The 144,179-nt window shown below is 43.4% G+C and overlaps 6 protein-coding genes and 1 non-coding gene across 11 annotated transcripts; 6 read left to right on the top strand and 1 right to left on the bottom strand.

Annotated features, from left to right (window-relative positions):
* Positions 1–10,229: 10,229 nt before the first annotated feature.
* LOC121585038 (caspase-3) lies at positions 10,230–15,424 on the top strand. Its single transcript, XM_045225940.1, has 7 exons — positions 10,230–10,308; positions 10,779–10,889; positions 12,631–12,779; positions 12,887–13,015; positions 13,239–13,414; positions 13,567–13,681; positions 14,466–15,424. The coding sequence occupies exons 2-7, from the start codon at positions 10,816–10,818 to the stop codon at positions 14,693–14,695; spliced, it is 873 nt and encodes a 290-aa protein (XP_045081875.1). The 5' UTR covers positions 10,230–10,308; positions 10,779–10,815; the 3' UTR covers positions 14,696–15,424.
* An 18,798-nt stretch (positions 15,425–34,222) lies between these two features.
* LOC121585036 (condensin complex subunit 2) lies at positions 34,223–45,030 on the top strand. Of its 2 annotated transcripts, none has more exons than XM_041901370.2 (18): positions 34,223–34,394; positions 34,925–35,144; positions 35,257–35,347; positions 35,538–35,630; positions 35,938–36,055; positions 36,271–36,422; positions 36,961–37,150; positions 37,515–37,597; positions 37,919–38,115; positions 41,095–41,240; positions 41,376–41,482; positions 41,829–41,948; positions 42,435–42,542; positions 42,859–43,005; positions 43,225–43,335; positions 43,635–43,714; positions 44,007–44,082; positions 44,609–45,030. In XM_041901370.2, exons 2-18 carry the CDS (start codon positions 34,930–34,932, stop codon positions 44,666–44,668), a joined length of 2,094 nt encoding a protein of 697 aa, XP_041757304.1. In that variant the 5' UTR covers positions 34,223–34,394; positions 34,925–34,929; the 3' UTR covers positions 44,669–45,030. The 2 variants fall into 2 exon arrangements, with proteins under 2 accessions (XP_041757304.1, XP_041757305.1); XM_041901371.2 differs by having other exon boundaries at positions 34,226–34,394; positions 43,638–43,714.
* An 11,467-nt stretch (positions 45,031–56,497) lies between these two features.
* Positions 56,498–68,244, top strand: LOC121585035 (vesicle-associated membrane protein 8). 2 transcript variants are annotated; one of them, XM_041901368.1, is made up of 3 exons: positions 56,498–56,696; positions 65,833–65,988; positions 66,308–68,244. In XM_041901368.1, exons 1-3 carry the CDS (start codon positions 56,682–56,684, stop codon positions 66,491–66,493), a joined length of 357 nt encoding a protein of 118 aa, XP_041757302.1. In that variant the 5' UTR covers positions 56,498–56,681; the 3' UTR covers positions 66,494–68,244. The 2 variants fall into 2 exon arrangements, with proteins under 2 accessions (XP_041757302.1, XP_041757303.1); XM_041901369.2 differs by having other exon boundaries at positions 56,526–56,696; positions 65,839–65,988.
* A 102-nt stretch (positions 68,245–68,346) lies between these two features.
* Positions 68,347–68,420, top strand: trnag-gcc. Its single transcript has one exon. It is a non-coding gene; the product is annotated as a tRNA-Gly (tRNA).
* Positions 68,421–71,954: 3,534 nt separating this feature from the next.
* Positions 71,955–90,146, top strand: LOC121584206 (vesicle-associated membrane protein 5). The gene is made up of 3 exons (XM_041900038.2): positions 71,955–72,250; positions 86,123–86,266; positions 88,848–90,146. Exons 1-3 carry the CDS (start codon positions 72,248–72,250, stop codon positions 89,049–89,051), a joined length of 351 nt encoding a protein of 116 aa, XP_041755972.1. The 5' UTR covers positions 71,955–72,247; the 3' UTR covers positions 89,052–90,146.
* LOC121584000 (E3 ubiquitin-protein ligase RNF181-like) lies at positions 89,104–100,104 on the top strand. The gene is made up of 4 exons (XM_041899838.1): positions 89,104–89,125; positions 98,974–99,089; positions 99,227–99,301; positions 99,515–100,104. The coding sequence occupies exons 1-4, from the start codon at positions 89,104–89,106 to the stop codon at positions 99,572–99,574; spliced, it is 273 nt and encodes a 90-aa protein (XP_041755772.1). The 3' UTR covers positions 99,575–100,104.
* Positions 100,105–104,350: 4,246 nt separating this feature from the next.
* On the bottom strand, positions 104,351–114,754 carry LOC121585034 (transmembrane protein 150A). Of its 3 annotated transcripts, none has more exons than XM_041901367.2 (9): positions 114,462–114,754; positions 112,700–112,819; positions 112,508–112,555; positions 112,247–112,333; positions 110,951–111,001; positions 109,602–109,669; positions 107,928–108,055; positions 107,367–107,544; positions 104,351–105,946 (listed from the first exon to the last, which is right to left on the bottom strand). In XM_041901367.2, exons 2-9 carry the CDS (start codon positions 112,762–112,764, stop codon positions 105,648–105,650), a joined length of 924 nt encoding a protein of 307 aa, XP_041757301.1. In that variant the 5' UTR covers positions 112,765–112,819; positions 114,462–114,754; the 3' UTR covers positions 104,351–105,647. The 3 variants fall into 3 exon arrangements, with proteins under 3 accessions (XP_041757301.1, XP_041757299.1, XP_041757300.1); XM_041901365.2 differs by having other exon boundaries at positions 112,700–112,996; positions 114,462–114,753; XM_041901366.2 differs by lacking the exon at positions 110,951–111,001 and having other exon boundaries at positions 112,700–112,996; positions 114,462–114,749.
* Positions 114,755–144,179: the final 29,425 nt, after the last annotated feature.

Raw genomic sequence — 144,179 nt, 5'->3', positions numbered from 1 at the left:
CATCTCATTAGGGTTGAGGTCGGGGGATTTTGGAGGCCAGGTCATCTGATGCAGCACTCCATCACTCTCCTTCTTGGTAAAATAGCCCTTACACAGCCTGGAGGTGTGTTGGGTAATTGTCCTGTTGAAAAATAAATGATAGTCCCACTAAGCCCAAACCAGATGGGCTGGCGTTTCGCTGCAGAATACTGTGATAGCCATGCTGGTTAAGTGTGCCTTGAATTCTAAATAAATCACAGACAGCGTCACCAGCAAAGCACCCCCACACCATAACAGCTCCTCCTCCATGCTTTACGGTGGGAACTACACATGCAGAGATCATCCGTTCACCCACACCGCGTCTCACAAAGACACGGCAGTTGGAACCAAAAATCTCAAATTTGGACTCCAGACCAAAAGACACATTTCCACCGGTCTAATGTCCATTGCTCGTGTTTCTTGGCTGAAATAGTGATATTTTGTCTGATCTCGCAAACATTGTAAATATGAATAGATAGGTGTAATCTCGAGCCAAGCGTCTTGATTTTTAACCAGAGGGTATCCTGCTGTTGACACACTTGTTGAATTATGCAACAGAACGTGACAACAACAGTAATTAATGAGGCAGTATAGACAGAGCAGGTTAGTGTAGGTAGGCCTAGACAGAGGAAGTTTTTGGTGGTTGCAGCCCTTTTCCAACCCTTTATTTTAATGTATTCATATATGCACATTCTGTACACCCAGTATATTTATGCAAATTAGGCACATATAATTGGCAGCCTATTCCCTAGTGTACTACTACCCTCTGGGCCCTGGTCAAAATATGTACACTATGTAGGGAATAGGGTGCCATTAGGACACAACCGTAGTCAAATATTTTAGAGAGAGAGAACTCTGCACCACAGGTGATTCAACCCACTCTATGGAAATAAAACATGGGAAAAGGTTGTAATGGTAGCAACACAACAATGCATGCAAGCCCTGTTGTGATTAAAACTGCTCTCTGGTTAACAAGAATAAGACATTGTTTTTGTCAATGGCAAGCCACCTGTTCCATTCAGTTCCTCTCTCTCTCTCTCTCTCGCTCCTCTCTCTCACTCTCTCTCTTGCTCTCTCTCTCCTCCTTATTTCCTCTCTCTCTCTCGCTCGCTCTCGCTCTTTCTCGCTCTCTCTCCTCCTTATCTCCGCTCTCTCTCAATTTAAATTTAAATTTAAGGGGCTTTGTTCGCATGGAAAACATATGTTTACATTGCCAAAGCAAGTGAAATATAACAACAAAAAAAGTACAGTTAACATTACACTCACAAATGTTCCAAAAGAATAAAGACATTTCAAATGTCATATTATGTCTATATACAGTGTTGTAATAACGTACAAATAAATAAATCAACATAAATATAGATTGTATTTACAATGGTGTTTGTTCTTCACTGGTTGCCCTTTTCTTGTGGCAACAGGTGACAAATATTGCTGCTGTGATTGCACACTGTGATATTTCACCCAACAGATATGGGAGTTTATCAAAATTGGATTTGTTTTCGAATTATTTGTGGGTCTGTGTAATCTGAGGGAAATATGTGTCTCTAATATGGTCATACATTTGGCAGGAGGTTAGGAAGTGTAGCTCAGTTTCAACCTCATTTTGTGGGCAGTGTGCACATAGCCTGTCTTCTCTTGAGAGCCAGGTCTGCCTACGGCAGGATTTAGCCTCACACAGAGTACAAACACAGGCTTTATATCCAATATTGAGTATTGATTTCTATCATATGTCTGTCATAAACTCTGACACCCTGAAGACCCATATCTTCTAGCCTGGAGCTAGTCAATAAGGAAGATCTAGTGGGCTCTCCTGGGCTCCCATAGTAAATAAGTAGATGTCAGTCTCGCTAATCACACATTGTTTACCTAATCTGTCAATTAAATCAATATTTAATGTCCCACCTGCTCAGTAAAAGCTATCAGTATTCATATATTCGCAACAAAAATACCCAATATTATCTGTGTTGACCTTTACACGGTCAAAAAAGCTCCCACAAAGGTGATTGGAGTGTCCCACAGGTCATTTGTTACAGATGAAACAATGACAGGAGAGAGGAGGATAGAAATGTATATAATGGAGATAGTAAATATCTGGTAGTCACTTCATGGTTTTCACCAAGGTCCACTAAGACCTTGTCTGCCTCCTAAATGGCACCCTATTCCCTATATTGTGCATTACTTTTTACCAGGGCCCATAAAGTTAGTACACATTTGGGATGCAACAAACCCTTGCTCCTATGACCGCCCTCACTACACCCACAACAGCTCCCAGACCTTCAACTGACAATACATACACAGTACAAAGTCATTACTAATTCACCAATTTTTTTATTTGATTGGAAGTAAAGAGTAAAGTGCCAGCATTCCCGTTGCTGCTGGTTGGCCTGTTCGGGGGCAGTCAGTGAACGATGTCAAATGATGTTGCTGATATAGTGAACTACTGTGATGAAAGAGGTGTACACAGACAGGGATGGTCGACAGACCTATCGGTGCATGTAATCACTATATGAACTCCCAACAAAGAACGACAACACCCAATAATAACAATAGGGGTAGACTCAAATATGCTGGTCCTCCTGTTAGAAAGATAAATGGCTTAGTTTCTACCCCTCAATCCTCCCAGGCACTCTGTCTGCTTTCTACTCATGGTGTGTGTGTATGTGTGTGTTTATTTTCCAGTTTCCTCTATAAACCATAACCATATATCATTGGGGCACTTCTCTGCAGAAGCATTAGCCAGATGATACATCACATCACTACAGGAGCAAGGAGGGGAGGGAAATAGTGCAGGCCAGGGTATTTAGACTGAACATTGGAGTGAACAACAGAGTACTCAAAGCAGGTATTCCAGGAATAGGTAAGCTTTAGCAGAGAAAAAAAAAACATAAAGACTTGAGGTTATATGCTGACAGGAGAGGTCATGGGCACTAGGCCAGGGTAGCATAGATACAATTTAAATTAGAATAGACTACATAATGGTGAGACCCAATGATAGGAAATAGTTTTTTTTTAAAGAGTACACGTGCAATGGTTGTATGCTTATTCATAAGGGGAGAAAAGTTCAAACCAAATATATGTGCACACAATTTCACTAACTGTCACTAAACCGATGTGGATGTGGTGGAGGAGTCAGGCGCAGGACACTGAGGTTAAGTCCAACAGTATTTAATAGTCCAAAGTATAATAGGAAAACCGCCGACCTCAAAAACACACAGAGGCGAGGGAGAATCACGCACACGCGTAAACACTAAAACACAAAACAAACAGGGAGCAAAGACGTAGCTCCGACACTGTGGCAGTAATTAACAACACACAATCATACTAGAACAAAACAAGGAACTTATAAGACACGCAATCAACACACAAATGGACACAGGTGATACAGACAGACAAAAGCAATCAAATGACGAAACATAGAGCGGTGGCAGCTAGTACTCCGGGGACGGCGATCGCCGAAGCCTGCCCGAACCAGGAGGAGGAGCAGCCTCGGCCAAAACCGTGACACTAACAAACAACACTTACTGCATATACACAGTCCTGATAACCATTTGATACGGAACTCTAAAATACTCATAAAGGAATGGGCCACAAACTTACCCAAAGCATTGCATGGATTATGTTCTCTTATAATACAGCCATCTAGTGTAATATATGGATAAAATATATCAGTACTGTATTTGAGAATGTTTGAATTAGTCGAGCAATTCTTTCACAGGTTACCACCATGTGTTTTAATGACGGAAATACACTACCGGTCAAAGGTTTTAGAACACCTACTCAGGATAAGTTCATTAGAGTTACCAGCCTCAGATATTGCAGCCCAAATAAATGCTTCACAGAGTTCAAGTAACAGACACATCTCAACATCAACTGTTCAGAGGAGACTGTGTGAATCAGGCCTTCATGGTCGAATTGCTGCAAAGAAACCACTACTAAAGGACACCAATAAGAAGAAGAGACCTGCTTGGGCCAAGAAACATGAGCAATGGACATTAGACCGGTGGAAATGTGTCCTTTGGTCTGGAGTCCAAATTTTAGATTTTTGGTTCCAACCGCCGTGTCTTTGTGAGACGTGGTGTGGGTGAACGGATGATCTCCGCATGTGTATTTCACACCGTATAGCATGGAGGAGGAGGTGTTATGGTGTGGGGGTGCTTTGCTGGTGACACTGTCTGTGATTTATTTAGAAATCAAGGCACACTTAACCAGCATGACCTGGCCTCCACAATCCCCCGACCTCAACCCAATTGAGATGGTTTGGGATGAGTCAGACCGCTGAGTGAAGGAAAAGCAGCCAACAAGTGCTCAGCATATGTGAGAACTCCTTCAAGACTGTTGGAAAAGCATTCCAGGCGAAGCTGGTTGAGAGAATGCCAAGAGTGTGCAAAGCTGTCATCAAGGCAAAGGGTGGCTATTTGAAGAATCTAAAATCTAAAATATATTTTGATTTGTTTAACACTTTTTTGGTTACTGCATCTTTCCATATGTGTTATTTCATAGTTTTGATGTCTTCACTACTATTCTACAATGTAGTAAATAGTAAAAATAAAGAAAAACCCTTGAATGAGCAGGTTTTCTAAAACTTTTGAATGGTAGTGTAGATTAATTATTTCAATAGCCTAACCAAAACTCAATTAGCTACAAAGGATAGGTTAGGTCCCTGGGTAGAGGCCATAGCCTTATATTTTCAAAATAGGCTATGACTCTGGGCCAGCTCATATTTTCTATGAACATTTACTTTGTATATGAATGTGGGCAAAACTAACCACGACTTCACAACAGAGCGTTTAGATAGTTCACAGCAAAAAGTTTTTCATCACCTTGAGTGAAAACCTTAGTTCAACCCAATGATACACTAGATGACTGACAAGGGGCGCTGTTTTGAAGCCACTGCACCTCCATTTTGTATTACTCCTCCATTGTATAAAACATTTTGGAAGCTATTGAAATGCATTTACTATCATCTACATTTGTTTTTGTCATGTTTATTCTATTACATACCCATTAATGCATACTTATTATATTATAATGTGTGAGGTAAACATAACAATAACATTTTCCATAAAGTAGAATTGTTAGAGAGTACTTATGTTACTTTCCCCTCTACAACAAAAAAATATTTAAATACATTTTGTCCTTGAAACATTCAATAGAAATATTGTTGAATTCTATTAATTCCTATGGAGGACTGCTCCTTCTGAAGAATACCAATATGGCTGACCAGTGGCTTCAAATCATTGGCCCAATATATAGCATAATCAATCTAGTGTTTATATACACCATTGCTTACAACAAGTGAGCTCCAAGTTGCAAACTAAATACTGTAAATCAGGGATGGGCAAATTGCGCCCCCCTTTTGTAGGCCTGTGGACCAATTCCCCCCCTCAAAAAAAGTAATAATATAACAAATAATATATATATATATATATATATATATACTTTTTGGGGGAACTCAGTCGGGGTCTCAACTTAGTGTGGCGAGTTAGAATAGTTTAATACATTTCGAAATGTGGTTGTGCAACAGTGGTTTTTCTCTTGTTATGTCACTGACAGTCACTCACCCATGTCAGCTAAAACATTTTAGATTGGTAAATTAGTCTATCCAGCTATATAAACTTGTAGTAATCATGGTCAAATTAGCGACTGGGGGTGGGGCCCATGGATTTTGTTAGTCACTCTCACTCATATCATATAAAAAATTCAGCAAGTTTAGGCCTGACATGCCAACAACAAATTATCAACTTACACATCCATGCATAACTGACCAAATTATGAAAGACAAACATTGTGATTTTGAATTCCGTAAAGTGAGTGTGGAAGAGGTGAAAAAAGTATTGTTGTCTATCAACAATGACAAGCCACCTGGGTCTGACAACTTGGATGGAAAAATACTGAGGATGATAGCGGACAATGTTGCCAGTCCTATTTGCCATCTCTTCAATCTAAACCTACAGGAAAGTGTGCGCCCTCAGGTCTGGAGGGAAGCAAAAGTCATTCCGCTACCCAAGAATAGCAAAGCACCCTTTACTAGCTCAAACAGCCGACCAATCAGCCTGTTACCAACTCTTAGTAAACTTTTGGAAAAAATTGAGTTTGACCAGATACAATGTTATTTCGCAGTAAACAAATTAACAACAGATTTTCAGCACGCTTATAGGGAAGGGCATTCGACATGTATGGCACTTACACAAATAACTGATGATTGGCTGAGAGAAATGTATAATAAAAAGGTTGTGGGAGTTGTTTTATTAGACTTCAATGCAGCTTTTGACAGTATGAATCATAATCTGCTGCTGGAAAAATGTATGTATTATGGCTTCACATCCCTTGCTATATTTTGGATCGAGAGTTACCTGTCTAACAGAACACAGAGGGTATGCTTTAATGAAAGCCTCTCAAACATAATCCAGGTAGAGTAAGGCATTCCCCAGGGCAGCTGTCTAGGCCCCTTACTTATCTATACTAATGACCTGCCACTGGCTCTGAGTAAAGCCTGTGTGTCTATGTATGCTGATGACTCAACACTATACAGGCCAGCTACCACAGCAATCCCTTTGGCATCCACATAAATCACTGAAACACTTAACAAAGAGCTGCAGTCAGTTTCAGAATAGGTGGCAAGAAATAAGTTAGTCCTAAATATTTCAAAAACTCAAAACATTGTATTTGTGACAAATCCTTCACTAAACCCTAACCCCAATCTAAATCTTGTAATAAATAATGTAGAAATTGAGCAATTTGAGGATACTAAACTGCTTGGAGCAACCCTGGATTATAAACTGTCATGGTCAAAACCTATTGCTGCAACAGTAGCTAAAATGGGGGAGATCTGTCCATAATAAAGCACTGCTCTGTCTATCAACAAGGCAGGTCCTACATGTCCTAGTTCTGTTGCACCTGTCATTTGGTCAGGTGCCACAAAGAGGGACTTGGGAAAATTACAATTGGCCCAGAACAGGGGAGCACGGCTGGCCCTTAAATGTACACGGAGAGCTAACATTAATAACATGCATGTCAATCTCTCCTGGCTCCAAGTAGAGGAGTCTGACTTCATCAATACTTGTATTTGTGAGAAGTATTGACATGTTGAATGCACCGAGCTGTCTGTTTAAACTACTAGCACACAGCTCAGACACCCATGCATACCTCACATGACATACCACCAGATGTCTCTTCACAGTCCCGAAGACCAGAACAGACTATGGGAGGCGCATGACTACATCTAACTCTATTCCACATCAAGTAACTCATGCAAGCAGTAAAATCAGATTTAAAAAACAGATAAAAATACACCTTAAGGAACGGGGGGGAATGTGAAGTGACTCACACACACAGTGAAGAGACACACACATAGGCACAGACACGCATACACACAAACATGATAACATATACACTATACACACACGTACACATGGATTTTGTGTTGTAGATATGTGGTAGTAGAGTAGTGGCCTGAGGGAACACACTTAATGTGTTGTGAAATTTGTTGTGAAATGTATTGTAATTTTATAAAAAATGGTATATACTGTAACTGCCTTCATTTTGCTGGACCCCAGGAAGAGTAGCTGCTAATGGGGATCCATAATAAATACAAATACAAATACAAAATGTGTAGAATTGCAGCAAACTGCAAAATTTTATCTACACCCCATGGCAAAATTAGTAGAATTTCAGGAAATTAACTCTAAAATGTCCTACATTTTTCTCTCCGCTTTCAAGGGGGCCACTAAAATGTTTTGCTCGCAAGGTGGGGGGCCCACCAACAAAATTTTGCTTAAGGTCCCCAAAAGGCTAGGGCCAGCTCTGACTGCTTGTGTGGGTATGGATGTGGGTATGCAGATCCTCCAGCCGCTGCAGGCCCTCATGATGGGTTCAGGGATACTGGTCTGTAGTTGTTGACATCGGCGGGATCGAGTGTAGGTTTTTTGAGGAGGGGTGCAACTCTCGCTCTCTTGAAGACGGTCAAGGATGAGTTGATGAGCGAGGTGAGGTAAGGGAGAAGGTCTCCGGAAATGGTCTGGAGAAGAGAGGAGGGGATAGGGTCAAGCAGGCAGGTTGTTGGGCGGCCGGCCGTCACAAGTCGCAAGATTTCATCTGGAGAGAGAGGGGAGAAAGAAGTCAAAGCATAGGGTAGGGCAGTGTGAGCAAGACCAGCGGTGTCATTTGACTTAATAAATGAGGATCGGATGTCGTCAACTTTCTGTTCAAAATGGTTGACGATGTCATCCACAGAGAGGGAGGAGGGAGGGGGAGGAGGAGGAGGATTCAGCAGGGAGGAGAAGGTGGCAAAGAGCTTCCTAGGGTTAGAGGCAGAGGCTTGAAATTTAGAGTGGTAGAAAGTGGCTTTAGCAGCGGAAACAGAGGAAGAGAATGTAGAGAGGAGGGAGTGAAAAGATGACAGGTCCGCAGGGAGTCTAGTTTTCCTCCATTTCCGCTCGGCTGCCCGGAGCCCTCTTCTGTGAGCTCGCAATGAGTCGTCAAGCCACGGAGCAGGAGGGGAGGACCGAGCCGGCCAAGAGGATAGGGGACATAGAGAGTCAAAAGATGCAGAAAGGGAGGAGAGGAGGGTTGAGGAGGCAGAATCAGGAGATCGGAGGGAGAAGGATTTAGCAGAGGGAAGAGATGATAGGATGGAAGAGGAGAGAGTAGCGGGAGAGAGAGAGCGAAGGTTGCGACGGCACATTACCATCTGAAGAGGGGCAGAGTGAGTAGTGTTGGAGGAGAGCGAGAGAGAAAAGGATACAAAGTAGTGGTCGGAGACTTGGAGGGGAGTTGCAGTGAGATTAGTAGAAGAACAGCATCTAGTAAAGATGAGGTCAAGCGTATTGCCTGCCTTGTGAGTAGGGGGGGACGGTGAGAGGGTGAGGTCAAAAGAGGAAAGGAGTGGAAAGAAGGAGGCAGAGAGAAATGAGTCAAAGGCAGACGTAGGGAGGTTAAAGTCACCCAGAACTGTGAGGGGTGAGCCATCCTCAGGAAAGGAACTTATCAAGGCGTCAAGCTCATTGATGAACTCTCCAAAGGAACCTGGAGGGCGATAAATGACAAGGATGTTAAGCTTGAATGGGCTAGTGACTGTGACAGCATGGAATTCAAATGAGGAGATAGACAGATAGGTCAGGGGAAAAAGAGAGAATGTCCACTTTGGAGAGATGAGGATTCCTGTGCCACCGCCGCGCTGACCAGATGCTCTCGGCGTATGCGAGAACACATGGTTAGACAAGGAAAGAGCAGTAGGAGTAGCAGTGTTTTCTGTGGTAATCCATGTTTCCGTCAGCGCCAAGAAGTCGAGGGACTGGAGGGTAGCATAGGCTGAGATGAACTCTGCCTTGTTGGCTGCAGAACGCCAGTTCCAGAGGCTGCCTGAGACCTGGAACTCCACGTGGGTCGTGCGCGCAGGGACCACCAGATTAGAGTGGCAACAGCCACGTGGTGTGAAGCGTTTGTATGGCCTGTGCAGAAAGGAGAGAACAGGGATAGACAGACACATAGTTGACAGGCTACAGAGAAAGGCTACAATAATGCAAAGGAGATCGGAATGAAATGAACTAAACATCTGGGAAAGCGAGAGAGCGGGGCCTCCCTCACTTACGTTTCACTGATAAAATAATAATAATCCTGGCAATGAAACTTTGAGAGAGAGGGGGAAGTATAAATGCTCTTATCAAGTACAGTAGTTTGATACTGTATGTTCTCCAGGTATATACTCTATGTTCATAATAGTTTAAGATACTTTATTGGTTGTATCAGACAATAATTATGCTACACTCGTTTATAATGTTGATTATGCACTATTTATAAATGGTCCTTTTGAGAATGTATATAAAATCTCTGAAGTAAGGTAGACCTATGATTTTTTTTTATGCATGCTTGAGTAATGAGTACCTTATCTGATAATGATTTATTTGTTGATCAGCACCTTGCTGGAGGGTTACATTATGTCTGGAAGAATTGCAGTTGTTTTTGTGTGGGGCTGGTGATATAACGTTTCCAACATTAATGCATGTAATATAAGTCAACTGTATGAATATTTCTGTGAAATCATATGGCGTTTACAGTCAGGAAAGTCACTCTACTTTGGAAATTGTATGACAGGCTTTGGTCAAGGTGTGTCCTTTAGGCCGCCCACTCAATAAATAAACTACGGTGTTTGATTGGCTGTTTTGAACAATGACGTGAGTGCTTACTTTGACACCTCATTAACAAGTATCAGATAACTTCGTTTAGTTGCGGAGAAGTCTTCACTCTTCACATTTACTCCCTCGTCTGTGTATTTCAACGCCTTAACGCAAAGTAATTATGTTTAAAGATTTTACACCTTTCATTGATACCTTATGTAATGTAATATATTGCTAATTTGAAATTATATATATATATATATGGGGTATAACAGTTACTGCATATACTAGCTACCGTAGCCGGCCCGGCTAACTTTGATAAGAGTAGCTAGCTAGCTAACTAAAAGTTAGCTACACAGACCTTGGTAACTAACGTTAGCTAGCTACTAACGTTAGCATGCTAGCTAATTCTTTAGCTGGTGTTACATAACATCTAACAGCACTAATGAAAAACAAATGGCTAATGTTAGCTACATACACTATTGAACCACACAGTTTAAAGCAGGTTACTGTAGCTAGTTGACTTAGATGATGGCTTGGCTCCTGTGTGGATTCAACTTTGGAACTAACGTGTGTGTGTGTGTGTGTGTGTGTGTGTGTGTGTGTAAAATACACTTCTTATTTTCTCTTTCGGTACAACTATAGGTGTTGTAAGAGTGATTGCACCACTGAGACTGATACCATGTCTGATTTGGTGGACAATAGTGCAGGTTACCAAGGGGATCATGTGGATGCCAAAGGGATAGCTGGACAAGGGTAAGGCGATGCATTTCTTATGTCAACCCTATCAGCTGCCCAAATAATAGAGGGTGGGCATCAAAATCAAATGTACAGTGCCTTCAGAAAGTATTAATACCCCTTGACTTATTCCACATTTTGTTGTATTACAGCCCGAATTCAAAATGTATTATTTTTTCTCACACATCTACACACTACCCCATAATGACAAAGTGAACTTCTTTTTAGAAATGTTAGCATATTTACAGAAAAATTAAATACAGAAATATCTCATTTACATATGTATTCACACCCCTGAGTCAGTCTTTCTGGCTACGTCTTAAGAACGTTCCACACCTGAATTGTGCAACATTTGCCCATTATTATTTTCAAAATTCTTCAAGATCTGTCAAATTAGTTGATGATCATTGTTAGACAACCATTTGCAGGTCTTGCCATAGATTTTCAAGCAGATTTAAGTCAACTGCAACTGGGCCACTCAGGAACATTCACTGTCTTCTTGGTAAGCAACTCCAGTGTAGATTTGGTGTCTGGTGGAAAGGTGACTGAACCAGGTTTTCCTCTATGATTTTGCCTGTGCTTAGCTCCATTCCGTTTATTTTTTATCATGAAAAACTCCCCAGTCCTTAACGTTACAAGCATGCTGTTAACATGATGCAGCCACCACTATGATTGACGATTTGGAGAGTGGTACTCAGGAATGTGTTGTATTGGATTTGCCCCAAACATAACACTATGTATTCAGGACAAAAAGTTAATTGCTTTCCCAATTTTTTTGCAGCATTACTTTAGTTCATTGTTGCAAACAGGAACCATGTTTTGGAATATTTGTATTCTGTACATGCTTCCTTCTTTTCACTCTGTCAATTAGGTCAGTGTTGTGGAGTAACTACAATGTTAAACACTATTATTTCACACAGTGAGTCCATGCAACTTATAATAATAATATGCCTTTTAGCAGACGCTTTTATCCAAAGCGACTTACAGTCATGTATGCATACATTTTTACATATGGGTGGTCCCGGGGATCGAACCCACTACCCTGGCGTTACAAGCGCCATGCTCTACCAATTGAGCTACAGAGGACCACCCATATGTGACTTGTTAAGCATATTTTTACTCCTGAACTTATTTAGGCTTGCCATAACAAATGGGTTGAATAAGTATTGACTCAAGACATTTCAGCTTTTCATATTTTATTAATTAGTACACATTTTGAAAAACATCATTCCACTTTGACATTATGGGGTATTGTGTGTAGGCCAGTGACAAAACATTTCAATTGAATCTATTTTAAATTCAGGCTGTAACACAACAAAGTGTGGAAAAAGTCAAGAGGTGTGAATACTTTCTGAAGGCACGGTATTTGATATGATTTTTTATTTAGATACCCATTGGGACGGCATGCACTGGGCCAGTGAGTCTCTTTTTACATAGTTCTATCAGCTGTCACATTCTGTAAAAGCATCTTTTCATTTTACCCCTGAATAGTGTCAGACAAATGATTTTCTCAGCTGCATTAGCATGCAATGTGACACTCATGTCTGATCATAAGCCAAAACCTGCTGTCATTGTGTCTTCAAGCATGGCCAAACAACATGCATTTTCAACATGCCTGTGAAGCCAGTTTAACATGGACAGTGAAAAGTGCATGTAGACATTTTAATTGCTCTGCAAGGACTCCTGCAATGTATAATTGTCCGCCCACTGTGCCTCAGCCGATTCAGTGTTAAAAGGAACTTGTTCCTTTTTGCTCCAGGCTGAAAGGTCTCTCAGTGCCAAGGTTCAGTACAGATAATCATGAAGTAGATGTTAAGCCTCCGGCTGACATGTACACATATAAGATGAACTACCCCAGCCTTGGACAGTGTGTCATCATCAACAACAAGAACTTTGACAAGAGCACAGGTAGGCCTAAGTGTGTATGATGTATTTTTGTCCATTTCACTTGTTTAGGTTATGATGGTATGTCCAATTCTGTTATCTACACTTCATTGGTTTATTTCCCTTTAAAGGAATGAGCTTTCGCAATGGAACAGACGTGGATGCAGGACATGCGATGAAAGTGTTCTCGAGTTTGGGGTACAAAGTGAAGGTTGCCACTGACCAGACTGTGCAACAGATACAACAGCTGCTTTACAATGGTAAGCTCAGCAGTTGTGATGTGAGTGTCCGAGTTAGATTGTCTTTCTTTCTGGAGTCATTTGAGAAGTTTCTTTCTGATAATCTACAAATAAGATGCAGTAATGGTGGTAGTAGTGATGTGACATCTGGCTAAATTTGATCAACTGAAGGAAATCTCTTTTTAATGATAAGTTTGACTTCAAGAGCCACTTTAAACTGTGTGTGTGTATATGACATTTTCAGTGTCTCAAGTTGACCACAGCCAGTCGGCCTCCTTTGTGTGTGTGATGCTGAGCCATGGAGACGAGGGGGTGTTCTATGGCACAGATGGCAACGTAGAACTCAAGAAGCTCACTGGCCTCTTTAGGGGCGACCGCTGCAAAACGCTGGTGGGCAAGCCCAAACTCTTCTTTATCCAGGTACTGTAAGGTTTTAGCTGCCTGCTCAACATTTCAATACTGAAGTGATGAACATTTATTTGTGTGTCTTATAGTCAGTGGTACATTGCGAAGAGTAGCCTCTCTTCCCCTGACCCTTAACCCCTGATCCTTCCTGTGGGCCTGGTGAGTAGGCGTGCCGTGGCAATGACCTGGATGGTGGCATAGAGACAGATGCCGTTGCTGATGACTCTCCAGAGAGGATTCCTGTTGAGGCAGACTTTCTCTATGCTTATTCTACAGCCCCAGGTAATAAACCCTGTTTTATTAATGCCCCACTTTGACATACTTTTAAGGCCCATGGCAGTCAAAAACGTGATTTTCCTGTGTTTTATATTTATTTCCACACTGAGGTTGTAATAACTGTGAAAATGATAATGCCCTTTTTAGTGTAAGAGATGTTTGAAAAGACCGCCTGAAATTTCTGCCTGTTTTGGTAGATGGAGTTTTGCCTACCTGGTGTCATCACCAGGCAGTAAATGGGTTAATAAGCCAATAAGAAAGAGTTCCAAACCTCTCTGCCAATAACTCGTTTTCAGTTTTCCTCTCCCCACTTAGACCACTCCCAGACAGTCCTAGCAAAATTCTAGTTTGAGAATTTGCTCTTTGCTAAGAAGCTATTTTTGTTAATTAACAATTTTAATTGAAAACAATCGCAGTAAGGTACTTGTTATCCAGAAATGATTTGATATTGAGATCAAAACGTCTGCATTCATGCATACTACATATGTTACCTTTACATGGTACATTGGTATGTTACATAGTACTTACAACTGATATCTGTTATAACTTTTACACACAAACTGCAAACCGGTATGACAGTAGACTGTAAGCCTACTACTATAGCAATGTATACTAGTATGGGAATTGCACTGTACCTATTTATAATAATATAATAATATGCCATTTAGCAGATGCTTTTATCCAAAGCGACTTACAGTCATGTGTGCATACATTTAGAGAGGTTGTAGCAATGTACAACATTACTACAGGGTTGGTCTGATTGGTTTGTGACATCCATGCCTCTCCATAGGCTACTACTCCTGGAGGAACACCCAGAAGGGCTCCTGGTTCATGCAGGCCCTCTGTGAGATGTTACAAAGGTACGGCAAACAGCTGGAGATCATGCAGATCATGACACGTGTCAACCACAAGGTGGCACTTGACTTCGAGTCGTTCTCCGAAATGCCCGGCTTCTCTGCCAAAAAGCAGATCCCTTGCATTGTGTCTATGTTGACCAAAGATCTCTACTTTCCACATTGATTTGATATTTTCGTTTAGACATTACTATGACTTGATTGTGTATCCTATGGGACCATTTGAACTATGTGTACAATGTTTACTATACTTGCTGAGCGATTAACCAAAATGTCTAAACAACCAATTGACCAATGATTTTAATTCCATTTATGCGCATGTTCTCTAGAGATAAACCAGATCAAGCCCGAACTGTGATGTAGTAGGTAGTTGTAGTTTCCAACAGGCCAATATTCTACATAGTTTAGCGCAGAAAACATGGTAATTAACTACAGGAATCGAACCGACCTCAAAAAGCACTAATCGCTGAGCACTACTTCTAAATGGATACTCGTTCATTTAAATACCGGAATTCTGTTTTGGTTAAGTCTAAAAGGGAAAGCTAAAGGTTTGATTAGATGATTTACCTAAAAGGCATGATGTTGGACCAAAGATAATGCATCTTTAATGAGGGAAGGCAGGCATTAAGCAACGATTATGCAATATGAGTGCTTGCTATTGATTTGTTGTTCCTGTATATGTTCTGAATTATCAGGTATAAAGGGAAACACGTTTTCAGATAACAATAATGTAATAATCAATCACTCAGGCTTTAAAAGTTGTGAAAAATGTGCCATGTCTTATTAGAAATTATCACTGTCTTACCTGTGGGATGTATTATTATTTTTTGCACATTGTACAATCAAATAGGTTACTACATGAAATATAAGCATTAATAAACTAGCTTTTATCCTTGATAAATTGTGTTATCCTATTATTTTCCAAGAAACCTAACATTTCTGTGAATGGGATTCCAAGATGGCATAGCAGTGCGGTCGTGTATTCTGTTGTGTCCTCGTGTAAATAGCCTGTTTTTTTGTATTTTTTCGTATATATTTCTCTATCTCGCTTTTCCATCCTTTAACTAAATATACTTTCCTGCAACCCGCCTCACCCAATGTGGAATGGATTCTATTATTTCTTTATACCTTTTATCAAGAACCTCTGACTGAAACTAGCCAGCTAGCCAGCTAACTAGCTACTTGCTATTAGCCACAGTTAGCAGTCTTCACCACTGTCCGTGGCCTGCACTACCTACCAGCCAGCTCTAGCCTGGACATTATCGGCCAGTCTGCACAGCGTGCTATCGACCCAGAGCATATCGGATTTTCTGCCGGAATCACTGAATCACTGGACCTTAACACCGGATCATCGCAACTAGCTAGCTGCAACCGAATGGCTGTTGTTGTTGTTGGCTAATCACCACTGTCCGAAGCACGCACCAGTTAGCCTTGAGCTAGCCTCGAGCCAGGCCCATCTCCCGGCTATCTACCTCTCTGTCAACCAGACGAGACCTCCTAGTGTTGACACGTAGCCCCGCCGATCCATCACGACTGGTCTGCCGACGTAATCGTCTGATTTGGTTTCAACAGGCTTCCTGTTGCGACGACCACGAAGATCCATCTGCTAGCCCCGGCCCGCTAGCACACGCAATCAACAGCCGTGCCTCCAGCTCGCCTGTGCTCCCGAACTGCTCCCGGACTCACCTATTGCTGTTCACTGGACCTTATGATCACTCAGCTACACAGCTGATGCCTGCTGGACTGTTCCTTTACAGGGTACCCCATCTTGTTTATCTGTTTAGCCTCAGCCCAAACTTTCGTCGCCATTACCAGTTGTTGTCTTAGCTCTCTCGAATAACACCTGTGATTGTGTTATGCCTCTCTCCCATGTCAATATGCCTTGCCTATTGCTGTTTGTGTTAGTTCTTATTGTACTATTTCACTGTAGAGCCACCAGTCCTGCTCAACCTGCCTCGGATAGCTCCTTTGTCCCACCCCCCATACACGCGGAGACCGGCTCAATCGGTGCTTCCAGTGATGCTATCTCTTTCAACGTTACCCAATGCTTAGGTTTACCTCCACTGTACTCATATCCTTCCATATCCTTGTCTGTACATAATGCCCTGAATCTATTCTACAACGCCCGGAAATCTGCCCCTTTTATTATCTGTACCCAATGCACTAGAAGACCAGTTCTTAAAGCCTTTAGCCGTATCCTTATTCTATTCCTCCTCTGTTCCTCTGGTGATGTAGAGGTTAACCCAGGCCCTGTAGCCCCCATTATCACTCCTACTCCCCAGGCGCTATCATTTGTTGACTTCTGTAACTGTATAAGCCTTGGTTTCTTGCATGTTAACATCAGAAGCCTCCTCCCTAAGTTAGAGTTATTCACTGCGTTAGCACACTCCGCCAACTCTGATGTTCTAGCAGTGTCTGAATCCTGGCTTAGGAAGGCCACCAAAAATTCAGAAATGTCCATCCCGAACTACAGCATTTTCCGTCTAGATAGAACTGCCAAAGGGGGCGGAGTTGCAATCTACTGTAGAGATAGCCTGCAGAGCTCTAACATACTATCCAGGTCTGTGCCCAAACAGTTTGAGCTTCTACTTCTAAAAATCCACCTTTCCAGAAATAAGTCTCTCACTGTTGCCGCTTGCTACAGACCTCCTTCAGCCCCCAGTTGTGCCCTGGACACCATATGTGAATTGCTTGACCCCATCTATCCTCAGAGTTAGTACTGCTTGGTCACCTAAACTGGGATATGCTTAACACCCCGGCCGTCCTACAATCTAAACTAGATGCCCTCAATCTCACACAAATTATCAAGGAACCTACCAGGTACAGCCCTAAATCTGTAAACATGGGCACCCTTATAGATATCATCCTGACTAATTTACCCTCTAAATACACCTCCGCTGTCTACAACCAGGATCTCAGCGATCACTGCCTCATTGCCTGCGTCCGTAATGGGTCTGCGGTCAAACGACCACCCCTCATCACTGTCAAACGCTCCCTAAAACACTTCAGCGAGCAGGCCTTTCTAATTGACCTGGCCCGGGTATCCTGGATGGATATTGACCTCATTCCGTCAGTAGAGGATGCCTGGATGTTCTTTAAAAGTGCTTTCCTCTCCATCTTAAATAAGCATGCCCCATTCAAAAAATGCAGAACTAAGAACAGATATAGCCCCTGGTTCACCCCAGACTTGACTGCCCTTGACCAGCACAAAAACATCCTGTGGCGTACTGCATTAGCATTGAACAGCCCCCGCGATATGCAACTTTTCAGGGAAGTCAGGAACCAATATACACAATCAGTTAGGAAAGCAAAGGCTAGCTTTTTCAAACAGAAATGTGCATCCTGTAACACTAAAACGTTTTGGGACACTGTAAAGTCCATGGAGAATAAGAGCACCTTCTCCCAGCTGCCCACTGCACTGAGGCTAGGAAACACTGTCACCACCGATAAATCTAGGATAATCGAGAATTTCACTAAGCATTTTGGTACGGCTGGCCATGCTTTCCACATGGCTACCCCTACACCGGCCACCAGCTCTGCACCCTCCGCTGCAACTTGCCCATGCCCCCCCCCGCTTCTCCTTCACCCAAATTCAGATAGCTGATGTCCTGAAAGAGCTGCAAAATCTGGACCCCTACAAATCAGCTGGGCTAGACAATCTGGACCCTTTCTTTCTATCGTCTGAGATCCCCAGAGATTGGAAAGCTGCCGCGTTCATCCCCCTCTTCAAAGGGGGTGACACTCTAGATCAAACTATATCCATCCTGCCCTGCCTTTCGAAAGTATTTGAAAGCCAAGTTAACAAACAGATCACCGACCATTTCGAATCCCACCGTACCTTCTCCGCTATGCAATCTGGTTTCCGAGCTGGTCATGGGTGCACCTCAGCCACGCTCAAGGTCTTAAACGATATAATAACCACGATCGATAAAAGACAGTACTGTGCAGCCATCTTCATCGACCTGGCCATGGCTTTTGACTCTGTCAATCACCGCATTCTTATTGGCAGACTAAATAGCCTTGGTTTCTCAAATGACTGCCTCGCCTGGTTCACCAACTACATTTACATTTTACATTTTAGTCATTTAGCAGACGCTCTTATCCAGAGCAACTTACAGTTAGTGAGTGCATACATTTTTTTTATTCAACTACTTCTCAGATAGAGTTCAGTGTGTCAAATCAGAGGGCCTGTTGTCTGGACCTCTGGAGTCTCTATGGGGGTGCCACAGGGTTCAATTCTCGGGCCGACTCTATTCTCTGTGTATATCAATGATGTCGCTCTTGCTGCTGGTGACTCTCAGATCCACCTCTACGCAGACGACACCATTTTGTATACATCTGGCCCTTCATTGGACACTGTGTTAACAAACCTCCAAACGAGCTTCAATGCCATACAACACTCCTTCCGTAGCCTCCAACTGCTCTTAAACGCTAGTAAAACTAAATGCATGTTCTTCAATCGAACGCTGCTTGCACCCGCCCGCACGACTAGAATCACTACTCTCGGCGGGTCTGACTTAAGAATATGTGGACAACTACAAATACCTAGGTGTCTGGTTAGACTGTAAACTCTCCTTCCAGAATCACATTAAGCATCTCCAATACAAAGTTAAATCTAGAATCAGCTTCCTATTTCGCAACAAAGCCTCCTTCACTCATGCTGCTAAACATGCCCTCGTAAAACTGACTATCCTACCGATCCTTGACTTCAGCGATGTCATTTACAAAATAGCTTCCAACACTCTACTCAGCAAATTGGATGTAGTCTATCACAGTGCCATCCGTTTTGTCACCAAAGCCCCATATACTACCCACCATTGTGACCTGTACGCCCTCGTTGGCTGGCCCTCACTACATATTCGTCGCCAAACCCACTGGCTCCAGGTCATCTATAAATCACTTCTAGGCAAATTCCGCCTTATCTTAGCTCATTGGTCACCATCGCAACACCCACCCGTAGTATGCACCCGTAGAGCATCTCTACAGAGGGAGAGAGTGAGACGATCAATAGGGTTGTATGAAAAAAGTATGAAAATGTATGCACTCACTAACTGTAAGTCGCTCTGGATAAGAGCGTCTGCTAAAATGACTAAAATGTAAAAAATGTATGCGTTCCAGCAGGTATATCTCACTGGTCATCCCCAAAGCCAACACCTTTGGCTGCCATTCCTTCCAGTTCTCTGCTGCAAATGACTTGTACGAACTGCAAAAATCTCTGAAGCTGGAGACTCTTATCTCCCTCACTAACTTTAAGCATCAGTTGTCAGAGCAGCTTACCGATCACTGCACCTGTACACAGCCCATCTGTAATTAGTCCACCCAACTACCTCATCCCCATATTGTTATTTACATGGTTATTTATTTTGCTAATTTGCACCCCAGTATCTCTATTTGCACATCTTCTTCTGCACATCTATCACTCCAGTGTTAATACTAAATTGCACTATGGCCTATTTATTGCCTTACCTCCATAACTTACTACATTTGCACACACTGTATATAGATTTTCTATTGTGTTATTGACTGTACGTTTTGTTTATTCCATATGTAACTCTGTGTTGTTGTTTTTATCGCACTGCTTTGCTTTATCTTGGCCAGGTCGCAGTTGTAAATGAGAACTTGTTCTCAACTTGTTTAAATTCAATAAATATATAAGTCATTAAAATGTGAGTAAAATAAAATGTAGGGTCTGGTGGTGCAAGATAATGCCTCCCACAACAATGTGAAATGACTAATGGGAAAATTCTTACCAGACTAATGTGATGTTGTATGGTGGCAGATAGCCTAGAGGTTAGAGCGTTGGGCCAGTAACTGAAAGGTTGCTGGTTCAAATCCGCTAGCCGACAAGGCTCTGTCAATGTGCCCTTGAGCAAGGCACTGAACCCTAATTGCTCCTGTAAATCGATCTGGAGCGTCTGCTAAATGACTAAAAGGTCAAATGGTTGCCAAATCTTTCACTTCCAAAGGAAATACTGGTGTGTTAAGGTAGAATAGTACAGTGTTCTGTATGAAAATCTATCATACCATGGGTTATTTAAAAGTTCAAAACTTTATCCAATGTCATTATCCAATATATGATGGGCAGCATAATGGCCTGCTCGTCTCTGCAGTCACACGTCTTATCTGAGGCCACACACTGCACTACTAAAGGCCTCCTGTAGAGCATGGCGCTTGCAATGCCAGGGTTGTGGGTTCGATTCCCATGGGGGGCCAGTATGAAAAATGTATGCACTCACTAACTGTAAGTCGCTCTGGATAAGAGCGTCTGCTAAATGACGAAAATGAAAATAAGACGTGTGACTGCAGAGAGGAGCAGGCCCATGGCTCTTGCATTTCCAGATCATTTCCTGGGGTAGGGGCCAAGGCAACCTCAATGCTTTGGCTTTATGACAAGAAACTACAAGAGGTTTTACTTTCATTCCATTTAAATAACAAAGAGATGGTTCAGTGCATTTAATCATGGCATGGGCAACAATTATATTGTTATCTAATAGATATTGTGAATAGGGAACAGGCAAATAGGATTTAACAGAAGCTCAGAGTGGGTCTTCTGCCCCCCCCCCAAAAAGCCACCTGTCCCCCAGAAAAATTATTCTGCCCCCCAGACAAAGGCACCTGTCAGAAAGGAACAGGAGCAGATGACTCTGTATGACATGTATCCCCTCATTCAGTAGCATAAGACAGGGCACTGTCGCTAAGAGCAGTGTTACGTTATGTTGCCTGTGCTGAGCCTAAACATGTCCTCCAATTATTGCTTGCTAAGGAGCATAATACGAGGAGGAGGAAATGTAGGCGTCTGCTCCGGGCTCCGGTCCTCGACCTGTTCAAAGAAAACGTAGAGCATCCCTGTCTTCAGAGGATCTGACTGATGAGGACGTTAGTTAATGGGGAAGTTTACCTAAAATTACCAAGTGATTCCATACATTGAAACTAGTTAGGCAGAGTATGCCTCCTCCCACTCTCTCCTGCAGTCTTGAACTGGAAAGCTGCAGAAATGGGTCACGTGATTCTTAACGTTTCTTTGCGCACTACTAGCTCTGCTTCTTGTCAAAGAGCGATTGATAAATCTGCGAATTGTGGACAAATTCTGTTTTATTTAAAGCATTCCACCTAAAACCATTGCGATGATTTTATATCATTATTTTAGGTGGCTAACTGCAACAACAGCTGAGATGGGTAACAACTGCACATGCATGCTCTCGTGGTGCAAACTCTGTTACATATCGAAATCGCTACGCAGCTAACTTCGAAGCAGTGTGTGGATGCGTCGCAGTGTTGCCAACTCCTCAGAAAGGAAAGTAGCTATTGGCTGTCCTAGAAGTCGCTAAATGACGTCATCACCTAATTTGCATAATTGGCCATGTGCATGTAATTGTGATGGATGATGTAGGAGAGAGGAATAACATTGTGGGAGAGACAAAAAGTGAGTAAAAAACACCCTAAATATGTTTAGAACTACAAATGAACTTTCTTCTGTCGACTCTTGTTTTTTTTTATGTCACAATTCCAACCCTCCTCCTTTATCAGGGCTTGGGACCGGCAAAAGTGACCCAAAAGAGACACTCTGGCGGAGTTATTGGTTTAACATTTATTTTTGTTTTATTTTTAATTTATTTTATTTTTCTTAAGTTTGGTTTGGTTTTTAACCTTATGGTCCACTTAGGAGCCTACAACAAGTCACAGTAAAACATGAAAATGTTTAACCATCACATAATTATTATTTTTTTGTATACAATCTACATTAACAATCTCAATGGACCAAAAAGAGACAATAGAAAAAACTGTCAATGTGAGAAAATGATGGTAACTAGTCTGGCCCTAATTCAGGTTAAAAAAATAATTATAATCAGACCCCCTCCACACACACACAGGCTGTGCTGGCTCACAGAAAGAATGGGTCATCGTCATTTTGGTCAAGGCTCTCTATGGCAGGTTCAGCAACTGAGGGAGCTGACTTAAATGAGTAAGCAGCTGATGTGCCAAAAAGCTGCAAATCATTATCAGGCAGCTGGTGCTCATAGCAAGCCTCACCAGACAGCTTCAGCTTCAGTCCATATCGAATGTACAGGATGGAGTTAAGGATCTGCAAGGACATCCGATTTCTAAGTTTGCTTTTTACCACACTCATCTGGCTGAATACTCTCTCAACTTCAACATTCAAGTGTGGCAAGGACAACACAGACACAGCAGCCACGGCAAGTTCTGGAAACGGGTTGATATCAGCTGCATCCCTGAACTTCCAAATCTCACTCCAGAAGCCCAGTGTGTTTTTTGTTTCATTCCATTTACTAAGATGGATGGCACGCCATTGCTGGACAATCTTGTCTATCTCTGCAGGGGAGTAGCCAAGGAGCTTGGCTATTTTTTCTATTTCTCCAGGGCTCTTATTGTGCTTTAGAGTTTCCTCCGCATTGAAAACTGACATGTACTGCAATGCTTCGATGTTGTCCGGCAGTCTCACCCTCAAGTCATTAGTGAGGGAGATGGTGAAGGCTACACACCGCTTTCGGACATTGTTTTCATCCTCAGGCGCAAGGTGGAGCTCAGCTGCCTTTGACTCAAAAAGGTAACCAAGGTACGGTTTGGGACTGATGTATCCATCTATTGGCCCTTTGAGTACATCAACATTTGCCAGTGGATTCAGCACCCTGCTGCTCATAGGCTTGATCAGGCTAACCAAGCTGTCAAGTAGCTTAAGAGGATCTACTTGCTCTCCCTCAAAAGCCTTGATGGCCAACTGTACCTCACCCAGCACTGACTTCAAAAAGGTCAGATACAATATACAGTGGGGGAAAAAAGTATTTAGTCAGCCACCAATTGTGCAAGTTCTCCCACTTAAAAAGACGAGAGAGGCCTGTAATTTTCATCATAGGTACACGTCAACTATGACAGACAAAATGAGGAAAAAAAATCCAGAAAGTCACATTGTAGGATTTTTAATGAACTTATTTGCAAATTATGGTGGAAAATAAGTATTTGGTCAATAACAAAAGTTTCTCAATACTTTGTTATATACCCTTTGTTGGCAATGACACAGGTCAAACATTTTCTGTAAGTCTTCACAAGGTTTTCACACACTGTTGCTGGTATTTTGGCCCATTCCTCCATGCAGATCTCCTCTAGAGCAGTGATGTTTTGGGGCTGTCGCTGGGCAACACAGACTTTCAACTCCCCTCCAAAGATTTTCTATGGGGTTGAGATCTGGAGACTGGCTAGGCCACTCCAGGACCTTGAAATGCTTCTTACGAAGCCACTCCTTCGTTGCCCGGGCGGTGTGTTTGGGATCATTGTCATGCTGAAAGACCCAGCCACGTTTCATCTTCAATGCCCTTGCTGATGGAAGGAGGTTTTCACTCAAAATCTCACGATACATGGCCCCATTCATTCTTTCCTTTACACGGATCAGTCGTCCTGGTCCCTTTGCAGAAAAACAGCCCCAAAGCATGATGTTTCCACCCCCATGCTTCACAGTAGGTATGGTGTTCTTTGGATGCAACTCAGCATTCTTTGTCCTCCAAACACGACGAGTTGAGTTTTTACCAAAAAGTTATATTTTGGTTTCATCTGACCATATGACATTCTCCCAATCCTCTTCTGGATCATCCAAATGCACTCTAGCAAACTTCAGACGGGCCTGGACATGTACTGGCTTAAGCAGGGGGGACACGTCTGGCACTGCAGGATTTGAGTCCCTGGCGGCGTAGTGTGTTACTGATGGTAGGCTTTGTTACTTTGGTCCCAGCTCTCTGCAGGTCATTCACTAGGTCCCCCCGTGTGGTTCTGGGATTTTTGCTCACCGTTCTTGTGATCATTTTGACCCCACGGGGTGAGATCTTGCGTGGAGCCCCAGATCGAGGGAGATTATCAGTGGTCTTGTATGTCTTCCATTTCCTAATAATTGCTCCCACAGTTGATTTCTTCAAACCAAGCTGCTTATCTATTGCAGATTCAGTCTTCCCAGCCTGGTGCAGGTCTACAATTTTGTTTCTGGTGTCCTTTGACAGCTCTTTGGTCTTGGCCATAGTGGAGTTTGGAGTGTGACTGTTTGAGGTTGTGGACAGGTGTCTTTTATACTGATAACAAGTTCAAACAGGTGCCATTAATACAGGTAACGAGTGGAGGACAGAGGAGCATCTTAAAGAAGAAGTTACAGGTCTGTGAGAGCCAGAAATCTTGCTTGTTTGTAGGTGACCAAATACTTATTTTCCACAATAATTTGCAAATAAATTCATTAAAAATCCTACAATGTGATTTTCTGGATATTTTTTTCTCAATTTGTCTGTCATAGTTGACGTGTACCTATGATGAAAATTACAGGCCTCTCTCATCTTTTTAAGTGGGAGAACATGCACAATTGGTGGCTGACTAAATACTTTTTTTCCCCACTGTATTTTGAGGATCACTTTACATGGAGTATAAAACCTCAGCCATGTAGCAGTGTTCACTGGACTTGGTGACTGCGAAATGCAGCCTAAGCTCCTCCCACTGGTCCAAAATGCATGAAACCGCGGGTTCAATGGAGAGCCAACATGTGGCACACACCTTGGTTATCTGTAAAGGTTTCTCCCCACAGTTAATGGTCTCATATATGGCCTTGTAGGCCTCCCTGCGCTTTGGAGACACTGACCACCAGTTATAAGTCTCTCGTACCAAGTACTCCACACTACGGGGGATGGTGTCATTGGAAGCATGACTTACAGCAAGCTGCAGAGAGTGGCACACACAGCGAATAAGAACCAGATCTTTGAGGCCATACTCCTCCTTCAGCACTTTATGGACCCCCTTGTTAATCCCCGTCATAATAGAGGCATTGTCAGTCCATATCCCCAGGAGTTTCTCTTTTTTAAGACAACACTTAGAGGAAAGCCACAACAGCATGGGCTATATATTTGGCATCTCCTCCCTCCAACTCAACAAGCCCCAGAAATGTTGATACAATTGTCTGCTTGGTGTCACTAAAGTACCTTATCACAACCCCCAGGTACTTAGAAACACTTACATCCGTGGACTCATCGAGGAGGAGGCTGAAACGCTGGTCACCCACATCTGCGACCAACTTCTTCAGAAAGTATGGTGCTAGAACACCATTAATAATTTCTGTGCACTTTGTCCTGTGCAATTTGAAGTGGGTAGCAGCAGTGGAGTCTGAGAAAGCAGCTCTACATGCTTCTCCAATGTGATCACATGCCAGCATGGAACAGTGTTCAGCGATAGCTAATGCCATGGTGTCCTCAGCCTTTTTTGCAGTCAATTTTTTTAACCATAAATAGCAGCTTGTTTTGGGTGGAACTGTTATAAGGCTTTGCCTTTTGAGTATGTTTTTGAGTTGTCATGTGTTTTTTTACATCACTAGGTTTGGCGTAGAAATCAGCCTTACAATACAGGCAGTATGCCCGTAAATCATCTCCAATAAACGGCTTCAACCAGCCTTTGAATTCAGGGTTTGATTCCCACTCCTTTCTGTATTTTTGAGTGTACAGTTTAGACTGAGACATGATGAGCTAGCCAGCTAGATGTTTAGCTTATGTCACAGAGAGGCACACACACAGTGGACGAGGTGAGTAAGTGACTGAGGCTGTGTGAGTCAAATGCAGTGATTTATTTTTGTGCAGTGATTTATTTTAGACAAAGAACATTTTACATTTACATCCCGCCCTGAATGTAAGCCAGGGCGGGATCAGCCAGCGGCGGCTTCCCGCATGCGCGATTCATTTGCAGTCTGGACGCGGAGGGGTGAACATCTCCTGCTCTGACTGCTGCTGGGAGGGACTGCTGCGCGAGGACTGGGCCGCCTGTGAGTGCTTTGGGACGGGGGTGGGGCCCACAGCAGCACCCGCTGCTCGTTGAGAAGAGTAAGAACAATATGTGCTTTCACGTCAGAGTTTCCAAAAGTCTCCAATAACACAAAAAAAAAATCACTCTATTTTTTGAAAATGTGTCGCTAGAGGGGTCTGAATACTCGCTAAATATAGCGACAAAGTCGCTAAGTTGGCAACACTGGATGCGTTTCACTTTTTCAAAAGTATGTCATCAATGACGTTTGAAGCTTAGTTTGATCACGTGCATTTTCAAACCATGTGTCGCAAAATGCAAGATCCCACTGATTTCGCCGTGGTTCTGGTGTTTTCTTCAATTAGAAGCTGCTTTCAAACACCAACCTCTACTGGACACTGTACTTACAAGTATAGTTAGGATTTTGTACAAAACGTGTCACCTGACCGGTAGCTTAGCAGGTAGAGTAGGGAACATTCAGGGACGTGAGGCTATGAGGTTGAATCCCATTAAAGACACACTATTTTGAAAATATATATGTGAAACCACACTTTCTGCACTTGGTGCGAGGGGCAGGAACAGGCCGGACCGGACTGGGAACACGCACCACTAACTTTGTGCGGGGAGCAGGAACGGGTTGGGCCGTACTGGGAACACGCACCACTAACTTAGTGCGGGGAGCAGGAACGGGTCGGGCCGGACTGGGAACACGCACCACTAACTTAGTGCGGGGAGCAGGAACGGGTCGGGCCGGACTGGGAGCACGCACCACTAACTTAGTGCGGGGAGCAAGAACGGGTTGGGCCGTACTGGGAACACGCACCACTAACTTAGTGCGGGGAGCAGGAACGGGTTGGGCCGTACTGGGAACACGCACCACTAACTTAGTGCGGGGAGCAGGAACGGGCCTGACCGTACTGGGAACACACACCACTGGCCTTGTGCGGGAATCAGGAACGGGCCGGACCGGACTGGTGACATACACCACTTGCTTGGTGCGAGGAGCGGGACTGGGTTTCCTCATAAACCTCCGCTCCCTCTGCTGCCTACTCAGTTCCTCTCGCCGTGCTTCCACACTCTCCTTCTCCTTCCTGACCAATGGCCCCCGTAACCTGGTGGCCTCCTCTCCTAGTCCACAAACTCGCCCTGTAGCTGCCTCCAGCAGCCCCGTCGTCCATGCCGTGTGCCCCCCAAAAAATGTGTATTGGGGTTGCCTCTCGCCTGTCCCACGACGGCCCGGTTGGCGCCGCTTCTCCTCTCCTGCCTGGACATCCTCCCTCATCGCCCTCCGGTAGCGGACGGCCTCCTCCTCGGTGATCTTCCCCCAACCGAGGAGGACATCCACTAGCGTTACCTCCGGCGTTTCCTCCTGGACACGCTGCTTGGTCCTTAATTGGTGGGATCTTCTGTCACGATCGTTGTAAGTAGCAGACCAAGGCGCAGCGTGATATGCGTACATCTTTTAATGAGTACTTACATAATAACACAAAACAACAAAACGATACGTGAAGTCCTAAGGTTAACAAACACAAACCTCTCCGGAACAAGATCCCACAAATGACAAGTGCAAAACAGGCTGCCTAAGTATGGTTCCCAATCAAAGACAACGAGCCACAGCTGTCTCTAATTGGGAACCACCCTGGCCAACATAGAAATAAACGATCTAGAAAGAAACACATAGAAAACAAAACATAGACACTACACACCCTGGCTCAACATTTAAGAGTCCCCAGAGCCAGGGCGTGACACCATCCTAAATAATGCCATAGATTCTGTATTTTTTAACTTGAAGGCAGAAAAGGGAAGCATGATTTAAGATGCAAACCTGGTTTTCCAACTGATTATAGGCTAACAGAGTCACCTACTTAAAGCTGCGCAACGGAATTTTTATGAAAACAAGTAATTTTTTTCTCTCCACTATCTGATAATCACACGCTACTATGTATTGCTGACCAGCAGATGTTATTAATGTGCATTGTGAACTGATAATGAAGCTCAGAGTAATGAATATATTTCTGGCACAATTTGGTGAAAGCCGGCAAAGCCTTCAGAAAGCCATCACTAGTATTATTTAACATTACTATTAAAATAGTACTCACTTATAGGAATGGGTAATTGTTTACAAGTTGCTAGTTATCCCATAAAGTAATCACCGAAAACCACATTTTGATCTTCTGTGGTTTGGTAACTTCCTGTTCATCGACAGACTCTGCCTGGACTGAAGATGACGCAAAGTTTGAAAAATGTCAAAGTATGCAGCGTCCATCTCGCAACTGAGCCATCAACTGCAAGGGGGCGTTGCATTTCCACTCAGCTGTGGATATCCCCATTGAAATTCATGACATCCGGCGCAACGTAAGAGTGCTTATGGGTAATGTGACGAGGCTCAATCATTGCAGTTCGAGTTGATCTTATTGTGTTGTAACCATTGCACCATATCATGTAGACATAGCTTAGGCGCTCTATGGTTTAGCATACAGTGCATACAGAAAGTATTCACACACCTTGACTTTTTCCACATTTTGTTGTGTTACAGCCTGAATTTAAAATTGAATATTTGTATTCTGTACAGGCTTCCTTCTTTTCACTCTGTCAATTAGGTTAGTATTGTGGAGTAACTACAATGTTGTTGATCCATTCTCAGTTTTCTCCTATCACAGCCATTAAACTCTGTAACTGTTTTAAAGTCACCATTGGCCTCATGGTGAAATCCCTGGGCGGTTTCCTTTCTCTCCAGCAGCTGAGTTAGGAAGGACGCCTTCATCTTTGTAGTGACTGGGTGTATTGGTACACCATCCAAAGTGTAATTAAGAACTCCACCATGCTCAAAGGGATGTTCAATGTCTGCTTGTTTCATTATTTTGTTCATCTACCAAAAGGTGCCCTTCTTTGAGAGGGGTGGGGGGACAAACTACTTGAATTTTTTCGTGGTTACACGTGGTCTGCGGTTGTGAGGCCGGTTGGACGTACAGCCAAATTCTCTAAAACAACGTTGGAGGCGGCTTATGGTAGAAAAATGAACATTCAATTCTCTGGCAACAGCTCTGGTGGACATTCCTGCAGTCAGCATGCCAATTACACGTTCCCTAAAAACGTGAGACATCTGTGGCATTGTGTTGTGTGACAAAACTTCACATTTCAGTGGCCTTTTATTGTCCCCAGCACAAGGGGCAACTGTGTAATGATCATGGTGTTTAATCAGCTTCTTGATATGCCACACCTGTCAAGTGGATAGATGCTCTTGGCAAAGGAGAAATGCTCACTAACAGGGATGTAAACAAATGTATGCACAAAATTTGAGAAAAATAAGCTTTTTGTGCGTATGGAAGATTTCTGGGATCTTTTCTTTCAGCTCATGGAACCAACACAGATTTGAGAATCTGGATCAGCAGTCATGTACTTAACATTACATTTTTTGACAATATGAGTTTCTTATTTTCTGTTCTTAGATTTTGCTGTTATTTCAAGTTCAATGTGTAGGCCTATATTGTCTATATCCTATTAAAGTAAAAGATGCCAAAAACATATCAGGACAGTGTTTGGGCTAATGTGAAAGCATAAACCCACAACGGTCCATCTCATAGAGGTTTATGATAAGCGATCATTCAATAAAGTAAAGTTCAGATACTTACTCGTCGGATAATTGTCCATTTGACCCAGCTGGAATGGGTTTGTGTCTCCAATTTCTTTTTGGGATACGGAATTATTTTCCAGGACACCAGAGTTGATGTGGGCAGCAAAATCCCTGTGGTCGTGAAAGCAAACTAACTGCTCCTCATCATCAATAAGTACCTGTCATGTAATCAAATTCTCTGTCGGCATTGGAGCACAGTTCGCTTAACTGCACCACCAATCTGCGTTCATCCTGGGGCAGTGGTCTCGGTGGCTACAGCGGCGGCGGCCATCTGAAGCTCAATTTGCCTGAATTCTTTGTCAGAATATAGCCTAGTGTTATTAATCTGTAACACTAGGCTACTGTCTTCACTTCTCCCCCAAAAAATGGTTGTATCTGTGATTGTGAATAATGGCCTTATGTCCAGTTTTTACATTAAGGGATTGCCCCACGAGAGCGCACATGCGCAGTTGTTGCCTATCTCTGCTGTTGTTGCGGTTGGCCACATAATTATGATATAAAATAATCGCATTCGTTTTAGGTGGAAAAGTAAACATTTCCTGACTCAAAACCTATAGTACCTCAGATAAAAATAGAGAATTCGGCCGTACGCCAATAACACAAAGAATGTATCTATAATTCGCAGATTTCTCAATAGCTCTTTGACTGACAATTGAACAGAGTCACGTGACCCTGTTTTTGCAGCTTTCCAGTTCCAGGCTGCGTTTCAAACTGAAATTATAAACTGGGTGGTTTGAGCCCTGAATGCTGTTTGGCTGACAGCCAATCGTGTGACAAAACGTGTATTTTTACTGCTCTAATTACGTTGGTAACCAGTTTATAATAGCAATAAGGCACCTCAGGGGTTTGTGATATATTGCCAATATACCACGGATAAGGGCTGTGTCCAGGCACTCCGCGTTGCGTCGTACATAAGAACAGCCCTTAGCCGTGGTATATTGGCCATATACCACACCTCCTCGAGCCTTATTGCTTAAGTTGACAGCCCTCGGCCCTAAACCCTCAGCCCTTGAATGACGTTTTACATCGTTACATCCGAGTGTACCTTAAATGGAACGAGCTGCAAAAAACACTCAAACTGGACAGTTTTATCTCCATCTCTTCATTCAAAGACTCAATCATGGACACTCTTACTGACAGTTGTGGCTGCTTCATGTGATGTATTGTTGTCTCTACCTTCTTGCCCTTTGTGCTGTTGTTTGTGCCCAATAATGTTTGTACCATGTTTTGTGCTGCTGCCATGTTGTGCTGCTGCCATGTTGTGTTGCTACCATGTTGTTGTCATGTTGTGTTGCTACCATGCTGTGTTGTCATGTGTTGCTGCCATGCTGTTGTTGTTGTCTTAGGTCTCTCTTTAAGTAGTGTTGTCTCTCTTGTCCTATTCTTTATTTATTTTTATCCCAGCCTCCGTCCCTGCAAGAGGCCTTTTGCCAGGCCATCATTGTAAATAAGAATTTGTTCTTAACTGACTTGCCTAGTTAAATAAAGGTTAAATTAAAAAATATGTATAAAATAAAATCCCTTGCCCAAGCGAGGGAGAGTGATGATCGGAGAGGCAACGTCCTTGGTGGAAATCTTGAAATTGAGCTTAAAAACAACCAACCCAAAGCTATTAATGTACCTAGTAAGCTAACGTAGCTAGCTAGCACTCCTGTCAGGTAGCTAGCTACAGTTACCCATAGCTGGATAGCTAGTTTGATAGTTTGGTCATTGATTCCAATACATTTCAGAATGCCCAAAAATATGTTTATGAATCTAGCTACGTTTTATAGGCTCCTCACTACGAGACTAAGCCAATTTGCCAACGCTAAAATCAATGTTGTCTACATATATTATAATTTTCTGACATGCGGGGGGGTAAAAATAACGTGTTTGGACTGCAGGGAGAGAGAGGGGGAAAAGGCAAATTCCACCTAACGAGTTTCAATGTATGGAATCACTTGGGAAATGGTTTGATTTTAGGTAAACTTCCACTTTAAGAACAGCCAGGATGAACCTGCTCCTCCCATTGACCAGATGGGAAATGTTTTAGTCAACTCTTCCTTTAGAGAACTGTAACATGTGTCCCTTTTTATTTGTGATATCACAAGGTTTTCATACATTCACAACTTTTTGTGAGGATTTGTTACCTTTTTCCTAAACACAGCCGCCCTTCAGATTGCTAATGAAAACTCAACCAGCTCTCTCAACCACAGAATTGTGGGACAGCAAAGGATGTCCTTAGGTGACAGACAAAGGAAGTCCTCAGGTGTTTAGGACGAGTTCACAGGGAGTGAGGAGGAAGTCATCATCAGGGTCCTCGGGTAACAGAACTGGAGCTCTACCACATCACCACCACCACATCCTCGCAGACAGACAGATGAGTCTCTCTCTCAAGACCACCTGAATGAAATATGCACCACAGAAATTAATCCATGTGACTCTTATTTTCAGGAAGTGTTGGTCCTTCCAAAAAAGTCAAGCAGAGTCGAAGGAATGTCAAAGATCCCATTAATCTTTGTGGTGTTGGACTCATTTTGGGAATTTCAGAGTATAAGTGAGTTCCCATCATCAGTTTAACACAGATAGACATATATTTAAAGTAATTTATATCTCAAGTAATTATGAGTTTTCTAAATGTAAAAAAAATGGTCTCCCTGTTTTTACTCAGTTTTGGCCAAGAACTTGTAGGGGTTCGGGCACAATCACCAGATGGTGCCGCAAAGTATTGGCAAAGTAGTATGGGTTGCACCGCCGTCACGCCATTGCCATTGTTATCAACGTTCCACAGACGCCGCAGCCGACTTGATGTCCAAAAGTAGAACGGGGCTAATGACTGAACGGGAGCTAATGACCGTTTGAAATGCATCTCGATTTAAATTATTATATAAAATTCTTGCTAACAATATAATGTTATTTATATGGGGGATACAATCTTCCCAGCTCTGAAAATGTTGCTGCGAAGAGACAGAATCATTAGATCATTTGTTTTGGTACTGTCCATTTGTAGCTTGTTTTTGGACACAGGTCCAGGAATGGCTAAAGGATTGCAATATTTACCTGGAGCTAACCCTGCAGATAGCACTACTGGGTGATCTGAAAAGTCATAGTCAATCGATCAATAATATAATAATACTTTTAGCAAAAATGTTTATTTTCAATTTACAATCTGTAGAAACAATGAGAATAGAAGGGTTCAGAACTTTTGTAAAACATCACAGTACAGTTGAAAAATATGATATGGCAAATATATGGCAAATAGAAATCCAATATGGATGGTGTTAAGAGATAGATGGGTGGTGTTGAATGGAGTTGAAGGATGGGCCTAATAACAACTAACATCAATGAATAACAACAAGATAACTAATGTAAAGCATACTGTGTCCATAATAAGTATATAGGTTATAGGTTGAGAGCTTTTGTGAAAGAGCACAGTTAGAAAGATATGGCATATAGAAGCAAACCGGATGGACATCATGAAAATGATCGGAGAGGTTGAGGAAGTTCATGAGTAAAAACAAACAAAATATAATTATTGTAAAATTGACTGTGTCCATAAAATGTATATAGTATGTATAAGCTGGAAGTAGAGGCCTAAGCATTGTTGATCACTACTTTACTCCAATTAAGGAAGGGGTGGTGGGGTTGGAAAGTAATAAAGATAAATATATATTTTTTAAAGGATATGTATATCAAATCAAATCAAATTTTCTTTGTCACATACACGTGTTTAGCAGATGTTATAGCGGGTGTAGCAATCACACGCTATTGAGTTTGCCCTTTTTGTCGTCATGCTAGGTATCAGAAGCCACAGCAGCCATTTGGGAATGGCAGTGTCAGCCAATCAGCTCCTTTGTTGTTCAGCGCGACGTGCCTTCCATAATGGCTGCTGTGGCTACCAATGTTATTATAGTTTTTAATACTAGTTTTTTTTTTTTTTTTTATTCAGTTTCAGTTAGTTTTCAGACCTGATTTACTATTTTATATTTAGTTTCTGTTTGATAACATTTCTTTTTTTTTCTTCTATTATTTAAGTTGTTTCAAGTTTTAGTTCCAGAGAGGTGGTCATTCGGTTTCTCAAGCCTGATGACAGTTGACCACAGACAGAGAATATTTATTGAAGAAAGTTTTACTTGCAATAACTATGATATGTGGTTATTTTACCTAGCTTTTGAATGTTGAATGCACGGACTGTAAGTCGCAGTAGATAAGAGCATCTGCTAAATGACCAAAATGCAAACGTTTGTAAGCCTCTCTGCCCAAAATGTGGGTATGGGCGGAGTCGAGTGTTTAAGTTCTTGATTCAACTTGGTGACGCATACTGTCGTTACGTAAACCGTTCGGCGCAAAATTCAAATGTGATCAGGAAGAAAAGAGTATCAGTACAAAGTAAAACACGCTTCGTGTTCATTTAGGCAGCTTAATATTTTATATAAAGAAAGATTAAGTCACTGTTCCAGAAGCGTTGGATATAATCGAGGTAACGTATGAAATCGATCTACAGCTTTTTTGTTTTCATCCAGCATTCGTAGCTAGCGTTAGCTAAAACATGTTCTGTAGGATAGGAAGTTAGCTAGCTAGTTATCTCACTGATGTCAGATACTGTAACTATATAGCAATTTAGCAAGCTAATCCAGCGTGTCATGTTTTTAAGCTAAATCGTTGGCTAGTTGACGTTGGTATCACTGCTTACAGTAACAACAATCACAAACGATACCTTGCTGTATCTAGCTAACGTTAGCTAGCTAGGCTGGATTTTGCTTGTGCATCCCTGCTAACTAGCTTAAGGTTACTTGCCAACAACAAGATGTTATGACTGCTTTAATATTGTCAAATCAAGTCTTCTTTGCCTTGGTAACGTTAGCTAGGCTCCTATATCCAACTGTTACATTTAACATATAATGGTAATGGTAGCTAGCTACAGTATAACTTGTCTAAATGCAACTTTAGGAAGCAGAGAGGAATAAAGAACTGAATGTGCATCACTGTGTCCGTTTCTCCCCCGGACAGTCACGATGAGCGCATCCTCCACACCCATCTCCCGGGTGCGTCAGTGGGCCTCACCGTCCCTGAAGCACAAGGGCGCCTCTCCTGCTGCCAGCAACACATCGCTCCTCGCATCTTTCCCAGGCAACGATGATGAGATGGAGCGTCGTCAGAGGCGCAGATCCCGGGTCATTGACCTGCAAGCCGCCGCTGACTCCTCATTTAATGAATCTGCCTCTCATAGGTAGGACACCCCAAGCCCTCTCTTTGCTAGTAATCTCCTATACTACATATTGACAGGTGTCCTATAGATTTTTTAGACCTTTGTATAAGAGACAATCCTTGTTTGTATTCAGCACCACGGGGACCCCTGCAGCTGTGCCTAAGCTGTCAAATGCACAGATCTCAGAGCATTACTCCACCTGCATCAAACTCTCCACTGAAAATGTAAGCAGAATGTGCATGCACATATTTACTATCGTTAACAGCCACTTCTAAGAGGGGCAGAATCCATCCCAAGGAAATGTTGATGTGTTGCTCTCCCTCATCTTAATTTATTATGGCATAATATCTCCAACCATGCAAGTTATTGGAAACTGGCATCTCAGATTTACAAAGCCTTGTTCTGTTTTTGTAGAAAATTACCACCAAGAATGCCTTTGGTCTCCACCTGATTGACTACATGGCTGACATCCTCAAACAGAAGGATTCTGAGCTCACAAATTTCAAGGTACGGCTTTAGACCTAAATTATTCCTTTATTGTAGTTTCTGTTTATATGTCTCTTTGAATTTCCTCATTACACAAGACTCTCTTCAGATTTCCGCTACTACTATTAAGGAGATGAAAGTATAATCTGCTAATGCAGAGAAGAAATAAGCTTATAGCCCAACCACTTAAGATATACATTGTTTTTATAGGCCTACTCTAAAATAATGGAGTTGATGATAGACTATTCATTTCACTTTACTGGCCTAGCGTCTGTTGGCTGTATGAGAGAGTGACCATCTCATACTGTTTCTGTCTGTCCCTGCCAAGGTGGCAGCAGGTACCCTGGACGCCAGCACCAAGATTTATGCGGTCAGAGTGGATGCTGTCCATGCTGATGCCTACAGAGTCCTGGGAGGATTGGGTGCTGAGACCAAGCCTGGGGAAGGTGAAAGCCTCTTAACTATAACATCGATACACAGTCTATGTTTCCCAAATAACAAACTATTCCCCTTATAGTGCACTTCCGATTAACCAGGGTCCATAGGGTAGTACATTATTTAGGGAATAGGGTGTGACACTGACTTTCTCTGTCATTTAATAAATAACAATAACAGATCAACAGCCTCTGTTTGAACCTTTCCTCTCCTTGTGTTTGTGTAGAGCATGGAGCAGGGGATGAAGGAGAGATGGAGGAGGGGGCTGAAGGTGACCTGGCTGCTAAGCAAGTGGTGAAGAAGAAGAGGCATCCCAAGAAGACTGTGGAGCAGAACCTGAGCAACATCAACAGCTCTGAGTCTGAGAGGAAGTGTGAGGTAATTGATGGTTTTCCTGCTCCAGGACTGGCCTGAGGTAAAAGACCAGGCTATGCCTGTGTTTGTTGTGTTTGTTGTGTATTCAGCTGGAAATCTTCGAGACTGGTAGCCAAATAGTGCTTGCGTCCCAAATGGCACCCTCTTCCCTATATCAAATCAAATTTTTTTGGTCACATACACATATTTAGCAGATGTTATTGGGGGTGTAGCGAAATGCTACACCTGCAATATAGGGAAGGATCTGGTCATCATTAGTGCACTATATAGGGAATAGGGTGCCTTTTTGCCTTTTGGGATGCAACCCAGGCTACACTTGTGATCATTGTGGATTCACCTGGAAATCTTTGAGACTGATAGCCAGACACTGAATAAAGATGGAATTGATTAGGAATGCCTTGATTTAATGTGAGGACTTATTATCACATTTCCTGAGAGTATGGATCCAGCCTGGATTGTGAAAGTTGCTACAAAGCTCATTCATGGTAAGCTCACACATATTATCCCCCTCCTCGTTATCGTCCTACCCCTCCAACTCCAGGTTGACCCCATGTTCCAGCGCATGGCGTCATCCTTCGACGAGAGCAGCACGGCAGGTGTCTTCCTGTCAGTGTTATTCAGTGAGGACAGTCGCTGTGAGCTCCTCTTCCCTTCCCACATGACCCTGCTGCACTCCAGGCCCTCTTGCTCCCAGCATCCGCCGCAGTGCGTCCCTGCAACACCCTTCACAGGTAACAATGACCGTGTCATCACACTTCGATCTGGGGCCATATGTAGCAAGCGCCTCAGAGTAGAAGTGCTGATTTAGGATCTGTTTTGTCTTTTAAATAAAAATAATATGATATGAATAAGGGAAGTCTGATCCTACATCAGCATTCCTAATCTGAGACGCATGATAAATACGGCCCCTGGGCTGTTTTTGTTGTATACTGCCCCTTAGTGGGCTAGCGTAATATCTAGATTTTTGCAGAGACATATAATATGTCTGGTTCTACTGATCATTGAGTGATGCTGTAAGCCAAGGTATTGACAGTTGGCCTACTTGTTCCGATAATAGTATCAAGCATGTAAAGATGTTGATTGTGTGATTGACAGGTGGTCTCCAGCGGACCCAGGAGAAGAGCTCCATCTGCCCCTCCCTGGCAGACTTCTCTTTCACCAGCTGGAACCCTGACCAGGTCAGAGCAACATACACTGGCAATATACACAGCCTGTGTCTGAAATGGCACCCATTTCCCTATATGGTGCACTACTTTTGACCAGGGCCCACCCGCAATAACATCTGCTAAACATGTGTATGTGACAAATAACATTTACATCATTTAGCAGACGTTCTTATCCAGAGCGACTTACAAATTGGTGCATTTGATTTGATATAGTCTTTATTTTTGTTTGGAAATTATGCAGATGGTCAGATTGGATGTACAGTTTGAAACAGTAGCTAAACAGCCTCAGAGTATCTTAACCATAGTCTTTATATAAACTGTTGTCATATACAGACCATGAACCAGATGCTGGAGAAGTTAAAGCAGGGGGATCACGTGTTTGACGTGAACGCGGAGGTGGACGAGGAGGAGTGTCAGGACTTTGGGGATGATTTTGATGGAGACTATGAGGAGGGTCAGGGGGACTATGGTGGCGACGGCTCCAAGGAACACAAGGATGGCTGTGAGGCTGGAGGGCCCGGGAGAGGAAGGTGAGGATATTGAGGGTGTTTGTTACAGGGTGGTAACAACCTAGGGGTAACATACTGAGGTTTTGTGTTGGTACTCTGCTTGTTTATACCTGTAGAGGACCCCAGGGATGTTTCATGAGGCACCAAAGGGTATTCCACTTTTAAACGGGTCAGGTACCTTGAAGTGACTTTGTTCTGTCTAGAGTTTTTTGTGTACCATGATCTCCTGAGTGTTAAAAAAAATGTTTATGCCAGTAACACACCCAGACCCAATAAAGCGGCTATCAGCAGTTGAAACGATAACAAAAAGCTGAGGGATGGTGCTGGAGAAATGTAACCACTCTCAAATTCATAGAGCTATGGATGCAGGGACTGACCCAACATTTTATAGTTTTAACCATGTTTTGAGGCTATTTTGTTTACGTTTACAGACATTGCAGTAAAACAAGTGTATATTTTGTGTTCTGATGGGCTATGACAGTTGAACTAAGCTAATGAGGCATTTATAAGTTACATTCTTCAAGAATCAATAGGTATACACTGAGTGTACAAAACATTAGGAACACCTTCCTAATATTGAGTTGGACTCTCTTATTCCCTCAGAACAGCCTCAATTCGTAGGGGCATGGACTCTACAAGGTGTCGAAAGCATTCCACGGGGATGCTGACCCATGTTGACTCCAATGCTTCCCACAGTTGTGAGAAGTTGGCTGGATGTCCTTTGGGTGGTGGACCATTGTTGATACACACTGGAAACTGCTGAGCATGAAAAACCCAGCAGCTTTGCAGTTCGTGACACAAACCGGTGTGCCTGGCACCTACTACCTTACCCCGTTCAAAGGCACTTAAATCTTTTGCCTTTCTCATTCACCATCTGAATGGCACACATACACAATCAATGTCTCAATTGTCAAAAAAATTTTTTGCCTGTCTCCTCCTCTTCAACTGCATTGATTTAACGAGCGTTATCAATAAGGGATCATAGCTTTCACCTGGTCAGTCAGTCTATGTCATGGAAAGAGCAAGTTTTCCTACACAGTGCATTCGGAAAGTATTCAGACCCCTTGACTTTTTCACATTTTGTTACGTTACAGCCTTATTCTAAAATTGATTAAATTGTTTTTTTCCCTCATCAATCTACACACAATACCCCATAATGACACAGCAAAAACAGGTTTTTAGAAATTGTTGCTTATTTATTACAAATAAAAAAAACTGAAATATTACATTTACATAAGTATTCAGACCCTTTACGCAGTACTTTGTTGAAGCACCTTTAGCAATGATTACAGCCTCGAGTCTTCTTGGGTATGACGCTACAAGCTTGGCACACCTGTATTTGGGGAGTTTCTCCCATTCTTCTCTGCAGATCCTCTCAAGCTCTGTCAGGTTGGATGGGGAGTGTCGCAGCACAGCAATTTTCAGGTCTCTCCAGAGATGTTAGATCAGGTTCAAGTCCGGGCTCTGACTGGGCCACTCAAGGACATTCAGAGACTTGTCCCGAAGCCACTCCTGCGTTGTCTTGGCTGTGTGCTTAGGGTCGTTGTCCTGTTGGAAGGTGTACCTTCGCACCCAGTCTGAGGTCCTGAGCGTTCTGGAGCAGGTTTTCATCAAGGATCTCTCTGTACTTTGCTCCGTTCATCTTTGCCTCGATCCTGATTAGTCTCCCAGTCCCTGCCACTGAAAAACATCCCCACAGCATGATGCTCCCACCACCATGTTTCACCGTAGGGATGGTGCCATGTTTCCTCCAGATGTGACGCTTGGCATTCAGGCCAAAGAGGTCAATCTTGGTTTCATCAGACCAGGGAATCTTGTTTCTCATGGTCTTAGAGTCCTTTAGGTGCTTTCTGGCAAACTCCAAGCGGGCTGTCATGTGCCTTTTGCTGAGGAGTGGCTTCCGTCAGGCCACTCTACCATAAAGGCCTGATTGGTGGAGTGCTGCAGAGTTTTTGCAGAGTTCTCCCATCTCCACAGAGGAACTCTGGATATCTGTCAGAGTGACCATCGGGTTCTTGGTCACCTCCCTGACCAAGGCCCTTCTCCCCCGATTGCTCACTTTGGCCGGGCGGCCAGCTCTAGGAAGAGTCTTGGTGGTTCCAAACTTCTTCTATTTAAGAATGATGGAGGCCACTGTGTTCTTGGGGACCTTCAATGCTGCAGCCATTTTTTGGTACCCTTCCCCAGATCTGTGCCTCGACACAATCCTGTCTCGGAGCTCTACGGACAATTCTTTCCACCTCATGGCTTGGTTTTTGCTCTGACATGCGCTATCAACTGTGGGACCTTATATAGACAGGTGTGCCTTTCCAAATCATGTCCAATCAATTGAATTTACCACAGGTGGACTCCAATCAAGTTTTAGAAACATCTCAAGGATGATCAATGGAAACAGGATGCATCTGAGCTCAATTTCGAGTCTCATAGCAAAGGGTCTGAATACTTATGTAAATAAGGGATTTCTGTTTTTTATTTTTAATAAATTTGCAAAAATGTAACACTTGTTTTCACTTTGTCATTATGGGGTATTGTGTGTAGATTGGGAGGATTTTTATTTATTTAATCAATTTTAGAATAAGGCTGTAACGTAACAAAATCTGGAAAAAGTCAAGGGGTCTGAATACTTTCTGAATGCACTGTATATCATTCATTTTATACGTAAAAAAAAAAAGTGATGTTGCAACTGCATATTACCCTTTTAAATATCCAGTTTAGATGTCAGGATGAATGAAGAGAAACCATTTTACTCTTGACAGAAACAGCTCCACTACTACTGACTATGACCTACTTAAATTCAGTCCAGACCTAAAGCTTTAGGATTTAGTTACTTATCAGAGCAAAAGTAATTGGCCTTACAAAGTTGATGACGTGTTAGTAAGTTAATTTTTTATTATGCACAAAAATGGGTCATTATTTTTTTCAAGTCTCTAGACTTAATAAGGAAACAGATTTTTGTATTTCTGTATCTCCAATAAAATGTGATGTTATGACTGTTTACAGGGATGTGATTCCCATCGGAGAGGGGGACGTAGCCACCATGTGTCTGCAGCTGTCCGACCAGCCCAGAGATTACTCCTACTTCAGCCCCAGGACCATGGCTACCTGGGCAGGCCCTGGCTACTGGCGCTTCAAACCTCTGCTCAAGAGTGAGTGGTGGTTGTACACAGAGAGCCATGTTGTTTATGTATGTTTGGGATATTCCCTTAACAGCATTGTCCACTAAATATATCTTCTTCATTCTTCCCTTCTCGCTTTCTGTCTCGCTCTCTCTGTGTGTTTAGAGGACAACATGCCTGAGAAGGAGGGTCGCAAGAGAAAGCCAAAGAAGGCCTTTGAAATCGACTTTAATGACGATGTCAACTTTGACACCTACTTCCGCGCCACTAGAGTAAGCCCTTGGTTACCCCTCTAGTTCGCTGATGCAATCCGTCTCAATTAGTCTTGATGATTGTTTGATCCGTACCCAAGAGCATCACTCACTAAGTGCCAGTTTTCTGAGCCATTGCCATTGTGACAATTACTGTATTATTCACTTGTGTAAATTAGTTTTGATGCTAATACAGGGGTCAAGTGTCTTAACAATCCCAGCCTGTGTGTGAGACAGTTGTGCAGTTTCATATTAGTCACTGCAGCAGAGGAAATGTGGTTTTAGTAGCTGAAGGGGTTTCCCCACCACTCATATATGGACTCAGACAGTTCTCTCACCTCTGTCTATGTTATTTGGGTTCTCTCAGGCCGCTACCACTAACACCAAGTCAGCCCTCAGCACAAGCAACAAGAAGACCACTCTGGCTGCAGACTTCCAGTTCCCCCCTGAGACCCTGTCCCAACTCAGCCTTAAGCCCGCCAGCACAGTAAGGCCTCCCTTACACCCTCTTTATCCCAACAACCAGCATGGAATGAACACCATAGAAATAAATGTGCCGCATACCAGTTGACCCTGTCCTGCATCTCCATGGCGATACAGGGGGACAGTGGTGTGCTAAAACAATGTGCAGCCGCCACCAGATACAATCAGACCTTCATCACCGTAGCTGACTGGAACTGATACGCTGCTACAACGTTATCCATTGTACTACTAACATCTTTGATTCGCACTCCTTCTCTCACTTTTTCTCTCTCCCCTATGTATTACCCCTCTGTCCTATTCCTTCTCTCCCCCCACCCACCTCAATCTTTTTCTCTTTCTCTCACTGTTCTTACATACAAAAACAAGAGGAAAAATGACAAATTAATGTAGAACCTTGATGGTAAACATTGACTAATTAGAAGTGAGGGTTGTGATGCCACTAACACACGTGATGTGTTCTATGTCAGTTAACTTGTGTGTTCTATGTGAGTTATGTAAAGAGGGCCAGAAGAGGTTGTCTGGAGAGCTGGGGGAAGGCATCGGAGACTACGACTACAACAATGCCAATGACACAGCCAACTTCTGCCCCGGACTGCAGGTCTGAAACCACCATACTGTCAATCTCACACAGTCTTATTCAACACTTCATTTCCCTCATACCTTTTTTCACCTTGTAATATCAATCAATCAATCAATCAAATTGATTTATAAAGCCCTTTTTACATCAGCAGATGACACAAAGTGCTATACAGAAACCCAGCCTAAAACCCCAAATAGCAAGCAATGCAGATGTAGCCATTATAACATGGCATTATTTATCCCCCATCAATGCCACATTTTGGGCCCTCAATTGTTTAGTAGCTGCTTCAAATAATGGGTTAATCTCTCTCTACATCTCTATCAATCTATATAAGGGCGGTGAAAGTGATGATGATGGTGAAGGGTTCATTGGGGGTACAGATGACACCCAGCCTTCTGTGGATGGTAACCCCGCCTCCTCACAAGACCATGACGACGTGTCCACCTATGGGGAGGATGACCTGGTGCCAGAGCCACACAGGGTAAGACTGAAGGGAAGGGGAAGCCAATGTTTAGCGAGTGTCTGTTTGAAAAGTTTGCATTTGGAGACAGTGGCCAGATAAACAAGACCAAAGCATGTATTGCTGTCTTGCCTTGTCCATAGACTGCTTACATGGCAAGGAAACCAATATCGCGTTTTCTAATGTGGCAGAATTATCCCTTTTAAATGTTGTTAAGCCTAGCTTTACTTTTCATTTCAGGTTAACAAGATTGAGATCAACTATGCCAAGACAGCCAAGAAGATGGACATGAAGAGGCTCAAGAACACCATGTGGAATCTTCTGACTGACAGTCTGGAAAAACCAGCCAAGGTCAGTTTCTTTCCCCGCCAGGTCTCATTGATTGGATTCTGTGATCGGCAAATGTTATTGTCTTCCCTCCATGCCTCTTCCTTGCAGACCTGGGTTCAAATACTATTTAAAATCGTTCAAATACTTTAAGTGTTTGCTTAAGTCTGCCTGGAGTACCAGGTGGACAGTGTTTGCACTTTTATATTGGTACCATTGTAATGGGCAAGCTCAATCAAGCTCAGATTATGTATTTTAAATTATTTCAAATAGTATTTGAACCCAGGACTGCTTCCTTGTGATTAACAGTGTTGTGTTCTCAGCAGGAGGTGAAGAATGTGGAGACTTCAGTAGTGTTTGGGGAGAAAGTCTTCAGCCAGACCACACAGACCCTGCTTCAAAGGTACCAAGCATTAATATCAGTACTGGGCCCATTCTCAAATGGCTCTAGTGTTCTTTCTCAGCTGCCATTGGAGAGCAATTAGAAAAATTGTGGTGGATTTGCTTCTTATTTTTTCCTTAAACTGGTAGCTAGATAGACATGAATAATTTATTTAGACACTGCTGCCAACTGAGGGACTTTGGATGGGGATGGTCCAAACATTAATTTGCTCAAACGGATGTGGATAGGACATAAGTGCTGATAAATAATTGAATAAACCCCATATCTTCTCCTTCCTCTCCTGTCCCTTCAGCTTGCCCCCCACCATGGCTCAGAACCTGTCCGTGCCCCTGGCGTTCGTCGCCCTGCTGCACTTGGCCAATGAGAAGGTGAGTAGCTACTCCTCTGACTGCCAGCATCATAGCATTCCTAAAATAAGTTGGTTCTAGACATTGCTATTATGTTGACATATCACATATAGTTGTACAAAGCTACATTATTAACAAAACAATATATTTGGAGGTTTTCTTAGTTGAGAGGGTTTGTGGAAGGAATCATAGTGGACTTTAATGTATCTTGGCTGTGCTAAATAGGCTGTGTTTACACAGGCAGCCCAATTCTCAAATTCACTAATTGGTCTTATGAAAAATCACATCAGATATTTTCATATCAGATTTTTTTCAGAGCTGATCTGATTGGGCAAAAAAACTATTAGTGGTCAAAAAAACAATGAGTGAAAAAAATATCAGAATTGGGCTGCCTGTGTAAACGCAGCCAAATAAACTTGAAATTAGTATTTAATTTCAGATAGTCTTCAGTATCAAGACTGTTTTCACTTGGTGGTTGAGTGTGAAGGAAGAGTTAACCGCAGCACTCACTCATTCTTTGTCATTCATTGTCTGTTTCTTTCAACAGAATTTGGAGCTCATCAAGGTGGACGACATGTCAGATATCATCATCAAGCAAGGTCAATGAAAAGGGATAGACAATGGGACTTTAAAAAGTTATTTCCTTTTCTCTTCAATCTGCTTAATATCACTTTTTCTATGTATATGATTAATTATGTGCCATTCATGTCAAGCAAAGGCACCCTTACATTTTAAATTTTTAGCCTGTGAAAGATGTTATTTCTCAAATGTATAATAAGTGGCCCTTAAAAATGACTCCTCTGTCTTTTTATTACCTGAAGTGTTTTAAACATATTTACCTGTACTTTCCGTTTAATCTGTCCTTTTTTTCTCTACATCTATTGTGTGTAGATAATTTAAATGCTTCACTCACAACGGTGTAATGTGTACATACATACCAAAACAAATAAACATTTGTTTTCTACATTACCTGGTTCCTGTGTACAAACAAGCAAACTGCAGGGGTAGCCCTTTTTAGCTAATGGTTATTTATGCTATACCTTATTACACCGTAAACTGACATCATTGGATTGTAGTGAACTCCATGCAGCCTTGTCACAGAGAGGCAGTGTCCCAAATGGCACCCTATTCCCTAAATAGTGCACTACTTTTTACCAAATCCTTAAGGCAATAGGGTGCCATTTGGTATGCAGACAGGGTTAAAACCGGTTGGTCAGGGTTAGTAGTGCAGATAGGCTGGGTGATACCAGCATGACTGGTACAGCCGGAGCTGCTGGGCTGGGTCCAGTCACGCACTCATGGCTGGCTGTAGAGGGAGGTTTGCATGGTGATAGTCTGTGTGAGACTAGACTGAGAATGTTTTTTATACATGTTACACCGCCTCAATTATCTCTATTCAACATGATTCTATATGGAATGATGAATGCAGGGCATCGCACACCCCATTCCTTACCTTGACTGACACTACATTTGGAATTTAAAAGCCGATAATGATTGAAAGTTCACTGCAAAAATGTATGCACTCACTACTATAAGTCGCTCTGGATAAGAGCGTCTGGTAAATTACTAAAATGTAAATGCAATAATTGCTTTCCATAGACCCACTCAGCATTAACAGGGTATCACATATAGTGTACTGAATGAGGAGATTTGAGATTTAGCTTGACACTTGTCTGTAAGCATCAAAAGCATACAGCAAACAACCTAAAAGCAAAAGCACAAGACTCGACCTAAAAGCTTGTTTGAAACTCCATCGGATATAGTAGCCTATTTCAGCATGTGAGATCAATCCTGTTAGACAAGATCCATCTTTATCACTGGGATGTTAAGAGGGACGTCATGCCCAAAAATCTGAGGGGGCACAAGTACGTGAGTATAACTGGTAGGTGGTCCGGAGGGCTAGGCCCCCCGTCTTTAAGTTGCAGAATTTAGCTTTTTTCAAACACCTGAAACAGTGTTTTCCTGCAATCTAAAGCCATAATCATTATGCTTAATTATATGTATATAAACTCAAATATATAATTGATAAAAAAAACATTTTCTTTTAACAAAATGTTTCAAAAAGGTATAATCTTCGTAAATGATATCATCTAGGACTGGTGGAGTTATGTCGCACATGCAGCTAACAAAAACATATGGAAATGTCTGCTCTACCCAAAATTACAACCAAATAATTCAAGCATTACCGCAAAAATGGAAGGGGGAAAATGTAAGGAACTTGTCTGTCGGCCTTGCATTAAAGAACATAATTGGTTAAATAAAACTGTGATAAATAATAAAGTATACCAGTTTCATTTAAGGACCAAAGGATTGACAGCCATCCTATATAGATTGCAAAATAGTTGGGAAGAGATTTTTGACGTACCGATCCCATGGCATAGTGTTTATGAACTGATACGCAAAACGACGCCGGATTCAAAACTTAGAATTGTTCCATTTAAATTATTATATACAATTATTGCTACCAATAGAATGTTATTTATATGGGGGATACAATCTTCCCAGCTCTGCAGATTTTGCTGCGAAGAGACAGAATCATTAGATTGTTTTGGTACTGTCCATTTGTAGCTTGTTTTTGGACACAGGTCCAGGAATGGCTAAAGGATTGCAATATTTACCTGGAGCTAACCCTGCAGATAGCATTACTGGGTGATCTGAAAAGTCATAGTCAATCGATCAATAATATAATAATACTTTTAGCAAAAAAGTTTATTTTCAATTTACAATCTGTAGAAACAATGAGCATAGAAAGGTTCAGAACTCTTGTAAAACATCACAGTACAGTTGAAAAATATATGGCAAATAGAAATCCAATATGGATGGTGTTAAGAGATAGATGGGTGGTGTTGAATGAAGTTGAAGGATGGGAATAATAACAACTAACAACAACTAATAACAACAAGATAACTAATAATGTAAGCATACTGTGTCCATTATAAGTGTATACAGTGGGGAGAACAAGTATTTGATACACTGCCGATTTTGCAGGTTTTCCTACTTACAAAGCATGTAGAGGTCTGTCATTTTTTATCATAGGTACACTTCAACTGTGAGAGACGGAATCTAAAACAAAAATCCAGAAAATCACATTGTATGATTTTTAAGTAATTAATTTGCATTTTATTGCATGACATAAGTATTTGATCACCTACCAACCAGTAAGAATTCCGGCTCTCACAGACCTGTTAGTTTTTCTTTAAGAAGCCCTCATGTTCTCCACTCATTACCTGTATTAACTGCACCTGTTTGAACTCGTTACCTGTATAAAAGACACCTGTCCACACACTCAATCAAACAGACTCCAACCTCTCCACAATGGCCAAGACCAGAGAGCTGTGTAAGGACATCAGGGATAAAATTGTAGACCTGCACAAGGCTGGGATGGGCTACAGGACAATAGGCAAGAAGCTTGGTGAGAAGGCAACAACTGTTGGCGCAATTATTAGAAAATGGAAGAAGTTCAAGATGACGGTCAATCACCCTCGGCCTGGGGCTCCATGCAAGATCTCACCTCGTGGGACATCAAGGATCATGAGGAAGGTGAGGGATCAGCCCAGAACTACACGGCAGGACCTGGTCAATGACCTGAAGAGAGCTGGGACCACAGTCTCAAAGAAAACCATTAGTAACACACTACGCCGTCATGGATTAAAATTCTGCAGCGCACGCAAGGTCCCCGTGCTCAAACCAGCGCATGTCCAGGCCCGTCTGAAGTTTGCCAATGACCATCTGGATGATCCAGAGGAGGAATGGGAGAAGGTCATGTGGTCTGATGAGACAAAAATAGAGCTTTTTGGTCTAAACTCCACTCGCCGTGTTTGGAGGAAGAAGAAGGATGAGCACAACCCCAAGAACACCATCCCAACCGTGAAGCATGGAGGTGGAAACATCATTTTTGGGGGATGCTTTTCTGCAAAGGGGACAGGACGACTGCACCGTATTGAGGGGAGGATGGATGGGGCCATGTATCGTGAGATCTTGGCCAACAACCTCCTTCCTTCAGTAAGAGCATTGAAGATGGGTCGTGGCTGGGTTTTCCAGCATGACAACGACCCGAAACACACAGCCAGGGCAACTAAGGAGTGGCTCCGTAAGAAGCATCTCAAGGTCCTGGAGTGGCCTAGCCAGTGGAGGGAGCTGAAAGTCCGTATTGCCCAGCGACAGCCCCGAAATCTGAAGGATCTGGAGGTCTGTATGGAGGAGTGGGCCAAAAACCCTGCTGCAGTGTGTGCAAACCTGGTCAAGACCAACAGGAAACGTATGATCTCTGTAATTGCAAACAAAGGTTTCTGTACCAAATATTAAGTTCTGCTTTTCTGATGTATCAAATACTTATGTCATGCAATAAAATGCAAATTAATTACTTAAAAATCATACAATGTGATTTTCTGGATTTTTGTTTTAGATTCCGTCTCTCACAGTTGAAGTGTACCTATGATAAAAATTACAGACCTCTACATGCTTTGTAAGTAGGAAAACCTGCAAAATCGGCAGTGTATCAAAAAAAGTATTTGATCCCCTGCTGATTTTATACGTTTGCCCACTGACAAAGAAATGATCAGTCTATAATTTTAATGGTAGGTTTATTTGAACAGTGAGAGACAGAAAAAAATCCAGAAAAACGCATTTTAATGAGGGAAATAAGTATTTGACCCCCTCTCAATCAGAAAGATTTCTGGCTCCCAGGTGTCTTTTATACAGGTAATGAGCTGAGATTAGGAGCACACTCTTAAAGGGAGTGCTCCTAATCTCAGCTTGTTACCTGTATAAAAGACACCTGTCCACAGAAGCAATCAATCAATCAGATTCCAAACTCTCCACCATGGCCAAGACCAAAGAGCTCTCCAAGGATGTCAGGGACAAGATTGTAGACCTACACAAGGCTGGAATGAGCTACAAGACCATCGCCAAGCAGCTTGGTGAGAAGGTGACAACAGTTGGTGCGATTATTCGCAAATGGAAGAAACACAAAATAACTGTCAATCTCCCTCGGCCTGGGGCTCCATGCAAGATCTCACCTTGTGGAGTTGCAATGATCATGAGAACGGTGAGGAATCAGCCCAGAACTACACGGGAGGATCTTGTCAATGATCTCAAGGCAGCTGGGACCATAGTCACCAAGAAAACAATTGGTAACACACTACACCGTGAAGGACTGAAATCCTGCAGCGCCCGCAAGGTCCCCCTGCTCAAGAAAGCACATATACAGGGCCGTCTGAAGTTTGCCAATGAACATCTGAATGATTCAGAGGAGAACTGGGTGAAAGTGTTGTGGTCAGATGAGACCAAAATCGAGCTCTTTGGCATCAACTCAACTTGCCGTGTTTGGAGGAGGAGGAATGCTACCTATGACCCCAAGAACACCATCCCCACCGTCAAACATGGAGGTGGAAACATTATGCTTTGGGGATGTTTTTCTGCTAAGGGAACAGGACAACTTCACCGCATCAAAGGGACGATGGACGGGGCCATGTACCGTCAAATCTTGGGTGAGAACCATTACTGGAACCATGTCGTCCAAAAAGTTATACTTTTGAATCATCTGTCCATAGAACGTTCTTCCAAGAGTCTTGATGATCATCCAGGTGCTATTTGGCAAACTTGAGTCAACTTTTTGGATGAGATGGGTCCCATTATGCCTGGCGAAAACCAAACACTGCATTCCACAGTAAGAACATCATACCAAAGGTCAAGCATGGTGGTGGTGGTGTGATGGTTTGGGGATGCTTTGCTGCCTCAGGACCTGGACGACTTGCCTTAATAGAAGGAACCATGAATTCTGCTCTATATCAGAGAATTCTACAGGAGAATGTCATACCATCCGTCTGTGAGCTGAAGCTGAAGCGCAGCTGGGTCATGCAGCAAGACAATGATCCAAAACACACAATCAAATCTACATGAAAATTGCTAAAAAGCAACAAATTGGAAGTTTTGGAATGGCCTAGTCAAAGTCCAGACCTAATCCCAATTGAGATGTTGTGGGAGGACTTGAAATGAGCAGTTCATGCTTGAAAACCCACACGTCACTGAGTTAAAGCAGTTCTGCAGGGAAGAGTTTGCCAAAATTCCTCCACAGTGATGTGAGAGACTGATCAACAACTACAGGAAGCATTTGGTTGGAGTCATTGCAGCTAAAGGTGGCACAACCAGTTATTGAGTGTAAGGGGGCAATTACTTTTTCACACAGGGGAATTGGGTGTTGCATAACTTTGTTTATGAAATAAATATGTAATTGTTGTGTTATTTGTTCACTTATGTTCCCTTGATCTAATATTAGATTTTGGTTGAAGATCTGATAACATTCAGTATCACAAATATGCAAAAGTAGAGAAAATTAGAAAGGGGGCAAATACTTTTTCATAGCACTGTATATATATATATATATATATATATATATATATATAGTGGGGAAAAAAAGTATTTAGTCAGCCACCAATTGTGCAAGTTCTCCCACTTAAAAAGATGAGAGAGGCCTGTAATTTTCATCATAGGTACACGTCAACTATGACAGACAAAATGAGAATATTTTTTCCAGGAAATCACATTGTAGGATTTTTTATGAATTTATTTGCAAATTATGGTGGAAAATAAGTATTTGGTCAATAACAAAAGTTTCTCAATACTTTGTTATATACCCTTTGTTGGCAATGACACAGGTCAAACGTTTTCTGTAAGTCTTCACAAGGTTTTCACACACTGTTGCTGGTATTTTGGCCCATTCCTCCATGGAGATCTCCTCTAGAGCAGTGATGTTTTGGGGCTGTCGCTGGGCAACACGGACTTTCAACTCCCTCCAAAGATTTTCTATGGGGTTGAGATCTGGAGACTGGCTAGGCCACTCCAGGACCTTGAAATGCTTCTTACGAAGCCACTCCTTCGTTGCCCGGGCGGTGTGTTTGGGATCATTGTCATGCTGAAAGACCCAGTCACGTTTCATCTTCAATGCCCTTGCTGATGGAAGGAGGTTTTCACTCAAAATCTCACGATACATGGCCCCATTCATTCTTTCCTTTACACGGATCAGTCGTCCTGGTCCCTTTGCAGAAAAACAGCCCCAAAGCATGATGTTTCCACCCCCATGCTTCACAGTAGGTATGGTGATCTTTGGATGCAACTCAGCATTCTTTGTCCTCCAAACACGACGAGTTGAGTTTTTACCAAAAGGTTATATTTTGGTTTCATCTGACCATATGACATTCTCCCAATCCTCTTCTGGATCATCCAAATGCACTCTAGCAAACTTCAGACGGGCCTGGACATGTACTGGCTTAAGCAGGGGGACACGTCTCGCACTGCAGGATTTGAGTCCCTGGTGGCGTAGTGTGTTACTGATGGTAGGCTTTGTTACTTTGGTCCCAGCTCTCTGCAGGTCATTCACTAGGTCCCCCCGTGTGGTTCTGGGATTTTTGCTCACCGTTCTTGTGATCATTTTGACCCCACGGGGTGAGATCTTGCGTGGAGCCCCAGATCGAGGGAGATTATCAGTGGTCTTGTATGTCTTCCATTTCCTAATAATTGCTCCCACAGTTGATTTCTTCAAACCAAGCTGCTTACCTATTGCAGATTCAGTCTTCCCAGCCTGGTGCAGGTCTACAATTTTGTTTCTGGTGTCCTTTGACAGCTCTTTGGTCTTGGCCATAGTGGAGTTTGGAGTGTGACTGTTTGAGGTTGTGGACAGGTGTCTTTTATACTGATAACAAGTTCAAACAGGTGCCATTATTACAGGTAACGAGTGGAGGACAGAGGAGCCTCTTAAAGAAGAAGTTACAGGTCTGTGAGAGCCAGAAATCTTGCTTGTTTGTAGGTGACCAAATACCTATTTTCCACCATAATTTGCAAATAAATTCATAAAAAATCCTACAATGTGATTTTCTGGAAAAAATATTCTCAATTTGTCTGTCATAGTTGACGTGTACCTATGATGAAAATTACAGGCCTCTCTCAATTGGTGGCTGAACTTGCACAATTGGTGGCTGACTAAATACTTTTTTTCCCCACTGTATGTATATATATATATATATATATATATATATATATATATATATATATATATATATTTGCGAGAGAAAGAAAAAACATATGGGGGATTGGAAGTGATGCAGACAATTTCTTTTATGGAAGTTACAATCTATCTGCAATATTAAAGCTGATCTACCCCTAATAAAAAAAAATGTATATATATATATAATAAATAATTGTATGTACAAAAAAATAATATATGTACATTTATCTGCATATCTAAGCATACCTCTTGAGCTGTCTATATCATCCTGACTGGTGTTTTATTTTATTTATTTTTACTAAATATGCTTCTCTGCATCTGCTAAAATCTGGGTAAAAGATTGAAAGGAATGTGAGTCTTATTCAGTACATTTAGTAATTGCTTGCTTTTCTGAAATATACCAACCTTGCCAGCTAATATAGTTAGACAAGCTAGCTACTCTAACTTGATTGATAGCCTGAAATTGCTTCTAGGTAGCTAGTTATGATGCTAGGAGATTGGGAACCTATCTGGACTAGCTAAAGCCAACTTCATACCATTGCTAGGTGGCTAGTAGTATTACAGAGACACCAGGGGTTGAAACCGGTTCAGGGAACAGAACCAAAAACCTGAAAATAAAGAAACGTTTAATTCAAGGAACAGAAACGGAACCTGGAACGAAAGTGATCCATACAGTTCCGGAACAGAACCGTTATTTTAAAAGCTTGGGAACCAGTTAATAATTGTATTTTACGTTCCAGGCAAACAAAGCGCCTATGCAAAGCCCTCACTCTGTCACTCAGAAACATATTCCAGTGTCTGCCTGCAAGCTGAAAATCTTTGCCTGTATGTGTTTAGGCTACCTGCCCCTCCCCCCTCTGTAGCATTGGCTACTGACTGTACTGACATTACATTTATGCTTGATTCAGAAGATATGGAGAGAGATTTTTTTTTTGTTAGAGAATGGAATAACTTTTTCAATACTAGTTAAGGGTACAATAGGCCTAGTTATCACGTTTCATGTTGGATTTATTAACTACAAAAACGTAACACGTGTTTTTTAATTCTGGTGCCTCTCTGCACACACAAGCTTGTTAGTTAGCTAGCTCAAAGGACATTAAAAGTTCCTCCATAGAAACCGCTCCTCCTAGGTATAATTATGTGGTCCTACAGTGTATTGGGAAAGTATTGATACCCCTTCACTTTCTCCACATTTTGTTACGTTACAGCCTTATTCTAAAATTGATTAAATTATTATTTTTTCTCATCAATCTACACACAATACCCCATAATGACGAAGTGAAAACAGATTTTTAGATAATTTTGCTAATTTATTAAGAAATAAAAAACAGAAATACCTTATTTACATACAGTACCAGTCAAATGTTTGGACACACCTACTCATTCCAGGGTTTTTCTTTATTTTGACTATTTTCTACATTTTAGAATAATAGTGAAGACATCAAAACTATGAAATAAGACATATGGAATCATGTAGTAACCCAAAAAGTGTTAACAAATTCTTCAAAGTAGCCACCCTTTGCCTTGATGACAGCTTTGCAAATTATTGGCATTCTCTCAACCAGCTTCACCTGGAATGCTTTTCCAACAGTCTTGAAGGAGTTCCCACATATGCTGAGCACTTGTTGGCTGCTTTTCCTTCACTCTGCGGTCCAACTCATCCCAAACCTTCTCAATTGGGTTGAGGTTGGGGGATTGTGGAGGCCAGGTCATCTGATGCAGAACTCCATCACTCTCCTTGGTCAAATATCCTTTCCTGTGGCGGTCCTCATGTGAGCCAGTTTCATCATAGCGCTTGATGGTTTTGCGACTGAACTTGAAGAAACTTTCAAAAGTTCTTGAAATGTTCTGTGTCGACTGACCTTCATGTCTTAAAGTAATGATGGACTGTCATTTCTCTTTGCTTATTTGAGCTGTTCGTGCCATAATATGGACTTGGTCTTTTACCAAATAGGGCTATCTTCTGTATACTACCCCTACCTTGTCACAACACAACTGATTGGCTCAAATGCATGAAGGAAAAAAATCCCACAAATTAACTTTTAACAAGGCACACCTGTTAATTGAAATACATTCCAGGTGACTACCTCATGAAGCTGGTTGAGAGAATGCCAAGAGTGTGCAAAGCTGTCATCAAGGCAAAGTGTGGCTACTTTGAAGAATCTCAAATATAAATCTATTTTGATTTGTTTAACACTTTTTTGGTTACTACATGATTTCATATGTGTTATTTCATAGTTTTGATGTCTTCACTATTATTCTACAATGTAGAAAATAGTCAAAATAAAGAAAAACCCTGGAATGAGTAGGTGTGTCCAAACTTTTGACTGGTACTGTAAGTATTCAGACCCTTTGCTATGAGACTCAAAATTGAGCTCAGGTGCATCCTGTTTCCATTGATCATCCTTGAGATGTTTCTACAACTTGATTGGAGTCCACCTGTGGTAAATTCAATTGATTGGACATGATTTGGAAAGACACACACCTGTCTATATAAGGTTCCACAGTTGACAGTGCATGTCAGAGCAAAAACCAAGCCATGAGGTCGAAGGAATTGTCTGTAGAGCTCCAAGACAGGATTGTGTCGAGGCACACATCTGGGGAAGGGTACCAACATTTCTTACCAGCATTGAAGGTCCCCAAGAACACAGTGGCCTCTATCATTCTTAAATGGAAGAAGTTTGGAACCACCAAGACTCTTCCTAGAGCTGGCCGCCCGGCCAAACTGAGCTGACCAAGAACCCTATGGTCACTCTGACAGAGCTCCAGAGTTCCTCTGTGGAGATGGGAGAACTTTCCAGAAGGACAACCATCTCTGCAGCACTCCACCAATCAGGCCTTTATGGTAGAGTGACTAGACGGAAGCCACTCCTCAGTAAAAGGCACACGACAGCCCGCTTGGAGTTTGCCAAAAGGCACCTAAAGGGCTCTCAGACCATGAGAAACAAGATTGAACTATTCGGCCTGAATGCCAAGCGTCACGTCTGGAAGAAACCTGGCATCATCCCTACGATGAAGCATGGTGTTGGCAGCATCATCCTCTGGGGATGTTTTTCAGCGGCAGGGACTGGGAGACTAGTCAGGATCGAGGAAAAGATGAACGGAGCAAAGTACAGAGAGGTCCTTGATGAAAACCTGCTCCAGAGCGCTCAGGACCTCAGACTGGGGCAAAGGTTCACCTTCCAACATGACAATGACCCTAAGCACACAGCCAAGACAACGCAGGAGTGGCTTCGGGACAAGTCTCTGAATATCCTTGAGTGGCCCAGCCAGAGCCCGGACTTGAACCCGATCGAACATCTCTGGAGAGACCTGAAAATAGCTGTGCAGTGACGCTCCCCATCCAACCTGACAGAGCTTGAGAGGATCTGCAGAGAAGAATGTGAGAAACTCCCCAAATACAGGTGTGCCAAGCTTGTAGCTTCATGCCCAAGAAGACTCGAGGCTGTAATAGCTGCCAAAGGTGCTTCAACAAAGTACTGAGTAAAGGGACTGAATACCTATGAAAATATGATATTTCCGTTTTGTAGTTTTAAAATTTGCAAAAAAATCAGTTGTGTCATTATGGGGTATTGTGTGTAGTTGGGGGGGGGGGGGGGGAAACTATTTAATCAATTTTAGAATAAGGCTGTAACATAACAAAATGTGGAAAAAGTCAAGGGATCTGAATACTTTCTGACTGCAATGTAATTAATATAATGCATGACATAACAAGATGCCCTGAGCTTCAAGGCTCCTCCTCAACCCTCTCTCACTCTCTCCACACCTGCAAAATGTCAGTTCCATCTTGCGACATAGGCTACACTTTTCTGTCAAGAACGCATGTAAACAACTAGCTTGCCTGTTCTATCCTCACTGATTGGTGAAGTAATTTAATGAGCTAAATGTAAAAACTGTTGATTTCACAGGTTAAAAAAGGAACAGAAAGGAAGGATATAAACCGGTACTTTTTGTGTTGGGAACCGATTCAGAACTTTATTTTGCTAGTTGGAACCGTGGAACGAAAAAAAAAAAGTGGTTCTGAACGAAACGATTGGAAAATATTTTTAGTTCCAACCCCTGAGAGAAACAAACAAAAACGAATATATTTTTTAAACAATATACTGTATGTATATATATTTAAACAGGACAAATCTGAGGGGGCACGTGCCCCTGTGCCCCCTATGGGCATGACAGCTAATAGGGTGTTTCAATCCACCTGCTGCTGTATGTTCTACAGTGCATGCACACAGAAGTTGCAGGTAAAAAAGGAAAATGCTCTTTACTGTAATCCGCAGGCCCCAGCATATGAGCACGTACTATTATCAAGAATACTGACGTGAACGTGTGTGGGCCAACCAGCATCAACGACATTCTCCTGTGTTGCGTCTACTTTTTCTTACTTGCTGCTGTTGCACCTTAGAACGCCGCACTTTAACGCCCTCACGAGGAAGCAAGTGGAAGCAAAACATTTGAGGAGGGTCAAGACTTTGACGGAGAAACAACAAACCAGGAAGTAGGTAACGTAATCGGCTGTTTAACGGGGACCTCAAACTCAATACAAAAGTTCGACAAATTTGATGCATCAGGATTAAAGAAGCTATCACTCCGGTGGCAAAGGACTCAAGTTTCCAACAACATGTATAATGACCTGGTAGGTGCTGATTATGGAACGATCGTTATTTTCTTTGTATACAAAACAAAACATTACAGCATTATAACCAGTCTCAGTCGAGTCCACACAGCCTATCCTTCTCACTTGAGAATCTAAATGCAGCAGGTTGATCGTTTCGTCTGCTGTTTGGCCTTGAATTAAAAGGTTCTGTTTTGCCCTCAACGCAAATTCTTTCTGACCAAGATGTCGTGGCAATCTCGTTTTTGAGGAAATGGACCAAAGTGTTCAAATTGTACATTTCTCTACTGGCGCCTGCGCAACAATTGTTACTTTTGGGTAGCCTGTTTGTTTTGATAATCACCCTTGAATGTAGCCATATCTATATATTACATAACAACAATAAAGCTTCTTGAAACAATATATCTGTTAGTTACATGTAATCTGATTACAAGAAAACTGTAACTGTAATTAGTTATGTTACCAGCTAAAATATTGTAATCAGATTACAGATACTGTACTTTTGAAAATTATGCAACACCTCAAACAACCTCAGCATGAAGCTTCAACTGTGTCAATTTGAAGGAAATGATAGGAGGATGATAGTCAAATATACAAGGCTAACTCAAATACTACACCTTACTCTTCATGGGCTCTATGGGAGAATATTGGAAAATCCAGTATGAATTTACTGTGGAATACCGTACTGTGCTTCCTCCTCAGGAGAGGATGTAATAAAGTCTTGAACTATACTGAACAAAAATATAAACGCAACATGTAAAGTGTTGGTTTCATGAGCTGAAATAAAAGATCCCAGAAATGTTCCATACGCACAAAAAGCTTATTTGTCTCATTTGTGCAGAAATTTGTTTACGTCCCTGTTAGTGAGCATTTCTCCTTCGCCAAGATAATCCATCCACCTGACAGGTGTGCCATATCAAGAAGCTGATTAAACAGCATGATCATTACACGGGTGCACCTTGTGCTGGGGACAATAAAAGGCCACTCTAAAATATGCAGTGTTGTCACACAACACAATGCCACAGATGTCTCAAGTTTTGAGAGAGCGTGTAATTGGCATGTTGACTGCAGGAATGTCCACCAGAGCTGTTGCCAGATAATTGAATGTTCATTTCTCTACCATAAGCCGCTTTCAGCGTCTTTTTAGAGAATTGGGCAGTACATCCAACCGCAGACCAAGTGTAACCACGCCAGCCCAGGACCTCCACATCCGGCTTCTTCACCTGTGAAATCGTCTGAGACCAGCCACCAGGACAGCTAATGAAACTGTGGGTTTGCACAACCAAAGAATTTCTGCACAAACTGTCAGAAACCGTCTCATCGTCCTCACCAGGGTCTTGACCTGACTGCAGTTCGGCGTCCTGACTGACTTCAGTGGGCAAATTCTCACCCTCGATGGCCGCTGGCACACTGGAGAAGTGTGCTCTTCACAGATGAATCCCGGTTTCAACTGTACCAGGCAGATGGCAGTGTGTATGGCGTCGTATGGGCGAGCGGTTTGCTGATGTCAACGTTGTGAACAGAGTGTCCCATGGTGGGGGTGGGGTTATGGTATGGGCAGGCATAAACTATGGACAACGAACACAATTGCATTTTATCGATGGCAATTTGAATGCATAGGGACACTGTTGTGCCATTCTTCCGCCGCCATCACCTCATGTTTCAGCATGATAATGTACAGCCCCATGTCTCAAGGATCTGTACACAATTCCTGGAAGCTGAAAATGTCCCAGTTCTTCCATGGCCTGCATACTCACCAGACATGTCACCCATTGAGCATGTTTGGGATGCTCTGGATCGATGTGTACGACAGCGTGTTCCAGTTCCCGCCAATATCCAGCAACTTCGCACAGCTATTGAAGAGGAGTGGGGCAACATTCCACAGGCCACAATCAACAACCTGATCAACTCTATGCGAAGGAGATGTCGCGCAGCATGAGGCAAATGGTGGTCACACCAGATACTGACTGGTATTTTGATCCACGCCCCTACCTTTTTTTTAAGGTATGTGTGACCAAGAGATGCATATCTGTATTCTCAGTCATGTGGAATCCATAGATTAGGGCATAATGAATTTATTTAAATTGACTGATTTCCTTTATATGAACTGTAACTCAGTAAAATCTTTGAAATTGTTGCATGATGCATTTATATTTTTGTTCAGTGTACAATTGACTAAAGGGGTGATTCGTAAAAGAAGAAATACATTTGTAATTTTTTTATTTTCATTAAATGTAATCCATAGAAGGGTCCATTGGAGGAAAGATTGTTGACATATATTTGACATTTGTATCTTAAAGCATAATTGGAAAAATAATACATTGAAGAGTAATATTTGTGACATTTTGGCCTTACCCTTTAAGACTACATAATGTTTCATCTGTAGGTGCTACAAAGCGAAAATTAGTGTCATATGAAGCTTTACCGCTTACTCTGTAATGTTATTATTATTTAAATTTTTATAATGACATTAATTTATGAATATTAAAAAATATAAACATGAATATTGAAAATATGTTCATGGCTAAAATATGAAGTTGAGTTGAAGTCGGAAGTTTACAAACACTTAGGTTGGAGTCATTAAAATTCGTTTTTCAACCACTCCACACATTTCTTGTTAACAAACTATAGTTTTGGCAAGTCGGTTAGGATATCTACTTTGTGCATGACACACGTAATTTTTCCAACAATTGTTTACAGACAGATTATTTTGCTTATAATTCACTGTATCACAATTCCAGTGGGTCAGAAGTTGACTGTGCCTTAAAATAGCTTGTAAAATTCCAGAAAATGATGTCATGGCTTTAGAAGCTTCTGATAGGCTAATTGACATAATTTGAGTCAATTGGAGGTGTACCTGTGGATGTATTTCAAGGCCTACCTTCAAACTCAGTGCCTCTTTGCTTGGTATCATGGGAAAATCAAAAGAAATCAGCAAAGACCTCAGAAAAAAATGTGTAGACCTCCACAAGTCTGGTTCATCCTTGGGAGAAATTTCCAAACTCCTGAAGGTACCACTTTCATCTGTACAAACAATAGTATGCAAGCATATACACCATGGGACCACGCAGCTGTCATACCGCTCAGGAAGGAGACGTGTTCTGTCTCCTAGAGATGAACGTACTTTGGTGTGAAAAGTTCAAATAAATCCCAGAAGAACAGCAAAGGACCTTGCGAAGATGCTGGAGGAAACATGTACAAAAGTATCTATACAGTGAGGGAAAAAAGTATTTGATCCCCTGCTGATTTTGTACATTTGCCCACTGACAAAGACATGATCAGTCTATAATTTTAATGGTAGGTTTATTTCAACAGTGAGAGACAGAATAACAACAAAATAATCCAGAAAAACGCATGTAAAAAATGTTATAAATTGATTTGCATTTTAATGAGGGAAATAAGTATTTGACCCCTCTGCAAAACATGACTTAGTACCTGTTGGCAAAACCCTTGTTGGCAATCACAGAGGTCAGACATTTCTTGTAGTTGGCCACCAGGTTTGCACACATCTCAGGAGGGATTTTGTTCCACTCCTCTTTGCAGATCTTCTTCAAGTCATTCAGGTTTCGAGGCTGACGTTTGGCAACTCGAACCTTCAGCTCCCTCCACAGATTTTCTATGGGATTAAGGTCTGGAGACTGGCTAGGCCACTCCAGGACCTTAATGTGCTTCTTCTTGAGCCACTCTTGAGATCATTGACAAGATCCTCCCGTGTAGTTCTGGGCTGATTCCTCACCGCTCTCATGATCATTGCAACTCCACGAGGTGAGATCTTGCATGGAGCCCCAGGCTGAGGGAGATTGACAGTTATTTTGTGTTTCTTCCATTTGCGAGAAATCGCACCAACTGTTGTCACCTTCTCACCAGGCTGCTTGGCGATGGTCTTGTAGCCCATTCCAGCCTTGTGTAGGTCTACAATCTTGTCCCTGACATCATTGGAGAGCTCTTTGGTCTTGGCCATGGTGGAGAGTTTGGAATCTGATTGATTGCTTCTGTGGACAGGTGTCTTTTATACAGGTAACAAGCTGAGATTAGGAGCACTCCCTTTAAGAGTGTGCTCCTAATCTCAGCTCGTTACCTGTATAAAAGACACCTGGGAGCCAGAAATCTTTCTGATTTGAGAGGGGGTCAAATACTTATTTCCCTCATTAAAATGCAAATCAATTTATAACATTTTTGACATGCATTTTTCTGGATTTTTGTTGTTGTTAACCTCCCGAGTGGTGCAGTGGTCTAAGGCACTGCATCGCAGTGCTAGCTGTGCCACTAGAGTTCCTGGTTCGTATCCAGGCTCTGTCGTAGAATGGCCGGCAGGGATGTAGCTCAGTTGGTAGAGCATGGCGTTTTAACGCCAGGGTTGTGGGTTCGATTCGTATGCACTCACTAACTGTAAGTCGCTCTGGATAAGAGCGTCTGCTAAATGACTAAAATGTAAATGTAAATGTAAATGTTGTTATTCTGTCTCTCACTGTTCAAATAAACCTACCATTAAAAGTATAGACTGATCATTTCTTTGTCAGTGGGCAAACGTACAAAATCAGCAGGGGATCAAATACTTTTTTCCCCTCACTGTATCCACAGTAAAACAAGTCCTATATCGACATAACCTGAAAGGCCACTCATCAAGGAAGAAGCCACTGCTCCAAAACCACCATAAAAAAGCCAGACTACGGTTTGCAACTGCACATGGGGACAAAGATCGTACTTTGGTCTGATGAAACAAAAATATAACTGTTTGCCTATAACGACCATCGTTATGTTTGGAGGAAAAAGGGGGTTGCTTGCAAGCCGAAGAACACCATCCCAACCGTGAAGCACGGGGTGGCAGCATCATGCTGTGGGGGTGCTTTGCTGCAGGTGGGACTGGTGCACTTCACAAAATAGATGACATCAGGAGGAAGGAAAATTATGTGCATATATTGAAGCAACATCTCAAGACATCAGTCAGGAAGTTAAAGCTTGGTCGCAAATGGGTCTTCCAAATGGACAATGACCCCAAGCATACTTCCAAAGTTGTGGCAAAATGGCTTAAGGACAACAAAGTCAAGGTATTGGAGTGGCCATCACAAAGCCCTGACCTCAATCCTATAGAACATTTGTGGGCAGAACTGAAAAACCGTGTGCGAGCAAAGAGGCCTACAAACCTGACTCAGTTACACCAGCTCTGTCAGGAGGAATGGGCCAAAATTCACCCAACTTATTGTGGGAAGCTTGTGGAAGGCTACCCTAAACATTTTACCCAAGTTAAACAATTTAAAGGCAATGCTACCAAATACTAATTGAGTGTATGTAAACTTCTGACCCACTGGGAATGTGATTGAAGAAATAAAAGCTGAAATAAATCATTCTCTTTACTATTATTCTGACATTTCACATTCTTAAAATAAAGTGGTGATCTTAACTGACCTAAGACAGGGAATTTTTACTCTGATTAAATATCAGGAATTGTGAAAAACTGAGTTTAAATGTATTTGGCTAAGGTGTATGTAAACTTCCGACTTCAACTGTATTGTTGAACATAATATACTCTACAGGCATATCAAAGTTCCGGAGTGGTATCTCTGCTACCTTTAGAGTTATGGTCCAATTTGTAAGCATTACCAACATAGTGAATGTGAAAATGCATTCAAAAGGGTCGCCCTCTGCTGGTGATTTGCAGGATGTGCAATAGTACAAGTAAAAGGAGTGCTGTGATTGGATACATTGTCTACTATGCCAATGTCTCTGTATAAAATGGAACATAACTTTAAAACTAGCAGAGATCCCACTGGAACTTTGATATGCCCATAGATCATTTTACTATGTTCAACAATATTCACGTTTATATTTTTCAGCATTCATAAATTAATGTAAAACAATTATTGAAATCAAAATACTACTCCTATTACAGAGCCAGCGGTAAAGATTCAAATGACACCAATTTTTGATTTGTAGCACCAACAGATGAAACATTAGATCTGGAATTCATGAAACTGCCACGTCCGTTTGCGATATGACAACAACAAAACAAAAACAATAACAAATGCGCCAGGAGTGGCCAGTGGCGATTTTGCGCCTATCGCGGATCTCAGCTTTAAAGGATGTTTCGGTAAGACCAAAATGTCACAAATGTTCCAACTTCAATTCATTATTCCTCAATTAAGCTTTAAGATACAAATGTCAAATATATGTCAACATACAGTGCATTCGGAAATTATTCAGACCCCTTGACTTTTTCCACCTTTTGTTACGTTACAGCCTTATTCTAAAATTGATTAAAAAATATATATATATTCTCATCAATGTACACACAATACCCCATAATGACAAAGTGAAAACAGGTTTTTAGAAATGTTAGCAAATTTATTAAAAATAAAAAACAGAAATCCCTTATTTACATAAGTATTCAGACCCTTTGCTATGAGACTCGAAATTGAGCTCAGGTGCATCCTGTTTCCATTGATCATCCTTGAGATGTTTCTAAAACTTGATTGGAGTCCACCTGTGGTAAATTCAATTGATTGGACATGATTTGGAAAGGCACACACCTGTCTATATAAGGTTCCACAGTTGACAGTGCATGTCAGAGCAAAAACCAAGCCATGAGGTCGAAGGAATTGTCCTTAAAGCTCCCAGACAGGATGGTGTCAAGGCACAGATCTGGGGAAGGGTACCAAAACATTTCTGCAGCATTGAAGCTCCCCAAGAACACAGTGGCCTCTAGCATTCTTAAATGGAAGAAGTTTGGAACCACCAAGACTCTTCCTAGAGCTGGCCGCCCGGCCAAACTGTGCAATCGGGGGAGAAGGGCCTTGGTCAGGGAGGTGACCAAGAACCCAATGGTCACTCTGACAGAGCTCCAGAGTTCCTCTGTGGAGATGGGAGAACCTTCCAGAAGGACAACCATCTCTGCAGCTCTCTACCAATCAGGCCTTTATGGTAGAGTGGCCAGAAGGAAGCCACTCCTCAGTAAAAGGCACATGACAGACCGCTTGGAGTTTGCCAAAAGGCACCTAAAGGACTCTCAGACCATGAGAAACAAGATTCTCTGGTCTGCTGAAACCAAGATTGAACTCTTTGGCCTGAATGCCAAGCGTCACATTTTACATTACATTTTAGTCATTTAGCAGACGCTCTTATCCAGAGCGACTTACAGTTAGTGAGTGCATACATTTTTATTTTTTATACTGGAATCGAACCCACAACCCTGGCGTTGCAAATGCCATGCTCTACCAACTGAGCTACATCCCTGCCGTCTGGAGGAAACCTGGCACCATCCCTACGGTGAAGCATGGTGGTGGCAGCATCATGCTGTGTGGATGTTTTTAAGCGGCAGGGACTGGGAGACTAGTCAGGATCAAGGGAAAGATGAACGGCGCAAAGTACAGAGTGATCCTTGATGAAAACCTGCTCCAGAGTGCTCAGGACCTCAGACTGGGGCGAATGTTCACCTTCCAACAGGACAATGACACTAAACACACAGCCAAGACAACGCAGGAGTGGCTTCGGGACAGATCTCTGAATATCCTTGAGTGGCCCAGCAAGAGCCCAGACTTGAACCCAATCGAACATCTCTGGAGAGACCTGAAAATTGCTGTGCAGCGATGCTCCCCTTCCAATCTGACAGAAGTTGAGAGGATCTGCAGAGAAGAATGGGAGAAACTCCCCAAATACAGGTGTGTCAAGCTTCTAGCATCATACTCAAGATGACTCAATGCTGTAATCGTTGCCAAAGGTGCTTCAACAAAGTACTGAGTAAAGGGTCTGAATACTTATGTAAATGTGGTATTTCCGTTTATTTTATTTTATACATTTGCAAAAATGTATAAAAACCTGTTTTTGCTTTGTCATTATGGGGTAATGTGTGTAGATTAATGAGGGGGGGGGAACTATTTAATTCATTTTAGAATAAGGCTGTACCGTAACGAAATGTGGAAAAAGTCAATCGGCCTGAATACTTCCCGAATGCACTGTACCTTCCTTCAAAGGACCCGTCTATGGATTACATTTTGTGGAAATCTAAAAATTCATGGTATTTTTTGTTCTACCTTCGTGAGGAAACACCCAAAGGAGACTTTAGCTAAACAGTATATCATTTTTCTCTCTCAGTAGGACTTGTCATTTGATAGCAGTCTGCCATTCAGTCGGCCTCATGCAGGCAGAGCCCTGTGCCGGGAGAGAGCAGGTTGTGAAGGAGAGAGGGAGGAGACTCACCGAGTGGAAAGAAAGAAAGAGAAAGAAAGAAAGAAAGAAAGAATAGATGCCTGTGTTGTGAGCCAGTGGGCCTGCTCATGGGGTTTGGGAGAAATGTGCAACACACGCATGCACACACACACACCCCTTTCTCTTACATACATATAGTATTGGCGTAACACTTCAACGCCTTACAGCAACATCTTATAGCATCTTTTGCACTTTAAAGTGTTGAAGTTCACACAGCAAGGTCTGGATGTCAAATATGAATGAAAATTGGGGAGTGATGAACAGTTACAAGGGCCTTTCTTTCATGTATGCCTCCTGGCAATAAAATAGGCCTAGTTGAAAGATACAAATGTTCCTGATCCGGACATGCCTCGTTGGATCGTTGAGTGTATTCCAAACGGAAGCAAATGGAAGGAAACGGGGAGGGACCTACATGAATTTGTACAATAGAAACTCTCGTTGCAAAATGTTTTCAGTTTGGAGTGAACGGATTCCGTTGCAAAACTTTTTGGACTAATGATTACAACCTTTTTTTGTGTGCAGGTCTTACATGATCATTAAAAGGCAGTTATGACTTGGAGATATGACCTAAAGATACAGTACATACAGGTGTAAAACTGATGCACAGGGTCCTCTGCCTGCTGTTGTAAATGGATTGTTGATAAAGCTTTTGTAAGAGAATACAAAATAACACTAATTTGAGTACTTGAGTCATTTACCCTTGGCTTGATGGTCCACATTTCACACCGATATCACCAGTTTCCGAAAACATTTGATGGATGGCTGCTGAAGCGTTTTATCCTCATTGACCTCTCTCTCTCTCTCTCTCTCTCACTCGCTCTCTCTCGCTCATGCTTTCTCTCTCTCGCTCATGCTTTCTCTCGCTCTCATGCTCTCTCTCTCTCGTTCTCTCTCTCATGTTCTATCACTGTCTGTCTCTCATGTTCTATCACTGTCTGTCTCTGTTTTTCTCCAGGAGCAGGGTGCGGTGGTGGAGCAGGACAAGGTGAAGACCCTGCAATCTCAGGTGGAGGGGGTGAAGGACATAATGACCCAGAACGTGGACCGGATCCTGGCCCGAGGAGAGAGGCTGGATGACCTGATGGGCAAGTCAGAGGACCTGCAGGCTGGGGTCAGTCCTACAACACTGGTCTTCCCATCTTGTGTGCTCCTCTACTGTTTTTTTTATTTCATAGTTAATCCAAATTAGGTATCCATATGGACTTGAAGAGTTTGTGACCCACTGTTTGGGTTTGTGTACCATACTTATCTTCAGTTTAAATCTAATTATATCAAATCAAACTTGCATTTAAAATTCTCAACACACTTACAGTAAAACAATAAAATGTAGTAGACACACACACAGTTTGCAAAGCATCGGTTACTGCAAAACGATGCAAGTGGTAGGATTTTTGTTAACATGTTCCTAATAGCATCCCATCTTCCCTCAGGCTCAGAACTTCAAGCACACGTCCCAGAAGGTGGCTCGTTCCTACTGGTGGAAGAACATGAAGCTGTGGGTGGTGATCGTGGTCATCGTCCTCGTCGTAATCCTCATCATCGTACTGCTTGCCACTGGAGTCATCCCTACCAGCTCGCCTGCTCCCCCTCTTCCAACACCCACAAAAGGACTATAACCCTCCATGGCGGAGACACACATTTACAGTACATCGCACATACACACGCACACACTTGTTAGCTTACTTACCACCTGAGCAATTTCTTTCAAGAGAAGCCCAACTTCAAGAGAGACCAACTTGGCTCATGATCAATAGCTACTGTTGACTCTACAGTTCAATAATGCGTCATTACTTTGAAATGATGCATGTTGGCTTTTCTCCCTCTTTCTCAAATACATCACTGTCTCAACTCTTGTGCAGCTTCACACCCCCAGTCTAGCCAGTCTTTGGCCATTCAAACACCATATGGTTTATTTGAAGAAGAAAACATTACTTTAAATCCCCTGCTCTCTCTATTAATGCTGGGCCGCAACTGTTTTTCAGGAAAGACCAAAGTACTAATTAAGGGGTAGATATTGGCATTGTAGCCTATATAATGTTCTTTGTGACACATTTCCAAATTCATGCTGGCATTTATATGGCATTTATGGTTTCTATCCATTTGGTGTTTTTAGGGTATGTAATGTGATCCACACACAGTCGGGTAATGAGTTAAGCCTCCAAGAGGTCAAAGGTCAGAACAGATTTGAACGTGTGAACATGGGAGATATGAAGAGATTTGTGCTGTAGAGATGAATGTTTGTCATGGTCATTGTTGCTGATAATTATTTTAAATTGTTTGTGTAGTTAGTCTTTTCCCACTTTTTTCACCACATTTGAATGTGTTTTAGCTGAGCTGGTTACTAGAACAGTTGTCACAGTGTTTTTGTTTTGAAAGTTGGGAGAACAGGGTTTCTGACTTGCAGGGTTAGTGAAAGAAAGCATCGGAGGCCACAGACGAGACATAGGTTGGTGGGAACTGAGAGAGGGAAAGAGAGAGAGAATGGTGGGAGACTCTGGAGAAGTGAAAGGTCTTTACACCTCTATCCATGACCTGATACTCCATCATACATAACCTGCTGGAACTCTTGTAATGACCTATGCTGGTTGTCATGTTCCTTGTACCCAGGTCTTGGAAACCCTGGCTAACTCCAGTTAAGCTGCTGTGAGAGAGGGATGATTGAACAGCTAACAACTCCCCTGCTGGTCCAAACTAATGTCTAAAGCTCCTATGACTGCTGTCATGACATCGCTTAGTTAGTGTCTTCCTAAAACAAGGCAGTAGCTTTCAATTGTAATGTACTGTAATTCAGTAATTGCTTACCTATTTCTTCCCCTTTATTTCTTTACCCACTTAAGTCTTAATTCCCCCAAAATGTATTCATTCTGATAATGTAATCTTGACTCCATTAAAACGATAAATTGCAGAGTAGCTTTGGTACATGTATTCTTTAGCTACTTTGCGTTTTAATTTATCCCAATGCCCACTCCAATGGTACGATACCATCCGAGCTTTGGAGAGGTCAAGGAGTTACCTCCCATGTGTGTATATAGTTCATGTTTAGTTTATTCACCTGTTAGTACATTTGTAAAGCACCCACATCGGGCCCTAAACCATCCGAGTAGTGTAACATTGAGGTTCATTTAAGGCTATTTATTAACATTTTATATTTCTCATCCCTACTGAACATCTTTGTTTTCTTTTGTTTCTCATATTACTTTATTAATGTTCTTTTTGATCAACAATACCAATGAAGGAGTATGAAATGACATGCTTGGATTAAAAAGTGTCTACATACTTAGAAAATGCCTGACACTATTTTTGTAATGGGAAATTATTGAAATACAATTTTGCCTTAATTCCTTAATTAAAAGTATGACCACATGAATATTTGTTCTGTTTTTTATAAGGCTGCCACCATAATGTGCCTTGCTACAGTCCGATCATAAATGTCAGATATGTGTAGCCATGGGGCTCCAGGCCAGAGACAGTCCCGTGTAGCTCAGTTGGTATAGCATGGCGCTGCCAACGCCAGGGTTGTGGGTTCGATTCCCACGGGGGACCAGTATGGGGGGAAAAATTTATGCACTCACTAACTGTAAGTCGCTCTGGATAAGAGCGTCTGCTAAATGACTAAAATGTAAAAAATATAACTATTTTAGACCAGTAGGATGTATTGGGAATTTGGGCCAGTAACAATTGCTGTAGAATTATTTGTTTTTCATTAATTGATGGAGTTCAATCATGTTGTATCTGATTAGTTATAGAATAAATTGTATTTACTTACACAGTGATTATGTTTTGTTCTTTCCTCTTGTCTAAAATTATATTTGCTTGATCATAACGTCACAAGAGGGAGACACAGTACACTAACACAAAGAGGTTGGTATAGTTGATGAAAGGACCATGGGGAAAACCCTTAGGTTGTTTTTACTGTGTTCTAACTGCTGGGATCTCTCAATAAGCTAAGGGGGGAAAAGGAAGTCTCGATTAGTGTTTACTTTGTGAAGGTGTTTATTTTTATTTTATTTTTAGTCATTTAGCAGACGCTCTTATCCAGAGCGACTTACAGTGTTATTTTGAATCAACAGAACAGAACAGTTGAGCCATTATCAGAACAGTCAGGGTTACCAGAGTTTTCATCTAATATTTAACATATTTGCTGTAACCATTAACAGTATTTACTTGGACTGTGTATTAGGTTTTACAGTGGGCCCAAACAGTGTTTACTTTTAGCTATTTTTACTCGCCATGCAAAGACCTCAATGACATCTCTAAATCTCCATCCATGTGTGATATCTCACAGCACAGATCTCACAGACGGGAAAGGGGTCGAGGTTGCTTGGATCGGATCTACTTAGGCTGCGTTTACACAGGCAACCCAATTCTGATATTTTTTCCACTAATTGGTCTTTTGACCAATCACATCAGATCTTTTTTAGAGTTGGTCTGATTGCGCAAAATACAAATGAGTGAACAAAATATCAGAATTTGGCTGTCTGTGTAAACACAGCCAATGTCAACACAATGTCTCAATTGTTGTGCTGCTGTATGATGGTTCACAGCAGTTGGAAATCTGATGACACATGATGTTTCACAAGTGACTCAACTTTGACACCCCCTCAGTTTCAAGTTTTACGTTTTAATGTCACATGCACAAGTACAGTGAAATGCCTTTCTTGCCAGCTCTAACCCCAACAATGCGGTGAACAATAACGATGTAATACTAAAACTAGCAAGGTAGAACAAAAACACAAGAAATAAGAATAAGAAATAAGAACACGATAAAGTATGTAAGAATACTGTATACAGCGTCAGTTCTAGTACCATATTTACAATGTGCAGGGATACTGGATCGATAGAGGTAGATATGTATAGGGCAGTGGAGGCAGCTGAGGGGAGGACGGCTCATAATAATGGCTGGAATGGAAACCATGTGTTCGATGTATTTGATACCATTCCACTGATTCCGCTCCAGCAATTACAACCAGCCCACCCTCCCCAATGAAGGTGCCACCAACCTCCTGTGGTATAGGGGTTAAGGTATATAAGGTATATGTATAGGGGTAAGGTGACTAGACATCAGGATATATGATAAACAGAGTAGAGTAGTTCTTGTTAATCCCCAAGAATGAATGTGATTATTTTTAACAAAACATGAAAAAATGCTAATCTTATATTACCAGGGTGCTTCTCACATGACATTTTACATTTATATTTGCAATCCTTATGACCAATCATGTATTCCTGAAACAACTGATTCCAATGTAAGAAACTAAGAGCCCATTTATACCGGACAGGAAATGGTAGCTACGCATTCTGTCCAGATTCTAATTGGAAGTCATGTGGATGTGAGCACACCATCCTCATTCTAACGTATTACATAATGATAAGGAGAGAGGGCCGACTGGACTGAATATGTTCTTTGTGTTGGTGTGGAACGGACCCAGACGTGTCCCATTGTTAACCAGGCCTGAGTGAGTCTGGTTAGTACCACACATGGTGGCTGTCATCTGCCCCCATACAGAAATGGATTGGCCATAAGGCAGTTCGGGTAAATGCCGGATGGGCCTGTCCATCTTTAACCCAGTGGACCGTTCTAAATATGGGGTTTTGTGCAGAATGATCATTATTTGCCTAATAATAGGGGCCTCAAGGAAAAAAATGGGCAGTGTGTTAGCCGATTTGTGGTCCCAGTCCATCCCTGCCCCCCATACACAATTAAGGGCCCCAACAATGGGCACAGCTCTAGTCTGCTCGGATAAGGCCAAGGCTGGCAACCAGGGTTATAGCTTACCTCTTTTCATGTTTATCATTAAGTCAATGTTGACAGATGATGGCGATAAAGAGAAAATCCTGCCTTCCCAGGTAACCTATTTATTATTTATTTATTACAGTTAAAGGACAGTTAATGAAAATGTAGTGAAAACGTAATGTTAGTGTTGGTTGGTTTAATGTCATATTGGTAAGATGGAGGACCACAGATATTCCTGCATGACCTTAATTACAAACATACCAAGCATACAGGTGCACAGTGCACTCTGACAGAAAGTGTGGTTTCCGTTCACATTTTTCTGTTCTGGTTTCATGTCACAAAACCTTGACAGAGGAATAGTTGTAATGATGAAATAATGTAAGAATGTGCATTCAGCTCAGTGATCAAATTACTCAGACTGCATTTTCCTACTGAAAACTTGGGAATTCCCTACCAAATGGAATATATACATTTTTACGTATGTTTAACTGTGAGAAAAGCTTTACTTACATTTTACATTTACATTTTTAGTCATTTAGCAGACGCTCTTATCCAGAGCGGCTTACAGTTAGTGAGTGAATACATTTTTCATACTTCCTCTCACATGTATTACTTCACTTTCAATCTCATTATTTATTTTTGTGTGGTTTGTGCTCCCTTACCCCACTCCTCCCTTCCTTTCCTATATGTCCTGTTTGAAAGTTTCATATTATGGCTGTGTTATGTCAGTTGTCATAAGTGGAATGTAGGTTTACATCAACAGTAACTCTTATGGTGAGCGTAATTCATTATGTATTATAACTGAATGAATACAGAGTAAGGCTGTGAGTTAAACTAGAATTGAAATACAGTATTAACAGAACAGGGTGGACACTAGAAGCACAAGGAATTTGGGATGGAAATTGGTAGCCCACAACTCAATTTTTTTCAGATCCACACTACTGACCATTGCTTAACAGCGAACACAGACAAGGACCCATTGTTTGAGTTTTGGAGCCTGTTGAATGTGGGCCAAATTGTCATAAAATGCCGTTTTTGTTTTCAATCCCCTCTACTAATGTGTTTGAAGCTTGATCAAAAGGCAGATCATGGTCATATAGCCCACTCATTAGACTAGCTACGGTCATAGTAAGCCTAGGTGAAAAGAAACGGCAATGGCTTAACATGAATATATACTGTTGGCTCTATAACACTCGTCCAAAGCCTGTAAAATCTGTAGATTTTAAAATGGTAGGCAAGGTGTACGTTTTTGCCCTATCACTTCTGTAGTATGATCACGCATCTAATATAACTGACCAGCATTTAAATACAGTGACATTACGGCCGCGACGTCACAGGGTCTGTTCTGCTGACTTCCAGAGAAGGGGTGGGTGTCACACGACCCGACCAGCAGTCTTCAGTGAAAGTGTGAGAGAGCTAAGCAGGAAAAACAAAGAATATCGACTAAAAGAAAAATAGCAACGAACTGTAGCCAACTACAAATGAGATAAGGTGAAAATAAAAGTTTGTGATATCGGAAAAGCATCTTGGATAAACACATTTGTTCGAAAACAAAAGTGTATGCCAAGACGCGCCTCTGAATGCATTGGGTTCAGTGACAGTTTACGACGGGAATAGAGATAGTAACGTGAAAGCAATGGTAAGTTATGATTTTTTTTTAGTAAATAAAAGGTTTAAGAAATAGTATATTTAAATATGTTTATGTATTCATAATTTAGTTTATGAACTTAAAGATTGCACAGACCTGTAAGAAGCGTTCCTTTGTCACTGAATGTGTATAGCCTACATTAGGCTACAGCCTGGCTTTGAATTACGTTAGATCGTTTTCATACATTGAACTTAACTGTTATGCAGTGGTGGAAAAAGTACTAAATTGTCATACTTGAGTAAAAGTAAAGATACCTTAATAGAAAATGACTCAGATAAAAGTGAAAGTCACCCAGTAAAATACTACTTGAGTAAAAGTGTAAAAGTATTTCGTTTTAAATATACTTAAGTATCAAAAGTAAATGGAATTGCTAAAATGTACTTAAGTATCAAAAGTAAAACCATTTAAAATTCCTTATATTAAGCAAACCAGATGGCACAATTTTCCTTTTTTTATTTTTATTGACGGGTAGCCAGGGGCACACTCCAACATAATTTACAAACGAAGCATTTGTGTTTAGCTAGTCTGCCAGATCAGAGGCAGTAGGGATGACCAGGGATGTTCTCTTGATAAGTGTGTGAATTGGACCATTTTCCTGTCAAAATATATGGAGTAAAAAAGTGCATTCTTTTCGTTAGGAATGTAGTGGAGTAAAAGTAGTCTAAAATATAAGTAGTAAAGTAAAGTACAGATACCCCGAAAAACTACTTAAGTAGTACTTTAAAGTATTTTTACTTCAGTACTTTACACCACTGCTGTTATGTAGCTTACGTCATGTAATACAGTTAATTTAACTTTTAAATATTCATAATATACACTACTGGTCAAAAGTTTTAGAACACCTACTCATTCAACGGTTTTTCTTTATTTTTACAATTTTTTCATTGTAGAATAATAGTGAAGACATCAAAACCATGAAATAACACATGGAATCATGTAGTAACCAAAAAAAGTGTTAAACAAATCAAAATATATTTTATATTTGAGATTCTTGAAATAGCCATCCTTCGCCTTGATAACAGCTTTGCACACTCTTGGCATTCTCTCAACCAGCATCACCTGGAATGCTTTTCTAACAGTCTTGAAGGAGTTCAAACATACAGTACCAGTCAAAAGTTTGGACACACCTACTCATTTGTCACGGTCGTTGAGAGACGGGTCAGACCAAGGTGCAGCGTGGTATGCGAACATGTTTATTAAACTGGATAAACACTGACGAAATGTGACGTCGGAAGGCTATACACAAACAAGCCAAACTCACCGAAACACAAACAAGATTTCACAACCCAGGCAGGAAAACTGGCTGCCTAAGTATGATCCCCAATCAGAGACAACGAGCGACAGCTGCCTCTGATTGGGAACCACACCCGGCCAAACATAGAAATACCAAACCTAGACTTTCACACCCTGACCAAACGACCTAGATAATAACAGTCTCTCCAGGTCAGGGCGTGACATCATTCCAAGGTTTTTCTTTATTTTTACTATTTTCTACATTGTAGAATAATAGTGAAGACATCAAACTATGAAATAACACATATGGAATTATGCAGTAACTAAGAAAGTGTTAAACAAATCAAAATATATTTTATATTTGAGATTCTTCAAATAGCCACCCTTTTTACTTGATGACAGCCTTGCACACTCTTGGCATTCTCTCAACCAGCTTCATGAGGTAGTCACCTGGAATGCAATTCAATTAACAGGTGTTAAAAAAAAAAGTTAATTTGTGGAATTTCTTTCCTTCTTAATGCGTTTGAGCCAATCAGTTGTGTTGTGACAAGGTAGGGGTGGTATACAGAAGATAGCCCTATTTGGTAAAAGACCAAGTCCATTTTATGGCAAGAACAGCTTAAATAAGCAAAGAGAAACGACAGTCCATCATTACATTAAGACATGAAGGTCAGTCAATACAGAACATTTCAAGAACTTTGAAAGTTTCTTCAAGTTCAATCGCAAAAACCATCAAGCGCTATGATGAAACTGGTTCTCATGAGGCCCGCCACAGGAATGGAAGACCTAAGTTACCTCTGCTGCAGAGGATAAGTTCATTAGAGTTACCGGCCTCAGAAATTGCAGCCCAAATAAATGCTTCACAGAGATCAATTAACAGACACATCTCAACATTAACTGTTCAGAGGGGACTGTGTGAATCAGGCCTTGATGGTTGAATTGCTGCAAAGAAACCACTACTAAATGACACCAATAATAAGAAGCGACCTGCTTGGGCCAGGAAACATGAGCAATGGACACCAGACCGGTGGAAATTTGCGCTTTGGTCTGGAGTCCAAATTTGAGATTTCTGGTTCCAACCGCCGTGTCTTTGTGAGACGCGGTGTGGGTGAACGCATGATCTCTGCATGTGTATTTCCCACCATAAAGCATGGAGGAGGAGGTGTTATGGTGTGGAGGTGCTTTGCTGGTGACACTGTCTGTGATTTATTTAGAATTCAAGGCACACTTAACCAGCATGGCTACCACAGCATTCTACAGCGATACGCCATCCCATCTGGTTTGGGCTTAGTGGGAATATCATTTGTTTTTCAACAGGACAATGACCCAACACAACTCCAGGCTGTGTAAGGACTATTTTACCAAGAAGGAGAGTGATGGAGTGCTGCATCAGATGACCTGGCCTCCACAATCCCCCAACCTCAACCCAATTGAGATGGTTTGGATTGAGTCGGACCGCAGAGGGAAGGAAAAGCAGCCAACAAGTGCTCAGCATATGTGGGAACTCCTTCAAGACTGTTGGAAAAGCATTCCAGGTGAAGCTGGTTGAGAGAATGCCAAGAGTGTGCAAAGCTGTCATTTTTATTTTATTGTAATTTTTTTATAGTCATTTAGCAGACGCTCTTATCCAGAGTGAGTGCATACATTATTATATATATTTTTTTTTTCATACTGGCCCCCCGTGAGAATCGAACCCACAACCCTGGCTTTGCAAATGCCATGCTCTACCAACCGAGCTACATCCCTGCCGGCCATTCCCTCCCCTACCCCGGACGACGCTGGGCCAATTGTGCGCCGCCCCGTGGGTCTCCCGGTCGCGGCCGGCTACGACAGAGCCTGGATACCATTGTCATCAAGGCAAAGGGTGACTATTTGAAGAATCTCAAAAATAAAATATATTTTGATTTGTTTAACACTTTTTTGGTTACTACATGATTCCATATGTGTTATTTCATAGTTTCGATGTCTTCACTATTATTCTACAATGTAGAAAACAGTAAAAGTAAAGAAAACCCCTTGAATGTGTAGGTGTTCTAAAACATCTGACCGGTAGTGTATCTTTTTTTCTATTCTTTGGATATGATTTTGAGAGATCATACACATTTCAAACAAATTCATGCAAGTAGATGATTTCATACAGACCATGTGAGCATTTCTGAAAATGTTTTGTGAACGTCATCAGAGGGCCAGGGTAATAATTTAGAGTAGGATATTAACCTCCCAATCAACCAAATTTAAATGGCTAGATATTTTATATGTTAGTTGATGACGTACTCTTATTTAATAACAGATATAGACCCAGCTCTGTTAGTATATCCCATAAATATCTCTGAAGTCCATAAGCAGACTATCCCTGTCCTTTTCATTGGAGTAGCATTGTAAAAAAACATCTTGTCAATTTGTGAGAGGGGGTTTCCTAGCAAATTGCCAGGTAGCCTACTCTCATTGAGGCTGGAGTGAGTAAGGGAGTGAAGGGAGGAAGGAAGCAAGGAGGGGAACTGGAAGGGGCAGCAGTTCCTGTGTGAAGACTTTGTCGCCGGTTGATTTTTAAACAGACTATTGAGTGGGGTGAACTAAATCAGTGCCATACATATCCTCAAACTTTATGTTTCAATCCAATTTAACTACAGCAATCCAAATGTAGTCTATTCACCACATGACAGCTGTAATAGCGAGTATAAATGGGAAAGAAATGCAGCTTTTACTAAAGCTTGTATAACTCATTATGCATTGACCTGTAATTTATAACAGCTAGTCCTAACTTGTCACTACGATGGCACTGAACTAGTGTTCTAACCTCGCCATAGCCCACTCTGGTTGTGTGTATGAAAGGGTGTCGAAGAAGTAATGACAGTGAAATATGAAATCATCAGAGTCGCTGAGATTGCACTTGTTTTGTTCAGTCTCTTGGTTTCCTGTATGAAACAGAGAATCTCATTGCAGATAAGTACTTATCATAGTGGGAGGCCGTTCCTTCTCTTGCTAGAACAAAAGTGGTACCAAAGACAGTACAGTATGAAGATAGGCAGAAACTGCTTCTTCAATATAAATCCCTGACCACACTTGTAGGCGATGTCATAGCAAGGTTGGCTAGCAAAGCTAGGGTCTAACGCTAGGATCTAATGGTCGTCTTGCGCTGAACTGTCAAAAACTACTATAAAGTAGTTTTTGACGAAAATGAAAACGTGTCAGTTTGTTACTTTAACGAGGTTGGAGTAATAACATGTTCAACTACTTAAGACATTGGTGTCCCGAGTGGCGCAGCGGTCTAAGGCACTGCATCTCAGTGCTTGAGGTGTCACTACAGACCCTCTGGTTCGATTCAAGGCTGTATCACAACCGGCCGTGATTGGGAGTCCCATAGGGCGGCGCACAATTGGTCCAGCGTCCTCCGGTGTAGGCCGTCATTGTAAATAAGAATTTGTTCTTAACTGACTTGTCTAGTTAAATAAATTGGCTCGAATCTAGGTTATACCTTTGGATTGAGAGAAAACTAACAACAAAGGAAGAATAATTTACTTCTCAAACCCCAAACCCCGGCTTGGTCTGTTTCGCAAGGATTCCCGGAAGTCTCGCAATGTTGCGCCTTTGGATTTAGAAACTCTGTGGCGGTACCTGCTGCGTGCCAACCCGGTAGCGACGAATAAGCTGTTTCTACCTGTAGAATCGCAATGCTCGTCAGTGGCCAACAACTTGACTTTGACTCAAATCAGACAGCACATACCCCCACGTGGGGTAGCCAACAGGAGTGACAACAAAAGGGAAAAAATAGGGCATTTTCTCTGTACATACATCCATGGTTAAATGTCATGAGCCAGTCACACTGTCACGAGTTGCTAAGCCAGAACCCAGAAGCAGACCAGGACAAGGTAAGTTGCAACGAAGGTGAGTGTTTATTACAAATTCAAGAGTGATGCTGAATAATCCAGGGAACAGAGCGGGCGGCGTTGATTAGTTGTTGGGGGTGCAGTGGTTGATCCCATCCTGGGTCGGCAGCCGCCGACCACCAGGCAGAGGTTGGATGAAGGTTCCGGACGGGTGACTGCAGATGGAACAAAACGGGGGTAAGTAAGCAACCAACCAACAAGGTGAAAAAACAACAAAACTAACGCTAAGCTCTAAGACGGATACTCTGGTAAACCTACTGTTCATGGCTAACGATCCGGCAGGGACTGGATGTTAGGCCAGAGCCTAAGAAGGGTGATGATCAGGACCAGGTGTGCAGATTGCTGATGGGATGCAGGTGCGGAAATCAAGAGAGCTCCCGGAGCGTTCCCGAACCCTCGGGAAACTGGAGATCCGAACAGAAAAACTAGTCACCAGACAGGACCCGACTCAGACTGCCGGGATCGTTACAGTACCCCCCTCCGACGAACGCCACCGGGCGGACTCCCGGAGCGCCAGGATGGAGGCGGTAGAAGTCACTGATGAGGTCAGCATCTAGGACCTGTCGCCGCGGAATCCAACTCCTCTCTTCAGGACCATACCCCTCCCAGTCCACGAGATACTGGAAACCCCGGCCCCGCCGTCTGGAATCCATGATGCGACGCACCGTGTAGGCAGGACCACCTCCGATCATCCGAGGAGGAGGAGGAGGAGGCGGAGGAGGCAACAGAGGACTGAGGAAGACAGGCTTGAGGCAGGGAGACATGAAAGGTGGGATGGACTCTGAGCGTCCTCGGTAGTTTGAGTCGAACTGCCACTGGATTGATCACCTTCTTCACCACAAACGGACCAATGAACTTCGGTAACAACTTCCTAGACTCAGTCCGTAACGGAAGATCCCGTGTGGCCAACCAAACCCTATCTCCGATGGTATAGGTGGGAGCGGGATCCGGCGACGATTCGCCTGGAGCTGATACCGGTCACGAAACTCTAAGGAGTGCCTTTCTGGCCCGATGCCAGGTCCGGTGGCAACGACGAATATGGGCCTGAACAGAAGGCACTGAGAGCTCCCTCTCCTGAGAAGGGAACAGGGGAGGTTGGTAGCCATACAGGCACTGGAAGGGAGACATCCCAGTGGCAGATGTAGGGAGAGTATTGTGGGCATACTCAACCCAAGGCAACTGAGAGACCCAGGAGGTGGGGTTGGAAGAGACCAGACAGCGTAGCGTGGATTCCATCTTCTGGTTGGCTCTCTCCGCCTGACCATTGGATTGGGGGTGAAAACCAGATGTGAGACTGACTGTAGCTCCAATGGCCAAACAGAAGGACTTCCAGACAGCAGAGGTAAACTGAGGACCACGGTCGGAAACGATATCACTGGGCAAACCGTGGACCCTGAAAACCTCCCTAACCAGGATCTCGGACGTCTCCGAGGCAGAGGAAGCTTGGCAATTGGCACAAAGTGGGCGAACTTGCTGAATCTGTCCACGATAGTCAGAACGACCGTGTTCCCCTCAGACGCGGGCAACCCAGTGACGAAGTCCAGGGCCAGATGCGACCATGGTCGCCGGGGAATAGGAAGGGGGGTGAAGTAGTCCAGAGCTGGGCCGATTGGTACTCTTATTCTGCGCACACACTGGACAGGCAGCAACAAAACCCCGAAAGTATCTCGGCCATGGCAGGCCACCAAAAACGTCTGCGAAGAAACGCCATTGTCCGAAAGCCACGCCAGGGTGACAAGCCATCTTGCTGGCGTGGGACCATTTGAGGACAGCAGGACGAACCGACTCAGGCACAAACAACCGACCGGGTGGACTGCTACCGGGACCGGGCTGAGTCCGAAGGGCCGCCAGCACCTCCTCCTCAATCTTCCACATAACTGCTCCCACGACGCAGTTCCGGGGGAGAATTGTCTCGGTCTTGGACCCACTCTCCTCCGTCTTGGAGAACATCCGGGACAAGGCGTCCGCCTTGCCGTTCTTAGATCCAGGTCGGAACGTCAGGGAAAACTTGAATCGTTCCAAAAACAACGCCCACCTGGCCTGGACGGGAGTTGAGACGTTTAGCGATTGCACGTAAGCAAGATTCTTGTGGTCAGTCCAGACAATAAACGGTTGCTCCGCCCCCTCAACCAGTGGCGCCACTCCTCCAAGGCAAGTTTCACCGCGAGAAGCTCCCGGTTACCCACATCGTAATTCCTCTCCGCAGGCGAAAGGCGACGAGAGTAGTAGGCGCAGGGATGGAGTTTACTGTCCGTGGAGCATCGCTGCGACAGGATGGCGAACAACTCCCACATCAGACGCGGCCCACTTCAACGACGAACTGACGGGGCCGTGTCCGGTTGAGAGAGAATCGGTGCGTTGGTGAATCGCCTCTTCAAATCCAGAAACGCTCGATCCGCCTCGGATTCCACTTGAAGGTCCTGATACTGGAAGTCAAGGCAGTTAACGGAGCGGCCACAGCGGCTGTAATCCCGGATGAATCTGCGGTAGAAATTCGCAAACCCCAAAAATCTCTGGAGCTGCAATCTCGTACCGGGCTGGGCCCATTCCAGAACCGCTCTAACCTTCTCCTGGTCCATCCTAATCTCTCCCTGGAGATGATGTACCCGAGAAAGGATGTCGTGTGGGCGTGAAACTCGCACTTCTCGGCCTTCACGAACAGGCGATTCTCCAACAATCGCTGCAGAACCTGCCGGACATGCTGGACGTGGTCGGAAGGTTCCTTCGAGAAGATCAGAATGTCATCCAGGTAAACAAACACAAAGAGACCGATCATATCTCTCAGGACGTCGTTCACCATACTCTGGAATACCGCTGGAGCATTGGTCAGTCCAAACGGCATCACCTGATACTCGAAGTGACCCATCGGTGTATTGAAACCCGTCAACCACTCGTCCCCCTCTCTGATCCGGACCATGTGATACGCATTGCGTAGGTCTAGCTTGGTGAACACCGCAGCACCCTGTAAGGAGTCGAAGGCAGAACTCATCAAGGGCAGGGGATACTTGTTCTTGACCGTGATGTCATTCAACCCCCGATAATCAATACACGGTCGAAGAGAGCCATCCTTCTTACCCACAAAGAAGAATCCTGCCCCAGGGGTGATGACGAGGGACGAACGAGACCAGCAGCTAGGGACTCCTTGATGTAGGTCTCCAAAGCCTCACGTTCAGGTCGGGAGATACTGTATAACCTTCCCTTGGGGTAGACAGCTCCAGGGAACAGGTTGATGGCACAATCATATGGTCGGGTGGGGAGGGAGTGACAGAGCCTTCTGCTTACTGAAAACTTCCCCAAATCGTGATATGTCTCGGGAACCAGGGACAAATCTGGGGGTTTAGCCTCAATCACCTGACTGGGAACCGAATGGGGGCAGGCAGTCTTGAGACAGTTAGCATGACAATCAAGGCTCCAACTCGTTACCTTGCCCGTCACCCAATCGAACGTGGGATTGTGTTCCTTCAGCCAGGGGTATCCAAGGACCAGAGGAACATGGGAAGACGGCAGAATGAAGAATGAAATCATCTCAGAATGATTCCCCCGACAACCGCATCTTAACCGGTTCCGTCCTCATCGTGATACGTGCCAGACTACTGCCGTTCAGAGTGGTCGCTTCAATGGCTTCCGGCAATTGCTCCTTGGAAAGCCCCAGCTGTTCCACCAACTCGGCATCAAGAAAGCTTCCATCGGCACCTGAATCGATAAAAGCGTTAATCGCTAAGCTCTGATTCCTGTTCACAAGGGTAGCCGGGAAACGGGGTCTGACAGAGGTACTGAGAGGTTGAAACTGGCTCGCTAAAAGTCCTCCCAACTTTAGCGAGCCGGGCAGTTTGACGACCGCCGGGAACAAGTGGAGATGTAATGTCCCGAGCTACCACAGTAGAGGCAGCAGTTGGTCTTACGTCTATGTTGACGCTCCTCCTTGGTTAACCCGTGGCGCCCCACTTGCATGGGTTCAGAATCGGGAGAGAGGACCTCTCCACTAATCCTTTGTGGTGGAGAATGATCGACGTGTTCTGGTCCACCACCCGACCCGACTGGGAACTGAGAAGCTGATCGATTGGACGGACCCCATTGCTTCTCCCCTCCTTCGCTCTCGGACTCGATTATCCACCCGAATAGACAAGGCTACCAAGCTGTCCAGGTCACTAGGCTCCGGATAGGAGATCAACTCATCCTTGAGCTGCTCCGACAGACCCTGGTAAAAGGCCGCTTGCAGAGACTCTCGTTCCACCCACTCTCCACAGCCAACGTCTTGAACTCGATCACGAAGTCGGCCACGCTGCGAGTTCCTTGGTGAAGCGAAAACAGGCGCCTAGCTGCGTCCCTCCTCGGACGGAATGGTCGAAGAGCTTCCTCATCTCGGCCGTGAACCTCTGGTATGAAGCCATGCAGGGGTCTTGTCGTTCCCAAACGGCTGAAGCCCACTCCAGCGCTCGACCACGCAGCAACGCCATCACAAAGGCTATCCTAGCCTTGTCTGTGGCATAAGAGTAGGGCTGTAGATCGAACACTAATCCACACTGCATAAGGAAGGAACGGCATCTTCCCAGCTCCCCTCATATCTATCCGGCGTCGGAACCTGGGGCTCACGGAAGGACACAGCTCCAGAAGCGGCAGGCGAGATGGGTGAAACCGGTAGTGGATCCTCCACCGAAACTTGCGTTGGTTCTGGACCTCCGTCAGACCGGTAGAAAGGTTCGAACTGACAACGCGATCTCCTGTAGTACCGTGCTATGATGGCCCAACATCTTCTCCTGATGGGTAATGGCATGGCGAACAGAGTCCAGGTCCGCTGGGTTCATTACTGGCCGGATCGTTCTGTCACGAGTTGCTAAGCCAGAACCCAGAAGCAGACCAGGACAAGGTAAGTTGCAACGAAGGTGAGTGTTTATTACAAATTCAAGAGTGATGCTGAATAATCCAGGGAACAGAGCGGGCGGCGTTGATTAGTTGTTGGGGGTGCAGTGGTTGATCCCATCCTGGGTCGGCAGCCGCCGACCACCAGGCAGAGGTTGGATGAAGGTTCCGGACGGGTGACTGCAGATGGAACAAAACGGGGGTAAGTAAGCAACCAACCAACAAGGTGAAAAAACAACAAAACTAACGCTAGGCTCTAAGACGGATACTCTGGTAAACCTACTGTTCATGGCTAACGATCCGGCAGGGACTGGATGTTAGGCCAGAGCCTAAGAAGGGGTGATGATCAGGACCAGGTGTGCAGATTGCTGATGGGATGCAGGTGCGGAAATCAAGAGAGCTCCCCGGAGCGTTCCCGAACCCTCGGGAAACTGGAGATCCCGAACAGAAAAACTAGTCACCAGACAGGACCCGACTCAGACTGCCGGGATCGATACACACTTCATATACAGTGAGGGAAAAAGTATTTGATCCCCTGCTGATTTTGTACGTTTGCCCACTGACAAAGAAATGATCAGTCTATAATTTTTATGGTAGGTTTATTTGAACAGTGAGAGACAGAATAACAACAAAAAATCCAGAAAAACGCATGTCAAAATGTTTATAAATTGATTTGCATTTAATGAGGGAAATAAGTATTTGACCCCTCTGCAAAACATGACTTAGTACTTGGTGGCAAAACCCTTGTTGGCAATCACAGAGGTCAGACGTTTCTTGTAGTTGGCCACCAGGTTTGCACACATCTCAGGAGGGATTTTGTCCCACTCCTCTTTGCAGATCTTCTCCAAGTCATTAAGGTTTCGAGGCTGACGTTTGGCAACTCGAACCTTCAGCTCCCTCCACAGATTTTCTATGGGATTAAGGTCTGGAGACTGGCAAGGCCACTCCAGGACCTTAATGTGCTTCCCCTTGAGCCACTCCTTTGTTGCCTTGGCCGTGTGTTTTGGGTCATTGTCATGCTGGAATACCCATCCACGACCCATTTTCAATGCCCTGGCTGAGGGAAGGAGGTTCTCACCCAAGATCTGACGGTACATGGCCCCGTCCATCGTCCCTTTGATGCGGTGAAGTTGTCCTGTCCCCTTAGCAGAAAAACAGACCCAAAGCATAATGTTTCCACCTCCATGTTTGACGGTGGGGATGGTGTTCTTGGGGTCATAGGCAGCATTCCTCCTCCTCCAAACACGGCGAGTTGAGTTGATGCCAAAGAGCTCCATTTTGTTCTCATCTGACCACAACACTTTCACCCAGTTCTCCTCTGAATCATTCAAATGTTCATTGGCATACTTCAGACGGGCATGTATATGTGCTTTCTTGAGCAGGGGGACCTTGCGGCCGCTGCAGGATTTTAGTCCTTCACGGCGTAGTGTGTTACCAATTGTTTTCTTGGTGACTATGGTCCCACCACGGGTGGCAGGTGGCTTAGTGGGTAAGAGCGTTGTGCCAGTAACTGAAAGGTCGCTGGTTCTAATCCCCCAGCCGACTAGGTTGAACAAATCTGTCGATGTGCCCTTCAGCAAGGCACTTAACCCTAATTGCTCATGTAAGTCGCTCTGGATAAGAGCGTCTGCTAAATGACAAAAATAAATAAATAAATCATTGACAAGATCCTCCTGTGTAGTTCTGGGCTGATTCCTCACCGTTCTCATGATCATTGCAACTCCACGAGGTGAGATCTTGCATGGAGGCCGAGGGAGATTGACATTTCTTTTGTGTTTCTTCCATTTGCGAATAATCGCAGCAACTGTTGTCACCTTCTCACCAAGCTGCTTGGCGATGGTCTTGTAGCCCATTCCAGCCTTGTGTAGGTCTAAAATATTGTCCCTGACATCCTTGGAGAGCTCTTTGGTCTTGGCCATGGTGGAGAGTTTGAAATCTGATTGATTGATTGCTTCTGTGGACAGGTGTCTTTTATACAGGTAACAAGCTGAGATTATGAGCACTCCCTTTATGAGTGTGCTATAATCTCAGCTCGTTACCTGTATAAAAGACACCTGGGAGACAGAAATCTTTCTGATTGAGAGGGGGTCAAATACTTATTTCCCTCATTAAAATGCAAATACATTTATAACATTTTTTACATGCGTTTTTCTGGATGTTTTTGTTGCAGGGGATCAAATACTTTTTTCCCTCACTGTACAATGTAGGCTATGGGACGGTAGCTAGCTAAGTGCGCAGACACAATGCACACAACACTAAATACTTCCTCAAAGCTAGCTAACCACTCTAGCTAGTATTGACCTTATAATGAAATCACAATGGATTACTTTCCATTAGTTAGCTGCCGAGTTAGTGCAGTGTCCTTAGCTAGCTAGCTATGTTGCGCTAGCTAGCGAATATACTATTATTAGCTAGTTGGCTAAACATTTGGCTATGGGCTGGCACTGGCAGTATGGGATTATGGAGTGTGAATTGAATTGTTTCTTTGTTATCTTGTTAGCTAGCTACCGTCCCTAGGTCGTTATCTAGCTGTAGCCATCTGGATAGTATCAAGGGCTTTTTACAAAATAGCAATATTAGCTAGCTAGCTAACATTGGAATCTAGACCATAAACTAAGCAACACACACAGACATGCATTGCCAAACAACGCTACTGCCACCTTCTGGTTTGGAGTATTTTAACAAGGCTGAGTGGCTGTTGACGTCAAGGTCTTTGCTGTGTGAACACAAAAGAGATTGACTGCCTACACTCTGTTTAGAGGTGCTAAGTACTGTCATCTGGAAAACATTTGACAATCCTACCGGTGTGTCTGAGCTTTAGTGTTAGAGCACTCAGCATCCTTGACTCCTGAATCACTCACTTCCCTGTCAGGCACAGAGGGCAAAAGGTCATGGACAGTCCCATTAGGATATAAATCAAGCTCTGCACAAGCTATTATTAAATATCCTTTTTACGTTTTTAGTAACTTGAGATTTGCGAGTTTCCGCCTAAGTCTTCCATTGATATCAATACATTATTTAAGTGTGCACATCTCAGTTAGGATTTGGCCCCTATAGTTTATAGTAGATTTTGGTGGCGTCCAAGACTGTCATTGTCACAGTGGGTTGTTCAACCTTCGTTGCCCCAGGCTAAAGTGGTTCATTTGTTTGGAGAGCTGTATGGTGCTGCCATGTTCCTCCAGACAGACTCCAAGGTTACAGAAAACAGAGTAATCCAGATGTCCAGGAAAATCTGCCCCACTTCAGTTGTTGGCTGTCATATTCCTGTTCTGTCTTGTTTGCTCTATGGAAACTTAATCTCTCAGCCAATATGACTAATGATTAATGTTACTGTGTAAACAATGCACTATTGTTAACCATTGCATAGGCTACACAACATAAAATATTACCTTTAACATGGAGACACAAAGATAGGGACAGATGTTGCATTTTTTTTGGTGAGCTACAGCTGTAATTATCTTAATTTGATCACCCTGTTGCAGTATAACTTTCCTGCAACCCAGAAAATTGAAAACGTTTAGTGTATTTGAGGTTTAAAAAGGCTTTTAAAGTTTGTAATGTCCACTTTGAAATTTCAGACTTGATTTTCCGTTATGAAAAATGCATCAACGCCTACAAAAATGTCCTTTAATTATAATCCACATAATTATTCACATGTACTGTTGCTGCAGGATTATTTTCCTGCTGTAGGAAACTGGCTCAAAATAAGATCCTACATCTGTACACACACTATGGTGCTTATGATGATTGTTCAATCATTGTGTCAATCAATGTGTTCAAACCGGCCCCTATTCAAATAAACCATGAATCAAATATACACAAAATCGGAAGTGGTTCCATGATTTATCTTCCATTAACCCCAAACTGTTTGTTGTGTGTTCAGGAGAATGGGAAGAACCGCCTGCAGCAGGCCCAGGAGGAGGTGGAAGAGGTGAAGGTGATCATGCTAGATAATCTCTACAAGGCTGACGAGAGGTCAGGCAAGCTGGGAGAACTGGAGAACAGGGCCGATGAACTTTTGGAGAAGGTGATTGTTCTAAGTTTATGGCTGTGTCCCAAATGGCGCCTTATTCCCAGAGAGCTCTGGTGAAAAATAGTGCTCTATATCGGGAATAAGGTGCCATTTGGGATGTACCCTATAATAAGAGACGTCTTTAATGGAACCAAATCATGACAATACAAAACATTATTAATTTGAAGATACTGACTTTGCAGGTCTTACTTTGATGATTCCAATGCTATCATACTGGTAACATTCAAGGTGCATTTCAGAGAGACACAAATAGCACAATAGGATTCTCCTTTGGAATTCTCCAGCTTTGGTGTCTCATGGAAGTGTTTTCCAATGTTCCACGGTTCAATACGAGTCCAGGGAATAGGCAGGAAATGTCATATTGGTGTCTAGAAATACACTTTAGTTGGAGTTGGAGGGGGAAAATAATGTACAATTTACATCCTGATTGTGGTTTAAGGTGATATTTTTAGAAAGGTATTTCCTATTGTTGTAAGATGAATGAAACCCACTGGTCTCCCTCAGTATAGAGAGAGGGGTGTCCAGGACGTGCCACAGGGTGCATGTCCGTCCTGGTCCATCCTGGGGTCAACCAACCAGGTCACAGCTTTCCCACATTTCTCCCCAGCCAGGCCGTTACATCACAACAACCACATAGTTCTCTGAGGACTCGCTAGGTTGCTGACTAGGGTTGCATCCCAAATGGCACCCTATTCCCTATATAGTGTACTACTTTTGACTAGGGCCCACAGGGCTCTGGTCAAACGTAGTGCACTATATAGGGAATAGGGTGCAATGTGGGACACAGCCATAGTTCTCTGAGGACTGGCTGGCTGACTGGGTTACTGAGAAAAACAAAACAGCAGTGTTAAGAAAAACAAAAACACCAGTCTAGATTCATTGGAAGATCATTGGGAAAGTAGCGTGCACTGTAACTAAAGCCTTCTGTCTATTGAATTGTCAGAAAATGGCAAGTTTCATGACAGAATAGTTTCTTTCTGGATTTTTAAATATGTACAATGCAGTGCAGCCTCAATTGCAGAGATAAAGTAGATCCCCCCCTCCTCCATATTCTGACAGATATACAGTGGGGAGAACAAGTATTTGATACACTGACGATTTTGCAGGTGTTCCTACTTACAAAGCATGTAGAGGTTTGTAATTTTTATCATAGGTACACTTCAACTTTGAGAGACGGAATCTAAAACCAAAATCCTGAAAATCACATTGTATGATTTTTAAGTAATTAATTTGCTTTTTATTGCATGACATAAGTATTTGATACATCAGAAAAGCAGAACTTAATATTTGGTACAGAAACCTTTGTTTGCAATTACAGAGATCATATGTTTCCTGTAGGTCTTGACCAGGTTTGCACACACTGCAGCAGGGATTTTGGCCCACTCCTCCATACAGACCTTCTCCAGATCCTTCAGGTTTCGGGGCTGTCGCTGGGCAATACGGACTTTCAGCTCCCTCCAAAGATTTTCTATTGGGTTCAGGTCTGGAGACTGGCTAGGCCACTCCAGGACCTTGAGATGCTTCTTACGGAGCCACTCCTTAGTTACCCTTGCTCTGTATTTCAGGTTATTGTCATGCTGGAAGACCCAGCCACGACCCATCTTCAATGCTCTTACTGAGGGAAGGAGGTTGTTGGCCAAGATCTCGCGATACATGGCCCCTTCCATCCTCCCCTCAATACGGTGCAGTCGTCCTGTCCCCTTTGCAGAAAAGCATCCCCAAATAATGATGTTTCCATCTCCATGCTTCACTGTTGGGATGGTGTTCTTGGGGTTGTACTCATCCTTCTTCTTCCTCCAAACACAGCGAGTGGAGTTTAGACCAAAAAGCTACATTTTTGTAGCTGTGGTCCCAGCTCTCTTCAGGTCATTGACCAGGTCCTGCCATGTAGTTCTGGGCTGATCCCTCACCTTCCTCATGATCATTGATGCCCCAACGAGGTGAGATCTTGCATGGAGCCCCAGACCGAGGGTGATTGACCGTCATCTTGAACTTCTTCCATTTTCAAATAATTGCGCCAACAGTTGTTGCCTTCTCACCAAGCTGCTTGCCTATTGTCCTGTAGCCCATCCCAGCCTTGTGCAGGTCTACAATTGTATCCCTGATGTCCTTACACAGCTCTCTGGTCTTGGCCATTGTGGAGAGGTTGGACTCTGTTTGATTGAGTGTGTGGACAGGTGTATTTTATACAGGTAACGAGTTCAAACAGGTGCAGTTAATACAGGTAATGAGTGGAGAACAGGAGGGCTTCTTAAAGAAAAACTAACAGGTCTGTGAGAGCCGGAATTCTTACTGGTTGGTAGGTGATCAAATACTTATGTCATGCAATAAAATGCAAATTAATTACTTAAAAATCATACAATGTGATTTTCTGGATTTTTGTTTTAGATTCCGTCTCTCACAGTTGAAGTGTACCTATGATACAAATTACAGACCTCTACATGCTTTGTAAGTAGGAAAACCTGCAAAATCGGCAGTGTATCAAATACTTGTTCTCCCCACTGTAGATGCATAGGGTCTTGGTATTAACATCCTTCTAACTTGATATTAACATCTTATAATTATGTGTTTTCAGAGTAAGGCTTTCTCAAAGTCTGCTGGGAAAGTGAAACAACAGAAATGGTGGGAACACATGAAAATTAAAGTGTTGCTGACTGGTATAGGGGTCATCGTGGCAGCCATCATCATTGGGATTATTGTATGGTCAGCGTCTGGATCTGACGACCGGAGCTCAATCAACAGCTCCACTGCTGTAGAGCAACCCACCCCAGGGCCTTAGGACCATAGATTGTCTGTCAGAGCAAAGGACATGGAGGAAATTAAGATGGAAGATGGAGATGGAGACAGGGGCAGGTGAGACCTCCCCGGAAATAAAGAGTCAATCAGACAAGAATAGTGGATGTAGATGAAGATATAGGTTTATTAACCTGGTCCCAGATCTGTTTGTGCTCTTGCCAACTACAATGCTGTCATTGTCAAGCTAAACATTTGGCATGACATTGAGTGACAAGGACTTGGTATGATGATAGCACAAAAATGCTTTCCACCTGAGCTCAATATAGGTTTTATGGGTTGACTTTTCAGAACTTTTTAATCTGTGATATTGTTAATTTTTTTAGGCATTTTAGGCTCCGTGCTCAGTGTGTAGATCGTTGAATTAAATGGTACCATCAATAGCTCAGCTGCTTCCCCATTCAGTATCGTCTTCAACTGGCGGTAGTTGGTCAGGCTCACTGGTTTCACATTCATACTCAGAAATGCTTCAGCCTTACGATAGGATTTGGTATATGTGAATGTTTGGTCAATTCAAATAAAACAGATTGTGCCTTTGGTATGTAAAAAGCAAAAATCACCATTGGATGAATTGTGTGTCCGTTTTTTCAGTATTCCATGTAAGCTGTAAAAGGGACATGACAAAATTATAATTGTCATGAAATGTAATGAGTGAACCATTTATTTTCATAAATGTAATTCTTCCTTTTTTTCCTGGTCAAAAGAAACATAAGAAAAGGAACTTAATTGTTATTTGTATACAAAACACTTATGTTTGAGGCCAGCAATGCAGTGTGAGTATTTATGTTTCATGTGTCATTCATTAGCCTACAGGTAAGCAATGTGTACAGGATCAAAAACCGCTGCTGAGAAATCGCATCATATCTTCACTTATCTTCTTAACATATTAGTTTTTGTCATTTTGGTGTCCTCTATTTGTAACTTCTTCCCCAGGCTTGTTAGCCGGCTGGTGGATGAGATTACCCTATTTGTTACGGACTTTCCTTTCCCAATTGTTGTTTACCCTTGAGCTATTACCATCTCAAATACATGTAAAACTGTAGTGCACAATTTGTAAAATAAAAAATTAATTGGTAAGTTATCTCCGTGGAGCATTTTGATTGAGAGTGTACAGTGCATTCGGAAAGTATTCAGACCCGTTGACTTTTTCCACATTTTGTTATGTTATAGCCTTATTCTAAAATTGATTAAATTGTTCCCCCCCTCTTCAATCTGCACACAATACACCATAATGACAAAGCAAAAACAGTTGTATTTATAATACATTTGCAAAAATGTAAAAAAAAAAAAAAAAAATGAAATATTACATTCACATAAGTATTCAAACCCTTTACTCAGTACTTTGTTGAAGCACCTTTGGCAGCGATTACTGCCTCGAGTCTTCTTATTTATGACACTACAAGCTTGGCACACCTGTATTTGGGGAGTTTCTCCCATTCTTCTGTGCAGATCCTCTCAAGCTCTGTCAGGTTGGATGGGGAGCGTCGCTGCACGGCTATTTTCAGGTCTCTCCAGAGATGTGTCATGTAAATTCTAATCAATAAATGAGAAGAGACAAGGTCAATCACCAATTAGGATATTACTTTATTCAAAACGTATTAATAAGGGAGCAGGTCACACCACACACACAAGTGAATAGAGTGAGTGCTCTGCAATAATGAGGCTGGTCGACCCAACACTCTTGAGTGTTGGGCCGAGAGCTCCAACACAGGGGCGGTGTGTTCATTAGGGCGATATGGGCGACGCACTGCCAAACGGGAAAAGGAAGGGATTTTTTTTCTAATCAATTATATCACGGCAACAGTAGTTATCAGTGTTCTAATCTAGACGTCTGATCTGCCACTAAATGTCCAATCAGGCTAAAGTCGTGCTTCAAATGGCCCCGCCCCTTTTGGGGCGATTTCAGTCAGGTTGAAAATCGCCCCAGAAGTCTCTCATAGACTCTCATGTAAAATCTATTTTTTTCAAATATCAGAGCTTTCAATACAATCTCTATGGGTTCCGGGAGGGCTTGCACTTACGCGCTTTCGTCATACGTAACATAACCATGAACGTAACTAAGAAAAGAGCGGGTAGCAGCGTCAATCAATTCACGTACTACTGTCAAGAGGGCTAGCGTTCAGTGCAACTCGATTGTCTCTGAAATAAGTTCCTTTTTGTCGGCGAACAAATCAAGATAAATTGGCAACGAAACAATTAGGACCTCCCAGACCAAATTTAATAATTCAACAGGTTTCTACTAAAGGGGGAAAGTCCTACACCCGAGGATTTTAAATTGGTACGAACGAAAAACCTGGCTAGCAGGCTGCGATGTAGCTAATGCAGTCTTCTGCTACCCCTGCTTACTCTTTCACCCTGAAGGCGGCACGGCAGACAGCACCGCTTGGACAGCGACTGGTGTAACGGACATGCACCATCTTTCAGAAAAGATTAAGAAACATGAGCTGTCAAAGACCCACATGGATAGCTGTTTGAGATTGTCTGCTTTGGGGAGAGTGAACATTGCCACTCGACTGGATGAGGGATACAGGCTAGCTGTCCGCCGCCACAACGATGAGGTTAGCAAGAACCGCCACATCCTCAGCCGGCTAATCCAGTGTGTGAAGTTTTGCGGAGTGTTTGAGTTAGCTTTGCGAGGCAAAGATGAAACTGAGGGCTCCACCAACCCTGGTATTTTTCTTGGACTTGTCAACTTTGTGGCACAATTAGATGAGGTGTTTTATGGAAATGCATATTGTTTATGCAGTGTTGAGGAATGTGAAAGAACACCCTTGATTATTTTTACTGTGATAACTTTTTTTGCTTTTGTAAGCCAACACTTTTGAGATCAGTCAATAAATGCTTCTGGTATTGACTTATATGCTGCCCCTGTCTTCATGTTGTTGCTGGACATATATTTTTTAAAATGTGTGTAGGTCACCTAAATCATCAGAAAAATTGCCCCCCCCTGAGAATTTTTTCAGGAGCCGCCACTGCTCCAACATACAGAGAATACAAATATATTTTATAACATGACAAACAGCAGATGTGTGGAATGGGTCAAAAGGTGAGGCTTGATGTATGAGAAAAAGAGTATCCCCAGCCAGATAGCATTTGCTGTGAAGACTGTCCTTATTGTATAGAAACCAGAGTTTGGCCCCTAAGACAAGGTTCCTCTCATCATTATCCATACCCGAGCCATCTCCTCCCTGGTACCTCCCAGTACACAAACAACAACCCATTCCATGGAATGCAGGCTCACTCAGACTGGAGACATCTCCCTCACATGCACCACTAATCATAGAATGGAATGTGGCTGTTGGTTTTATCACCTTTATCACCAAGCCATCATAAATCAATTGCCAGTGCCAAGCTTCAGAGGCCCAACTCAGTCCCACAGACACAGATGAGAGAGTACTGAGAACCCTATTCCATTGAATAAAACTACCATTCAATGCATAAACAGTATTAAACATAATCTTGTAATTTCTCTACCATAGATGTTCGATCGGGTTCAAGTCTGGGCTCTGATTGGGCCACTCAAGGACATTCAGAGACTTGTCCCGAAGCCACTCCTGTGTTGTCTTGGCTGTGTGCTTAGGGTCGTTGTCCTGTTGGAAGGTGAATCTTCGCCCCAGTCTGAGGTCCTGAGCACTCTGGAGCAGGTTTTCATCAAGGATCACTCTGTACTTTGCTCCGTTCATCTATCCTGACTAGTCTTCCAGTCCCTGCCGCTGAAAAACATCCCCACAGCATGATGCTGCCACCATCATGCTTCACCGTAGGGATGGTGCCAGGTTTCCTCCAGACATGACACATGGCATTCAGGCCAAAGAGTTCAATCTTGGTTTCATCAGACCAGAGAATCTTGTTTCTCATGGTCTGAGAGTCCTTTAGGTGCCTATTGGCAAACTCCAATTGGGCTGTCATGTGCCTTTTACTGATGAGTGGCTTCCTTCTGGCCACTCTACCATAAAGGCCTGATTGGTGGAGTGCTGCATAGATAATTGTCCTTCTGGAAGGTTCTGCCATCTCCACAGAGGAACTCTGGAGCTCTGTCAGTGTGATCATCGGGTTCTTGGTCACCTCCCTGACCAAGGCCCTTCTACCCCAATTGCTCAGTTTGGCCGGGCGGCCAGCTCTAGGAAGAGTCTTGGTGGTTCCAAACTTCTTCCATTTAAGAATGATGGAGGCCACTGTGTTCTTGGGGACCTTCAATGCTGCAGAAATGTTTTGGTACACTTCCCCAGATGCGTGCCTTGACACAATCCGCACTGTCAACTGTGGGACCTTATATAGGCAGGTGTGTGCCTTTCCAAATCATGTCCAATCAATTGAATTTACCACAGGTGGACTCCAATCAAGTTGTAGAAACATCTCAAGGATGATCAACGGAAACGTGATGCACCTGAGCTCAATTTCGAGTCTCATAGCAAAGGGTCTGAATCCTTATGTAAATAAGGTATTTCTGTTTTTATTTGTAATACATTTGCAAACATTTCTAAAAACCTGTTTTGACTTTGTCATTATGGAATATTGTGTGTACAGTGGGGAGAACAAGTATTTGATACACTGCCGATTTTGCAGGTTTTCGTACTTACAAAGCATGTAGAGATCTGTAATTTTTATCATAGGTACACTTCAACTGTGAGAGACGGAATCTAAAACAAAAATCCAGAAAATCACATTGTATGATTTTTAAGTAATTAATTTGTATTTTATTGCATGACATAAATATTTGATACATCAGAAAAGCAGAACTTAATATTTGGTACAGAAATCTTTGTCTGCAATTACAGAGATCATACGTTTCCTGTAGGTTTTGACCAGGTTTGCACACACTGCAGCAGGGATTTTGGCCCACTCCTCCATACAGACCTTCTCCAGATCCTTCAGGTTTCGGGGCTGTCGCTGGGCAATACGGACTTTCAGCTCCCTCCAAAGATTTTCTATTGGGTTCAGGTCTGGAGACTGGCTAGGCCACTCCAGGACCTTGAGATGCTTCTTACGGAGCCACTCCTTAGTTGCCCTGGCTGTGTGTTTCGGGTCGTTGTCATGCTGGAAGACCCAGCCACAACCCATCTTCAATGCTCTTAGTGAGGGAAGGAGGTTGTTGGCCAAGATCTCGCGATACATGGCCCCATCCATCCTCCCCTCAATACGGTGCAGTCGTCCTGTCCCCTTTGCAGAAAAGCATCCCCAAAGAATGATGTTTCCACCTCCATGCTTCACGGTTGGGATGGTGTTCTTGGGGTTGTACTAATCCTTCTTCTTCCTCCAAACACGGCAAGTGGAGTTTAGACCAAAAAGCTCAATTTTTGTCTCATCAGACCACATGACCTTCTCCCATTCCTCCTCTGGATCATCCAGATGGTCATTGGCAAACTTCAGACGGGCCTGGACATGCGCTGGCTTGAGCAGGGGGACCTTGCGTGCGCTGCAGGATTTTAATCTATGACGGCGTAGTGTGTTACTAATGGTGTTCTTTGAGACTGTGGTCCCAGCTCTCTTCAGGTCATTGACCAGGTCCTGCTGTGTAGTTCTGGGCTGATCCCTCACCTTCCTCATGATCATTGATGTCCCACGAGGTGAGATCTTGCATGGAGCCCCAGACCGAGGGTGATTGACCGTCATCTTGAACTTCTTCCATTTTCTAATAATTGCGCCAACAGTTGTTGCCTTCTCACCAAGCTGCTTGCCTATTGTCCTGTAGCCCATCCCAGCCTTGTGCAGGTCTACAATTTTGTCCCTGATGTCCTAACACAGCTCTCTGGTCTTGGCCATTGTGGAGAGGTTGGAGTCTGTTTGATTGAGTGTGTGGACAGGTGTCTTTTATACAGGTAACGAGTTCAAACAGGTGCAGTTAATACAGGTAATGAGTACAAAACAAAACGTGGAAAAAGTCAAGGGGCCCATATTGAGTCAATTTACATATACATTTACTCATCATAAAGTGACTTTTTATTTCAGAGAGAGAGAGCTGCTGACAAGTTAAATAGAGAGTGAGAGACAGAGAGAAAGAGAGCTGCAAGGTTAACAGCTGCAAACGGGACTTTAAAACGCTGATCCAAGATCAGCCCTCGGTAACCAAGTCCCTATTTCAACTACTATAAATTGAAATCCCAAACCAACCCTGGACCAGCGCTTGTTGTCCTAAACCCCTCCCACACATCATTTGTGATCTGATGGACAAACTTCACATGACGGTACCCGGTAGAATGACAGTGGTGTAGTACATATAGAACAAGGTGCAAATATCTTTGGGTGTAGCTAGTTGCTGCATGTTTCAGGTTATGACAAAACACAGGTAATATAAGTTAACTTTTGTATAACTTTAATTCGATTTCTCAGTATAGCACAGTATACTCACTGACGTTTCTTTGTATTCAAGAATTTGGTTAAAACAGCTTAATAAAAGTGTGGTTGAACCGCATAGGGGTTAGCTAGCTAGCTAAATAGGCTGTTACAATAGCTAGCTAGCCACTATATCTAGCTAAATGTGTAACTACTTAGCTAACATTATTGAATCAACAGAAAATTGGAAGGTAACTTGTGCTTTGAGTGCCATTTTGCTCAGTCTCTTTTTAGTCAGGTCAAAATGAGTAAAATGAGCTTCATAGCTAGCTAGTAATGTGGCTAACTAAGGAAATTACAATAGTTTGATGTTCCACAGATTTGTAAACTGAAGATGGCTTCCTATTTTGATTAACATGACTGTGAACCAACGAATCCCGAAGAACAGTACCGCCAGAATGCACTACTAGAGCTGGCCAGGTGAGAATAAAAAATATATCTAGCTAGCTACCAGCAAAAGGGAGACACAAAACAATCTTGCCAAAAGATACCAACCCTACCATTACGCTTGTTTACACTGAGCTGCACTGGGGTCAGAACTCAATCACGGTTACATTCATAATGAAGACACCAGTGGAGCATGTGCAAGATATGGGTCGGAAAACGTACAGTGATGCAGTGATGGGATATGCCACTGTACTCCAAATTTGACCTTTATCCACACTGCTCCATTGAGAAGATTGAAATACTGCTAGTTTTCCTGGATAATTGCCCTTTTCGTCCTCATGCTAGGTAGCAGTAGCCACAGCAACCATTATGGATTGGTACATTACCTTGAACAACAAAGGAGCTGATTGGCTTACACTGCCATTCCAAAATGGCTGCGGTGGCTACTGTTATTGGCTTGAATGAGGACGAAAAGGGCAGTTTTCCAGGAAAACGAGCAGTATTTCAATCTTCTTGATGGAACAGTGTGGATAAAAGTAACATTTGGAGTACAGTGGCATATCCCATCCCTGCATTGAGGTACATTTTCCGACCCATATCTCGCGCCAGCTCTACGGGATATGCCACTGTACTCCAAATGTTACTTTTATCCAAAATTATAAATAAAAAGTATACCAGTTTAATTTAATGACCAAAAAATGGACAGCTGTGCCATACAGATTGCAAAATAGTTGGGAAGAGATTTGTACCGATTCCATGGCACATGGTGTATGAACTGATACACAAAATGATGCCGGAAGACTTAAGAGTTTTTCAATTTAAATTCTTATACAAAATTCTTGCAAACAATAGAATTATATATATATATATATATGGGGGACAGAATCATTAGATCATTTGTTTTGGTACTGTCCATATGTAGCTTGTTTTTGGTCACAGGTTCAGGAATGGCTGAAGAATTGCAACATTTACCTGTAGTTAACTCTGCAAATAGCACTGCTGGGTGATCTGAAAGTCATAGTCAATCGATCAATGATACAGTATAATAATACTCTTAGCAAAAATGTTTATCTTTAATTTACAATCTGTAGAATAGAATAGAAAGGTTCAGAACTTTTGTGAAACATCCACAGCACAGTTGAAAAATAAATGACAAATAGAAATCCAAACTGGATGGGGTTCAGAGATAGATGGGAGGGGTTGAGGGTAGCTGACTAAAAACAAACAAAAGTTAACTAATGTAAAATATAATGTGTCCGTAAACTGTATATAGTATGTTGAAGCCTAAGTGTTGTCCATTGGTTTACTCCAATTAGGGGAGGGGTGGTAGGGTTAGGGGAAAATAATAAAGGAAAAAATATATAAAAAAATATATATATATATATATATTCAGACCCCTTGACTTTTTCCACATTTTTGTATGTTACAACCTCATTCTAAAATGGATTAAATCGTTTTTTCCCCCCTCAATCTACACACAATACCCCATAATGACAAAGCAAAAACAGATTTTTTGAAATTTTGGGAAGTTTATATTAAAATAAAAAACTGATATGACATTTATATAAGTATTCAGACTCTTTACTCAGTACTTTATTGAAGCACCTTAGGCAGTGATTACAGCCTCGAGTCTTCTTGCGTATGACGCTACAAGCTTGGCACACCTGTATTTCGGGAGTTTCTCCCATTCTTCTCTGCAGATCCTCTCAAGCTCTGTCAGGTTGGATGGGGAGTGTCGCTGCACAGCTATTTTCAGGTCTCTCCAGAGATGTTTGATCGGGTTGAAGTCCGGGCTCTGGCTGGGCCACTCAAGGACATTCAGAGACTTGTCCCGAAGCCACTCCTGCGTTGTCTTGGCTGTGTGCTTAGAGTCGTTGTCCTGTTGGAAGGTGAACCTTCACCCCAGTCTGAGGTCCTGAGCGCTCTGGAGCAGGTTTTCATCAAGGATCTCTCTGTACTTTGGTCCGTTCATCTTTCCCTCTATCCTGACTAGTCTCCCAGTTCCTGGCGCATGATGCTGCCACCACCATGCTTCACCGTAGGGATGGTGCCAGGTTTCCTCCAGACGTAACACTTGGCATTCAGGCCAAAGAGTTCAATCTTGGTTTCATCAGACCAGAGAATCTTGTTTCTCATGGTCTGAGAGTCCTTTAGGTGCCTTTTGGCGAACTCCAAGTGGGCTGTAATGTGCCTTTTACTGAGGAGCAGCTTCCGTCTGGCCACTCTACCATAAAAGCCTGATTGGTGGAGTGCTGCAGAGATGGTTGTCTTTCTGGAAGGTTCTCCCATCTCCACAGAGGAACTCTGGAGCTCTGTCAGTGTGATCATCGGGTTCTTGGTCACCTCCCTGACCAAGGCCCTTCTCCTCCGATTGCTCAGTTTGGCTGGGCGGCCAGCTCTAGGAAGAGTCTTGGTGGTTTCAAACATCTTCCGTTTAAGAATGATGGAGGCCACTGTGTTCTTGGGGACCTTCAATGCTGCAGAAATGTTTTGGTACCCTTCCCCAGATGTGTGCCTCGACACAGTCCTGTCTCGGAGCTCTACAGACAATTCCTTCGACCTCATGGCTTGGTTTTTGCTCCAACTTGCACTGTCAACTGTGGAAGCTTATATAGACAGGTGTGTGCCTTTCCAAATCATGTCCAATCAATTGAATTTACCACAGGTGGACTCCAATCAAGTTGTAGAAAGGTCTCAAGGATGATCAATGGAAACAGGATGCACCTGAGGTCAATTTCGAATCTCATAGCAAAGGGTCTGAATACTTATGCAAATAAGGAATTTCTGTTTTTGTTTTTCTTATCTATTAGCAAACATTTCTACAAACCTGTTTTCGCTTTGTCATTATGGGGTATTGTGTGTAGATTGATGAGGAAAAAAATGCATTTAAACCATTTTAGACTAAGGCTGTAACATAATAAATGTGGAAAAAGTCAAGGGGTCTGAATACTTTCCGAATGCACTGTATATATATATATTTATTTTTTAAAATGTGGGATTGGAAATTATGCAGAAAATTACATTGATAGAAGCCGCAATCTATTTGCAATGTTGAAGCTGATTCACCCCATAAAAAAATTAAAATCAGTAGAACTGCATGCACGTAAACCTTAGAGTCTGCAAGTGTAGTCTATTGTCTGTGGATGTTTCAGACTCTGTTATTGAACTCTCTCTCCCCCATCATCTAGACAAAGGGCTGAAGTGTCCTGTGTGTCTGCTGGAGTTTGAGGAGCAGGAGACAGTGCGGGAGATGCCCTGCAAACACCTCTTTCACTCTGGTTGTATCCTGCCCTGGTTAGGGAAGGTGAGGGCCTGGCCACTGAATCGACACACATGGATCAATTCTGTCGGTTTTGATGTTATGTACTATATGAATGTACTATTTACCTGAACAATATATAACCCTTGGAGAATCCTAACCTTTGCTGTGTATCATCACAGACCAATTCTTGTCCGCTATGCCGACTCGAGCTACCAACCAACAATCCAGAGTATGAGGAGTTTAAGAAGGACAAGGTTGGTGTGGAACTCTGGTATGGGAAATCATAATCAAAGTGCTTGTCCTGTTTAGAGTTGAGACTTTGGATGTGTCCCAAATGGCACCCTATTTCCTATGTAGTGTCCTATGGGCCCTGGTCAAAACTGTATAGGGATTAGGGTGCCATTTGGGACACAGAAATGGTCAGCGTCAGCCCGTTACTAAACCGAGTATTTGTGTGTTAATTAAAGGAGAGGAGAAAACAGAGGGAACATAGACTGGAGGATCTACATGGAGCCATGTACACGTAACGGCTCAGAGCACACTTCTTACTGCTTATTTCACATTTCTTGCATTGGGTCGCAATATAATTGAGAAAAGCTGCAAATAATATTGTTTAGCTATTATGTTGTATTGTAAATATGTCAGTTTTAAATACAGTCAATTGTACAAATACCTGTTTTGTGATACAGATATAAATGATGGATGATCATTATATAATATGAAAGGAATACTGAGGCAGTTCAGTCAGTTTGAACTCTCTATACGTTCCCTGCCTAAACATGTCATAGCATGTCTCTTCCTTTTCTTTTCCCCCCAAGATGCAATATAATGACCAAAGCAGATTATTAAATGGCTTTAAATGGCATATGTTTTGCTGGCCTCACATTTGTCCGATTTGAAAAACAATCTGTTTATAATTTTGATTGCTTTGGCACCAGCATTAACTCCCTACTCTGGTATAGGATTTTGAAGAAAGTTCAAGGAACACCACTCAGTGCACAGAAAAAACATGTGAACATACAATGCCTTCAGAAAGTATTCATACCCCTTGACTTATTCCACATTTTGCTGTGTTACAGCTTGAATTCAAAATTGATTAAATATCAAAATACATATACACACAATACCCCATAATGCCAAAGTGTGAACATGTTTTTAGAAATGTTTGCAAATGTATTGAAAATGAAATACAGAAATATCTAATTTACATAAGTAAACACCCCTGAGTCAATTATTTGTAGAAGTACGTTTGGTGGTGATTACAGCTGTAAGTCTCAAAGAGCTTTGCAGACTTGGATTGTACAATATTTGCCCATTATTCTTTTAAAAATTCTTCAAGCTCTGTCAAGTTGATTTGTTGATCATTGCTAGACAGTCCTTTTTAAGTCTTGCCATAGATTTTGAAGCCGAATTATGTCAAAACTGTAACTATGCCACTCAGGAACATTGAACGTCGTCATGGTAAGCAACTCCAGTGTAGATTTGGCTGTGTGTAATAGGTTATCGTCCAGCTGAAAGGTGAATTCGTCTCCCAGTGTCTGTTGGAAAGCAGACTGAACCAGGTAATCCTCTAGAATTTTGCCTGTGCTTATAGCTGTATTCCATTTCTTTTTATCCTAAAAAAATTCCCTAGTCCTTGCCAATGACAAGCATACCCATAACATGATGCAGCCACCACGGCACTTTAAAATATGAATAGTGGCACTCAGTTATGTTGGATTTGCCCCAAACATAACGCTTTGTATTCAGGACAAAAAGTTAATTTCTTTGCCACATTTTTGCTGTATTATTTAAGTGCTTTGTTGCAATCAGGATGCATGTTTTGGAATATTTTTATTCTGTACAGGCATCTTTTCACTTTATCATTTAGGTTAGTATTCTGGAGTAACTACAGTGTTGTTGATCCATCCTCAGTTTTCTCATATCACAACCATTAATCTCTAACTGTTTTAAAATCACCATTGGCCTCATGGTGAAATCCCTGAGCATTTTCCTTCCTCTCCCGCAACTAAGTTAGGAAGTACGCCTGTATGTTTGTAGTGACTCGATGTATTGATACACCATCCAAAGCCTAATTAATAACTTCACCATGCTTAAAGGGATATTCAGTGTCTGCTTTTTTAAATGTATACACCTACCAATCGGTGCCCTTCTTTGCAAGGCATTGAAAAACCTCCCTGGTCTTTGTGGTTTAATTTGTGCTTGAAATTCACTACTCGATTGAGGGACCTTACAATTATCTGTATGTGTGAGGTACAGAGATTAGGTAATTATTTTTTAAAATCATGTTAACAACTATTATTGAACATGAGTCCATGCAAATTATTATGCGATTTGTTTAGCACATTTTACTCCTGAATTTATTTAGGCTTGCCATAACAAAGGTGTTGAATACTTATTGACTCGAGACATTTCAGCTTTACATTTTTTTTACTTTGACATTATGTGGTATTGTGTGTAGATCAATGACATAAACATCTAAATTTAAACTATTTATTGCATTGTAGATACCAAGGGGTGTGAATATTTTTTGAAGGCACTGTAGATTAAGGACCAATCTCACAACTGTTGTTTTTCTCATGTCCTCTTGAACTGTAAACCACTCAATCACATTTCCTCAAATATTAAGTAGTTTGTTGAATGACCCAGCATTGTTAACACAAAGACTAAGTCCCATGGGTGGTTATAAAGCATGTATAGCATTCACTTGTTGGTCTGGCTGGCATAACTGGTTTGTGCTTCATGTTAATGAGTGTATCTCAGTAGGCATATGACAAAATAAACTCCAACTGCTGAGTCCTGTGAGTGAATCCTTAAAATAAACAGCTGCTGTGAAATGCGGACAGTACTGAACAGACACTATTTCAAGGCAGTGATAATTGTTCTGCCATATTTCTCTCTGTCTACAACGAAGGGCTGTCTTGTAGAGAGGAACATGATATGTTCAATTATAGTAAAGTCCTCATGAAACCTGAATAGTCTTGCAATATCTCACATTGCAGTTGGTGTGGTTTCACAAGGCTAGAGCAGAGGAGCAGATGAGAGGAGTTGATGTTCTGGGCTCACAGGTAGGTCTAATGTTGATTTGCCAGACCCAGACTCTCCAGCCATACCAAGTGGTCTGGCGCACGAGAGTAACCCTTGGGAGCTACAATGCAATAATAAAGATTTGTGAGTCAACCTAATGCATTATTGATGAAATATCATTTTAGTGGGTATGCTAATGTCTGCCAAGTCAATGTCTGCCAAGCCAGCCTACTCCCTTCTCTGAGGGGATGCAGCTGAGACTCATCCCAGATCAGTCATGTTGAAACAAACACTCAGCTTGTGTAATAAAACATAATTTACCCAACTTCTGCCTATGAATAAACAGTACGAAGAGCAAAGAATTTGCTTATAATTCATCCATTTTATTTCATATTTGAATATAAATCTTTGACAAAATAAAATAGCTAAATGATAGATACGTCACACATTTAGAGAAGTAATTTATAAAAGAACACAATCGACTTTCCTCCCACACCATCCGTTTTACATAGTTTAAAAAAAGTATAAAATGACTATTACATCTTTCAAGACATTTGATGTGCATTGCTGTTATTTAGAATTCAAGACATTTAACATACAATGCAACTGGAATTGTTATTCTCTCACACTCACATAAAAAGCACAGCTACAAGATTTAATATAAGTGCAGGATTATTTATTTTTTTAAATAACAAAAACAATCATAAGTATAGAAATGCCATTTTGTCATGTTTTGGCCATGTCCAGTAAGAGTTCCAATCCCAAGCTGCCTGTTGAAGTCTAACCGTGATACTAAATTACAGTATGGTGAAATGCATCAGAAAATAAGGTCATTTTAAATCAAATATTTGAACAAACTTTTTGGCTGGTACAGGATAAGGGGGAAAAGGCCAAAAGATGGAACAGCGTGAACATACACAGGAGCTACATAATTTTAGCATCAGAAACCACCAGTGTGCTTTCATTTTCTTGTCTTTTCTGTGTAGCCTGGCTGTTTTATAGCAACAGAGCCAACCCATCAAATTCCAGTGTAGATTTCCGTCTTTTCCGGCCATAGGAATAGGAAATACCATCTACACATCTGCATCTGCTTTGGAATAACATCAAGTCCACTCGCAATCACAGAGGTAGCTGACATGAAGAAAACTATAAAACACGGTTTAAAATAGTTTTGTTGGCTGGAAAACCATCCAGTGACTGTACTGTACAGTTGAATATATACTGTACCAGGAACACAATGACCCAATAGAGAATACTGTGGTAGTGATAATATCATAGATCACTAATGTTATAAGTGCCAACCAGGAGCGGACTTAAATTGACATTTTTCCATGGAAAATGACCCTATATGATTATTATCCCACAATTAAAAATATTTATTTCATGGAATATATAGGCCATATAAAGTTGTTTTTAACACATTTACGTTAAATAACAGTCAGTGGGGCCAGTTTCAATTAATTAAAACCCCTTAAACATAGCAAAGTCCACCCCTGGGGCCTACTAAAGAAGAGCCAGAGAGAGAGAGAGAGAGAGCATAGCATACAAACTGCTGACTTGCATTTGATTTCTCCATGTGGAGACAATTGGCCTCAAGGTGGCGCTGGTTGGTTACAGATATGCATTTTTTTCCTGGTGACTTTCACCTGGGGCATATTTGGTTGGTAGTCAGTCACAAAGTTGAGCGGTTTATTCTGAACCATTTCAGTTATAGATGTTTGGCAATGAGAAAGACAATTTAATAAGTCATTCATTGGTCTACATATGATACACATCTATTTCAGTCTAACAATTTTGCACCACATCGCCCATACAGTACATGCATGCAGCATCTTTAAACGACAAATATCCTCATGCATTTCCACATCAGAGGCATGACAGAAAGGATTTCAACAATACTCACAACCTGTTGACACGCGTCAGACACTCGTCATTATCAGGTTAACGGCACAAGGTCTATATAGGCATCATCCTCTTTAGTCCCTACCATCGATACAACTGGGCCTGTATTCATAAAGCATCTCAGAGTAGGAGTGCTGATCTAGGATCCCTTTGTGATCATAAAGAATACGGTTACATGGACAGGGGGGACTAAACAGCTACTCTGTTTTATTAATACGAGCCCTGTTCTCAACACAGTATCTCACTCAGAACATTAATGACAGGCTTTGAAGATACGTTTCTTACAGAGATTGTGTTGCCCACAGTATCCAAATAAGGCTTCCAAGGAACCAGCCTGGAATCCAAATAGTAGATACCCCTATATTTTTTCAGATAAGACAGCTGTTGTTCAATTAGTCATATTTATAACCATATATTTCATTACATGTTGTACTAATGATATACAACAAAGAGCAATGTGTTCAAAACTCTCCAAAGCAAGGCTTCAAACACCTACTCTGTAGTGTACTTTACTTTGGCAGATGAAATGGCCATTATTTCACCAAACAAAGACAGAAAACAATAAGGTGACCTCATGAAAACAACACAATAAGCCATGTTACCAGTGGCTAACAGGTGAGGGAAATTCAGTGGCAACATCAATGGTAAATATAAAACAAATCAAGCAAGAGTGATTGCGACGCAGAGGTTGCCCCAGTAACAGAGGGGCTGAACAGACCAGCAGGTTTGTGTGAGCATTCTATGCTCATATCATGTCAGCTAGATGTATAGCATTTCATACAATTATAAAATGGTATCTAGGGAATAACAAATGTAATGACTAAACATACAGAGATATCATTTTAAACAATTTTTAAAAACAAAGTCGTTTATATCGCTTGCCCTCGAAGCAGCTATTCAAGATATTGTGCAGATATTGTGTACAGAATGTGTAAATTGTCTTGTCAATTTATGTTTCTGATTTCACAAATCGTTTTACAGGTAATTTATACTTGATTGATAAATAAAAAGGCGTGTGCATACAACCTGTCATGTACATAACAGTATACTATCTATAGTTCCACTTCTCAAACATTCAATATTTTCTACTACGATGCTTTAACATTGGCAGAGTATACACAAAATTAAAACTCAAACCAAGTCCGATCAATCCAACAACGTTATCTACTCTTTCATTCGCCAGGTAGAGGAAGTCCGTAAAATGTGGCACAAAAAAAACATTGTGTTGGTATATAAAATAAACCTTTTGTGTCTGCCATCCCGACATGACAAGAATGAACACTGGCAAAGCCTCAGTGACCGGTCGAACAACACTGATCTTTAAGAAAGAAAAAAGGCATAATCGTGTCAGTGTGCTGGGAGGCTCATGTGCCAGCAGCCATCTTGGAAACATTCACAGCATCATCATCCCTCATCATCCCACATATTTACCCTTCCTGTAAGTCTTCCTTCCTGCTGATGAAGCAAATAAAATTAGACCGTAGTGGAGAAACGGACGGCTTATTACAACACGAAAACCCAATACGTCAATACCGGCCCGGTGACTCGGTGTGTCAATCATATCTTGTGATTTTCAACGTCTTGTCTTTTCTCCTTCCCCTGGCGGCCAGTACTATCATTGAGCCCTAACCTCTGCTGCCTGTGTGGTGACCTCCTGTGACCCCCACAAAGCTACAACATGGCTATACTCTCTGGGGTGCAGTTGAGATGGGTGGATGTGCTGCTTCCTCCAGGGGACTTGAGGCCCTTGGCTCCCATGCCCAGCGTCATGGCCCCGGACGCGCCGCCCATCATGACCTCCGAGTGGTGGTGGGTCTGCTGCAGGCCAACCATCATGGTGTCGTTGGTGACCGTGCCGAACTCATAGGTGAAAGTGCCATAAAAGACCAGGATGTCCACGGTGAAGACCCACTCGCAGATGGCCGCCGCATGCTGGAGGACAAAGCTCTCGTGGATGAAGAAGATACCACCTGGGGAAACACCGTTAAGGAGAAGCAACAGCCACATCGATGGAGGAGGAAGGGCAACATCAAGAAATCTATGGATGCGTCCAAAATGGCACTCTATTCCCTATATAGTGCACTACTATAAAGGGAATAGGATGCCATTTGGGACGCATCCTATGCTATGGTCAATAACGAGTGCGCTGTTCACAGAGTGCAGTACTGTTGCTGTTGAAATATTTAGGCAGGGATATATCAATATGCTTCTTCATCCATCGATATATTAATGAGGGCTTCAGAGTATGGCTGAGCCTGCCAGGCAGATAGGACAACATCTGTTCCTAGTCTTCACCCCTACTTGTTCCAGCAGGAGGAAGACCCTGAGAACTTCTCACAATACTGAGGATAGTCATCATGTTTTAAGAACCCTAGCTAGTAGCTACTGGTCATGGCTATAAGGGATCCAGCTTTTGTCAAATTAACGTCAGATTTGACTTTTTGTAGCAGGTTAGTAGAACTTATGCAGCAGATTAAGAGAATTAACTTAGCAGGTTAGGATAATTAACATAGCAGGTTAGGAGAATTAGGTTACGGTTAGGAAAAGGGTTAGCTGAAACGCAAAATAAATTCAACTTTTGACGTTAATTTGACAAAAGCTGGATCCCTTCTAGCCATGACTGTAGCTACCCATCTAGCCCAACAACCGGTCACACTCACAACCGTCCCCCAACAGCCTCCCTGTACAGACACATATGTATTAGCTAGCTAACCAAAGAACCCTAGCTACCTATCCCCACAACCGTCCCCCAACAGCCTCCCTGGCCTCTTCAGACCCTCCTTTCCTACAGCCACTATAAATATGCCTATTTATCCCAGACCACTGAAAGGAATTAGACTTACCGCTTCCAAATATATATGAGGCACATATGTCCTACTAGTGGTTTGGTGGTATCACAGACTAGCCATTGCAAGGTTTCATTACCGAAGAGAAATGACACATTACATCCCACATTAACGCTGGAATCCTTAATGTTGAAACTGCCACGTCCGTTTTTGATATTACAACAACTAAAGAAGCTACTGCAAACAACAAAAACGTTTTTTTCCCCCTTCAGACATCATTGCACGTGCGATAGAAGAGCACATTATGTACTGCAAATTTTTTTCCGCTCCTCAGCTCGGCAACAGAAACAATATGAACTGTGGTGGGGCGGCCAGTGGCGCTGTTTCCCCCTACTGCAGATGCCATCTTTAACTGTGCCTGATGGGACTTAAATGACGCTATGGAGAAATTATCCGTCACCTTTTACTAACTGATGGAGCCCATCATGACCAATAACACGACCCCTACATGACCAGTCTAATGCCCAGCCCCCACCCCTTCCCTCAACCAATCCCAGCCGCCCAATTCTTCCCTCAACCAATCCCAGTGAGTCAGGAAGGATACTGAGGACCAGTGAGACGAGGGCTCCTGCGGCCAGCGCCACACGTACGTGTGCCATCCAGTAGTCAAGGGCGGTGACGGCTAACCGGTAGGTGAGCACACACTGCAGGCACACAAAGAGCAGACCGGCGGGGAAGGTCACGCCCGCGCCAACGTAGTGGAGAGACTTGGCATGGTCAACCTGCCCAAGGAGGGAAACATCTTATTTATCCATTCATGTATTTTTTACTGTGATTGAAAACATACATTTAATGCACAAGTGAACCCACTCCGAATACCCAAATCCCATTGACGTTCCCCTGAACCCTCCCACTCCAATGCACATGGCCACCCACATCCGCCCATACCCCTTGTTTTGAATTTATAGAGACATGTTAGACAACACAGGGAATCATTACAAGGGAAACACCAAGTGGAGATAACAAATGAGGAAAATATTGAATATAGCCCACCACCACTTAGTAATTGTCGCTCTAGCTAAGAGTGACAGATAGGGGGCCATTAGGGACACACACATGGAATCAACCTTTACGTATAGAAGAGTAATGAAGTGAGAAGAATCACCTGGAAGTTGCCCACCATGACCAGTCCTAGAGCGTTGGTGCAGCCAGACACAAGAGCGCTGGTGTTAATCCAGCAACTGTGGCTGTGCTCAATCACCTGGGCATAGCGCAGAAGGCACACCATCACCACTGGAGGGAGGGAGAGGGGGAGAGAGAGAGAGAGAGAGAGAGAGAGAGAGAGAGAGAGAGAGAGAGAGAGAGAGAGAGAGAGAGAGAGAGAGAGAAGGGGGAATGAGTAGAGGAAGAAGGGATGGTGAGAGAGAGGAGGGCAGAGACATGGGATGAAGAAGAGCACAGGGAAAAGGGGGCAGAGTGAGTGGTGATAAATAAGACAGGAAAGCAAGTAATGGAGGAAGGTGATGGATGATGAGGGGGGAGGAGTGGAGGAAAGGCCACATCCATTATTGATCACAGAGCCTATTTAAAGCTCTTCTGCACGTGGTGCTAACTAGTGGCTAACATATACACCAGTATATATAGCTGAGACAAGGTGTACAATATCAGTTGTATAGGAAATTCTGTAAAATATTCAGATGAACTCAGCACACTATTGACTACAGTACTGAAAAGGAGATTCTGTGAGGTGATATATTCTTGAGACCAATGAGCAAAAAGCTGATAGAATCTATCTTTACAGGTATTTTCACCACCTTCAGATCATTATCAATAGTATTATTTGCAACCAGGAATTTAGTGATAAAAATAGATGTGTAAACCCTGAGCGCTGAGTGATTACAAAATGACATATTGGTTTCCTTAACCTGTAAGCAGTCTATGGACAAGGTATGACACCAATCCATGCTTTGGTTTAGTTTTTGTAGCACAAAAATTGCGTTTAGCATTTGTGGCACAAATCCCATTCAAGTCATGGTACCGATTTTAGCATTTTTCGTACATCATGTTCAAATAATCTATGTGACTTTGTTGAGCTTCACAATAAATTGTAGACACTTCAGGATTATTCAGACATGATGAACGGAAAATGCTAATATCGGTACCAGGACTTGAATGGGATTTATGCCACGAATTCTAAAATGTTAGCAATTGGAAACAGTGCCAGGGAAATAAAATCAAAGCATGGATTACTGTCATACCTTGTCCATAGACTGCTTACAGGTCAAGGAAACCAATGTGTCATTTTGTAATTTGGTTGAACTATCCCTTTAAAGATGGAATCCGCAGTAGGGGAAACAGCACCACTGTCCACCAAACGGCCATTGTTATTGTTTTGTTTTGTTGACGAAGCAGAGGTGAGGAGCATCTGCCAATGTGGTAAAAATGTTTTACAGAATCTGCTGTTCATGCAATGATGTCCGAGGGAGAAAAAAAAAGTTTGTTGTTTGCAGTAATGTCTTTGTTGTTGTAATATCGCAAACGGACGTGGCAGTTTCAACATTAAGGATTCCAGCTTTAAACACCAATACAAAAAAAGACTAGCATAATGGCTGGGTAAACCCTTTTCACAAAACAAAAATAAACTGAGTTTACCCTTCACTACATTAGTGATGAGTGAGGCAAAGGGCACAGCTTATGGTCAGTGTGAGTGAGTGGGCTGTGGAGTGATGAGAGAAGAGGTCAGCGTCCCAAATGGCACCCTATTATTCACTACATAGAGCACTACTTTTGACCAGAGCCCTATGGATGCCATTTGGGATAGAGAAGAGGTCTTACTTACCCATGAAGGCTCCGACATTCCCGATCAGACTGAACAGGCAGCTCTCAGGGGGGAAGGAGCCACACTTACTGTAGGAGTCACAAGAGCGATGAGGGGGAGGAAACAACATGTCACCCAAAACGAATAAGAAATCCACTCACTAGCCTTCATTCATCGAATGACGTTGACTAGGCCTATATATGCCCATGATTCAAATGTTAGGAAAAGGCCTTCATGTCACTGGTTTATTACAAGGTTGTTACTATCTCTCTTCTGGTCTGGTTATGAGGCTAAGACTTTGTAGATGAATGAATCAGTCATCATCAGTCATTTTATGAATGACACCCACAATATACCATCACATGTTTGTGTTGTAACCGATTCACAGCAGTCAGGCTCATTTGCAGATTTGACAAAGGCAGTGCACTGCAGAGTGCGGTTTAATCATTGTCAACGCTCCCACCGCCATAAAACAAGGTGCTACTGTAATTCACCCTGTCAGGCTTTCAATGAGAGACAATCACTTCCTGCGTAGCAGATGCAGAGATAGGCATGTAGAAAGATTGAGAGAGAGAGACAGACCTGGCTCTCAAGAGAAGACAGGCTATGTGCACACTACCCACAAAATTAGATGGAAACTGAGCTGCACTTCCTAACCTCCTGCCAAATGTATGACCATATTAGATACACATATTTCCCTCAGATAACACAGACCCACAAAGATTTAGAAAACAAACCCAATTTTGATAAACTCCCATATCTGTTGGGTGAAATACCACAGTGTGCCATCACAGCAGCGAGATTTGTTGTTGCCACAAGAAAAGGGCAACCAGTGAAGAACAAACACCATTGTAAATACAACCTATATTATGTTTATTTAGTTTCCCTTTTGTACTTTAACTATTTGCACATATGACTTTTGAAATGTCTTTATTATTTTGGAACTTTTGTGAGTGTAATGTTTACTGTTAATTTCTCTATTATTTATTTCACTTTTGTTTATTATCCATTTCACTTGTTTTGGCAATGTAAACATATGTTTCCCATGCCAATAAAGCCCTTCAATTGAAATTGAATTGCGAGACAGAGGGGGCAAAGAGAAAGAGAGAGAGACCCCAGCCTCACCCTGCTATAATCTGAAGTCAAATGTCTACTGTTTGCTGATGATCTGGTGCTTCTGTCCCCAACCAAGGAGGGCCTACAGCAGCACCTAGATCTTCGTGCACAGATTATGTCAGACCTGGGCCCTGACAGTAAATCTCAGTAAGACAAAAATAATGGTGTTCCAAAAAAGGTCCAGTTGCCAGGACCATGAATAGAAATTCCATCTAGACACCGTTGCCCTAGAGCACACAAAAAACGATACATACCTCGGCCTAAACATCAGCGCCACTGGTAACTTCCACAAAGCTGTGAAGGATCTGAGAGACAAGGCAAGAAGGGCCTTCTATGCCATCAAAAGGAACATAAAATTCGACATACCAATTAGGATCTGGCTAAAAATACTTGAATAAGTTATAGAACTATTGCCCTTTATGGTTGTGAGGTCTTGGGTCTGCTCACCAAACAAGAATTCACAAAATTGGACAAACACCAAATTGAGACTCTGCATGCAGAATTCTGCAAAAATATCCTCAGTGTACAACGTAAAACACCAAATAATGCATGCAGAGCATAATTAGGCTGATACCCGCTAATTATCAAAATCCAGAAAAGAGCCGTTAAATTCTACAACCACCTAAAAGGAAGCGATTCCCAAATCTTCCATAACAAAGCCATCACCTATAGAGAAATCAACCTGGAGAAGAGCCCCCTAAGCAAACTGGTCCTGGGGCTCTGTTCACAAACACAAACAGACCCCACAGAGCCCCAGGACAGCAACACAATTAGACTCATCCAAATCAAAAGAAAACACAAAGATAATTACTTGACACATTGGAAAGAATTTACAAAAAAGCAGAGCAAACTATAATTATATTTGGCCCTAAACAGAGAGTACACAGTGGTAGAATACCTGACCACTGTGACTGACCCAAAATTAAGGAAATCTTTGACTATGTACAGACTCAGTGAGCATAGCTTTGCTATTGAGAAAGGCCGCCGAAGGCAAACCTGGCTCTCAAGAGAAGACAGACTATGTACACACTGCCCACAAAATGAGGTGGAAACTGAGCTGCACTTCCTAATCTCCTGCCAAATGTATGACCATATTAGAGACACATATTTCCCTCAGATTACATAGACCCACAAAGAATTTGAAAACAAATCCAATTTTGATAAAGTCCCATATCTATTGGGTGAAATACCACAGTGCGCAATCACAGCAGCAAGATTTGTGACCTGTTGCCACAAGAAAAGGGCAACCAGTGAAGAACAAACACCATTGTAAATACAACCTATATTATGTTTATTTATTTTCCCGTTTGTACTTGAACTATTTGCACATCATTACAACACTGTATATAGACATTATATGACATTTGAAATGTCTTTATGCTTTTGGAACTTTTGTGAGTGTTTTTTTCACTATTGTTTATTATCAATTTCACTTGCTTTGGCAATGTAAACATATGTTTCCCATGCCAATAAAGCCACTTAAATTGAAATTGAATTGAGAAAGAGAGAATATAAATGAATGAGAGAGAGAGTATAAATTAATGTAAGACCTGATGAGGGGGATGTCCTGTATGGTGCAGCATGTCTTTGGGAAGCCTGGCCTGGCCATCTCCTCTGTACATGTAACATTGTAGGACCTGCAGATAAGACAAAAAAACAATTCAATTAGCTATTATTATTATTATTATTATTCTTTTCAAGCAGGAGATATACTGTTGTACCAAGTTAATCTAGGCTATAAATTCAAAGACAAAACTGAGTCTTCTTTACTACCACAATGTTTTTAATGAAACTCTCAGTGAAGCACTCACCAGTTCTCCACCGGACAAACATGATGGTTCATCACAGCCATGGCGTAGCTGCAGGGGAAAACAAACACAAATCAACAATGATTCAAAACCACAATCATGAATTTACTATGAATATTTATCTTTCAATCACTTTGTGATACATGCTTGGCCATCAAGACAAATGGTACTGGACCCTGGTGTTTGAGAACTCACACTATCCATATCCCTGTGATGGAGAAGGCAGAGAGGCTGACAGGCAGGACGATCCAGGCAGTCATTGGGCTGGCAGTGTGCCGGCTTTGTCCAAAGCATGAGGGAAAGGAGGGCTTCAGGCTGGAGAAGGCAGCGAGACAATGAGGGGACCAGATGGGGACACTAACAGGCAGGGAAGACATACATGGGGGGGGGGGGACATGAGAGTAGGACAGGGCAATGTCACACTGCTTCTGTTGCACCACTCGGTGCCTGCAACCAGCAGCCGTCTTTACCACAGAGCAGGGAGGAAGAGAGCTGAACAAAAGGCAAAATGTGAGGTGGAGGGGAGCAGAGAGAGCGGGAGGAAAGAAAGAGACAAAGATTTGCATTTTGAGTTTTATTTTTCAGTAGGGTGACTTGACTTTTTGTGATTCCTTAATTAAAATAAATAAAATCCGGCACCTCAGGAATTCTAAAATCAGATATCCTAGGCCTACAAACAAACTCAATAAAATAAGCCTTTTTCAAAGGTTGGCCTACCTACAGAAGACAAAGAATAGGTAATTGGTAAAATAAGTGTGTTGAATGAGGTTAATTCAATGGCCAAAAGCAGAGGCCATCATAAACTGGTGATTTTGCACAGTGTGCAGTTTAGAACTCTGACCTTTGCTCAGACTAGAATTAACTAAGAATGACCTTTTCCAAGGAAATACCACTGTAACCCTCCAACTAAAACAAGCTCTTGTTTTCCATGACCACATTGAGAAATAACAACAGGTTAAAAGGTATGCAGTAGGTTTTCCTACAATGTTGGGGGCTGTGCAGCCATCTCAAATGAGAGACAATTGTTTCCTGATACAATTACACAGGGAACAGATACAGGGAGAGGTTGATGATACTAAGCCAGTATAGGCCTATTTCCTGTCTACGCTTTATCAATTTCCCCATTTAGCTGGCTAGCTCTTCTCAAGTCTCACAATTATCAACCCCCCGCCCCCACTGCAGCATCTGTCTTGGTAAGGCTAGGGCGGGGGTCTCATGCTATCACGCTAACTAATGGCAGTTTATTTGAGATCCACCTGCAGCAAGCAAAAAGGTTTGGGGTACCTAACGTTAGCTGACTTAAGTAAAAAAAATGATGTATGATGCATTGTTGAACTGTGGCTTGCATGGATTATCAGCTCACCATCAGCAGATTGTCAGAACACCGGCTGTGTTGGCCAGTTTGCAAGCCAACGTTAGCTAACCAATTCCGCTAGCTAATTAAAGTTATATTCAAAAAAAAAAAACTTACACTTACACCTTGCAAGTGTGACAGGTAAACTAGCTAGCTAATACATTTTATTCCACTGCGTCTTTCCTCCTAGCAAACGACATAGCAAACACATTGTGTATGGACTAACACAAGCTAGCTAAACTAAACAACGCCGGCTAAGTAGTTGTTAGCTAGCCAACACTGCTGCTAACCAGACACCAGTACACTTAGCGGCAGTACAGGTAAAATGTGTTCACTGACAGCCAGATTGTTTCAGCTGACACAACGGTTAGGTGGCAATTATTTCTCAAATTTCCACACAGTAATTAGCTAGTTAGACCGCTAGCTGGCTACAGGCTGACAATCGAACAAAAGAGGGGCTAGTGCCTGGCTGGCTAGTTTTGACCCCCCAAGCTATTTTATGCTAGCTAGCTTTTGAAAAGAACAGGACGTTTACACATGCTCGTTAAACGTCCACAACAGCGTATCTGTAAAAAGATATAATGAAAATCACTATGTACATACCCCAGATCTTGCTATTCCCACCACGAACCTCAACAACCTTGGTTTCCCTTCAAAACTACACTCTTTCGGGCCCCACACGACTGTGCGTGCCCCTCAAGCACCGACACTGTAACTGTAGTTTTTTTGCGAGACAATGGGTGAAGGACAATAGAGTAATGGACTACATTACCCATCAACATAATAACTATCAAAGGCCGGGCCTGGGCCATAGATAGTAATGAGAAGGAGTCGCCATTCATTTTCTGTATTCAGGGTCACTCAAACATCGTTTTAATAATAATAAATAATATGCCATTTAGCAGACGCTTTTATCCAAAGCGACTTACAGTCATGCGTGCATACATTTTTGTGTATGGGTGGTCCCGGGGATCGAACCCACTACCTTGGCGTTACAAGCGCCGTGCTCTACCAGCTGAGCTACAGAGGACCACTTTTAAGCTTAGTCTTACTATCGACGGTTACAGCTGATTTCGGGATTTTATATCGATTTGCTGTCCTTAAACATAAGTAATCTGATTTATTCGTTTCAGTCTCTGAATTGTTTAATCAAACTTTTCGCCGCCAGCTCCTTATATCAGGGCATAAGAACTACAATATGTCTCCTGAGCTCGTTTTCTCCGGTTAAACCTAAACAAGTTGGCTAGTCCTCATTGCCAAACTAAATACAGCACCCACAACTTCAAAACTCCTTTGCTAGTTATACAATCATTCAACTAAGAAATTCGCTGGAAAGAAACTTAAAGTATGTATTGTTTTGTTGAATACTCCTGGTTCGAGATGTCTGTCATAAGACCACGGTGGCGAATGATATAATTTGCCGCGTTCAAAACAACTGGGAACTCGGAAATCTCCGACCTCTGTGCGTTCAATTGAACTGGAAACTCGGAAAAAACTATTTGAACGGCCATCCAACTCGGAATGCCAACATCGGGCGTCTTTCACTGACGTCATGATTTAACCTCGTATTTTTCCGAGTTCCCAGTTGTTCTGAATGCGGCATCAGCTCCACCGGCGTAGGGTTATGCCGCGTTCATGTTCTAGCAGTGGCGGCTGGCCGATAGAGGGCGCTAGGGCGCCGCCCCCTTAAATAAAATTATTTAAAAAAAATAAAAATAATAATAATAATAATAAAAACATCAGTATGTCAATATTTGTGTGTTTGAAATATGGAATGCACACAGTAATATGTGTAAGATATGATAGAAAATCATATTCGCAACCTTTCCTCTGCCTGTCAAACGCCTCGTCAGCTCTGGGCGATACAGAAAGTGCCCCGAGGAGGCGGGTCTACGTAGCAGTTAAGCCAATTGCTAATTTAAGATATGAATGTATGACATAAAATGTAGCCAATCAGCGATCTTAAATCGAATCCAAGGAGGGCGATTATTTTATCGCCCCAAGCTCGCCCCTGATAAAATAAGGACCGGGCTCCAGTGGCGCCATTTTTACTAGACGACAATGGCGAGCGCAAACGTTACTCCTCCAAGACCCAACCCTAACTCGGTGAAATCTCTCCTCCAAGATCCGTTTGAGAGGAGAACTTTGTCAGAGAAAGTTTGGGTGAAAGAGCTGGGCCCAGATCAACCTGACCTCTCAATCAGACAGCAGGCTAGCGAGAAAGGGAAGCAGTATATGCGCGGCTTCTCCCGTAGCTGGTACACCAGGAAGGCTTGGCTAGCTGGGTGCACTGATGCTAATGCTTTATTTTGCTTTCCGTGCTTGCTTTTTAAAACGACGGGGTCAGATTCAGCATGGACAGGTACCGGAGTGAGGGATATGAAGCACCTGTCAGAGAAGGTAAAGAAACATGAGAACACCAGGGCACACATGGACAACTCTGTAAAGCTAGCTGTATTAGGAAGGGTGAACATTGCTACGCAGCTGGATGACGGCCACAGGATTGCGGTGAGGAAACACAATGAGGAGGTGGATAAAAACAGGCACATTCTATCCAAAATTATCGATTGTGTGAAGTTCTGTGGGGCTTTTGAGTTGGCCTTGCGTGGGCACGAGGAGACTGACTCCTCGGACAACCCCGGCATTTTCCGGGGCTTAGTGGATTTTGTTGCCTCCCTCGACAGTGTGCTGGAGGAGCACCTGAAGACAGCTACCGTTTTTAAGGGCACGTCAAAGACGATACAGAACGAGCTGTTGGACTGTATGCTGTCAGTGCTTAAGGATTACATCCTGGAGGAAGTAAAGAGTGCTGATTTTATCGCCATTCAAGCTGACGAGACGACTGACGTTTCCACCCACTGCCAGTTGGTGCTTGTGATACGCTACATCGATGCTAAAAGTAACGTCCAAAGAGCGTTTTTTCGAGTTCATTTTGATCGAGAACGCAACCGCCGACACCATCGCTACAGCGCTGCTGGAGAGGCTCAGCACCATACTCTCACATGGACAAAAGGCCAAACTTATTGCCCAGGCTTACGACGGAGCAAGTGTGATGAGGGGGAGCCACCGGCGGAGTGCAGCGTAAAATAGTGGATGTGTACGAAAATGCGCACTACGTCCACTGCTATGCACATCAGCTGAACCTCATCATGCAGCAGGCTACTTCACGCATCCCCAGGATCGGCACTTTCTTTTCCGACCTTGCAGGATTTTCTGCTTTCTTCTCCAGGTCTCCCAAGCGAACCACCGTGCTTGACGAAGTGGTTGCGCATAGACTCCCAGAGCCTCTACAACACGGTGGAACTTCCACAGTCGCGCTGTAAACACTGTGTACGAGTACAGGGATGACCTCCTAACGTGTTTCCAGACCATCAGAGACTCTGGGAACTTTGATGCCCCGACTGTCAGAGAGGCGGGGGGCTTTGTGAGGATGCTCGAAGACGAGGCTTTCTGTTTTTTCCTGGCACTGTTCCACAAGATCATGCCAAATGTGGACATGCTTTTCAGCCAGCTGCAGAAGAGGAACATCGACCCTGTCTTCATTAAAGCACTTGTCCAGAGGTTCACAGACAGCATGCTAACAATCAGGTAAATAACTATATTTACTATTGGCTGATAAAGATGTTGTTAGAAAGATGAATAGTTCACTTACAACAGTTTAAAAGCCTAAATGTGTCTGGTCATCAAAGTGAGTGATTATCATAGAGCCGTCACAATTATATTTGTTTTAGTATTTTAAAAGGAAAGAGAAGACACAATCAGACGTTGATAATAATGCAGGAAAGTGTCATGAGCCCTCTCACTCCACCGGGTTACCACCTTAATGTGTTTCCACTATCTTCCACTCTGCTCATCTCTCTCTCTCTACTCAGCCTAACTAGCTCCACCTGTCCCTGCTCTGCTCGGCTCTAATTACTCTGCCAGCTGCGCTGCATTACCCACTAACCTCTCCCAGTATTTAAAGTCCTGTCTTTCAGCTCTCCTTTGTCAGATCGTCTGCAAAGCTCACACCCGGAACCTGTGTGCTCGCGCTTCTGGCTCACCCTCGTTTTGTGACCCCGGACCTGCCTGATTCTTGGATACTCTTCTGCCCCAGGAAACCAGACCTGCTTTCTGCCATTACGACTCCTGACTACTCTTCGACCCGGTAACTCTGACCAGCCTTCTGCCTTGCTACAACGTATTTGGATTTCCCTTGAACTGTACTTCTGCCTTGTTTCATCCGCCCCGTTGTGTCTGTGTTTCCTTCCCCCAGGACTTCTGGACCACCAACCACCGGCGTCATCGGACGCATCGCTGCCACTGGGGGGGCACAGACCCAGCACATTGGACGGGATAACCCCTGGAGCCTTCACTCACTCCCTACTTCCCTTTTCCCTTAAGTTTTAATAAACTTTCTGGTGTGACGCAATTGTGGTCCTCTTGTCGTCTGTCTGAACCGTGACAGTACGATCTGACCATCATGGACTCAGCGCACACTTCCCCGACATGGAAACCGAAGAACCTGAGCAACCCACCGCCATGCTACGCCTGGAACACACTGAGAGAGAGCTAGGCCGCATGAGCGGCGACATCACCTCTCTGCTTCAGGTCGGCCACCAACAGCATCAGCAGTTCCAGCAGCACCAGCAGCAGTCCCAGCAGCAGCAACAACAACTCGCCAGGATCATCCAACTCCTCACCAACCTTACCCCAGCCAGTCTGCCCACCAGCCCTGCCTCCGAGTTACCTGCCCCGGTCATTGCAGCCGCTGCCCCGGAACCCAAGATTGGTAACCCCGAGCGGTTCAACGGCGATTCTACCCAGGTCCGGCCATTCCTGACTAGCTGCCGACTTCAGTTCTCCTTGCAGCCAAGGACCTTCGCCACGGAGGGGGCTAGGGTCGGGTATGCCATCACTCACCTGACGGGCCGAGCTCGACTCTGGGGAACAGCAGAGTTCGAACGTCAAACCCCCGCATGTGCAACCTTCGACCTGTTTGCTGAGGAGATGCTGAAGGTGTTTGACCTGGATTCACCAACCGCAGAGGCGTCTCGTGAACTGTTCAGTATTCGACAAGGCAGACGTACAGTCGCAGACCATTCCATCGACTTCCGAACCCTGGCAAGACGAAGTTCTTGGAACACACCATCGTTGGTGGACGCGTTCTTCCATAGCTTGGCTGACTATATCAAGGACGAGTTGGTCTCCCATGAACTGCCTTCCACTCTTGATGAAGCCATCGCACTGACTGTCCGGATTGACAGAAGGATACAGACCCGTCGTCGTGAGAGGGGGGCGCCAAGGTCCACCAACTACCGGCATTCGGAGAGATCCGACTGGGCTCCTGTCAGCTACTGCCACTCACCCAAGTCAGCTTGATCAGTCTGAGCCTATGGAGATTGGGCGAGCCTCTCTCACTCCTGCAGAGCGCCAGCGCCGCTTCACCTCAAACCTCTGCCTCTATTGTGGAGGTGATGGACATCGTGTGGTAACCTGCCCTTTAAAAGCCGAAGCTCACCGGGCATAGGGGAGTCCGGTTGAGCTCAATGACCACCCAGTCCTCCGACCGCAAACCCTTGCTGCAAGTTCACCTCCGCCTCTCTGACTCAACTCACACCCTGGCTGCTCTGGTGGATTCGGGCGCCGAAGCCAACATAATGGACATCAAGCTGGCACGCCAACTGGGACTGGAGAACCTCCGTTTGACACCTCCTATTCCTGCCCGGGCACTGGACGGACACTTACTCGGATCGGTCACTCATGTCACGGCCCCGGTCTTGATGGGTCTGTCCGGAAACCATCAAGAAACTATCCAGTTTCACCTGCTCCCCTCTCCAGGCCAACCCCTCATCCTGGGTTACCCATGGCTCCGCCGGCACAACCCTCAGCTCGACTGGGTGACCGGGGTGATCAGGGAGTGGGGAGAGGACTGCCACCGAACCTGCCTGCTTGCTGCCGCACTACCCCCTCGGCCAGTACCTACTAACTCCGCTCCTGACCTCTCCCATGTCCCAGAATGCTACCATGGTCTCAGAGAAGTGTTTAACAAAGCAAGAGCCACATCTCTGCCCCCTCACCGACCGTACGACTGTGCCATCGACCTCCTCCCTGGAACAGCCCCTCCAAGGGGTCGTCTTTATTCGTTGTCTGCTCCTGAAAGAAGGTCCATGGAGGACTACATCAATGACTCTCTGTCCACAGGATTGATCCGTTCATCTTCATCTCCGGCTGGTGCTGGCTTCTTCTTTGTGGGGAAGAGGGACGGATCTCTTCGCCCCCTGCATCGACTACAGGGGACTCAACGACATCACAGTGAAAAACCGTTACCCTCTCCCTCTGCTCACCTCTGCTTTTGAGTTGCTCCAGGGAGCCACTGTTTTTACCAAGTTGGATCTCAGAAACGCTTACCACCTTGTGCGGATCCGGGAGGGAGATGAATGGAAGACCGCATTCAATACACCAACAGGCCACTACGAGTATCTGGTTATGCCTTTTGGCCTCACCAATGCTCCTGCTGTGTTCCAGGCTCTAGTGAATGATGTACTGCGGGACATGTTAAACAAGTTTGTCTTCGTTTACCTGGATGACATCTTAATCTACTCCAGAAACCTGTCTGAACACACCCGCCATGTCCAGCAAGTCCTTCATCGTCTTCTGGAGAATTCCCTCTACGCCAAGGCAGAGAAATGTGAGTTTCACGTCAAGACAGTGGCCTTCCTGGGGTACATAGTGGCAGAGGGAAGTATCCAAATGGATCCTGCCAAAGTATCAGCAGTCACTTCATGGCCAGTTCCGGAGAACAGAAAGAAGCTGCAACAGTTTCTGGGGTTTGCTAACTTCTATAGAAAGTTTATCCGGAACTACAGTACCGTTGCTGCCCCTCTCACTGCTCTAACCAGCACCAAGCAACCCTTCACCTGGACCCCAGCAGCCGACAAGGCCTTCAGTACCCTCAAGGTAAGGTTCACCTCCGCTCCCATCCTCCAGATGCCTGACGTGGACCGGCAATTCATTGTGGAGGTGGACGCCTCGGATGTGGGAGTTGGTGCTGTGATTTCTCAGTGGGCTGCGGAGGATAGGAAGCTCCATCCCTGTGCCTTTTTCTCACGTCGGTTGTCCCCCTCTGAGTGCAATTACGACATAGGGAACCGAGAGCTGCTGGCTGTGAAGCTAGCCTTGGAGGAGTGGCGTCACTGGCTGGAGGGGTCCACCATTCCATTTCTCGTTTGGACCGATCATAAGAACTTGGAGTACATCCGCACGGCCAAACGGTTGAACTCCAGGCAGTCCCGCTGGGCCCTGTTCTTCACCAGGTTTAATTTCACTCTGTCATACCGGCCTGGATCACGCAACACCAAGCCAGACGCCCTCTCCCGTCAATTCCAGAAGGATGACAACCCCTCCAAGGATCCTGTGTCGATTCTGCCAAGTCCCTGCATCGTAGCAGCTCTGACCTGGGCTGTTGAGGAACAGGTGCTGGAAGCTCTCCGTAACCAGCCCGGTCCCAGCACTTGCCCAGCTGACCGCCTTTTTGTCCCCGAAAACCTAAGGTCCCAGGTCGTTCAGTGGGGACATGACTCCCGCCTAGCTTGTCACCCTGGCTCCACCCGCACTTACAACCTGCTCGCCCAGAGGTTCTGGTGGCCCGCTCTGAGAAAGGATGTACGGGAATTCGTCCAAGCCTGCCCCATCTGCAACCAACACAAGTCGTCCTGCCAGCCCCCAGCCGGATTGCTGCAGCCCCTGCCTGTGCCCAGACGTCCCTGGTCTCACATCGCCCTTGACTTTGTCACGGGGCTGCCCCCCTTCAAGGGGCAAGACCGTCATTCTCACCATAGTTGACCGATTCAGCAAGATGGCACACTTCATTCCCCTCCCCAAGCTCCCAACCGCCAAGGAGACCGCCCAGGTGGTCCTGGAACACGTCTTCCGGATCCACGGACTGCCAAAGGATGTAGTTTCTGACCGTGGTCCACAATTCTCCTCCGCTTTTTGGAAGGAGTTCTGTCACCTGCTGGGAGCCACAGTCAGTCTGACTTCCGGATTCCATCCCCAATCCAATGGGCAGTCAGAGCGGGCAAATCAGGAGCTCGAGAAGGCACTGCGATGCATGACCTCACGCAACCCCCCACTCCTGGTCGCAGCAATTGACATGGGTGGAGTACGCACACAATTCTCTGACCTGCTCTGCCATCGGTATGTCCCCTTTCCAATGTGTTTATGGATACCAGCCTCCTCTATTTGCCAGTCAGGAAGGGGAGGTTACTTGCCCATCTGCACTTGCGTTTGCCCGTCGATGTCGCCGCACCTGGTCACAGGCCCGAGCCACACTTCTCAGATCCGTTGCCAGCTACACTACCGGGGCCAACCGTCGGAGAATCCCTGCTCCCACCTACCATGTTGGTCAAAGGGTGTGGTTGTCGTCAAGGAACCTGCCACTCAGGGTGGAGTCGCAGAAGTTGGCACCTCGGTTCATTGGCCCATTCCCTATCATAAGAGTGATTAGCCCAACTGCTGTCCGGCTCCAACTGCCTAATTCCATGAGGGTGCACCCCACTTTCCATGTGTCTAAGATTAAGCCCATTCATGAGAGTCCGCTGGTCCCTGCTGCGCCTTGTCCTCCTCCTCCACAGCTCGTCGATGGTGGTCTGGTTTACACCGTCCGCCGCCTGCTTCGGTCCAGACGGAGGGGTAGGGGTCTCCAGTACCTCATTGACTGGGAGGGCTATGGACCTGAGGAAAGGACCTGGGTGCCAGCTAGTCGGATTGTGGATAGGACTCTCATCACCGCCTTCCACCAACGGCATCCTGATCAACCTGCAATCCGTAGGGGCCGCCCCAGAGGGATCCCTAACCGTCCTGCCCGCTCGGCTTCCTGTCCTGTGCCTGATCCTGTCTCGGGACCTGTCCCATCTCCCGACCACGGCCCTCCGGCTTCCTCCGAGGATGAGGGCGTTCGCTCGGACCGTTCGGAGGAGTTCTAGCCCTCCTCCGGCTCCCCTCCTCCCGCCCGGCGTGGTGTTGCTCTTGGGACTTCTGGGGCCGTCCCTTGGGGGGTTCTGTCATGAGCCCTCTCACTCCACCGGGTTACCACCTTAATGTGTTTCCACTATCTTCCACTCTGCTCATCTCTCTCTCTCTACTCAGCCTAACTAGCTCCACCTGTCCCTGCTCTGCTCGGCTCTAATTACTCTGCCAGCTGCGCTGCATTACCCACTAACCTCTCCCAGTATTTAAAGTCCTGTCTTTCAGCTCTCCTTTGTCAGATCGTCTGCAAAGCTCACACCCGGAACCTGTGTGCTCGCGCTTCTGGCTCACCCTCGTTTTGTGACCCCGGACCTGCCTGATTCTTGGATACTCTTCTGCCCCAGGAAAACCAGACCTGCTTTGTGCCATTACGACTCCTGACTACTCTTCGACCCGGTAACTCTGACCAGCCTTCTGCCTTGCTACAACGTATTTGGATTTCCCTTGAACTGTACTTCTGCCTTGTTTCATCCGCCCCGTTGTGTCTGTGTTTCCTCCCCCAGGACTTCTGGACCACCAACCACCGGCGTCATCGGACGCATCGCTGCCACTGGGGGGGGGCACAGACCCAGCACATTGGACGGGATAACCCCTGGAGCCTTCACTCACTCCCTACTTCCCTTTTCCCTTAAGTTTTAATAAACTTTCTGGTGTGACGCAATTGTGGTCCTCTTGTCGTCTGTCTGAACCGTGACAGAAAGTACTACACAGTTTGTAATAATTATTCAGGTGTCCACCAGGTCAATTTCTAGAAGAGGCCTAGTTGTTATTGAAGATTAACTTTATTGCTAAGTGCACAGCAGAACAAAATGATGTTGCATCCCTCTCACAAATGTAATAGAAAAAGGCTTTAAAACGTAATAACATCAGTTAATTATGTACATCACAGGTTAAAAGCAGTTACTAGACATAGTTTGTGTGTATATACACACTATCTGTCTGTCTGTCTGTCTATATATATATATATATATATATATAAAAGTCACTGGTTGTGTGTTGAGGGGGAATTACAGTGAGTTAAGAAGTCTGATTGCAAGTTATCAAATTAAACTTTATTTTTTGGACCCAGGGCCTCAATTCCCTCTTTGTGTGGGGACAGCGCATCTGACGAGCAGCAACAGCCCATCAAGCGACGGAGGATGCTGGGACCAGGAGAACAACAGAGGTTGGCTATAGAGGTAAGTTGTGATGTAATTGTCAGTGTTTCCCCCTAGAACTTTTTTCAGGCCTGGTAGTATGTAGCCAAAACCCTGAACAATCAGCACCTTGGTAATCATATACTTGAGTTGGACATAGGCATGTGTCAGTCAGGATCACTTGCATCAAAATAGCTTAATTGCAAATTAAAGCTGATGATGTATCTTTTACAGGTATGTGATACCATCCTGAGTCATGCCAAAGAGAGGTTCTCCTTCACCCAGCACCTCATCAGCGCAACACTATTGCACGGAGAGTTGTTCCCACAACACAGTGTGAAGTTCCCCGATACAGCGCTTGAAACAACCGTGGAGGCGTACCCCATGTTGAACAAGGCCAAGCTCAAAACCGAACTGTCCCTCATCTATGAGAACAGTGAGTTCAAGGCTTGTAGTGGTGCAGTGCCCTGTACCAGTTCTTCATGGAGAACAACCTTCAGAGCACTTTCACAGAGACTGCCAGCCTCCTCAAGATCCTCATCACCACACCCATGACAACTGCTGAGTCAGAAAGGTGCTTCTCTACACTGAAAAGGATCAAGACCTTCCTGAGAAACAGCATGACACAGGATCGCCTGAACGCTCTGGCCATGCTCTCCATGGAGAAGAAACTTGTCAGGGACATTCCTGACTTTAATCAAAGGGTCATTGAGAGGTTTGCCACTCAGAAGGACAGACGGGCAAAATTCCTGTACAAATAAGATGACAGACACACACACACAGAGCAGCTCTGGCCGCATGTTTCTTTGTATATAGTTGACCTTAGCATAAAAAATCCAGTTATATATGGTACTCTAGAAAGTCTTAATAGTGTCTTTGCTAATATTACTGTATATATGTTGTTTTGTATCAATTAATTGTTGCAGTTCTGGAGCACATTAACAATTAGTCACATTTAGTATGATCATAAAATACTGTATGCTATTCTTCCAGTCAAAGGTTTGAGTTCATCCACTTGATATCCATTTCTATATTATACATCCTTTTATACAGTGTAAGATTTCCTATAAACTTTATAATAATTTCATGTTATTGTCCACTTTCCACTCTGTTCTGACAGCATGCCTGTTGCGTTGCCTGTTTACTACCAATGGTGAAAAGTTCACTTTAAATGCAAATGAAAGGCTTGGGTTTGTGTAATATGTTTTTGTGTAAGAATGCCTCAACTTTTTAATATTGGCATTAAATAATTACTGAATGTTTCACTGAGCACTGCTGTCCTGCAGTTTGTGTTAAAATATATCGCGATGGTTACAGGAAAAAAAAAGTATGGCACAGCCCCACCGAGAATATTTTTCACCAGCCGCCACTGTGTTCTAGTCGGAACAAAGAAACTCGGACTTTGTAGACTTGCTACTGGTTGTAGTTATACACGTGCTGCGTTCAACCAGTTAGCAAGTTTCGTAGTTCCGACTAGTACGTGAACGCGGAATTAGCTGGACGTTTCTGACTTGTCTTGGAACTGTGACAACGGGCTTGGCTCGATGGGATATGTAGGGATTTTGCCAACACAGGCAGATATGTACACTGAATCACAGGAGGCTGCTGAGGGGAGAACGGCTCATAATAATGGCCGGAATTGAGCAAATGGAATGGCATCAAACACCTGGAAACCAAGTGTTTGATGTATTTCATACCATTACACTAATTCCGTTCCAGTCATTACCACGAGCCCGTTCTCCCCAATTAAGGTGCCACCAACCTCCTGTGACACTGTTGTACCGTTGACATTTTTTCAACTTCCTATCGTATTTGTTGATTAAATCGGAGTTTATTAATATAATGAGTAACCCAGAAATATTACGAGTTAATTGACACGATAACTCGAGAAAATAGCAACTCTACAGATCGCAACGGCAACAATGAATGGCAAAATAACTTCAGGTCTTCGGAGCTCGTCCTCGCCACTCACTGTATCGGCCAGGACGACTGTGCATACACCTGACCAATGAAAAGTTCATTTCCCTAGACATGACATGCTAAAAGAGAACTTATTCAATGATAATACCCAAAATAAAATGTAATACCTATGTAATACCTTAAACACACACACACACACACACACACACACACACATTATCTTACCTCTGATATTGAACCCTGCATTGTTGAGGAAGAGCTTGTAAGTAAACGTTTCACTGTATGGTTTGCACCCGTTGTATTCTGCCATGTGACAAATAAACTTTCATTTAATTTCGATTTGACTTGACACACACAAACTATTTTTCTCTCTCCCCCACCTTACCGTTTATTGGAGGGAAGATCACCTACATCACCCCCATATCTGCACCTGTGGTCATTTATCGTCTAAGCATTCCATGCTGTTGATGTACAGTGCTTGTAGAGGGGATTTCCAGGTGAACAAAAAGGAGAGCAGTCAGTGATAATATCAATTACAAGTTGCAACAGGAAGACACCTCCAGAACAGAAGCAGAGAAAATGTCAAAGGAACCTTCTATGAGAAGGCATTATATCCTAATTACACAAATTATGTGTGTTACAAACCAAGTTTCCATCTGACCTTTTTATGCGGGTAAAGTACGTCGGATAAATTTTTTTTATGACAAGCCTGGTGTAAACAGAACACTTGTCGGTCAAATTTACACATTTTGACAAAAAAACAATACACTAGACAAGGTGGGATCTTTTTGTGTCAGTAAAATTACTAATTATGAGAGAAATGTCGGTGGAAACGTTTTTATGCGCAAATATTGATGTAAGCCTAATAACCATCATATCGACCTCCCACTACCACTCATCGGGAAAGCATGCATTTTATTAGGCTGCAGGTGGTGGTGAAAGTGCAAGGGGATCGATGAGCTTGATCCAATAAATATCGAGGGTCTTATTCCGGTGACATGATCATCGATGCATAGGCCACCTACACGGTACAGTGAGGGAAAAAAGTATTTGATCCCCTGCTGATTTTGTACGTTTGCCCACTGACAAAGAAATTATCAGTCTATAATTTTAATGGTTGGTTTATTTGAACAGTGAGAGACAGAATAACAACAAAAAAATCCAGAAAAACGCATGTCAAAAATGTTATAAATTAATTTGCATTTCAATGAGGGAAATAAGTATTTGACCCCCTCTCAATCAGAAAGATTTCTGGCTCCCAGTTGTCTTTTATACAGGTAACGAGCTTAGATTAGGAGCACACTCTTAAAGGGAGTGCTCCTAATCTCAGTTTGTTACCTGTATAAAAGACACCTGTCCACAGAAGCAATCAATCAATCAGATTCCAAACTCTCCACCATGGCCAAGACCAAAGAGCTCTCCAAGGATGTCAGGGACAAGATTGTAGACCTACATAAGGCTGGAATGGGCTACAAGACCATCGCCAAGCAGTTTGGGCTTTGTCGAGTAAGGCTTAAACTATGTATTTAGATTGTAGTTAGGTATTGTAGGTAGTTATCGTGGGTTGTTGTATGTAATTATTGTAGGTTAGTATTGTATTCGACTGAGCCCGGTGTAGCACGAAGCTAGCTGGCTAATCCACTACCTAGCGGGTAGCTACTGGCAACTATTAGCAACGGTATAGTTGTTTCACGCCTGAGAGTGCCTGTAATTACGCCAGCTGGCTGCCTACAATAATTACATACAATATTTGCCTACCATTCAGCTGTTTTCTAACCTCATTGTCTGAACCGTTAACTTTAGGTAGTAAGTGGCTACTGTGCTTGAAATTTAGCTAGCTTGTTGCTACCTGGATAGCAACTAGTAAACAATAGCTGGAACGACCTGGCGAACAGACGCGAACTGGCTGAGTCAATTCAGTGGCTAGCTTTGCACTTGGCTAGCTAACAGTAGCTGCTAGGGGTAAGTCATAACCTACATTTGTGTTTTATTTTTACATATTGGTAGCTAGAGTCGTTCAAGGAATTCGGGACATGGGTGACTAGTTAATGTTAGTTTTGCTCTCTCTATGTGTTCGTGCCGTGAAAGGAGGGGTTTCTTCTTTGTCTGAAGGCAATGGCTAGCTAGTATGCTAACTATTCTAGCTAACTAACTGGCTGAATAAGTTGACGACGGACTCGCTCAAGCTGTCGGGACTAACACACAACGTTAGACACGGACACGAACGATCTGCTTGGCGTGTTGACACACTGGTGGTTTGTTGTGGCCGAGTATTGGTGCTAAACCGTGTTGTTGGAGTCTGGCATGCTAGCTGGCTGTGGCATCTTATGACTATGTGCCCTGGACGATTTTCACGGAAGAATACTGTACCTAGTTAGCTAGCTGAATTTACTAAGTTAGTCTATTCCTAGAAAACATTGAACCGCTGTAGTTTACAACAATGATAGTTTCTAAGGTGGAAGTTGGGAGAGTTATATTTGGGTGTTGTGGTGAGGGAGGCCCCGCTCTCTCCTTTCCCAGATGTTTAGTTTATTTCATTCCGATCTCCTTTGCATTATTGTAGCCATTCTCTGCAGCCTGTCAACTATGCCTCTGCTTATCCCTGTTCTCTCCTCTCCGCACAGGCTATACAAACGCCTCACACCGCGTGGCTGCTGCCTCTCTAACCTGGTGGTCCCTGCACGCACCACCCACGTGGAGTTCCAGGTCTCAGGCAGCCTCTGGAACTGCCGTTCTGCTGCCAACAAGGCAGAGTTCATCTCAGCCTATGCTACCCTCCAGTCCCTCGACTTCTTGGCGCTGACGGAAACATGGATTACCACTGAAAACACTGCTACTCCTACTGCTCTCTCCTCGTCTGACCATGTGTTCTCGCATACCCCGAGAGCATCTGGTCAGCGGGGTGGTGGCACAGGAATCCTCATCTCTCCCAAATTGACATTCTCTATTTTTCCCCTGACCCATCTGTCTATCTCCTCATTTGAATTCCATGCTGTCACAGTCACTAGCCCATTTAAGCTTAATATCCTTGTCATCTATCGCCCTCCAGGTTCCCTTGGAGAGTTCATCAATGAGCTTGACGCCTTGATAAGTTCCTTTCCTGAGGATGGCTCACCCCTCACAGTTCTGGGGGACTTCAACCTCCCTACGTCTACCTTTGACTCATTTCTCTCTGCCTCCTTCTTTCCACTCCTCTCCTCTTTTGACCTCACCCTCTCACCACCCCCCCCTACTCACAAGGCAGGCAATACGCTTGACCTCATCTTTACTAGATGCTGTTCTTCTACTAATCTCACTGCAACTCCCCTCCATGTCTCCGACCACTACTTTGTATCCTTTTCTCTCTCGCTCTCCTCCAACACTACTCACTCTGCCCCTACTCAGATGGTAATGCGCCGTCGCAACCTTCGCTCTCTCTCTCCCGCTACTCTCTCCTCTTCCATCCTATCATCTCTTCCCTCTGCTCAATCCTTCTCCCTCCAATCTCCTGATTCTGCCTCCTCAACCCTCCTCTCCTCCCTTTCTGCATCCTTTGACTCTCTATGTCCCCTATCCTCCCGGCCGGCTCGGTCCTCCCCTCCAGCTCCGTGGCTTGATGACTCATTGCGAGCTCACAGAACAGGGCTCCGGGCAGCCGAGCGGAAATGGAGGAAAACTAGACTCCCTGCGGACCTGGCATCTTTTCACTCCCTCCTCTCTACATTTTCTTCATCTGTTTCTGCTGCTAAGGCCACTTTCTACCACTCTAAATTCCAAGCATCTGCCTCTAACCCTAGGAAGCTCTTTGCCACCTTCTCCTCCCTGCTGAATCCTCCTCCCCCTCCCCCCTCCCTCTCTGTGGATGACTTCGTCAACCATTTTGAAAAGAAGGTTGACGACATCCGATCCTCGTTTGTTAAGTCAAATGACACTGCTGGTCCTGCTCACACTGCCCTACCCTATGCTTTGACTTCTTTCTCCCTCTCTCTCCAGATAAAATCTTGCGACTTGTGACGGCCGGCCGCCCAACAACCTGCCCGCTTGACCCTATCCCCTCCTCTCTTCTCCAGACCATCTCCGGTGACCTTCTCCCTTACCTCACCTCGCTGATCAACTCATCCTTGACCGCTGGCTATGTCCCTTCCATCTTCAAGAGAGCGAGAGTTGCACCCCTTCTCAAAAAAACCAACACTCGATCCCTCTGATGTCAACAACTACAGACCAGTATCCCTTCTTTCTTTTCTCTCCAAAACTATTGAGCGTGCCGTCTTTAGCCAACTCTCTTGCTATCTCTCTCAGAATGACCTTCTTGATCCAAACCAGTCAGGTTTCAAGAATGGTCATTCAACTGAGACTGCTCTTCTCTGTGTCACGGAGGCTCTCCGCACTGCTAAAGCTAACTCTCTCTCCTCTGCTCTTGTCCTTCTAGACCTGTCTGCTGCCTTTGATACTGTGAACCATCAGATCCTCCTCTCCACCCTCTCCGAGCTGGGCATCTCCGGCGCGGCTCACTCTTGGATTGCGTCCTACCTGACCGGTTGCTCCTACCAAGTGGCGTGGCGAGAAGCTGTCTCCGCACCACGTGCTCTCACCACTGGTGTCCCCCAGGGCTCAGTTCTAGGCCCTCTCCTATTCTCGCTATACACCAAGTCACTTGGCTCTGTCATATCCTCACATGGCCTCTCCTATCATTGCTACGCAGACGACACACAACTAATCTTCTCCTTCCCCCTTCTGATAACCAGGTGGCGAATCGCATCTCTGCATGTCTGGCAGACATATCAGTATGGATGACGGATCAAATCAAATCAAATCAAATCAAATCAAATTTTATTGGTCACATGCGCCGAATACAACAGGTGCAGACATTACAGTGAAATGCTTACTTACAGCCCTTAACCAACAGTGCATTTATTTTAAACAAAAAAGTAAGAATAAAACAACAACAAAAAAGTGTTGAGAAAAAAAAGAGCAGAAGTAAAATAAAGTGACAGTAGGGAGGCTATATATACAATAGAATAAAGTGACAGTAGGGAGGCTATATATACACAGGGGGGTACCGTTGCATAGTCAATGTGCGGGGGCACCGGCTAGTTGAGGTAGTTGAGGTAATATGTACATGTGGGTAGAGTTAAAGTGACTATGCATAAATACTTAACAGAGTAGCAGCAGCGTAAAAAGGATGGGGTGGGGGGGGCAGTGCAAATAGTCCGGGTAGCCATGATTAGCTGTTCAGGAGTCTTATGGCTTGGGGGTAGAAGCTGTTGAGAAGTCTTTTGGACCTAGACTTGGCACTCCGGTACCGCTTGCCGTGCGGTAGCAGAGAGAACAGTCTATGACTAGGGTGGCTGGAGTCTTTGACAATTTTGAGGGCCTTCCTCTGACACCGCCTGGTATAGAGGTCCTGGATGGCAGGGAGCTTTGCCCCAGTGATGTACTGGGCCGTACGCACTACCCTCTGTAGTGCCTTGCGGTCAGAGGCCAAGCAGTTGCCATACCAGGCGGTGATGCAACCAGTCAGGATGCTCTCGATGGTGCAGCTGTAGAATTTTTTGAGGATCTGAGGACCCATGCCAAATCTTTTTAGTCTCCTGAGGGGGAATAGGCTTTGTCGTGCCCTCTTCACGACTGTCATGGTGTGTTTGGACCATGATAGTTCGTTGGTGATGTGGACACCAAGGAACTTGAAGCTCTCAACCTGTTCCACTACAGCCCCGTCGATGAGAATGGGGGCGTGCTCAGTCCTCTTTTTTTTCCTGTAGTCCACAATCATCTCCTTTGTCTTGGTCACGTTGAGGGAGAGGTTGTTGTCCTGGCACCACACGGCCAGATCTCTGACCTCCTCCCTATAGGCTGTCTCATCGTTGTCGGTGATCAGGCCTACCACTGTTGTGTCGTCGGCAAACTTAATGATGGTGTTGGAGTCGTGCCTGGCCATGCAGTCATGGGTGAACAGAGAGTACAGGAGGGGACTGAGCACGCACCCCTGAGGGGCCCCCGTGTTGAGGATCAGTGTGGCAGATGTGTTGTTACCTACCCTTACCACCTGGGGGCGGCCCGTCAGGAAGTCCAGGATCCAGTTGCAGAGGGAGGTGTTTAGTCCCAGGATCCTTAGCTTAGTGATGAGCTTTGAGGGCACTATGGTGTTGAATCACCACCTCAAGCTGAACCTTGGCAAGACGGAGCTGCTCTTCCTCCCGGGGAAGGACTGCCCGTTCCATGATCTCGCCATCACGGTTGACAACTCCGTTGTGTCCTCCTCCCAGAGTGCGAAGAGCCTTGGCGTGACCCTGGACAACACCCTGTCGTTCTCCGCTAACATCAAGGCGGTGACCCGATCCTGTAGGTTCATGCTCTACAACATTCGGAGAGTACGACCCTGCCTTACACAGGAAGTGGCACAGGTCCTAATCCAGGCACTTGTCATCTCCCGTCTGGATTACTGCAACTCGCTGTTGGCTGGGCTCCCTGCCTGTGCCATTAAACCCCTACAACTCATCCAGAATGCCGCAGCCCGTCTGGTGTTCAACCTTCCCAAGTTCTCTCACGTCACCCCGCTCCTCCGCACACTACACTGGCTTCCAGTTGAAGCTCGCATCTGCTACAAGACCATGGTGCTTGCCTACGGAGCTGTGAGGGGAACGGCACCCCCCGTACCTTCAGGCTCTGATCAGTCCCTACACCCAAACGAGGGCATTGCGTTCATCCACCTCTGGCCTGCTGGCTCCCCTACCTCTGCTGAAGCACAGTTCCCACTCAGCCCAGTCAAAACTGTTCGCTGCTCTGGCACCCCAATGGTGGAACAAGCTCCCTCACGACGCCAGGACAGCGGAGTCACTCACCACCTTCCGGAGACATTTGAAACCCCACCTCTTTAAGGAACACCTGGGATAGGATAAAGTAATCCTTCTAAACCCCCCCCCTTACCCCACCCCACCCCCACCAAAAAATTAAAAATAAAATAATAATTTGTAAAGTGGTTATCCCACTGGCTATAAGGTGAATGCACCAATTTGTAAGTCGCTCTGGATAAGAGCGTCTGCTAAATGACGTAAATGTAAATGTAAATGTGACAACAGTTGGTGCGATTATTCGCAAATGGAAGAAACACAAAATAACTGTCAATCTCCCTCGGCCTGGGGCTCCATACAATATCTCACCTCGTGGAGTTGCAATGATCATGAGAACGTTGAGGAATCAGCCCAGAACTACACGGGAGGATCTTGTCAATGATCTCAAGGTAGCTGGGACCATAGTAAAAATTATAACAATTGGTAACACACTACGCCGTGAAGGACTGATATCCTGCAGCGCCCGCAAGGTCCCCCTGCTCAAGAAAGCACATATACAGGCCTTCTGAAGTTTGCCACTGAACATCTGAATGATTCAGAGGAGAACTGGGTGAAAGTGTTGTGGTCAGATGAGACCAAAATCGAGCTCTTTGGCATCAACTCAACTCGCCGTGTTTGGAGGAGGAGGAATGCTGCCTATGACCCCAAGAACACCATCCCCACAGTCAAACATGGAGGTGGAAACATTATGCTTTGGGGGTGTTTTTCTGCTAAGGGGACAGGACAACTTCACCGCATCAAAGGGACGATGGACGGGGCCATGTACCGTCAAATCTTGGGTGAGAACCTCCTTCCCTCAGCCAGGGCATTGAAAGTGGGTCATGGATGGGTATTCCAGCATGACAATGACCCAAAACACACAGCCAAGGCAACAAAGGAGTGGCTCAAGAAGAAGCACATTAAGGTCCTGGAGTGGCCTAGCCAGTCTCCAGACCTTAATCCCATAGAAAATCTGTGGAGGGACCTGAAGGTTCGAGTTGCCAAACGTCAGCCTCGAAACCTTAATGACTTGGAGAAGATCTGCAAAGAGGAGTGGGACAAAATCCCTCCTGAGATGTGTGCAAACCTGGTGGCCAACTACAAGAAACGTCTGACCTCTGTGATTGCCAACAAGGGTTTTGCCACCAAGTACTAAGCCATGTTTTGCAGAGGGGTCAAATACTTATTTCCCTCATTAAAACGCAAATCAAGTTATAACATTTTTGACATGCGTTTTTCTGGATTTTTTTGTTGTTATTCTGTCTCTCACTGTTCAAATAAACCTACCATTAAAATTATAGACTGATCATGTCTTTGTCAGTGGGCAAACGTACAAAATCAGCAGGGGATCAAATACTTTTTTCCCTCACTGTATGTGCGAGCTGTTGCCTAGAGTGCACGTACGGATATGAGAGTGGGCAGACTCACTATATAACGCTATTTTTTTGGGGTGAGAAAACCATCAGAAGAGTTGAAAATGGGATGGAAACCCATTTTATTTTATTTTATTCGGTACATGGGAATTTTAACGCGAAAGGTATTTTTATATGCACTACGTCATGGAAACACATCTCTGGTGGGAAAATGCTCATATTGTTTGTATGCGGATTTTAGAATACTATCATGACAATCTGTCGCCATTTGGATGGAAACCTAGCTACAGACGGGGAAAATATATAAATATGCTAAGCATTGTGTTAATCACTCTAAACTGAATAGGACATTTCCCTATTACAATACTTTATTTTAACGTCTATGAATAAATTGGCCCAATTAATCAACTCAGATGTTGCATGGAACAAACAGATATAACCCTGTATAACTGGTTCTCAATCCCCTCCTATAGAAAGTATGCTTTAATGTGAGATTCTTTGGACAAACAATGACACTAGTATGATATGATTTCTATTTTCAGTATCATATCTACAGCTTTAAAGACTGAACAATTAGACATTCCACAAGAATGTGCTTGTGTTTCTCATGGAGATAAAATAGTCTGTCTCCATGATGTTCCCTTGCCCACAGATATATTGATTCATATGTTGCTGTTATACTCATTATACCCATTGAGTCCAATTGCATGACATCCCTTTTGTAGGGACTGATGTGCCCCAGTCATTGGATGCAGACAGTTAGAGACATACAGTTCTTAACTGGTAACTGTTCAGTCAGTGTCAAGGATACATGAAGACAAATTGACGGCTTTTACAATGATATCAGCTCAACAGATAATTTCATAACCTCTGTCCCACACTGGTAACATTGGGGGTAACAGTATGCAACGCATGCTTTTCAAAGCGGTGACCCTGTCTCCCCTGACTCTAAGGGATCATTCTTTCCTCATTCACATTTTCATCAATTGATAAAACCAGTCTGACCATTATGAAGTATTAGCTATTTGAAATGTGCATTGGTTATGATGTAATTTTGCTGGTTTTGTTCTGGAAAACTAATTTATTTCCTCTCAACAGCTGTTTCGGTATGAGGCTGGATACATAGTGTGTTTGCTCTTGGCTGTACTTTACCTGCTCGTGATGCCAATTCCAGCTTGGAGGCATTTATATAGAAGGAAGATAGAGGTGAACAACGCCCAGTCATCAACATCATCATCACTCTACCATCAGGACATCAGTGTGGCCTTGTTCTTGTCACCATTTTACTCCTGTAAGAAAGTATACACACGCACATACGTGTGCATCCACGCACACCCGCACCCACACATGCACACATACAGACACATATTCATTGGCATATTCACATGCCAAATGTATTGCTGAAATTATATTATCACACTGTTTGTCTGTGTATAGGTATATAATGTGTGTGATGTGTGAGCACGTGTTTGTGTCTTTTGTGTGTCAAGGACAGGTTGATCCTGGCTTTCAGCACCAGGATCATTGAAGACTCTCTAACCTCAATTCCTCAGGTCTAGCCCACCAAAACACTCTATCTTCCTGGGATGTTATTCTAGGAAATTGCAATTTGTGACATGTACAGTTGTATGCCTATTGCACTCTCTCTACTTATGCATCAGAGCATGAGATACAGAACTTCATTCTTTCCTTTACAGAAAATAAAGGTAATTATGGAACAGTACTCCATTCCCTAAGCAGAAATCTCAATGGAAATAAATGGTAAAGTAAAGTTGTTGTGATTTGGTTGTTTGTTTGAGGAGTTTCCTTAATTAGTTTTTGCAGTAAAATGTTGCCTCACTTTTGAAAAACATTAGTAAATGGGAAATACATATTACCGTACACTCCGTACTTACAGATGCTGATGACACCATTGGTGCAACAATCAAGTCATCTTTCAGCACTGATGAAAACAAAAGCTCTCACAGACTTGTCTGCCTCCATTGAAGGTGTTTCCCCATAGTCTGTTTTGTCTTTCTCTACAATACACCTTGTCCACTATTGTGACAAATATGATTGGTTGATGAACATTCATATCACAAGTAAACCTGTGAGATATTTTCTAATAATTAGATATTTAGTACAATGCACTATGGAATACTTTAGCTGCTATGATCACAATCAGACAGGGTTTCCAATTCCTCTGGCAAATATATACACTACCAGTCAAAAGTTTGGACACACCTACTCATTCAAGGGGTTTTCTTTATTTTTACTATTTTTTACATTGTAGAATAATAGTGAAGACATCAGATGACCTGCATCAGATGACCTGGCCTCCACAATCCCCCGACCTCAACCAAATTGAGATGGTTTGGGATGAGTTGGACCGCAGAGTGAAGGAAAAGCAGCCAACAAGTGCTCAATATATGTGGGAGCTCCTTCAAGACTGTTGGAAAAGCATTCCAGGTGAAGCTGGTTGAGAGAATGCCAAGAGTGTGCAAAGCTGTCATCAAGGCAAAGGGTGGCTATTTGAAGAATCTCAAATATAAAGTATATTTTGATTTATTTGTTTAACACTTTTTTGGTTACATGATTCCACATGTGTTATTTCATAGTTTTGATGTCTTCACTATTATTCTACAATGTAGAAAATAGTAAAAATAAAGAAAAACCCTTGAGTGAGTAGGCGTGTCCAAACTTTTGACTGGTACTGTATGTCTGGTATCCATTTGTGTTTTATATTGTAGATCCCCAGTGTGGATGACAAGGTGAATGATATGCCACCTGTATCCAGCCTTGCAGGCCTTGTTGAACAGGTGAGCACACAGACAGGATTAGTTTTAACCATACCAGAATTGAAATGTTTGCAAAACTCTTCTTGATAGGTTGTGACATTGGACTGGATGAAATCAAACTGAAATCATGTTTATCGGCTGCCCACTGGGCACACACTGGTTGAATCAACGTTGTTTCCGCGTCATTTCAATTAAATTACGTTGAACCAATGTGGAATAGACATTGAATTGACGTCTTTGCCCAGTGGGTGTCTTCTAATCTAGGGGAACCTAACCTTCCGTACCGTTCCACAAAAGTGCTCAGAGCAAGTGGCCTCCTCTTCTTCATCATTATTTGCTATATTTAATTAATGATGTCTTCAAACCAATAACCAAGTAAATGGTTGCAAGGCATGACTGTGCAATTATTAATACAGATTAACAATGACCTCTCTCTCTAAAATAGAGGCCGGAACAGGGATGAAAATTAAGGATGATGATTCCATTGACTTTCACATTTTCAGCAAGTATGAGATACAAGCAATGTAACCTAATGTAGCAAGTGTAAAAGAAACGCCTGAGCTGCCTTTCTTTCTTTCTGTTCCTGACAAGAGGAAAAAACTGTTGGGGGAGGTTCTCTTCTGCACTCTTCAACCAATAAAGTAAATGTGGAGGAGGAGTTAAGATGGAGTGTCGCCTTGTTAACGTTCTTAATCGGAAGACGCGTCACAGGCTCTCTTTCCATTTCCCCTGAAAACGGGATGCATCCAGTTGTTACAGAGCCCGCTGAGGGTGCAAGCAATGTGGCTTGTTTTAAATACATCTACCAAAGTCGTTTTCTCCCTCTTGTAAAGCCATTTTCTCCCTCTTGTCATTACTTATTACCCCCCTGCCCTGTGTGTTTGGTTGACGTAGCTCTCATGTCAGAGCTGAATGAAACACGAGAGCCGGAGGCAGAATGGCGCCGGAGGAGATGGCTGTCGTTTTATGGGCTCCTTACCAATTGTGCTATCGTGTGTGGGTTTTTTTGCGTTATTTGTAACTTATTTTGTACATAATGTTTCTGCCAATTAGTTGTTATTTTTTAGTTATCCATTTTTTTACTTAACACTTATTTTTCTTAAAACTGCATTGTTGGTTAAGGGCTTGTAAGTAAGCATTTCACTGTAAGGTGAAACATCTGTTGTATTCAGCGCATGTGACAAATATAATTGGATTTGATTTGATTTGGAGTCTCACTGAGGCTTTGTCTGACTGTAGAACCACTGTAAGACACTTTGCAGAGCATATAGAGTACTATGACTATGTCAGGTAACATTAATTCTCCGTCCCAAATGGCACCCTATTCGCTATATAATTAATTACTTTTGACCAGGGCCTATAGAGAATAGGGTGTCATTTGGGATGCAACCTAGGATTATGTGTGAATGTTTATCATAAAATCAAATCAATGCAGTAGCACCGGAGGCCATAGTTTATGACTGCTGTCAGTTGTTAATGTTAAGATGTCATGCCATACAGATACCTGTCTAGCATGATTACATGCATGGCTCCCTTAGCAGTCAGGTGCTCAGGCATATATCAGTGTCCTGTACATTGTGCATACACACCTTCGCATGTGACTAATAAGTTATTCTGATTACCCTTATGAAAGTTTTGTGTTAAGCCTAGCTGTTTGCTAGTCCCATTGAAATGTATACTGAACAAAAATATAAATGCAGCATGCAACAATTTCAAAGATTTGACGGAGTTACAGTTCATATAAGGAAATCAGTCAATTTAAATAAATAAATTAGGCCCTAATCTATGGATTTCACATGACTGGGAATACAGATATGCAACTGTTGGTCACAGACACCTTAAAACAAGATCTACACGATGTGGATTGATGTCTATGTGCTCTCCGGCGACCTCTGCAGGTGAGCAGTGGTGGTGACACTGCATGGTGATGCTGGTCATAGTGCTTCTGATGGTGGCTGCTCTCTCTGGGACTGCCTCTTCTACCCTACCATTTACTCCCCCACAGGAGGTTGGTGGCACCTTAATTGGGGAGGACGGGCTCGTGGTAATGGCTGGAGCGGAATCAGTGGAATGGTATCAAATACATTAAACACATGGTTTCCATGCTCAACTGGAACACACAGCAATTGGCTTGTTCAAAGCATAAGTGAAGTATACATGATTTAGAAAATCAGGGCACGTATTCATAAAGCGCTAAAGAGCAGGAGTGCTGATCTAGGATCAAGTCCCCCCTGTCCATATAATCATATTCATTGTGATGTAAAATGAAAAACTAATACAAGATCAGCCTTCCTAATATGAGATGCTTTATGAATACGGGCCCTGTTCTGCATCTTCTCACAGGTAACAGATCCAGTCTTGTCCTCTTCTGACATGGACCTGTTTTCATTACATCTCCTGACAGTATTGACTGTGTTTTTCTTTAATGATGTTACTTTTCACAGTGCTGTCGTGGTGAGCTTCGTGTTCTGCTGGCCCTTCATCATCCTGGTTTTTGTTAACTTGTTTTATGGGGGGAATGCCCAACCCTGGGCTGCCGGAGCTGGACCCATGGACAGATCTTTGAGGTGAGTGAGGGCGAATGGGAAATATCTGTGCATAGGGAATAAATACCTATTTAACAATAGGTAAATTAATAAATACACAACCCAACTATTTCAAATTATTCTGTCCCACGCCGTTTTTTCTATCATAGTTCTTAGACCAGCAGAAGGATATTTTCAGCAGCCTCAACAATAGCAGTCAAAGCTTCAACACCAGTCAAAGCTTCAACAGCAGTCAAGAGACCAACTCTAATACCCACCAAATTCAGCCTAGCACCTCAGCAATATACCAGTGAGCTCTCCATTGCTCCATATACTGTATGTGACAGTTATTTATGTGCCTATGTGCTTCTCCTCTCATTTGTTGTAGTACTTGGATGGATTCAATCAGACTGCTCAGAATCTGTCAGAGGTGTGGACTCGAGTCATGTGACTTGGACTCGAGTCAGACTCGAGTCATGAATTTGATGACTTCAGACTCGACTCGACAAAATGTACAAAGACTTGCAACTCGACTTGGACTTTAACATCAATGACTCGTGACTTGACTTGGACTTGCGCCTTATGACTCGAGAAGACTTGCTATGAGGACTTGTAATGACTTGCAAAGGCTTGCTAAGAGGACTTGAAATGACTCGAAACTAAAATGTAGGACTTTGGACTCGACTTGAGACTTGATGGCTTTGACTTTTGACTCGACTTGGGACTTGCCTCATCTTTGACTCGACTTGACTCGGGACTCGAGGGCAAAGACTTGAGACTTACTTGTGACTTGCATAACAATGACTTTGTCCCACCTCTGGAATCTGTCATTGTCAGGTAGCTTGAAATGCAACCTGACAATGGCAGACAGGGCCTGCTGAACTTCAAACATTGTGGGATCAAAAAAAATAAACTATGATGGGCAATTACTGCTGGTATATACTGTATAGGAGCAGCAAATCTGTGTGTGTGTGTGTATTTATATTTATTTATTTGTAACCTTAATTTAATCAGGAAAATACCGTTTGAGGTTAGAAAACTATTTTGGGAGAGGGACCGAGGTCAGCAGGAAGTAGTCAGCGTGTACAGTACATACAAAGAGCACAATACAATACATTAAAAACAATCACAATGGTCAAAAACATTTTCCTCTATCAGAGCTTTAAACTCAACAAGCGATACCCTCTTCTCCAGTTTTAAAGTATTTTGCAGCTCGTTCCAAGACCAAGGAGTATTATAGGAAAATTATATTTCTCACATTTCAGTTCTGGCCTTAGGAACCGTGAAAGATTGTAGCAGCTGGAAAGGGAGACTATATGTTTATATGCTGTTTATATGCTGTATATTAATATTGTCAATGTATTGTCTCTATAGCTGAGCTCACCAGTTGTGAAGATGGACTTTGGAGCATTTGACGATTAACTGGATAAGAAGGCAGAACTTACAGTAAGTCTCTATTGAAGAACCATAGCACAATGAACCATATACTGTACGTTATTTAATATTATTTTATTTAACCTTTATTTTATCAGGAAGCCATCAGTTGCAATGCATGGAATAAAGTTATCTTTATATATTTGTTGTTTGTTGTCACTTATTAAGCATCCTAAGTTTGTAATATTTTTTGTGGTCCACTTGATCGTAAGTTATTTTAGTTTTTTTCCTATTGCTATTATTATTATTTTTTTTCATGTTAATTTTACTTCCTGACATTTTTGAGTATTCTGAAAATATTTTTAGCAAAGGGGGCATTGAGTTTTCAATATTGGTCAGGTACAGTGCCTTCAGAAAGTATTCACACCCCTTTACTTTTTCCACATTTCTTTGTGTTACAACCTGAATTTAAAATCAATTAAATTGAGATTTTGTGTCACTGATCTACACACAATGCCCCATAATGTCAAAGTGGAATTTTGTTTGTAGACATTTTTGTAAAAAATGTACAGCTGAAATGTCTTTAGTCAATACATATTCAACCCCTTTGTTAGGTCAAGCCTACATTTAATTTCACACAGGCCAACATGAGCCAAAATGTGAATGCCTTGAGGATCAGCAAAACCTACAGGTAGGGTATTGTCACTGTCTGAAGATTATCCTTTTGAGATAACCACTGAGTACTGCCAGTGTGTGTGTGTGTGTGTGTGTGTGTGTGTGTGTGTCTGTGTATTAGAGTGCCACTATTCAATTGCATTAAAAACTGTTTTTAGCAGACTTAAATGTGATTATTTGAGTATGATGATCCATCTCTTAACAGCTCATAGACAAAACCCTGAAAGGTTTGAGCCAGACTGAAGTCACACTCCACAACCAAATCCCTTACATTGTGGGAAACGTAAGACTAATGTTACGGTTCGGCACTGTTGGTCCGGTTCCCGCTTGTTTCCCTTTTCCTTTTTCCCCTGTGTGTGTGTGTTGTCTGTGTCTGTCTCCCCCTGCTGTGCAGCCCAGTCAGAGGATCTAGGTCAGGGGGCGTGGCCATTCTCTCTCTCATGCTCCGTTACTTCCAGCTGCGGCTCATTGTCATCAATCAACCAGCAGTTATCTACCCGGGCTGGACACCTCTCCAGCGCCAGTTCGTTCCTACACTACCTGTGATCCCGTCTGTTCCTGCTGCCTGCCTACCTGCCATTCCCACGCCGCAACCTGCTCATCTGTTGTCTGATATCCTCGTCATCCAGCTCTCCGGACTACTGGCTCTCCCCCCCACTCAGCTCCTACCCCGGTCTGAAGCTATTCCACCCTGAACTGTTTCTCTCTGCCAATTCACGCTGAATAAACGACATCCTAATTCACCCTCTGTTGTCCGTGTGTCCGTCTCTGCACCTGAGTCCCCCACCAAGCCTAATAACTAACCAATTTACATTATTTTCCTTTGTACTCTCACTGTTCTCTACTATGTACTTGGTCAGGGACTACCTTACAATTAGGATGCATCCCAAATGGCACCCTATTTCCTTTATAGTCACAAATGTTGATAGGGCTTTGGTCAAAAGTAGTGCACAATATAGGGAATAGGGTGCGTTTGGGATGGAGGCTTAATTGTATAGAGGAGTTGAACGTAGGTCTACTCTACTAGTTCTGATGAATGACACTGCCAATACCTTTTGGGGGGTCATAGTTATAATGGTTTTAGACTGAGGTGGGGGGTTTTCTCTGGCAAGTGTCTCAGTGTACCTTGGTGCACCACTTTGCGGCTATGCCATTGTTGCTCCTAGACGTTTCCACTTCACAATAACAGCACTTACAGTTGACCGGGGCAGCTCTAGCAAGGCAGAAATTTGACGAACTGACTTGTTAGAAAGGTGGCTGTCACGTCTCCTCCCGTTGCTCCCCTCCGGCGCTCTGATTCGCCGGTCTAAGCGCACCCTAATCAACTCCAGCGCACCTGCACTTCATCATCTCATCACTACCCCTATTTAGCCCTGGACTGTTCTGTAGGATGTTGTGTGTGATTGTTTAGCTTCGTGTCATGTACTCAATCTTTGTGATTCTCTTTGTCATTGTTTAAGTAAACTTTGACCTTGTTAATTCCCGCGTCCTGCCTCTTCGTATACTCATCACAGAATCACACACCAAACGAAAATGGATGCAGCAGCAGCTAGCCCAGTTGAACGTTGCATTGCAGGAAGTGCTCCAAACTCTGCATAATCTGCCCAGCGCTCCGGTTCTACCTCAGGGAGCGGCGAGTGCCTCCAATCCACCTGTCCCCGGGCTATCACCCACTTCTGCGGGAACCCTCGCCCTACCGGAGCGCTTTGACGGTAAAACTACTAAATGTAGAGGCTTCCTGCTACACGTTTCACTTTATCTGGCGCGTCAGCCTGGGGCATATCCATCTGACCAAGCCAGGATTTCGCTACTTAAGGGGAAGGCGCTGGATTGGGTCACTGCAGTCTGGGAAGGAGAGGAGGCAGTGGCACTACCGACCCCACCTTCCTCGCTCGGTGTTTGATCACCCCATCTAAGCTATGGAAGCCGCCCTGATTCCGAGTCCTCACCCATGGAGGTGGGCAGCACCCCCTACACCCCCACGGCCCACAGATCTCCTGGCGGCTCCCTATCTAGGCGGTATGACTCCCGTCGCCGCTCCGTGAGTGTGACGTCATCTCCTATCACAAAACCATTGTTTATACAGTAGTTCCCATAACGGTGACTGGTTATTCCTTATCTTCCATTTCTACTGCAATGATAGATTCCGGATCAGCGGGGAACCTTATAGATAGGGAGCTGGTTTCTGAATGGGGGTTGCCCACCGTGCCACTGCCATCTCCGCTACACGTCACCTCATTGGACAATAAACCCCTTGGGTCAGGCACCATTACGCAAGTCACTCTCCCCATCATCATCACCATTCCCACACTACCGGAGCACCACGAGGAGCTGTCATTCCACATCTTCACGTCACCCCTTCACCGGATCGTCTTGGGATTGCCCTGGCTCAGACTACACAACCCCACCATCAATTGGATCACCAAGAGGATCACAGCCTGGTCCACCTCATGCCGGAAGACCTGCCTGCCGGTGGTTTGTTGTTCCACGTCAGTGGAGAGTCCGCCCTCCAGCCCAACATTCCACGTGAGTACGCAGATCTCTCCGATGTCTTCTCTTCATCAAAGGCTACGTGTCTCCCTCCTCACAGGCCCTGGGACAGCGCCATTGACCTGCTGGAGGGACAACACCCCCCATTCAGTACTACCTCAGGCCACTATGAATACTGTGTCATGCCCTATGGCCTCGCCAACGCACCATTTGTGTTCCAGTCCTTCGTCAAT

Source organism: Coregonus clupeaformis, chromosome 16, assembly GCF_020615455.1.
Source record: "Coregonus clupeaformis isolate EN_2021a chromosome 16, ASM2061545v1, whole genome shotgun sequence".
Classification (NCBI taxonomy): Eukaryota; Metazoa; Chordata; class Actinopteri; order Salmoniformes; family Salmonidae; genus Coregonus; species Coregonus clupeaformis.
The sequence above is the reverse complement of the archived record's forward strand: the minus strand, read 5'-3'. Positions and strand labels throughout refer to the sequence as shown.

Excerpts from the sequence above, each read along its gene's own strand:
- LOC121585038 (XM_045225940.1), top strand. The coding sequence starts at position 10,816 with ATGTCTGATTTGGTGGACAATAGTGCAGGTTACCAAGGGGATCATGTG. Across the intron at positions 12,780-12,886 it reads GAACTTTGACAAGAGCACAG|GAATGAGCTTTCGCAATGGA; the intron begins GTAGGCCTAAGT and ends TTCCCTTTAAAG. Across the intron at positions 13,682-14,465 it reads TGCTTATTCTACAGCCCCAG|GCTACTACTCCTGGAGGAAC; the intron begins GTAATAAACCCT and ends GCCTCTCCATAG.
- LOC121585036 (XM_041901370.2), top strand. The coding sequence starts at position 34,930 with ATGAGCGCATCCTCCACACCCATCTCCCGGGTGCGTCAGTGGGCCTCA. Across the intron at positions 41,241-41,375 it reads CTTCAAACCTCTGCTCAAGA|AGGACAACATGCCTGAGAAG; the intron begins GTGAGTGGTGGT and ends CTGTGTGTTTAG. Across the intron at positions 42,543-42,858 it reads ACTTCTGCCCCGGACTGCAG|GGCGGTGAAAGTGATGATGA; the intron begins GTCTGAAACCAC and ends AATCTATATAAG.
- LOC121585035 (XM_041901368.1), top strand. Across the intron at positions 65,989-66,307 it reads CAGAGGACCTGCAGGCTGGG|GCTCAGAACTTCAAGCACAC; the intron begins GTCAGTCCTACA and ends ATCTTCCCTCAG.
- LOC121584206 (XM_041900038.2), top strand. Across the intron at positions 86,267-88,847 it reads CCGATGAACTTTTGGAGAAG|AGTAAGGCTTTCTCAAAGTC; the intron begins GTGATTGTTCTA and ends ATGTGTTTTCAG.
- LOC121584000 (XM_041899838.1), top strand. The coding sequence starts at position 89,104 with ATGGAGATGGAGACAGGGGCAG. Across the intron at positions 99,090-99,226 it reads TCCTGCCCTGGTTAGGGAAG|ACCAATTCTTGTCCGCTATG; the intron begins GTGAGGGCCTGG and ends GTATCATCACAG. Across the intron at positions 99,302-99,514 it reads AGGAGTTTAAGAAGGACAAG|GAGAGGAGAAAACAGAGGGA; the intron begins GTTGGTGTGGAA and ends TGTTAATTAAAG.
- LOC121585034 (XM_041901365.2), bottom strand. The coding sequence starts at position 112,881 with ATGTCTTCCCTGCCTGTTAGTGTCCCCATCTGGTCCCCTCATTGTCTC. Across the intron at positions 112,334-112,507 it reads GTTTGTCCGGTGGAGAACTG|GTCCTACAATGTTACATGTA; the intron begins GTGAGTGCTTCA and ends TCTTATCTGCAG. Across the intron at positions 108,056-109,601 it reads GAATGTCGGAGCCTTCATGG|TGGTGATGGTGTGCCTTCTG; the intron begins GTAAGTAAGACC and ends CCCTCCCTCCAG.